This window comes from Trachinotus anak, unplaced genomic scaffold (genome assembly GCF_046630095.1).
Source record: "Trachinotus anak isolate AG129_WGS33_773 ecotype Australia unplaced genomic scaffold, CSIRO_AGI_Tana_v1 ptg000009l, whole genome shotgun sequence".
Lineage (NCBI taxonomy): Eukaryota > Metazoa > Chordata > Actinopteri > Carangiformes > Carangidae > Trachinotus > Trachinotus anak.
The window spans coordinates 13,335,801-13,475,000 of NW_027273860.1; the positions used below are offsets into that span (position 1 = coordinate 13,335,801).

Here is a 139,200-nt window from a genome sequence, read left to right on the forward strand (position 1 = left end):
CTGTCAAAGACAATTGCGTTTACACACACGCACACATTCACACATGAGCGAGCACTTGGGGCGCACATACGCACAGCTGCAAATGCGTTGAGGCAAACATGCGCGCACATTTAAGTGCGCACACACACACGGGGATAGAAGGTGTTCCCACAGATAGTGGAGTCGATGTTCTTAATCCAAAGCAGACCCCATCTGTCTCCCATTATAAAGACTCTGCCTTAGCCCCAAGAATGTCTACATTTCATAAATATTATCTGGGCCTGGCAAAGCCGGCCGGACAAAAGCCAGAGCGCAGAGCATTTCTCAGGGCCACATCAGAGCATAATTAGCAATCATAACATCATCCCTACATGCCATACTGCCTTATTTTCTGGAAGCCACTTAATTGCCTTGAGGTAAAAAAAAAAAGAAAAAAGAAAAAAAGAGAAGAAACAGAAATAAATGCTTCTTTACCCTAGAAAACATAATTAGATATAAGTTATAACAGCTTAAAAGTGGGTCAAGTAATCTCCAATAAACAAAAAAAGTTTAATGAAGTTACTGTACTGGACATGAGGACAAGTTCTTTTTCTTCGCTTGGTGCACACACTGTACTGACGGCAGCAAGAGCCCCAGGGGGAAATAAGGTCTCAGGTCAACTGTATATAAATGTTGACCTTAAAAAAAAACCAGAGACAATATAAAGAAACAAATAAACTGTGCACCTTTTTTTTCCTCAACAGCTTGAAACATCCCATAATACCTGCAGGAGAGAGGAAACAGCAGATGACATACTGTATATAGTGGGAAGCAGAAAAAAAAGATGTAAGCTCATTACTGAGACAAGTTTAAAAAACCAGAGAGAGGGAAGAAAAGTAAAAGTTAAGCACTTCCTGAAACTTCGGCTTCCTTTCTATCTATCTTTCTTCAAGAGTTTACCCCCTCCCTGCCATCACCAGCACCACTACCACCTGCACCCCCCCACCACCACCACCTTCTCTTACTCATTCTCTCTCTTCACTCTCTTTGAGTTAAGGAGGGTAAGGTAATCGTAATGAAATGACCCCGCGAGGCACGATGGCAGCCCTCGCCTGATAAGTTATTCCTGACTGGCTTTTAAGCTGCTGTCAAGCAATTTCCCTTGAAACCTCGCTTTGTTTTTTAGGGATGGTGTGTGTAGTTGCGGTGGTGGTGGTGTTGGTGGTGTGTGTGCGTGTAACGTGGAGGTGGTGGTGGGGGGTTGCTTTGACACCCCTGCTTCTCTCCCATGAGGGGTACAGATGACAACCTCAAGGTATAGGTATGTGTGGTATGTGGGTGTGTGTGTGTGTGTGTGTGTGTGTGTGTTGTATTGTGTGTGTGTGCGTGCGCACGTGTGGGTGTGTCTATGTGTAGGTGCAGCAGGAGACATCTCATAGATGACAATCCCGCTAATTGAAATGACAGATTATTCTAATGTGCAGAAAGTCATTAAAACTCCAGCTGCCGTTTTTCTTCCTTTTTTTCTGCTTCCCTTCGCTGCGAATATTTCTGCCTCTAAGTCTGAGCCGGAGAATCTGCACTTAAAGGAGATGTTAGCTTTCCTTCCTTCAAGCTCATGATTATTATCAGGATCACCTGCCACATAGTTAACATCCAGGAGATACTTTTCCAACTTTCACTCAAATGAATACTGCTGCTAAATGAGAAAGTTTGTGGGGTTGGACGGTAGATTTTCGGTTTCCATGTGTAGCCACGCAGGGTAAATAATCAACTGATAGCCAGGGTAACTACTATATGTAAAGCAGGATAATTTCAGTTTGCCAGAGGCTCTGAAACTTAAGACACATACCCAGCACTCCCTGTGTTATCTATCTGAGTATTACACACATGCTGTTTATTGCATTTTTATCTGTTCTTTATATGTGACAGCACTGAGGAAAGCCACAGTCAAGCTAAAACAAGCCATAAACCAAGACAAATCTGAGATCGTTGACATCCTGCATGCCTGCCAGAACCCTGGATGGTAAGGTTAAGTGTCAAATGTCTATTTTTGTTCCTCATCACTACAGTACTGAAACTTTTTATTTTGCTTTCCAGACTATTCCTAGCAGCTGCAAAGGCACACACAAACACAATGCAGCTCTGAATATGGGGGGATGTAAAAATAAAAACAGAACATCTGTTTTCAGAATCATGGGTAGCAGTGAAATCATGCAATGCATGGTTTGATCCTAATCCAAAATCGTCTTTCTTGGTTAGTGTTGATAAATTTACCCCGAGCTCTCTGCGGGGGACCTACTGTTCATTTCTGAGTCAAAAGGCTGTCAGCTCTCTGTACGCTGAGGCAAGACACAATGCACAAGGCTTGAAGATCATGAACACAAGGCAGAAATGAGCAGTAAATTTCTGTGCATCCAAATTCTTCCTCTTTCCTGTCTGAGTCACAAACTATTTTTCAATTTCAGATTCTCACCATTTTTTTTCCCTCTCTCTCAAGCGAGCAGACTACATTGATATGGCGTCACGATATCCTAAAACATTCCGCTGGCTGATATGGAATTTCTCCCAGACTGCCTTGCAACAGATCCAGACAGCTAAAACACCAACCAGGGACACATTTTTCCATTTCTCTCCTCTGTCTCCCCTCCTCTTCTCCACCTACTCCTCCTCCACTGACATTCAGTGGAGGTAAATATTTAACAGCATGCTATTGAGTGCCGTGTGCAGTGTGGCACAGGCCAGGCTGCGGTAGAGATATGTATATAGACAAGACTGTTTTATTAAGAGTCGCTGCAGACATATTAAGGTAAAGTATGCCTGACACCTAGGGAGGAAATTGCCAGTATATGACACTATTCCTCAATACTGTGGCAGCTCGCCTCATTGCAATTTTGCACAAGGCGAGTGACACAGAATGACATGCAGAGAGGGAGGGAGAGAGATGAAATAGTGAGAAAGTGTGCAGGGTGATTCAAGACTGAGGGGTGTGTCTCCAAGTGTGTGCATAGTTATATGTGTGTAATTGTGTGTGTGTGTGTGTGTGTGTGTGTGTGTGTCTGTGGGTGTGCATGTAATGTAGGTGGCATAGTGGGGTGACATGCAGAGTTTGTAATTGCCTTACCCCATGTGAAGGATTGACTTAGAGATAGTGCTGTTTACCTGTGGCCTGCTATGTTTGCTGTTTGTGGGTGTGATGCGGGGAGAGGGGCTGCACTGAATGATTGATAAGTTGGTGGCTGGTGTGTGTGTGCGTGTGTGTAAGTTGTAGGCAAGCACACACAGGTGTAAAGATAGTCAAACTTACAAATAACGTCCACACATACTGTACACTACTACTTACTCTTAAACCCCCATCCTGCTCATATCAACATGCCTAAACTCGGTTCTGTGGCCTGCATAATCTGAAGTACACAACGCATAATGTACATGAACAAATAAACTTAACATACACCTAAGTGTTAATCCAGGAGGAGGCCTGTGTGGTTTATATTTATGAAAGAAGGCAGCGGTGTTGCAGCAAGAATGCCGCACTCAGCATTGTTGTGTGTAGACTGAATTAGCTCCAAATAATGGACCACCTATTGTGAGAGATAGGTCGTGGGCATACACGACTGGAGGATGTTTGTGCCTGTCTGAACAACTGTCAGGCTCAAATTTTGTTCTCCTACATTATTGTCTGAATGTTATTTTATTTCTACACTGCAAGGTACGTATGTAAGTCTGGTGAATGTTAAGTCACTATTATTTCAATTTAAATTTTAAAGATATTTAGTATAAAAATATAAGGATCAGCTTAAAAAACGCAGCATGTGTAATAGGTCTAACTGTGAACTATAAGATGTAGATCTCCTCTTTCTGTTATTAAACCTCCCAAAGTCCCAGAAATGTTTGCCAAGGACATGACCTTGGTGTTCTCAATAGTACTATAGCTACAGTACAGCCCTGCCTAAACATAACCTAAATCTGATACTACATTTAAAATTAACCCCAAAACCAGCCTCTGCTGCTTGACTAACTGTGATACTTCCAAAAGCTAAACCTTTGTCTCTGCACCTAAGTCTTAACTATGAAACATCCCCTTGCCTGTTTGAAGCTCAGAGAGGTTTCTCCCGTTGGGCAACTTACCTCATCTTGACATCTGCCTTTCTTTCCATCTCTCTCTCTCTCTCTTTCTCTTTCTCTCAGACTCATACACACATGCATACATACAATATACTGTACACAACAAGCTGTCTGGCTCAGATAAACAACTTTCAGCTTTAAGAACCAAACTATTCCTAAACCAAAATGGAAACAGTGTCTTTTTAGTTTGTATAAAGCATGAATGTGTTGCAGAGAAGCCTTCCCACAAAAGGTGATTGTGTTTCAAGCATCAGAGGAGAAGAATGTGTCGCATGTCATTAGTATGTCCAAGCAAACACCTTGAAAATAGATATTATTCTACGAGTGATACATTTTTGACTCACTGATGAATCATTCTGTAGTGGAGGATATCTTTTTTTTTCATATACACCGATAAACGCACACACACACACACACACACAAACACACAAAACATCAACACAAAGCAACATGTGACATTTTATTATGAGACACAGACACACCAAATGCTCACACAAATCTTACTAACACTGAGAAAGGCCAGCTTCAGCACATGTGATTCCCTTTTGAACATATAGAGGGCACTGTTGCCTGCAGTCTCAGCCACACTGACAGTCTGAACCGCCTGTAATGTCTGATGGCCTGTATTTCCCCTTGAAAACACACCAATTCACACAACTACATTCTAATTAAAAAGAACAACCTAATTAACCTAGGGAATGTATTCCATAATTCGGTAATATTAACATGATCATCCATGTGCCTCTAAATGATTGGTGATAAAAGCAAAAGCAGAAATTAATGCCACTTACTAATTAAAATGGGGAGATAAACATGGACTTATGAAAATGGGGGAATAGGGAGAGACTTTATAGTTTTAAGTAGTTTTATTATTACCGTGTCAAATATGAATTTGAGTCATTTTCTTTGAAGACTCAAAGCTGTGATTGGGATGAGCGGAGCATCACACAGCATGCTTTGCTCCCTGCCAACTCCCCAAAGAGACAGATACTCAAGTGCTGCACTATATCTTAAACATGCAGAACAAGGGCCTAGCTGAAAGTGATACACCAGATCAAATTGCTATCATAAATTCTTCATAATTCAATAAAAACACCGCACAGTCTTTGTGTAACTAATACATTTTCACTGTCTTCTTTTAGTGTTCCGAGACTCGCCGTTGCGCGGCGGATAGGCAGTACTTGACTGCTCCTGACTTGTGATTCCAAAATTGAATCAAAGGACAAAGAGGTGAAGTGACGATGAGGTGGAGAGACACGCGGAGAGAATGAAAGCGCAGTAGTAGCACACTTCTGTGGCTCATCATCACCACCTATTCCCGCCTGGCAATATATCTGTCAAAGCCCTCATCACCATCATAAGGTAGAGTCTTCCACTGATAATGACCCATTTAAAGTAAATAGCTCTGATCATCAGCGTAGTAACCATTATCATAGATATATAGCCAAGCATGTGACTACTGAGGTGTCACCAGCATACTGAATGTTTTTAATATCCATATGTGTGTGTGGGGTGTGGGTGTGTGTACCACTAAACATCTACTTAAGCAGCATTAACATACAGCTATAACTTTCCTGTGGCAAATGGTTGATCCCACTATTCAGATATAGATTTCTGTTATTATTAAAAAAAAAAAAAAAAGTGTGATGCATCAGTTTAAATGATTCAAATAAATGAATATAAATATTTAAATTACCTTGAGGTTCGTTGCCCTGATATCCTGCTGGAGGTGATGGAGGCCATAAAACATCTAGATCAAAATACAAAAATTACATATTGATATACTTGATAAATTCAAAATACAAAGGAATCATGCAGATATATTTAAAATCTCTCTATCAAGTTCAATTTCAGATTCAAGAGGTTCTGATATCATGCATCAGCAAAATAAATTCACATAATCTGAGTATGTTTTTGCATTGCTGCGAATTTGAATGATTATGCTTCCTTCTTAAACCACACAACTCATATGCACATTTCAGCAAATTTGGATAAATGAAGTTCTAACATAGCTGTTTATGTTACTTTTATACTAGTCTTTCATTTTAATATGGTTTCAGACTTACGAGTGAATGAAGTGCATTCAGGGAAAGACTGTTGTTAACACTGCTTTTATAAAATCCACATATTGTGAACCATTCAATGTCAGTCTACACTTATTTAAGCAAGTAATAAAATTACACATGTCCATATAAAGATATATATGAATCTAAGTGCTGTGCATTAGCATAATTTCATGCATATTGCATGCCTAAATATTCCATCTTTTAGTGCTGGTCACATTCAATTGTGGGACAGCATAAAATGGTGCATTTGTTTTGATAAATTATTCTCTTGCAACACCACCAGAGAGCTGTTTCAAATGTGTATTAGCTAGATGTAATGTCCAGGAATTAGCTGGAACATGATGTGTGGAATGTGAGTATTTCCCTGTCCTTCATTAGAAATGCAATAAATTATGCCAGTGTAGCATGTCAGTGATTACTATTTAATAAAGCAGCATAATTAAAATTCAAGCTTTAAAGATGCGTTTTGTATTTTCATGTGTATATGATGTACAACTGCAAAATCATATACAAAGTCATGCAGACACTTGCACAGACACAGAGGCAGTGCAGGCAGTGTGTGGCACAGCCTGAGGCTATCTGTCGACCGTAGTGACTCTTGCCGCCCTCCTACTTCCATCAGACCGTCAGTCACAATAAAGCCGTTTTTTTTTTTCTTTCTTTTTTTAATATGTCTCAGGACAAAAAAAAATCGTCAGGGACTCATTTCATGTTGGTCCCCAGCTGAGAAGACTTCTGGTTTGTTTTTGTGACCCAAGGTCCAAGGGCGAGAATAAATGTCCTCTTGTCCACGGCAAAAACAGTTACGAAAAAACCCTGTTGTATAAAAACCCTTATGATAACAGTGGCTTTAGAAATATCTGCAATCAGAGGGAATGTCAGAACTGTTGGAGCTGCAGTTTTGACCGCATACAGCATACTCACTAATATGTGGTAAATAATAAATTAATGTTTATGTTTGATTCTATCCAACACTCATGTATGTATCATGACCTGCAGTGTTTTAAAACCAGAACCAATGCTCATCTGTCTCTAATTACAGTTTCTGTACATGAAATTGCAAGTACTGCACAAGAAGCTGCGGGCGTTCGGAAAAGGTTTCTCTCTCTCTCTCTCTCTCTCTCTCTCTCTCTCTCTCCGTCTCTCTCTCTCACATACACACACACACACAGACATACACACACATGATAATATACTGCACACCAGTGTATAAATATGTAAAAGTACATGAATCACACACCAACACAGGTGTTATCCTTTCTTTATACTTCTCATACTTCCTTTGGTCCAGTATCTCCGCCAGGATCAAGTTTCCTATAAGGCTCACATCATTTTATTACTCCACGATGCAAGTCCCAGGTAGCTTTATTATTAATGTACAAAATTACCAGACTATAACTTTGCATTGCTGTGCATATTCTCTTCATTAAGCTTGTTCCTTCAACCATTCAGTCTGTACGGGCTTCCTGAGGTTTGGATAATGAAGATTTACTGTATATTATGCAGATAGGGACCCACTTTCCTTCAAAACAGCCAATATAAACTTGCTTCAACTCATTCTGTTTCAGGATACACTCAGAAAATTAATGTAATAAAAACACACATATGTCCTTATAAAGGTTAATGAATATAAATATAAACAGTGGGACATCGGCATAATTTCATGTATATTGCAAATGGGGCTCAGGTAGTTTGTCTGGCCTGCACTGGCAGCAGCGAGTGCTGGAGAGGAGGTAGTTAGGGCCTGGTGCTCTGCCAAGCCAAACTCCTGAAGCATGCAGAGGGCTAATGCTTTGCCTCTGATGTGTGGCACTGAAAAACCACAGGACCGCTCGCAGGGTCCACTAAAACTCCATCACTCACTCACACCCCGGCAGAGACGAAGAGATGGAGTGAGAGCGAGGCGCACCAAAGGGGGAAGGGGGGCGGAGAGAGATAGAGGTGAAGAGAGAGAAAGAGGAAATAGGTAGTGTGGGGGGGGGGTACAGTCATAGCATTACAACCGCATGATTGACAAATGGCTGCATATGAGGAGAAAAAAGGGGAAGGCAAGGCAGAAAAATAGAGTGACTGTGTAGTCAAAGTGTCTTAATGCATATTCCATTCATCTTTCTCCTCTAAAGTTTCTCATTCCTCAGTGGCGTGGGCAAATCAGATAGCCTGTATCAGATTGAAACCAAAGGGAGATTCTGAAGTAGATCAAAGGTGTGGCTGCGGTTTAGATAAGTCTCCCCACCATCTAGACACAGTTCATCTGTCTTAAATGGCTGCTCATTTCTCTTGTCAGATAGGGGAAAGGCTATATATAGCTGTGATTAAGATGTCTAGAGCAACTCTCAGTCTTTAGTCAATACGAGACTTCCATGGCCTCTGCTGACATCGCTACACTGCCTATTAGGGATATTTGTTTTAAATTAGGTGTTGTTTCTGGGTTCTACGCTCTTATAAAAGTGTATATTGTTGACACAGTGATATAGTCTAACAACTTCATTATTTGGCACACATCCACTTAGATGATCTCATGAAAGTCCAAATAATGGCTGGCTGAGGTACCCACACTGATTTCACTGTTTGCTTTCTTACAAAAAATGAAGCCAAGAAAAGTAAAACTTCTGACACTTTTGCAAAGTTGCAAAGCAGCTCCGATGTTTTTATGTGTTTTGCCTTGAAAAGTTAAGAGATCGAAGCTTAAAGTGTGCTTGCAATTATAGAAGGCAAGAGTCATAAATGGCCTTGACTAAATGTTGACTATGACTCACTTGTGTCATAGCATCAAGACATGCCATCTGTTTTTAAAAAAATAACATGCTCTAACTTAAAAATATCACCCTACATGACAACAATGAAAATGAAATCAAAATCTCTTACTGTGGATAAGAATCCTATTTTTAAGTGTTACCTGGTTTAATTTCCGCACCTGCATTTCAAAGAGTGCACTTTACTTACCCAGCAAGCTATTTTGTGTTTATGCAAATAAAATTTATTATAAAAATTTTACACTTTTACACTTTCTTTGTCTGTTGAATAAAGGTGGGATTTCACAAAAGAGCCACCGGAGAGAAAAGAAAAGTGGGGTGGAACTCCCAATGCAAATAAAATTAAAATTGTGGAGTTTTTGGCATCTTGGTAAATGAATGGTTAAGATGGATGCCTTACCTTAACTGTAATGGTTCAATTCCCACTGGGAATATTTGTTGCATGTCATCCCTCTCTCTTCCCTTTCATTTCCTGTCTGTCTCTTCACTGTTCACTGTTCACCTCTTTCATAAAAACAAGAAATGTGGAGTTTAAAGAACCTATTTTTAAGTTTTACGATTAACATCAGCATTAACAGCTGTTTACTTACCAGTCGTCCCATGAGCTTACAATACAAGAGGTTATAATACGTCCTCTGAGCAGTGCTACCTCTTCAGGACAGACTATAGTGACTCGGGTATTGAAAAGTGACTAGATAGTGTGACAGGGCCGAGCCAGCTGGTTAACATGCTAACTTCAGTAGAGGAAAAGAAGTGAAACAGAAACAAAGCATCAGGGTTGCTCTCCACCACTGGAGGCAGCTCTTGGTGAGCAAAGCAATGAAGTCTGATGCTGAACTTGCAACATCTCTCCTGGACTGCAAAGTAACAGCTGTTAATGCTAATTATGGCTATGTAGCAATAGCAAAACTTACAAATAGCTCCTTTAAGGTGAAACCTTTGCATTGATCTGTAAATATGAAATATTCACTAATTCAAATGCAGTTTCATGGAAGCTATTCTACATTCTTTTTTAGGCAAAGACTTGTTATAACTTCAACTTCTCCAGTGTACACAATGCACACAACTTCTCCACGGATTCTGATACTTCATTTCTTTGGTTTTATTGTGTATAGTGTGGAAAACCAAAACCAGCTCACACACTACGACTGGGCAGTATCCAGAAAGACCAATTGATGCCTTTTTCATCAGCTGGCCTCTTTCATGGCCTCCTGGATTGGAGGGCACCAAAGAAAGTGGCAGAGGTAACCATTGCTTTTCCCTGCTTGGTATCAGTTTGTGAAGCCCACAGTGTTCTTGCAATCCCCAAAGCCCCTTCACCAATTTAATAGGGCAAAAATGGGACTCACACATACACACCACAGACATGGAGGCTCTGCGCTACTGCTTCATGATGTCACTGGCAAACACTCAATGTGGGGAACACACGGCCAAACAGCGAAACAATTTGTTTAATCATAAAGTGCATTTACATAAGGCAACGGCTGCATAAATGAATGCATAATTGAACAGGTTAATGCATAATGTAGTACTCCCCCGGGACAATAAATAAAGTGCCTTTTGAAAACGTGTGAGACAGAAAAAGATAGAGAGTGAGACACACACAGAGAGAGAGAGAGAGAGAGAGAGAGAGAGAGAGAGAGAGAGAGAGAGAGAGAGACAACATTACCCGCCAAATGTCAGACAAAACATGAAACACGCTCAACGAGACAATGCCAAGGCCACCAAGGTAGCGAGAGGAAGGGGGAAAGAAAGAAAGGAATATGGAGGGAAATAAATAAATAAAAAGGTGAAGTCTTGCTAAGAGGATTTCAGGACATGCTTCGTTTCTTTCCATAATCTGTCTATTAGCACCAAAGTATTTCCAGCTCTCATAACCATGACAGGGACACTATTAGTGACAAGCTCACACACCAATACAACTTAACACTGCCTCCTGGGAATTCATCCTTCACTCGCTGTTTGTCCTCTCCATTTCTCTCCCCTCTCCTTTCCCACTTCTCTCTCTCTCTCTTTCCATGGCTACCCTTTTCTTTTGCAGTCTCTTTCCTCTTTTCTCCTCCATCTTCTTTACATACTAACACCCTCCTTTTCATTCTCCCTAGTCCCTAGTCCAAGTACTTTGTTGAGACAGAGTCGGCTTGTCAAGCAAGCAATAAGTGTACAATTTCGAATCAAGAACAGAGACCATCAACTGATCAACACCAACCATGACTTAAGTTCTGCTATACTGTCATGGTACGTTGTAGTTTCTCCCTTGGTGAAGGAAAAAAAAAAAAAAAAAAAAAAAAAAACATGACAGGATTAGTAAATGAAAATCGCAGTTTCTGTGAAGGTCAGAGGATGGATTTCTTGACTTACTCTAATGTTCTGATGGCTTTGATCATTTTAAAGTATGTATAGTGTAGATATCCTGGTACAGTAAAACCGGGGATGTGTCAGTTGTGTATTATTCTGCTTAAAACCGTATGCCACTTTCAAGGGCTGGAACTCAATGTAATGCATTGTGGAATAAACGCTTTGTTTAACCACCGCTGCGCTTCAAACACTGTTGCAACCAATGTACAACTCCCATTTTTGCATTAATTACCTGAAATATCTTGCAGCTCTGACATGCCATGACAGATATATTTTATTATGAACTTCCATTATTTCCTAATTCTCCCTTGTGGCTACAGTGGCTATTATTCTGCAAGAGTTGCACAGTTTTCTCAAGTTATCTAGACTAAACATATCTTCTGTCTGACATTTAATACAATTTCATGCTAATGTGACTCTAAGAATTAATTTGACAGTTAAATATAAGTATTTTGTCTACAAGAATATGTATTATCAACAAAAGATTCATATTAATATGGCAAACATACTGTATCATTTTATCTGCAGTCTACATGTACCTACAAGCATGTTCTGTAAATGATGTTACACTGAACTGATCAGAGGCAGTTTTTGACCGTAAGTCTACTGAACTGATAATCAGTGATACTTGAAGATGGCAAAAAAGAATTTCTGACAGGCAAAATGGAATCACAGCCCAGCTCCTTCTACACAGCTGCTGCAGCTACATCCTTTGAAACCCTGATAAATTCAACAACTAGAAAACAAAATAAAGCAAACCGGCTGTATTCATTAAAGCCGCTGTTATGTGTAGCTCAGAATATACTCAGATACCTGTCAATGTCTGTTTCCGTCGCGGTGGTCCACAACGCAAACATCGCAGGTGTGTACGTGGCTGTCAGGTGAGATTGGAGCATTTACGCTGTGATGTGTCACACCTGATTATAGATACATGTTTCCTTCTTTCTCCCCCGTGCTCTGCAAATGTGTGTGATGCATGCATGAGTGTGAGTGCGTGACAGGCAGACATCAGCGGAGGGTTTGGCGGTTGATGACAGCACCGCGACCCCTGATGACGCCCTCCATTTTGTCACCGGCGACTCAGGCAGATTACCCCTCAGCACCATCTTCTTACTCTGTATGCTAATGAAACAGAGAGAGGGAGTAATGAGAAAAGAGTGACGGATAAAAAAAGAAGGAGAAAGGAGAAACAGAAGGAAAGGTATAGGAAACAGATATGTGAGAGAGGGAGAGATGAAACAGTGTTTGAATGTGTGTGACAGAGAGGAAAATAAGAGAGAACAAAAAACAAAAAACAAACAAAAAAAAAGGGCACATCTGTGAACATACACAGTGTGAAAGAAATGAAAAACGAATACAGTAGGCAGGATGTGGAAGAGAAAGAAAGGGGGAGACTAATGAAGGTCATCAGCAGCCATATTGGGGCTACCTTGGATAGAAATTTAGGGAGAGAGGTAGGGGAGGCTCCAGCGAGTATGATGAATGATTATAGGTGTGTGAGTGTGTGTGACAGTAATAAATTCAGGGTGTGGAATAGAAAAGGGATATAGGTCTCGGAGAGTGCTGAATTTCAAACACCGACCGGTCACTGCTGTGCCACTGATCGCTCCGGGTGTGTGTGTGGGTGGCTTTGTCCTGAGGTATAAGTAAAAGATGCAGACGCGGCCTGCTGTAATTTATGTGAAAACCAACAGAGCTGTCCTGAGATGTCATTAGCTAAAAGGCAAATTTCATTATTTTGCTAATATGGAACATGATGACTCTTTTTGATGTCCCCCCTCCCTTTTTTCTACTTCCTCCCTGCTCCCTCCCTTTCCCACTGTATCGACACCTCCCACCGCCTTTTTGACTATTTACCCCACCCCCTCCCACCTCCCCCCTCCCCCTCCTCTTCCTCCTCCTCCTCCTCCTCACCCCCATTCAGAGGATCACCTTATTCAGAGCAGCTTTCCCTTTCAAGGTTGAAGAAAATGGCCATGGGTCTGTGTATGTGTGTGTGGGGAAAGTGAGAGTGATTTTCATTCGTGGTCTGACTGAAGGAGGTGAAGGTGACTCATCTTCAGTCCACAAGCACACACACACACATCACACACACCTTGCACTCCTTCCCCTCCCTACATACCTTTGATGTGTGTTTGAGTCAATGGCTAATCAGGTAGCATCAGGCCTAGTCCTCATTTCCCCTTCACACCGGCCCCATTAGGGAGCAGGCTTTCTGGAGCAGGCCGATAAGGACAATATGCTCTTCTTTGGCAATCTCTCTTCCATATATACCCTAAATCTCCCACTACTCTCTGATTCTTTCTTTCTCTCATTCTGCTCCTCTCCCATCTCTACCCTCGCTAAATCTCAAGCGTCTCCCTCTTTCCTCCTCAACTCTCATTCTCTCCATCGCAGGGTTCTCTCACCTTTCACTTTCCTTTCCATCTCACCACCTCTCCCTAAATGTCCCATTACTCTCTTCCTCCTCTTTTTCCATATTCACCCTCCCTACTCTCTAAATCACACACTACACCTTCTTCCCTTCATTCCTTTGTCAGTCTTGCACCGCATCCGTCTTTCACTCTGCTTCTTTCCCCTTCATTTCCAAACTTATTCCCTAAATCCCCAACGTTCTTTCAGTCTCTTCCCTGAGCATCCCTGCTACTTCCTTTCCTCTTTCCCTATAGTCCTCAACTCTTCCTTTACAACTTTTCTTGTCCTCTCCCTCAAATTGTCTCGTAATCACTTCTTCCCTTTACGTTTCCTTCTTTCTTAAACTGTACCATTTTCCCACTTCCTTTTTACTCCTTGAGGAACACGCCAGCAGTTTTGAGAAATTGGCCTGATGGTCAACTTTCCCATTAAGAGACGAGAACACAGAAGCAAAAATCTGTCACATGTCCCCTGTTTTCTTCCATACTGCACATTCAGATGCTATAATAGACTATATTTATGATGGAAGGTATTGCCTTTATCCTGAGACAACTGACATTTACTAAGAGACAGTTGCAAGTGGTATATATGCTTAAATAAAGCTAGATGTTGTTGTCACGCTTTATTTTCAGAGCTATTTCAAGAGGAAAGCTTTCTGGCTTTCGGAGTGTCTAAATATAATATAAATATCCAAATATATTGTAGTCCAAATATTGTTGGTTACCTTTATCAGACACATGTGTTCTTGGGAAATGGCTATTTTTTTTTTGATTACATGGCAATATATTTATAATCCTGTCCATTTATGAGTTAAATGTATGATTTTAAGAACCATTTCTCCAGGCAATGAAATTGAAGAGAGAGAGAGAGAGAGAGAGAGAGAGAGAGAGAGAGAGAGAGAGAGAGAGAGAGAAACCAAAAGATCAACAAATTTTCAATTTCCACTCATAGAGACATTAGAAACATTCATGTTTGAGATGTTTGTTTTTTTGGGGATTTTTCTTTTCTTTGAAACTGTGCTCTGCAAGCAAACTTTTGAAAAAAACATTTTAGTATCTTCTCTATGTTCTTATTACATAACAGGTTTGTTGACCAGCTGAACAGTCTCCCCCAAAATCTGTACTGTTTAAAATGTCAGCCCTTTTAACCTTTTTAACTGTCACTCTTTCCATGAACCCCCCCCACCCCCCCCACCCCCCCCCCCCCCCACCCCAAGTTCAGTAACTTTTCCATACTTTTCCAGTCTTTGCTTTTCTCTGTGTTTTTTCATGTTTCATATGCGACTGATCTACATAGCTAAGCCCAGCAAAATGACAAAAGGATGCACTGTCTGCACTGTTGGTTGGCCAAAAACCGCACTGGACATTACAACTATATAAAAAGCCACTAAATTGATAACTAGAAACAGAGAAAATCATTATCTTGCCCATAAAGAAGAAGCTCAGTCAGCCAGACAGCCTAACGCGGAGGTACGGTGCTCTCATTTTGCAGCCAATCAGCGTTGTGCTTGGACTCCAGTCCGGAGTATACCCACATCCAATTTTACAACAAAAGCACTGACAATTACGCCACAGTAACTCTCACGACTGACTAATATCTACTGTAAAAGAGTTGTACTTCTACCACTGAGAAACTGTCGCTTTATTTTCATTTAATTTCAGCAACAGACACAATGGTGAAATAAGTAGTATTGGCTATGGCTGCTTCAAGTCCTCCTCTGGGGTATTTGAATGAAACGCTGGTTGTGGGGTTTATGTTAGTGGGTTGTTTAATGGAATAAACATAAGCATGACCATGGCAATGCAAGGAGTTCAGTTTCCATTAAGGCCAGGCACACTACAAATGAAGTCATTATATAACAATGTAAACTCTGGTTATTTAATAATATTTAGTGAAGTAAACACTTTTACACTAAGTTGGGCTTCATTCTAATAACATTATTGTGGCTGCTGAACACATTATTGTGGCTGCTGAATACAAACCTTGCACTTGAAAGTTTTTATTTACTTAGATATTTTTTTCCTTCAAACTCAACCGCATCCTGTGTTTGTCTGAGCTTAATATACACTGCCTGATTGTATATGCAATAACACTTTATTTGGAAAGTTATTTGGATAGTTCGACTATAGACAGTATTTGTAACATTTCAAAAGGCTATTGATTGAGATTTAACAATTCAACTGTTTTGCAAACCGTAACCTTGTAATAGATGGATATTATGTACATCATTGTAATCATGAAAGTAACGGTTTTTGGAATGTGCAACTTATAAGGCTTCTGAAGGTGAAATAGCTGAAAGGATGACAGAGGCGGTTTCAAATGGTTAGAAGTTTTTAACCATGAGGAGCAGAGCAAAAATCATTTTCCTGTCTTTTCAGTAAAGCAGGAGTGCATTTAGAAATTGTTGAAATTGACTACTCATTGTAGGCTGTAAAGGCCAAAAGATATGTTTACAGGTGAAAAAAGTGATTTGATGGCAATTCGCTCCTTAATATCCAACAAAATTAAACACAAAATGTAGGTAACGGTGTGTGGGTTGGAGAATTGAGGGCTTCTTCTGGGATATTTTGTCATTCTCTGTCTACGGTTTAAATTTAACTGCACCATCAGACTGTCAGCATTTTGCTATACTGTAGCTGTATAGTCTATAAAAAGTAACCACATAACAAAACCTCACCTTTTAAAAAGTGAAACAGTGTGTGAACAACTGTCTCCTCTTCCCCTTTCTTTCCTTTTTTTTGAGTGACCTAACTTTTAGAGGAGACATGTTGCCAGCACTCCTGTCAGTTTTATTTCTTTCTCACCCTTTCTTACTGTTCTGTCATTTTCTGTTCATGGTGTGACAGAACTGCCTCTCCCACTAAAAGTTATTTCATTGTAACAGTGGCACGATACTGGGCTGGTCCCAGCCACAGAGTTTTTCACGTGACGAAAAGGGCTCCTCCAGGTGTCAGATATATAGGTTGTCATAGGTTGATATAACCATTAAAAAAAATGGAAGTTATATTAAAAATAATCATCATCAAATTTCTGTAATAAGATTTTTTGTAGTAAGGTTCTTCCTTCTTAGAAATTTTAGATCTCTTAATCTCTCTCTACTGCATGTGAACTGATGGATTTTATGGTCTGTGTGGGTTACAATAAATATCATCAGGTAGAGCAAATGTAAAAAAAAAACATTATTACTATTCTTACTGTGTTGAGGTGCAGTGCCAACACAGAGTGAGAGTGAAATGCCAAGGCATTTACCATTCATCACCATTTTCTTTTTTTTTTTTGGTTTGTTTACTATCATTGCATAGAGTCTTTGTGAATGGGCCTGGTGTGGTCTATCTTCATCTATTTGGTGCCCCAAGGTGGTTAAAACAGACACACATAATTCCCAAACATTATTTGTCCCAGCGTTGATTACAACATGGGCTATGAATGCAAGCTTTTTGCATGATTATTAGCATGGGCAACCACACAGAGACCTACAGGGAAGCCCCGGCTGGAGCTGATAACACACACACTAACACACAAACACACAAACACATGGGCACAAGCACCCCAGCCATTTGTATCTTGAAATAAGGATCAAATAATGCCTTGTAAACACTGTAATGAGTGCCATGATGATCAACAGCTACTCTGCCTCTCTTTCTCCGTGTCTCTCGTGGTTGAGGGCCCACACTGTTCAAAAACAGCCCGACGCTAATTTGGGATAAAAAGAAAATACTGACTTGCAATATTTTGCTGGTTTACCACAGATTTCCAGGGGACCACACATACAGCAGTGAAGCACCACACACGCTCATTTGATGAAATTAGGTTAGGAAGGAGCCTGTTCTGTGCTTTTCCGTCTTTGTGAGAGAAAGTGGTGTGGAAATTAAGAGCCTGTATGTGCTTCTGCGCGCGAATGTGTGCATTTGTGTTTGTGTGTGTGAGAGGCTGACTAATCCCTCCACAGAGCTGAAACGAGTTAAAAACACATCAAAGGGAAGCTTAACCTCTGTGAAACCTCACCGGGTTTTCAAGAACAACAAATGATCATTCTCCTCATTGTTTCCAGAGGGACTTTTTTCACCGCTGCGCTGCTGACTTTTCCCTCAGTCCTGGGAGTTTTCAAAAAGCCTGTGGTTTCATTTTTAATGACTGTGCCGTTTGTGCAAGTGTGTGTGTTTTTTGTGAAAGAATATAAATGCGTGTGGATGCGTGAGTGGGTGCTTGCATGTGTGTTTGCACATAAAAGAAAGGTATTTTTGAGTGTGACATGGCAGATGAGGAAAACCAAGCTAACAAGGACAAACAGTGCTGCAGAAAATCATTAAAATGTACAACATCCTGACCAGCTATACAACAGCTGTGTACATACAGAACCAATGGATGATAAAAAAAAAAAAAAGGTTTCGAAGACAGGTGGGGGAATGGCAAGGAGAGGAAACCATCTTTGGTCTGAGAACTTCTTTCCTCACAACTCAAATTATCACAGTATAATAGTGCCCTTTTTGTCTAAATTAGGACATTTGCTTCTTCTTTTTCTTGCTTTTGTTTGCGTGAATGAGCGGTTCTCTTGTTCAACTGCTATACGCACATAAAAAGAGGCACCTGTAGATGCAAACAGAAAGGCTAATCAACACAGTATGCATGTGTGTGTGTGTGTGTGTGTGTGTGTGTGTGTGTGTGTGTGTGAGTGCGCCATTGTAATTGCTTCAAAACCATTTTACATTATTTTAGATAATGGTTTTGCTGCCTAGCAATGTTACCTGGGTCACCATCTTTGTGTATCTCAGCAGTCAACTGTAAGGATTATGCAATACTAACAGGTAGCACTGCTAATCTGTTGTTACAAGCTTCCAACTGGCAAAAAAAAATAAAAAATATTACTGGGATATTGACAGATGAAATAAAAATGGGGGAAATTGTGCGATGACTTACAAATGAATCTGTTTTTATTTTTCCATCATTACCGCACTGGTTCTCAGCAACAGGGAAAAACCAACAAATAGTTTTTTAGACTATTAAAACAAAACATAAAACATCTACAATATAAACATCCAATCTACTCAATCACACACAAGCACATGCTCCCCCACAGGCACTTACAGAGAGACAGAAGCACGCAGACACATGATGTACTCACATATAAAGACACACGGCCACATTCACCACAGTAGATGCAGGACACATGGCGCACAGCTGCAGCACAATCAGACTGTGTTACAGACGTTCACATCTGAGGCATGTCTGTGGATACTCATAATGTGCCATCCCACATTTATCCAAAGCAAGACTCATCTCCAGTGTAAAGACACATTCATCAACACTGAGCACTTGCAGTTAATCACTTGTTCTGTTAAGCTCATTTTCTGATTTGGGTTGAATTAGATTCATTATAGTTCATCAGAACAGCTTCAGTTTTCAATAAGTGCAGACACTAAAATAATTTTAGGGTTTAGTGCTTTAGTTTTGTTTCAAAACAAGATCATTATTTGAATAATTAACTGGCAATGTACTAAGCTACCACTGCTTGGAGCATGGTAGCATTTGGAGGATGCAATCAATAGTTTTTTTCGTTTTTTATATATAGTGTCAGATTTTAAATCTACAAAAACTGTCACGGTTTTTGAATAAATCAGAATAAATCTCCTCATAGTAGAAATACATGTTTGAGTTGACTTTTGAGGATTTGAGTAAATTCCATCATCTGCTGGTTCTGGAGCACCCCTCAGGCAAAAAGCACCCAGGGACTTGACTTTGACCTGCAGGACATTAACCTCATACTGAATATGCTCCCCGGTGAGGAGCTCGAGGTCAAAAAGTCATGACAGGGTAGAGTCTTTAGGGGGTTTCATTTGGTCAGATCCTTGCTTGTCCTCCCAGACCAAGCATCTTCCAGAGAGGCAGAGACAGAGCGCTCTGCAGCTGGCTTCATCCAGAACGCTTCAGACAAAGCCTGGGACTCACCTGCTTTCTCTAGCCCAACTCTACTCATCTTGGTTTGGGTTAGAATCCTATCAGTGTCCCCTGTCGCTGGGTCCAGGCTCAGGGGATGAGGGAGGGGAAGGGATGAGGTAAGGGAGGTGGAGGGAGGAGGTGGGCGGGCACTGTAGGAGACGGGTAGGTGGATGGAGGAGCAGTGCTGGGAGGTGGGAGGAGGAGGGAGCAGTTGCTCCACTTGTCGACGCCTGGACCTCTCCTGCTCCAGCTGCCTGCGCAACCGCTTATTCTCCCCGCTGAGGGCGTTTAGCTGGAGCGAGAAAGAAAGAGACACTGAAAGAGACATATGCACAGAGGAAGAAAAATTTAGAAAAGAATCCTTTGTGTGCGACCGTGAAACAGACTGAGGGAGTAAGGAAGAGGGACAATTCTTTTTGGGGGGGCGGGGTTTCGAGGAAGTTAAAACATCACACTCATTTAGCTAAATCAACAAAACTGCAAAACTTAATTTCACGTTACCAATAAATATCAACCATCAAAAGTCAACAGCCATCATGCTGATGAAGTAGCTGACATCCCATTATATGCTTAATTCATCTTTCATACTTGCTTTCATGCCTGTTGAAACAGAAATGCAAATGGAAAATTGCAAGGGGGGTTTTCAGGAGAGTATTGTGTTCACAGTTTGAAATGGTTGCAAGTGGGAGTCATGCAACGGTGTAAATTTCTACATGAAAACAACCAATTTGAGCGATCATTAGAGGTCGATTTGACACAAAATCATCCGTGACACAAAACAAATCGCACATCGTCAGAACATGATTGGGCTCCCTGAAACACAATTACAGACTAGCTAAATTGAGGGTGTTTTGTTTTTTGACAAGGACATTTGGGTAAAGGCAGGGAGGAGTGTGAGCTAAAAAGTGGCTTTAAAAGCAAAAAAAAAAAAAGCATTTGTATTTGCTGTAAACCATGGTAATTATATGCAAAACTTGCCAGTCCAAAAATTGTGATAAGGTAGATAAAAGAGAATAAAACATTTAAAATAGTGTATTTTTAGCTATGAGGAAGAGTAAAATAAGAACTTAAAGAACAGAGAGACAAAGAGACACGTCGGGTAATGACAGTTGCACTCTCCACATCTGTTTTTTAGTGCGTGTGTATATCTGTGTGAAAGCTGCGGTTAAAGAATGATGTCACATCGACATGTCTGGCCATGTGTGCGCGTATATCTTTGTGTGTGTGTGCGAGTGTGTGTGTGTGTGTGTGTTTGTGTGAGAAAGAGAGAGAGAGAGAGAGAGAGAGAGAAAGAGCGAGTGGGAGAGAGAAAAACATAAACGGAGATGAGACAGACACATTTCCGGATGGTTCCGCTAACATTACCCTTCCAGACACCACACACACACACACACACACACACACACACACACACACACACACACACACACACACACACTCACACATGAACACACACATGCACACTCAATAAATATGGGCAAATGTATTACATGTGATGACTAGAAATAGCTGGGTCTGAAGCTTAACCCTCGACGAGCCAATGACATGTCGATGTGTCAAAACTATCCTGAGATGCTTAAAGAGTATTTACTATCTACAGCAGGCAAACATACTACAGTGCCTTCATTTTATGTTTTGCCAAAAGCAATATAATTTCTAGATAAGAAAAAACACTGAGGCTGACATTTATAATTAACTGTATATTCAAGGGGACCTGTTTAATTTTCCTGGTCTTTGGTGTCTCTGGACGCTTTCCTAATTGCAAGGGGGGGTGAAATTAAAAATCACAGCTTGTCTCCTCAACCTTCACATAGTACGGGTGAACTGGTGCGCATATGTTTGGATGAAAAGAATCTGTATAAGTGGGGGAGAATGAAAGAAAGAGACAGACAGAAAGACACAGAGGGGGTGTTTTTAATGCTGCTGCATGAGTGTGTTTGCACTTTGTGTAGCTCAGTTTCCATCCAAGTATTTTAATTCAAATTATGAAAATTACTGAGCTAGAAAAAGACGAATAGAAACAGCAAACTTTGAGCAAATTTCCACATATTGGCAAAAAAGTTTTTAAGTTTATTTTTTTAATGACATTTAGCTGAGCTGGAGAACGCTGGTGTGTGAAGTGTGTGAGTTTTTGAAATGTGAAAATACTGGAGAAAACCTGTCCATGCTGACCTCCATGTCATACCTGCAGCTGCTTGTGTAGGTGGAAAATTGCCTCATGTATCTTTTTTTTAATCTTTGCATGGCATCATGAAACACACTGGACATTAGTTGACACTAAAAAAAAAAAAAAACAAAAAAAAAAAAACAGCTTGCCTAATGCTAATCAAGTCTTGGAGGAATCTCATTTTTTCCTCTCTGATCTTCATCTTTATCCCAGTCGATGGAAATTCATTTATTTCACATTTAATTTTGTGTGACAATTCAAAAGTTTGCATGAAATTTGCCTGACAGTCAGAGGGAAATCAAGCTTGCGTGTGTGATGTATAGTGAGTGTTAATGTGCGCCTGTGGGAGAATGAGGGAGAAACAGTACTAAACCAGTTTGTGACTGTGAGTGAATGAGACTAATCCAAAGCAGAGACACAGACCTGATTTATAACCCAACGCCTCTCACACAGATAAACTGAGACATTCCATTCAGCTTCTTTTACTGATATCTGTAAGTGTGTGCAACTGTGTGTGTGACTATGTGTCCAGTGGACAGTGAAGGGAATGGCCCTGTGTAAATGAACTGTCTATATCCTTCTTTCCAATTCTGCTTGTATGTTTGTGTGTGTGTGGACTGTCCATGTTGGATCGATGTGTGTAATGATTCACACTAGAGATTAAGAGGTGCTATTACACACCTGACCTGTTAAACAACACCTCTCTCTTTCCCTCTGTCTGTCTCTTCCTCTCCTCCGCCTTCCTCTGCCTCAAACATGCAGCTAACGCCATTTCCTTTTCACTGACACAACACTACATTAAAACTTCAATAAGTGCAAGCTTTCGTCGTAGCCCGTCAATCAGCGGGCCACTCCACAAACTAACAAAAGTCAGGTGAGCCGTTCCCCAGGCCCTGGAGTTTTGGAGAACTGAGGGGGCTGAGGAGTACTTTTGATTCGTCTCTCCTTTGGTGATTTGTTGACTCTTGTGAAGTTCAACACAGTAAAAAATGTCAGCTTTTCCTGAGAATATTCCTCTGTGTTTTTTCCCCCCACATTGTTTTATCACAGCGGGCCATTTCCCTATGCTGTCATGGAGAGATCAGCACGGCTGTATTGATATACATCCCTCTCTCAGTCTCATGAAAGGGAAATCATTTACCAGTGGAAAGAAACGTCACTGCTTTTTCCCGATACTATTTGTCCCCCCTTCCCCACACTGCACACACACCCCAACCCCGCTGCCGACTTTTCACTTTTATCGTAGGAAGAGGAAATGGATGCCTCTGTGTGCCTGTGTGTAAAGTGCGTGTGTGCGTTTGAAGTTGGACGCATGAAAGCTTCCTCTTCTGTGTGAGCTCAACAGCAGGTGGGCCTGTGTGTGGGTGTGTGTTTCTATCTGTCGGGTAAAAGGACTGTCAGGACTGTATATACGCGTGTGTCTGAGTGTGTGCGCGCGCGGTCTTACTTGTTGATTTAGCATTCCGATGGCCTCCAGGTTGCTTCGCAGTCTGGTCTGCATTTCCTCGATTTTGCTGAGGTTTAGAGCCACACAACTCTGATTTTCCATGCTGTAACACAATATCCATATGCATACAAACAAACATATATCAGAAACTAACTTTGACATTTTTAAATCCTAGTACCTGTAGTACTGAAAGAAAGGAGAATGATAAAAACTCTGCTTTCCTGATGTTGCTTGAAAGCGGCTCATTTGTCATGTACCATGAAGAGCATATTAAGTACACACTTGCGTCTACCGTGGTAAACTTTTAAACTCCAGTATTTTTGTACAGCGATTTGTATTTGCCTTGCAAAACCGTTTCAATCAAATGTCCTCTGAAATCTGGGGCATAAAGAAGTTGGCGTACATCATCTTCATTATAACCATCTTCATTTTAACTTATTACTAAACAAGGAGATGGGTGAGCAAATGGGTTCCAGGAATCATTAAATTATATATGAAAGCGCATATAAAAAAAAAAAAAATACAAAAACAACACGAACGCCACCGCAGCCAGGGAACATTAAGAGTACAAGAAGCCATTTAAGATTTTAACTGTTTATTAAAAATGTTTGGGAAATGACAAACAAATGTTAGGGTCTGCTATCTTCAGACCCAGGGCTGACTAAGGAATGTCTATTAAATTAACGACGGTGGATAATGGTGCTCTGTACGGGCTGAAGAGCTTGCTGCCCCCGCTTTACGCTCTTTCTTTCATGCCCCACTGAACCTGTCCAGTTAGCATTTGGAAAAAACCTTCTAAATACTTTATTGAAGACTTCTTAGCCCATTAAAGTACCACTGTACCTCTCCAATGTTAATTTTCTTGTAAAAGAGCAAGCTGGGATTTTCTATCAGAACAACGGATGGAAAGATGGTCCCGTTTTGCTTCAGTTGAGAAGACGCATGCGCTCATCGAAAAGCTAATAAATGCATCATAAATGTGGGTGAGCAGAGACACACACACACACACACACACACACACACACACACACACACACGGACAGACACACACACACACACACACACACACACACACACACACACACACACACACCCTTTTGCCTCTATTAGCCACAACTTAAAACATTTAAGATCCGAGGAGAGACTTGAGGGAGATGCTAATATGTGAACTGACATTTTTATGAGATTCATTAGTTTAACAATTCAGCTCCCATGTATTTGTATCCATCTATGGTAACCCTCAACTGAGAGACAATAACAACAACATACACAACAGTGACCATAACACCACTGCCTAAAAATGCTCTTCAGTCTTTTATCCCAGCACTGTCTTGACTGAGATTTCTCTTTTGGTTCTGGAGAGGATCGGTTATAGTATACTGGTACTTTTTTTTTGAGAGATCTGGTTTTTCCATACAAAATTATGCAGTACTGAGTTACAACACACAACAATACACTGAGTAAAAACATTTTCCAAACAAAACCAAAGTAGTAAAGGACTGATGCACAATATTTGTTTATGTGCAGTGAGAATTAATCCAGTGAGTCAAATTCGTCACTAAACAATCGCTGTCTCAGTTATATATTAATGATAAAGACAAAAAAATGCAAAGATCTATATCAAGAAACTGGACATATCCTGTATATATATATATATATATATATATATGATTTATATGCACAAAGAGAAAGTGAACCAGAGAATTCACTTGGGAAAAAAATCTATACACACACCATGTGAATCACTGCCTTTTATCCAACTAACTAATTTAGCTTGGCCAATGTAAACATTTTTAAAGAAACCTCATTTTCTTCAGATGAAATTCATAAACTGAACATAATTGCAACTGACCCTTACAGACCTTTTAATTTCACACCATAATGATGACACAAAGAACATTAATAAGGAGAAATGCTGAAATTTCCTTTGATCTTTCAAATTGTAAATGCCTTTTAAAAGATGAGTTCTATGAGTTTCCTTTGCTACAGTGAAGGAAAAACATGAGGCGTAAACTTTGAGCACAATCCAACTCCATAAAATCCAAAGCGCCACATCTCCACAGACTCTTCACATGATTTAAACTCTTTCCTCGATGGTAATGTGGTCTTCAGCAGATCATGAAGCATCACTGCTGCTGAGACAACTGTGTGAGATTTATGCACCCGATGTGAGAAGGCAGCGATGCGCTGAGTGCTTGGCATGACGCCTGTGTAAACATGTGTTCTTGTGTTTACACGCAAACATGGTTGTGTGTAATTAGCAGCCTAACCCAATCAGTGTGTGTATAATTACGGTCATTAGTGTCAAAGCCAAGCTGCCATGCTCTCTAAACTAGGCAATAAACTACGCGCTTCCTCTCTTGCTCCAATCTCACTCTCATCTTTCTTATTTACTGCTTTCATATTGCTGTAAATTTCATGCAAGACTTGACTCTCTTCTCGCAGTCTCCCTCTTATCTCCTCTTTCTGTTTCTCTGTCACTTTAGTTCTCTGTGTTTGTACAAATTTGCCGCTGTGATCTCTGGGTTCGTTAGTGGTGCGACTGATGAAGCCTGATGCTTTATGAGCACTTCCCCCACATGTGTTTGTGTCAGACAGTCACTGAGTCAATGCTGACGGCAACAAACAGCATCAATCTCTGCTTTCATTACTTAGTGCATTTCAACGTGCACTGGTATGTTAATGTTTTCAGATATCATTTGAGATACTTTGAGGTGAAATGATCATAACTTTGACAAGAAATCATTTAGTTAATTTGACTGGAGAATAAAATATTTACATTTGGATTTCAGATTCAAGCCTCCAGCTGTGCATTGCTTTCTGCAGAAGGTTTGGGTAATTGCAGGTAACCTGTATAAATTATGTGTAATGAAATATATTTGTATAAATTCATAGGCATGGGCATGGGTAAAAGGCGTGGGCTCTGCGCTAAACGCAGGTGGTCAGCAGGTGAAATAAAAAAAGCAGAAAACAGGCATGATTTTTTTTGTACCACATCGAAACCAGTGTGATTTTATCAAGCCTAGTGAGCTGCCATGATTTTTTTTTTTTTTTTAATTCTGAATGCCTGTGATGCAACCTTTCACCCCTCATCATTTCAGAAGTAAGAGTACCACTGACTGAAAGCAATGGGGCAGGCTTGAAATACCTGGACAGGTAGATAGCTGCAAAGTCAGTTATCTTTGGGTCACTCTCTGTTACAGTAATAACATGTAGGAGTTGCACATCTAAATGAGAAAGTACATGATGTAAGAAGACAGATAACCTCAGACCAGCCATCAAGTCCTGCTTAAATACATGAATTTTAATGTGAGTGACTGTGTAGCCAATGTGTTTAATTAATGTTATGGGGAATGGGTTGGTTCTGATACTGAGCTTTGCGGATGCAGGTTTGCAAAACTGGACCCATGCAGGAGCAATTTTATCACTGTGGATGTTGTTGTAAGAGTTTCTTCTTGTTTTTGCACTTTTGGAGGGGAGACAGGGAGGGAAAGGAGGGATAAGTAGCACCCCCCTTCCTTTGGTTAGGAAAATGCCATACAATGCACCTTGGAGAAGGTTTCCATAGGTCCAGTGAACAATATGACCATGATCTGTGGGCTTCTGATTGGGTTGTTGATTGGTATCAAGATCTGTATTCCACATAGTGCCTTCAGTGTGCAATTATGATTACAACCAATTTTAGTTGTTAATGCTTAAACTATTGTTTGTCAATTTGTATGCAAACATGGTCAACAAGTCTAAACAAGTTTAGATGGTACAATCTACAATTATATTACAACTGCACAACTCTATCTGCTAATGAAAGTGTGTAATATGACTGAAAGATTCAGAACACTGTGACACTGAGATACTACTTGTGATGATATTTCATGCTCTAAATTGCAGCAACATTGTTGCAGTAAGTCTTTTTGGGCCAACAAGGCCACTAGGGTCATACAAGGGTCATAATAAATCTCCCAGTACTAGTTTTGTATGTCACAAAACTGAAAATGATTAGTAAAAACTGCAAATTTTTCATATTTCTGAGGAACATCATTAAATTTGCTGATATGCATTTATTTTGTTCATAAACCTACAACTTATCTATGTTAAATATAACAGTGGCCTCTTTCTTTTATCTAAATTTCCATCCACACCGTGAAGCTGTGACACTCCAGCTGCTATGGAACAGCAGGCCATATAATCATAATAAATTTCTTTAATAAAGGCATATCTAATGACAAAACCTTCATGCTGTGTTGATTGCTGTCAGTGATAGTGACAGTGGAGACACTGTGGTGATATCCCCTTTGCCACCAGTAATGAGATTTATACACTGAATGTATATGGCTGCCATGCAAATATCATGACACATCTGTTGCCTTATAGATGTATGATTTTCATACATATGGCATTTTGGGTAGGTGTGTTTGGTGGTGGTGGGAGAGTTCAATAATGAAATGAAATAAATTAGGAATCCTCATAATAATGAAGTTAAGAGAGAGAAAAAGAGAATGGACGAGGAGACACTATGGAAGAGGCTTTCATTCACTGTTTTTATCTCATTCTATGTTATTATATTCGCTCAATCAAACCCCTCTTATGCATATATCTATATGAACTGCCTCTCTCACTCTGTCCCTCTCTCGTTCGTTCGCAATTATGAGGGAAAGACAAAGAAAAGCGATTCATCTTTCTGTCGTGGCCCCTTAATGATATCATTAAAATGACTGACAGCTTTGAATAGCATTGGAAACCTACCCCAGTCAAAACAAATCTGATCCGTTTTGGAAATTGAGCCTGGTGGTTCGTTAGGGGAGGGGTGCGGCATCACTGTGTGCATGTGTGTAAAACAGGGTGAGGTGGGGTAGGGGTGAAGTTGCTAATGAGGCAGACCTTAGGGGGTCACACTGGGGGTATGGGGAGTGCTGTTGCAGGCAGGTGCCCCCACAAGCACCCTCTCCCACACACATACACCCCTCTTTTCTCACTTCCATCCTACACCCAATCCCATCTGTGCCACATTCATTTTCATTGCCTTAATGAACATAATAAATATATCTCCTCTCTATTGATGAATGCTATTTGACAGCCATGGGGGTGGCAAGCAGGAGAGGATGGGCCCTTGATTGGAGTGTAATCATTGTTAAAGGCCCAGCATGAATAACGTATTCAGATTGAAGGAGAGACATAACACACACACACACACACACACACACACACACACAGACACACACAGGTGTCTGGGCCCACAGGGTGTTTCATTCACAACTTGGCACTCCCGCTGTTATTATCATCATCAGCTTTGTTCGGGCTAGATTGTGTGTGAAAGAGTGAAACATGGTGGGCAACGCTTTTGTTGTATGTGAACGCTTAACTCTGATCAGCTGGTGGACGCACACAAACGCATGCACTTATACTGTGTGTACAGTCACACACACAGACACACACACACACACACATGTAGATGACTCACGCTCTCTCATCTTGCCAGACGCCCCGGTCTCGGATCTGGGCCTGCAAACAATTATAAAATGAAAAACAAACCTGTTTGTGATCGACTCTCTTTTGTCTCTTCCTATTTGTAGTTCATTGCTTTTCCAGTCTGCACTTGTTCACCTTGAAGCGCTCCATGTCTCTCTCCTTCTCCTGCGCCACTTCTTTCAGTCTCTTTACCTCCACCTTCAATGTGTCATTAGCCTCCTGAAGATGTCTGACAAAGCGAGGGAGATACAGAGACAGAGTTAAACAGGAAAATATACATAGAGAGGCACGTAGAGAAAGACAGACACCTATTATCATCAAGAGACTCTTGCTAACATGGCAGGCAAAATATTCTGCCATGCAACTGCAGTGGTGTCTGTGTTTCTCTCTTTTCAGAACAGCTTTTAACTAGCAGTTCAACACATACACGCACACACACACACACACAGACACACACACACACACACACAACATTGTCCATTATAATGAAATGCTATATTTCTGCTGCCACTTGTCACTTATTATTGTTGTTATGTATTTCAGTATTTTGTAATGCCACCTATTCTCATACTCCAGAACTATTAAAAATTCTTATTTAGATGTTTATTTTACTATTTTAGCACTTTACAACACGGAAAATGAAATAACTATTTTACAGGAATGGAAGTAGAAATCTCCCATTTATGCAATATTGAGGGAAGGTGCTGAGGATGAGGAGGAGACGCTCTGTGAAACACATCATGAGCTTTGTTCAGGGTAGAATGCACATAGCCAGTGTATTCCAGGTGTAGAAAGACTGTTACCATTGCTACAGGTTATCATAACAAAATCATAAGAACAAAACACACACACACAAACACAAACACACAATGTAAGCTGAAAGAGAGAGAGAGAGAGAGAGAGAGAGGGAGAAAAAAGCAGACACAGACAGTTGTGGTGGTGCTGGGAGGGGCTGAGGGAGGTATGGCACCGCAGGGGGGCGTGATGACAGAAGACGGCTAGACCGCTTTGATCTCTGGAAAGAGGGATATGTCACGCCCAAGTCTGTGTGTGCACTGCGTGAGTGTGTGTGTGTGTGTCATGATGATGCAGACATGCAGAGAGACAGGTCAGGTGTGAGTGTGACAGTGAGTTCACCTGAACACACCAACACACATGCACTACAATAACCAGCTCTCTCCTGGTGACAAAGGTGACCTTGTTTGCAGGTGTAGCAGCCCCCCCCCCCATCTTTAGTCATCTTTAGCTGAGGCAGACACAAACAAAAAACCGATATACTAGTACTTATACCTAAAAATCTCACTCTGACTCACTCTTTCTCTTCGGTGGCAATGAGCAGCACCTTGTTTTGGGCCTTCATCTGGGCAGTGAGGCTCTCGCTGGAAGCCCTGAAAGAGAAAGACAGATTTCTAAAATCTAATACTGAGTTTTAAAACTGCACCACGTAACAGTTTGAAGGAGATTATGACCTGCCGGTTGAACAGTGTCCTTTGTCATAATAAAAAATGGATGTTAAAATGCAGTAAACTCAGAAATAGATTCTTTTGTAAATAAGTGTTGCAGTGTTTATTGTATTTATGTACAGGGGGTTATGGGTGACAGATGTACAGTATGAAACATATAAAAATCTATGGACACATAACAGCACTGATGCAAATAACATTCACAATTACATTACACACACTATCAACCCAAATTTACTGAAAAACACTTGCATTTAATTTCCTTATTTATGATTTCTTTATATGCCAATGTAAAGGAAATAGAAATCGGAAGAGAAATAGGAACAGTGTTCATACTTCTGTTCAGCAATCCAACGGTTGACATTCGTCATGACCAGCTGGCTCTCATGGCGAAGTTTTGCATTGTCAGACCGTGTCCCCTCCAGCTCAGACCGAAGAGTCTCCACCTACAGCATAAAGTCAAGCAGCCTGTGTTCTATCACAACATATGTAGTTATAGCGCAATTTAAATGGTTGTGCTTTAAATATTCACCCCATTGTTGTTTTAATATACTTGATTTTAAACTGAGGTTTGCAGCTTTCTATCATGACAATATTAGCATCTGACATTTCCTTTGCACATTAAGTTAACTTTTAAGTCTATATGCACACACACGCACACACACAGTGTAAATGTGGGGTGAAGAGAGCCAAAGGTGTGAATTAAAGAAACTAAATAAAAGTACAGCTCTAAGACGGGAAGCAAAGAAAAGGTGACAATAAATGTCAAAAATAAGAACATAATAGCAACACAAGAGAAAAATTAGGTAAATGGAGAATAATGGGGGATGAAAGGGATGGTATTTGCAGATGCAGGTATAAATTGCAGGGTGAGGTATTAAGCAGCTACAAAGATGGAAAAATGGAGGATGGGGTAGAGCAGAATCAGCCTGAAGACAAGACTGGAGAGAGGAGAAGACTGGTGTTGGGTGAAAACAGGGATGGGATAGCACTGGCCAAACTGCTGACTTTTTCATTCTGCTTATCAGTCAGGACCTTTCCAGACCTAAAGTCTGGGGGACCCTGACACATTACCCTTATCGCCATGGAAACACCTTGATATACCATGCCATCTTCGCACAAAGACTCGGGCAAACATGAAAAAAGTTTCCAATATGTGGGCCATGATTTGAGTATCCAAAAATATCAAATGATTAACCTAAACTGTCCAAATATCAACTGCGCACATATGTGTGTGCATGTCTGAATGTGTATTTTCAATACCATATGAATAGCAAAATATTTTCCCATTAAAGTGTATCAGGAAAACACCACAGTGTTAAATGTAACACAAAGACAATAAGACAGTGGATTCTGCAGAAGCAGAGCTCAATAGGAAAAAAGCACTATGGTAGAGTAATTAAAAAAAGAGATAATGACAAACAATTACCCTTCAATTCATCATCATGGCTTCAGTGGAAAAACACAAGACAGAAAATGAGCGAATACGAGCAAATAAGAGCTAATAAGAGTGGGGAAAGGCATCATCAAGATGAGAAATAAACAGAGATGAACTGTTTGTCTCTGTTGATTGTTGGTGATTGAAAATTGTGTCAATATATTCAAACTGAAGAGAAATGGGTTAGAGGGCTGCCGCTGGTGCATCCCCATGGCTAAAGTTAAAATAACATGCTTTTATTCGCCTGAGGTCAAAAGCTTTTAAGTTATTTGCAACTCTATCTAACAGAAGCCATTGTTTAATGTCTGCACAACATCAGTCCTGGGCTACAGAGACAGTTTAAGTTGATCAGGTTACCCAGTTGATCGGTTCCCGTCCTTCCAGGCCGAGAAGCTGGAGGTCACGGGAGACAACCAGATCTACAATGGTCACAACAGCAGGGAAAGACCCCACACTCTCATTTTCAATGTCCTATGTTTTTCGACTTACCAAGCCATTCTTTAGGTCACTACGAAAGAACCAGCGACCATCTACAGCAAGCGAGTGAGATTCACTGTGGACTATAGGAACTTTACAGTCAAACACCAACAGGCCTCCGATCAGGCAATGGACACCACCTGAAAATCAAAGATGGACCAAAGCGTCCTCTGCTTTACAGGCGTGGGCATATAGCGTATTACAGGTTTTTGGTGACTGACCAAACCCATCAGTTAAAGACTATTCCTTTTCTTTTGCCAGCACAAATCCTGTTCAGGAACTGATCACAGAATCACATCCACTAAATCTTTTCAAGGCATATGTAACGTTACTCTGCTTCCCGTAGCCCTTTCGGATCACAAAGCTGTGCTCTGCTCAGTGGTAGCAGCATAAACTCTCATTCAGCGAGGTGGTGCTTCAACACCACTCTGTTGAATGGGAGGAACTCAAGGCTCAATTTGATGAAAAACTTAAACATAGTCTCAGTGGCTAATCATAGAATACTTTGGGACTTGATTAAAGGTTTTATCAGGAGCAATGCTACATCATTTGCCTCCAATCAACGCAAAGCACACCTGCCCAAGTTACATGAATTAAAAGACAATTTTGTGAAGCTACAATCTGCGTTTGTAGCTAAGTATTCAGAAGAAATTGCTTTATAATGTGAAGTGGTCAAAACATAAATCAACATTATCCTCAAACAGCGCCCTGAGTTCTTAGTTCTTCACAGGACCATCCAACGATATTATTTCAACAGTTCAAGGCCCAGTCCTTACTGACCAAGAAAATCAGATTGCAGAACTTTCTTCAATCAAATCACAGACAGGAGCTATAACCACTGACTCTACACAGACCAACAAATCTCATGAAAGTTATGGATGATGCCTCAGGCACCTTGTGTACGTAAAGACTCTTGGCACATTTCTTCACATGGCACGGGCGTGCCCCCCGTTGCCCACTTTTGGCAGAGCGTCGCCTCCGGACTGACGGATGTGTCAGAGACATTGTCTGCGACCACACTGGTTTCTTCACTTCAGGCCCCTGAATATCAGAAGTGAATAGTGTCTGTAGATTTCAGTATGCTGGAAGTCCCCACACACTCCGACCATCGGACAACTGGTCCTAACTTTTCTTGATGTTATTCACATGGAGTTATGAACGGCTCGTATAAATGGGGTTAAAGAGGTGAATGTGAATATGTGGCTCTCAGCGGCTGAAGTAATGAAAGGTCTATTGTGATTTTTGTATTTGTCATGGTTTCTTGTTGTGTGCTGCATATTTGACCCACATCACATCCATCTAATAGGCCTACACTAACTGTTCCACAGGTCCTGGGGACGGTTCGTTCTTTGTGTGTGTGTGTGCTTGTGTGTAATTTTAATCGAATTTAGTTTGGTTTAGTGTTGTGGGTGGAGTACTTATGATGGTATGGTATGCTCACTGGCTTTGTTAAAGTGGAAAATAAGATTTGATTAAAAAAGAAATACTTTTGTCAAACAAGAAACAAAAAGGTCATCCTTTGTCTAGTACTTACAAAATAGTGAGATGTGTGACTTTATCATTTGTCACAATAATGTGAAAAAATGAAGGTGCAGTTCAAGAAGAGAATGATTGTTCAAGAACACAAATGAAGAGGCTGCCCTAGATGTGAAGGGAAGTTGTGAAGATGACAGTGAGACATAATCAGTGATTCAAACGTTATGACATGATGAAGAATTTCACTCTTAATTACATTTGGATTAAGGAAGAGCTACATTTCAACAAATACAGAAATGGAGAAAAACCGTGGGAACAATGAAATCATATCAAGAAGATTATTCAATTAAATTTTTTAGTACACACATCAATTGTAATTACTAATTACTTTGACACATTTCATTGTTTCATGTAAAGAAAAAAAAATATATATATATATATATATATATATATATATATATATATATATTCATTCAACTGTACCTTGCCAAAAGCTAAAAAAAATACAAATAAAATAACACTGACAAAACATCTGCACACACATGCACACACACACACACACACGCATGCACACAGTGGCAAGGATCTGTGGCGTGCTGTAATGACAGTAATTACCTGTGGTCTCACATTAACATCTCCCTCCTGACTGTCTGACTGGCTCGGCTGGTGGAGGGATGTAAATCACAGCGCAAGTCTGATGTTGTGATTAGGACTAAATTACACACCGTCACTCTGTTTCCAACAGTGTCAAGGGAGGCAGTGAAAGGGTGTGTGAGAAAGAGGGGGAGAGTGGGAGTGTGAGAGAGAGGGGGACATTTAGAGAAAAAGGAAAAAGGGACAAGGAGGTGCGATTGCAAGAGGGGGGAGGAGTAAAGTAGCATACCTGCTTAACATTTAGATTGGTTTTGTTGCACAAATATTTTAGCAGATGATGGGGGCTAAAAGGGGCAACAAAATGCATTTGGGACACACTTATAATCAGGTCTGGTGATACCGCTGGTCCTCTCAGCTCTATGCCAGAAAATATGAGTTTACTACTGCGCTGCTGGTGAAGGATTTTCGGTCTTTACAGCTGCCTCAACAGTATTTATCATGTTGATAGTTTATTTTATAAAAAATAAGGCAGAGTTGTCCAGACCACAGCCCACACCTTTCATTGACAATAGATCCAAGATGGACTTTCTGAACTCATGATATTATTTTTCCGAACTTTTACATCTGATTTACTTTCATGACAAACCACAAAGCGTGCCTGTAGACAAAAGAAAAAAAAAAGGTAGGTGACTTTAACATTTAATGGATTTTCCATCTTTTCGATTCTCCATGGAGCCGTGGACTGGTGTCACATTGCACATTAGCCGCACAGGACAAAAAGTGCATTTTCACCAAAAGAGACCAAACTGTCCAACGTCACGGGATAAACATGACTCAAAGTTAACTTTTCTGGGTAAAGAGAGAAACATGAAGATGAGCAAAACAGCCTGGTAGTTGCTACCATCACCATCAAACCAGCGGAGCTGAATATGAGCCATTACTCTGTTCCACTCAGCTCATCAGAGCACATCCTCTCATCAAATTAATGAACACATTTATTGTTAAACACGTTTTTATAAAACATTCATTCATTCTGTCTAATTAAAAGACCCAACAGGCTTGACATCACTTAAATATGCATACTTATCACTCACAGGGTTTGAATTAAAGATCTACAAGCGTGTGTCTGTGTGTGTGTGTGTACTGTATGTGTGCATGTGCATGTGCCTGTGCGATGGCAGGAGAGAATGAGGTTTCCTAAGCAGGTCTTCTCACTCTAGGCTTAATGGTGATAATCATGGCGTGACCCAACATTAAGACCATGTGTGCGTGTGTTTGTGTGTGTCCCACTCTCCCTAATGGTGACGATGATGACATGTTCTCCATTAGACTAGTCAGTGGGCCACAGCAGATCTAGCATATTAATGATGCTGATGATGGCTTCTTTAATTACCTTCGTCTGCTGCTGCATGGCCTGACTCCTTTTCCCTGAGCCCTTTCATCACACACGCTCCTACGCATGCTGCTGGGTTGTTTATCAGTGGCTGCCATTATTGAAGTCCCCTATCTTGCATCTAGCCTGCATGGGCACAACTACATTACAAGGCTTCATAGAAGTTTCTCAGCCACTTCCTAGCTAGATGAAGTTCCCCCATATCCTTTATATCTATACGGAAAACTTGTAGAAGTAACTCAGGCTAGTTTTTTTAATTTTATTTTTGGCGCAGCCTGAAATGTGTCCATAGCAGTGAATGTCAGGAACTGTCACTCACAGAAAACTGGCACTGAACGCTTGCTCAGCTATATAATCTTCTTTACCTGGTCTTTGACAGTTTCTAAATTAAATCAAAATATTGACAATTTCAGGCTGTATTAACGATTTTTGTTTTTAGATAACATTCAATTTTTGAGAGGTTTAGTTTCTTTCATCAGTCAAAAAAGGATGCTATTAAAAATGAAAAAGTCAAACTGTGAAAGATATTGTTTTGGTATTGTTCCAAATTCAACGCTAGTATACCCAGCCTTAGAAGTAACCCAATTTCATAGTGTTAGTCCACTGATTCTGCATTAGTTAGGGTCGGTTAGTAGTGCAGGCTGAAACAGTGCAGCGGGACTACTGAAGAAAAGACGCCGATAGTGTCATGCAACTTGTAAGAATGCTGTATTTATTGGACACCTCCAACAATAGAAAGCTATAAATGTCTTCTGGATGTGAGGGATTCCCATTTGGCAGAGTGGCAGGCATTTTCGTGTTAAGGTGACCAGCCTGCAGGAGTGCTTAGCTGACAGCAGCAATACAAAAGAACAATTTTAAGTTTTTATTGTTGCCGTATTGTTTAGTGATGAGCTGAGACAGCAAGTTTGGAAAAACACAGCCAGCCCTGCTGTGAATAGCTCTTATGTAAAGGTTGTACATTTCATTCTCCTAGTTGTGTCTTTTTTCAACACCTTAATAAAACATTGGAAAATAAAATAATACAGTGATTGGGGGTGTTCATATATATAATTAATCATTTTGATGATTGATTTATATGACACAAATTCTACACACACAAAAAACCAAAACAAAACAAAAAAACAGGCCAATATCACTTTGGTTAACTTTATAATACAGTGCAGCAACATAAAGCTCAGTGATTCTGGGTTATCAGGATATGACGTTTGTACAAAAAAAACCTCACAAAATAAGAAAAATTATGCTTTTTTGTCAAAATGTTGAAATGTAAAAGAACTTTCACAGGTTTCCTTTTTTATGTTATTAATCATTCCGCTTCAGGCTAATAAGTTTATTCATTAATTCTGAGATTGAGAGTGATTTTTTTGAGTCAAATCTGTGGCTAAGGTGAGATGATTAAAGGTTGGCCTTGAATAATTATAATAATGGCATTCTTACTTACTTTTATAAATTAGACACTCTTAAAAGAGTGGCAGGTGAGGTTTTCAAAAAACTCATTTTCATCCATTTTTACTCAAGTGTCATTGGCTGAGATCACAAACACACAGGCAAATAAAAGTGAAGACTGTGACTCTGACTATTTGAAATGAACTAAGAAGGACACATTTTGAGCCCAAATTTTGTGAACAAAAACGTCCTGTCTTAAATCCAGTTCATCATGCCTTCATTCATATACCCATCCCACGAACCATTACACACAAGTTTTGTACTGAGTTCCTACTAGGCTTAGGTCAGTAATCCTGAATATCGCAATATTTCACACCATATGCAATATTGTTCATAATATCTTTGTTTGCCCTGCTGCTCAAGCTGACCCTCATTTCACTGCTTTGCTTACTGTACATTGTGCCTTGATATGTGACAAATAAAACTTTGACAAATAAAACATAAAGTACAATAACATTATAATGCATCCACGCACACATATAATAAAACTCTTCTTGGTGAAGGAAGACAGTGTATGACAGCTCAGAGGGACACAGAAAGTTATAGAGACAACATGAGGAAAGTGTGGTTAGTTTATCTGTTTGATTGTCCATTTCGTCTCTCAAATGAATTACAGCTCTGTAGCTTAATGAGCTGTGTTAGAGACTGATGGGACACAAGGACACACATGCACACACACATTGAACAAATACAAAGTCCATTCTATGGTTAAACAGTCAGACAATTGGTCCACATCTCTTGATTCATCAACTAAACAAATGAGCTTCATTTATCTGTCCTCATCCTCATCAAACCTGCACGAGTGTGTATATGTGTAAAAGCTGTGATCTAGTGTGGGTCATTCCAAGCTAATTAGGCCAGGCTTGGGGCCTCAATCAGGTATAATGAGTGAGATCCATGAACAGATAAGACTGTTCCAGAGACCAACCCTGTCTGGCATCACCAAAATGAAAACAGTACTCCGTCATGTTTGAAAAGTTCACCCACGCAGCCACTTGCAGGTGAAGATGTACATGTGTGCATCATACACAGAAATGATTAGAGATTAGGCAGCTGCAGTCGATCGCTGCCTATCACTGCTGAAGTGGTGAAGGACAAAGAGGAAACTGAAGTAAATGAACATTTGCCGACCTCCATGTCCCCACTACTGTACAGAATTAAACTGTGGCTTGGAGCTATCTGTGATTAGCAAGGACCAGTCCTAGCCCCCCACTGACTCAAAGTGATTAAAAGCTACTGTCTAATTGTATTTTTGTAAAATGACATCAATAGTTTTAAAGATTTTTGGCAACTAAGAAAAGTTTATGGGCATGAAAACACACTCGTAAACTTTTGCTATCTGAAAACTCTGCTGCGAATTCTCATTAAAATTGTTTGAAATCTTTTACTCCATGTTAAAAGAAGCTGAGGTAAACAAACTAATGACTATGATTGTAAATGTGTGAGTGTGTGTGTGTGGCAGAGAGAGAGAGAGAGAGAGAGAGTGAGGGAGAGTAAAAAGAAGAGAGGGAGGATCTGATCAGTCACAAAAACATTTCTCATGTTTACCATGACTGTATTTGAACTGGACTCATGCAGAGGGACAGGATCGAGTGAAGTGTGTTTGTGTGTATGTGTGTGTGTGTGTGTGTGTGTGTGTGTGTGTGCATGCGTGCTGAGAAGCAAAAATGCAAGCGCAAAATTTACCAGCAGATAACATGCAAATCCTTTTCCTCATATCAGAAAAGACAGAGACACTAAAAAGACCCAGAAAACACAAACAACATTCAGCATGAAACACACACACACTACAAATACACACATATACACCTTGCATACAAAGACATACACACAGAAAAAGACAGAGCTATCTGAGGTTCAGCTACTGTGCACCGAGGCAATTTGTAATATAGATTTCCTCTATAGGCCACTGTAGTGTACCATTTACCATTTCAAACCCTTTGATTTTTTTCACCAGCGGATAATTCATCTTCTGCTGGTCAATAACTGAGATTGGGACCTAATGAAGGAGTCATAGTCAGAACGGCCATCACACAGGTGTTTAAACACTGTTTGGAGGCAAATTCATTGAAAAACTCATCTGTTGTTGAGATGATGGAAGACAGCAGGGATGCAAAGGGGAAATGTGAGGGATTGCGTATGAGCAAAGGATCCAGGCAGCAACTGCACTCACACACACACTCACACACACACACACACACACTTCCAACAGTTTACTGCAATTACAGGTGTAAAGTAAATAAAAAAAGTATGAAATTGACTGAATCATTTAAAGCTATGCAATGATTTTAAAAGCTTTAAAAACATCAAGTATCAAAGGGCCTTTGTTGTCCAGTAAACAAAGCTTTTCATAAATAGTAAGTCCATGACTGACACTGATAAGTCTCTGAATTCATCTACTTTGTCAGTCCATTAACCTGACAGGAGGTTCTGCTGTCTGCTTTAGTATCATGGTGACTAGATAATGCTTGCTGTTGTTACACACACACACAGTATCTGGTTGCAATATCACTCCCTTGAAGGAATAGCTTCAGATTTGGGGAAATATGCTTCTCCATTTTCTTGCCAAGAGTTACAAGAGTTACAAGATCTATACCACTCTCATATTTTTCAGTTAAATATGACTATATAGCCTGCAGCCAGTCAGCTTAGCTTAGCATAAAGACAGGAGACAGAGGAAAACACCCAGCCTAGTTCTGTCCAATGATAATGGGGCTATTTTTTTGGCTGGGAGCAGAGACTTCCTTGAGTCTCTGCTAGATGCCTGGGATTCTGTGGAAAAAAAACTCTGGGAAAAGCTCCCTTTCCCCCAGATTAAACAAAAAATATAAAAAAATGTTAATTAGTGAGCTTTAAAGGTGACGATAGATGCAGTTTATTACCTTTGATCACAGCCAGACTTGTGGTTTCCCTCACTTTCCAGTTTTTATCCAGAAAAAGTGATGCTTGCTCAAGTTTCATATTTACTGAACAGATATGAGACCAGTATAAATCTTTCTTATTTAACTCTCTGCCACATAGACAATATTCATATTTCCCAAAGTATCAAACTCTTAAACAATGAGAAACTTGACCTGAAGATCCCTTCAAATAGTGAAAATGGTTCAAGATTCATCAGCTCAGTAAAGCGTTGTTTGCTGACTTTAAGTAAAATTGTATTGAGGATATGATTAAATCAATTTTCATTAAACAAGTCGAGGTCAAAATCTAGTATATGGCTGGACCACGTATGGTCAATGTGCAAAATTGAGGACATAGTTGAAACCTGTTGTGGAACCGCAACATCATTGTGTTGTATTTGCATTCTGCCATGTCAGCCGGTTTCAGCCCTTTATCTGTTTGCTTCTCTCCTACTCTCTGTGCTCACATGTACAGTATTTTAGTACAGCCACATTTTCAGTAAAGCTGTTCTCATTTACATGTTTTTCTGTTTTTGTTGTAACATAATGGAACAACTTTGAAGTAGTGACCAGTCCGACTGTGTCGCGCAACCAGTAGCTTGGCTGCTCACAGAAGAAGCACATTTCTCCTCCAGTCTGCTCCTGTGCTCTTTTTTAGATCACAGGTAGAGCTGATCTTTATAATACTGTGAATTCACAATGTAGAGCTTTTTATGTGTTCCTGGAGACGGGCAGCACTTCGCCTGTAATGATGACGTTAAAAAAGGACCATCACCTTGTGTGATGATCTGCTGGAAATCTTCTCCTCTGCTGTGTGTGTATGTGTGTGTGTGTGTGTGTGTGTGTGTGTGTCCGCTCATCTGTCTCGCTTTCTGTTAAGACACTGTTTGTTCACCTATTAATCTAAGGTGTCTGGATCTAAACAACCCCTGATAGAAACTGTTTGTGGTGTGACTTCATCACGTGGCATTGGGCTGACCAATGGTGTAACTCAATCAGAGTTTTGATGCATAAAGGTGGAACAGTTCATTGTATTGAAAATCAAGTAAATTATTTTACATTAGATTATGCTTTTTTTAAAACCATATTCTGATATATATTAATGGGAGAAAAAAACGATCATTAATATTATGATTAATATTAATATTATTCCAAGCATCCATAATAATAAGCCCCTACTTCAGCTCAAGGAAATTGTTTGTTTCAAATACAAAAACAGACCTCTGTGCTTTATAATACATACAGTGGAACCCGTTGCTATGTCTACTTAATGCAAGACTCCTGTCTTGACAGAGCCTTGACTAACTCTGACATATCATGCAATATGTTTGATCAGAAATTGTACAACAGAGAAAAGATGGCCAGTCGCACAGCAAAGGCAGAGATGAAAGGATTTTCAACAGTTCAGAAAGAGATGAACTCTTTGCCAGCACAGGCTTGGCTACTGACTGACCAATCAACTGGCCTAAGTCAGTGTCTTACTGGCCCTGGGCAATCACTATTGTTAAACCCTGGTGTACGAACGTTAAGGGAGAAAAAAGGAGAGCTGCGCTGTGTGAGCTGCATTATTCACAAGGACAGAATGAAAAAGAGAGTAAGGTGAAGGAGAGCAACTGAAAAAGAAAGAAATGGAGTGAGGGGAAGACAGGGAAAAACATGAGTAAGAAAGAGAAGGAAAGACAGAAAGAGGGCAGGAGATCAGAAAGACAGAGAAAGAAACAAAGGCAGACAGGAGGAGAGAAAAGGACTAACTCTGAGAAGACTGAACAAAATGCAAAATCAAGATCCAAGAGAGCACCATGGTGCACGGAAGCTTTCGACTGAATTCAAAGTTTGTCGAATCTAAATGAACATCACTTCCCCATCCTGGCTTTACCCTTAATTATCCATTCTGCCTTTGTACAGCGGCAGCTCAGCTCTGACAACCGCTCTCCCCAGAGATTCCCCCACGCTCCCAGCCGGAACATTAGGGAATATCAGGGAATATTACTCCCAGGAATTAACACTCCAAATCACCTTGCCAGGTTTAGGTCCCGCAGATACCCCTCCCTCTCTTGGACAAGATAATCCAGGCTGTAGCACCGGATATATGCCACTAATCACCAAAAAAGCACGGGGTGGGGGTGGGGGTGGGAGCGGGGCAGGAGGGAGAAGAGGAAGAGGAAGGAAGAAGAAGAGAGGAAGACACTGGAGAGGAGAGGAGAGGAGAGGAGAGGAGAGGAGAGGAGAGGAGAGGAGAGGAGGGGAGAGGAGAGGAGGGGAGAGGAGAGGAGGGGAGGGGAGAGGGGAAGAGAGGAGAGGAGAGTACACCCCAACCTATGTGTATTAGTATTCTTGTTTATGCAGTACAGCAGAACTGGCTCAAAATATTTAACCTAGCAAAATGGGTAAGTCTCAGCAATAAAAATCAATACGCTGACTGGCAGAAAGGAGTAGATAATTAGGTTTAATTGATATGAAGTTGTAAAATTGGTGTAGCTTTCTGTGAGTACAGAGAGTGTCTCAATGGTTCACATGACAAACACCTCACCCGCACCGCGCTCCAAGCCGCTTTAAACAAACACTCCGAATTATTTGCCAAGGCTGTGTCACTCAGGTCTGCTGTGTATTTATTTACCTGGTCCTGTGCACCTTGCTTCTCTCTCTCTGCCTTGAGTTTCTGATTGACAGCCTGTTGAAGGGTCTTCCTGAGCTCTGCCACTTCCGTCTCCAGCCTCATAGCCATTGACCTGCACGCACAAAGAAAAACAATGAAACTTCTTACTACAATATACTAAAACAAGTTTAGTATTTAAAAAAAAAAAATCCATCACTCATTATCAGTCATCCTGACATCTTAGATGTGTTTTTAAAACTCATTCAACCTTTCAATGGTTTTCACATTAATTATTTCTGTGAATGTTCCTAAAACACATTTGAAGTATTTAATTCCAATATGTAATATAATTCCAATAAAAAAAAAAATCCAGATTTGTAGGAGTGTTTAATGTAGATTATTTGTGAGTATGTGTGTGTGTGTGTATATGTATATGTGAGTGTGTGTGGCAGCCGAGCTAAGGGAATGTGAAGGGGATCAATATGAAAGGGTCTATTCCTGCCACGCAACTGAGTGTCTGTGTGTATGTGAGTCAGTTAGTGTCTGTGTACATGCGTGCGAGTGAGTTTGTGTGTGCCAGCTGCCCTGGCTACAGCAGGATCAATACGACAAATGATTACCATTTCCACAATCCTCCCTCCACAGCCGCGCTTTGGCCGCTCAGTGCGCCTCAACACTCCTATCAACCCCCGTCCACACTCATAGACAGACCAAAACAAACCAGCCCCGCTGCTGACCCACACATCTATCCACAAATATGAAAATGAGAATTTAAAACAGTGTGAATAGTAAAAATATTGATGCCATTTAAATGAGAAGATTTTGGGATAGTGATCTGAAGTTAGTATGTTATAGATTTTAAAGTTTCAATAAAGAATGACTTTGCAGGGAAACACCACAAAGTCAGCATTGGACTAAATTTTCATTTATATTAAATTAACACATTCAAAAATACCACAAAAAGCAGTTCAGTATTTACCCCTCTCACTCTATACATCATTTGTTATTTTTACATTTATCATTAAAGGATCACAACAACGGCTGATCACAAGTTGCTGTAGATACTACTTATCTTAAGGTCCAACTACGACTTGTTTTTTATGATCGATTAATCTGCAGATAAATCAGGTCATCTCTTTGTTTATGAGTCAGAAAGCAGTGAATCACAGTTTTCCAGAACCCAAAATGATTTGTTCAAATTACATGTTTTGTCAAAGCAACTATCCAAAACCCTAAGGTTTCACTCAATTTACTATATTTAGAGGACGAAAGCAACCACCAGATATTCACTTCTGAGGAGCTGGGACAGCAGAATTTTTGGCATTTATTGCTTTAAAAATAGACTGAAACTATTAACTTATTGTTAATTTCCTAATAGAGTTTTGACTAATTGACAAATCATTTCAGCTGAAATTAGGTATTTTTGAGTGTTTTTGAGTTTTTATGTTCATATCTTTATTACACAGTGTACAGTAGAAGTTGACAGAAAATGGGGAGTGTGACAGATGGACTCAGTATATTTTTCATTTTAATAAAGAAGTCAAAATATAGTATTCACCATAAAATGGCACAAGAAGGTACAGCCAGCAACAACTTGCAAACTTTAATTATCTTTTCAAATGATTTTAAAAATCTCTATGAATTCGTAAACATATTATTAAAAGAAATTATAGTTGTCTATCTGCCTTTTTCTTAACACACAGATTAATTGAGAAGTGAAGTTAAAACAGATACTGCACGAGTAAGTCAGTGGTAATAAAAGCTAAAGCAGAACCAGAACAGCCAAAACAGAAAGGAAAGACAATGCCTGATAGATTGGTCCACAGAGAGAACACATGATAGGATGAACAGAGCGGCAGAAAGAAAGCAAAGAAAGAGAGGAGGCATCCTGTGGAGAAAGGAGGGGATTTCCCACAGCACAGATGGAAGCCATTAGTATGGTGTTGTTGCTTAAAAACCTTTCATGTCTTTGCAGTTATTAGATAATACTGGGTTAACAGTAAACAGCATGATTCTGTAAATGGATATAATATGCAGACACAGCGATTGTTTTACCATCCAGTACCTAAAATTGGTTTAAATGTAATAAAATGCAATAATTCAGAATGTAACCTATAAAGTCTCCATGCCGAGTTTTAAATTGTCGGTTGACAAGGAAAATGTTCCATGGCTCAACCTAACCAAGAAACTCCCTGAGACGGAGACCGTTGCAGTGAGGTCATGTCGAAGCCAAAGCCACAACCACAACTATGTGCGCACAAACAGAAACACACAAACACACTCTCCACTGGGTGATACATGCTTGCTGATGTCATCACCGCAGCTCTGGTGACACACAGGGGTCAACCAGGGGTTTCACCTCTGAACTCTGAACTCCATGAGCTAGCATCTGCTTCCCTACTGTGTCCCATCGATACACATTTTGGTGTTTCTACAGAACAGAAATTGTCAGTCATTTTCAGTTGACATGTTGGGGTATGAAAATCCTCAGGAATTAACGTTTAATGTCTGATAAACCTCAAAGTCAGGCATTTTACTTTGTGCACTCTCTTAAGCAATGTACATATTTAGAGTTTAGGAGTGTTCTGTTCAACACATGTTCAGTTAAACAGCCTACTGTACGCCGCACATAAAAAAGCTACATGTTTTTGATTACTGAGCTTACACAGGGGACGATGGGAAATGGGATAACAGAGGAAGCTTCTTTCCCTCTCTCCCTTCTTACCTTATTTTCTCCTCTGCTAGCTTTCCCTCATTCAGACGCCCCTCCATCCGCCTCGCTTCCTCTGCATGGGCTGCCAAATCCTCCACTGAGCAGGAGAGACAGGGAAAGAAAGTGTGAGATAAAGAGCAACAGTTCACTTCAGATACTCTTGGTTAAGATCCATTAGAGAGTAGACCTAATTCAAATTGCCACACAAGAGAAAAAAAAAAAAGGACGTTTTACAATTGAGATACTAATAAAATTGTCTCAGATATTTCTTCAGGCTGAGTTGATTTTGTTGTCATTGTACTTAAAGAAAGATTTCCACAGTACTTCACGTCTTCCAGCAGACCAAGGTTAATGGGCTGATCTACAACACATGCATACACGGGGGTGATTATTGATTCTCGTGAAGTTCAGCATGAGTGGGAAAATATGAACTGCGAGTCATCTTCAAAGCACAGCGAAGAACTCCACCACAGAAGAGGCACAAAACGCCTTTCAGAGGCAGAGAAGGACGGAGTGAACGTACTGCACAGCTTACACTTACATGGGGCAACAGCTCTTTTGTTTAGACACAAAAGAAGTGCTCCCCGACCTCGTCAATAGATGGCACTCTTTACCTTGAGCAAGCCACTTAGGCTCATACTCTGTAGCCCTTCAATCACATTCCCTTTTCAGTTGTCTCTTCCGTCTACATGCAATAAAACCCCATTGTCCTACACTTAGTAGTTTAGCACATCGAGCGGATGCAAAATAAACCACTAGTCAGTTTCCTTGGTAAGGTTTGCTTTTGCAGGCCCTTTTCAGTTTGAATTTAAAATTTAGGATTTGCTTCCTTCCCCCCTTTTTTTTGTTCTGCATGCTGTTTTGTGAGTCAATGTTTCTTCATAGCTCTTAAAACCTTTTCACTAAATTCAGTATTCATTGAATATAACATAAACTGTCAGCCATCGGTGGCCAAGGCTTGTGAATATTGAGAAGGTGTGTGCACTGAATATGTAGAGGTGTGTGCGAGTGTCTGTGTGTGTGTGTGTGTGTGTGTGTGTGTGTGTGTGTGTGTGTGTGTGTGTTGAATATTTACAGGGTGGACCTTGACTTTGGGGGTGTGCGTGTGTATTTGAGTGTGTGAAATAGAAATAGAGAAATGTTTAGTGTATTGCTGTAATGCTTTTAGGGCCACGCACCATGCTGTGATGGTAGTAGTGGGACAGATTGAGTAGGAGGAAGCTAAAACCAACACCAGAAAAGAAGAAATACAGAGAAGAAAATCTACATTTAATAAAACCATGATTAATTCATGGTTTTGCAGCATCCAAACTGTTTAAACTGAAGCCCTAGGAAAATTGAAGCTGCAACTGAAATTGCTAAATATTCAACGATGCACAAACACTTTTATTTGTCTGTGTGTGTGTGTGTGTGTGTATGCTCCCTATCCTGGCTTTTTTTTTCTACAAAGGTGAAAGTTTGATATGACTCTCAATAATCAATAAAGCAGAGATGTGAAAACTTGAAAGAGGGGATCAAGTTTGCATTCAAGGCATTAGGTCCGGGGTGACCTCAGTGACACCTGCAACCAGTGGAGAGCACAGAGAGAGCGGCGGCATAGACTGACCATTTACACACACTCTCCTATTTGCACGCAGAGGCACATACACACACATACCTGAACCACACACACATAAACATTTCTAAAAATATAAAAACAGGCACAAAAACGTAGAAAACAAACAGCAGCACTTATACTGTTCACCTGGTGTTTACTCTAGACAAATAGACGATCATTCACCCTAGCAGGGATTGATGACCAAACTCAAGCAAAACTTTCCACATTAAACAAGGATCCACAAAGGACTCTGGATTTCTCCACACTGAAGGAAGAACAGCAGTCCATAATGTGAGGTTTGGGCTCTTTTACAACCTGCTTTTAGTGGCTTCATGAGTTAAGTTATGACATTAGTCCACAATCTAAGATCTTGGGTCCCTCACTCTCTCACTTTCTTGACCCTTTTATACTGGCTTCACAACTTAAGATATGACATTAGTCCATAATCAAACTCTCTCTCGATCTCTCTCTCTCTCTCTCTCTCTCTCAACACCTTCATATGAGCTTCAAAGCCCATCATACAGAATCAGCCTATAATCACAGATCTGCGGTCAGATTACCCTGCTCTCACAGCTAACCTTTAACATGAGAAGGATGAAAACCCAGCTAACCCTGAATCAGTGGTTGGGGCAAGGCTGGGCCCTGCCTGGCCCTCATAAAAGCTTCATAAGGCTTCATAGGGGCTTCCTTTGGCTTTGTTGGGGGATTCGTAGCCGGCTAAGGTGCTCCCGAGAGACGTCCCAAAGCCTCCCAAGACTCTTTCTCTCTCTTTATGAAGTTTCATGGGCTTGCAACACTGCTTTTGGGTATAAGCCACAAGGTGCAGGCACACAGCTGCACACCCTCATGCACACAAATACACCACAAAAAAAAAAAAAATTGTATGCACACAACAGTGAAAACTCACAAAGACAAAGACTAACATACACACATAGAATCTAAAAACTCACACACACATACACCCCAACACACTCCCCTCTTGCTCTCTCCTCTTCGCTTTATTTACAATCCTCTGGCAGCGGTACAAGGGCCCGGGGCTATAACACACGGCACCTAATGCTCAAACTGCCAGGTAATCTCATGTCTGACATCCCCCTTTGATAGAAACTGATCAATAGACTCTTGTAAAGGAGTCATTTTCTCTGATGTTTCTACCAACCACTTCTCTCTATCTCCAGCTCTCTCCCCTTCACTCCCCCCCCCCCCCCCCCTTCTCTTTTATTAGCCATACATTTATAATTCATATTTCAGTGGGCTGAGTTTGCTCTGAGACAAAGGGGGGCTTCTTTGTGTAATAAAGAACAATGGTGGTGAAATGATGGGGAGAAATGCCAGTGTTTGCTGCTGGTTCCGGTGAACAACAGTTTTGGGGATCGATAGAGTGTGAAATGGGATTATAGCTAGTAATAGAGGTGAATTGGAGGAGAGAGGCCTGTGCACGTGTGCGTCCAGGGATCCAGATTGGATAGCAGCACACACACACATATACGCTAACACTTGTGCGCACACACCCATGCACTCAGTAATGATTTCATCATCTTTAGGCAGATGCACATCAGCAGCACAGAGGAGTGGTAATATCACATTTCTGTTTTTGTGGGAGTGTGGAAATATGGATATTGTGTTTTTGTTTATGCTGTTATTTCATTTGTTGTCACACAGTATCACATTTATTTCACATTATGGCCCACCTTACAACACATCTTATTTAACATGTAAGACGACACTATCAGTCATATTTGAATATTTTAAACACCAGCCCTTGCTTGAATGTCACAGTTAGGTGAATGAAAACTTTTTCCCTAAACAATTACCAAACCATTTAGTTTATACCAAATACAATTTCCTATGGAACTGATTAGGAACACACACTTTACTTATCTATGTGTATTCTGTTCTCTTTTGAAACCAGTAAATGCATTAGACTGTACATTATATATTTACTTCAAATTACCCATATATACTGTGCTATATTATTTTCATCAATGCACAGTAGAGCCCAAAAGTCGCTCATTTGAATGGGAACGCAGTCTCAGACTTTTGGACCCCAAGGTGTGTACTGTACACATACTGGCATATTATATATTAGCACCATATGTAGTTTTTTAAGTGCTGTGTGATTTACTCTCTGGACTCACTGTACAATATCTACTGAGCTGGGAATCGTACAGAAAATGCATGCTGTCAAATAGTGACAGAATTTGACACATACAGTCATACGCCAAGTTTAAGAACTGTTTTTTTCCCTCTCATTTTTAATCACCCCCTTCTTTCTCATCCCTGCATCCTCTCCTGACACAGTCTGATTGAATCCAGCTGCCTTTCTGACACTTCAATCTCATCCCTGTGACACTTCTCTGGTTCCCAACCCATCCTCCTATCCTCTGTTTCTTTCTGTTTCATTCCCCCTTTGACATTTCCTCTATCTGGCCACTTTTAATATAATATCCATCATATCCCAACTACGCTTATTTGCTCAGTTAACTGTACGACTCAGGTAACAATTCCAAAATAATTCATACATCAGCAGTAAAAAATATATGGGAGTAGTGCGGTTATTGCTCTTTAAAGCTGCTACTGGCTGCTACCATGCTGATATTTCAGTGCATTTTTATTTACTAGTAATTCTATAGTTTTACAGAACACTAAAAGCAGAGATAGACAAATTACTGTTACATTGACAATATGCAACAATATGACAGGTTAATTAAGTACACAAAATAATGTATAAATATGATTATCTCTGCCTGGTGATGAGTGTCGACTCCTCATGCATGTTTCTTTTTCCTCGTCATTTTATACATCTTTGTGTACAATGTGGTTTTAAAAGTCTGCATTCTAACCTGTTAATTTTTACAATAAACTCCAATCTGGAGCAGATCTACTGTTATCAAACAACAAAAAGAACTGTCACCTCTCATGGCAGTATTTTCAAAACACAGAAAGAACCTTGACAAGGGCTTCATGTTAATAAAAAGGTCTTTTGTTCATGACAGTAATTTCTCAAGCTGACTCCTCACCCAGTCTATTCAGGCCACTGCTATATCCAGGTAAACAATGCCCCCTTTGTTATAATAATGCATCTTTATTCTTCTTAAGTCATTACAATAGGCTCTACGTCGCTGGATTGTATTTGCTGAAGGTAAGAGCTGAATAATATGTGGTTTTGTGTGGAGCATAGAGTTGAGGGAATGCGTTTTGATCACAGACAAAGGCCAAGCTACACAGCGTTGTCCTTCTGTCTCTATCTTGTTAATGAGCAGTATTCACCGAGCAAGCCTGCCACTGTCTGCCACAGAGAGAGACCTCAGATTCATCTCTCTGCGGACAATAGGTGATTGTGTGTGTGTGTGTGTGTGTGTGTTTGTACTTTGGAGAGCAAGTGTGTATGTGCTAATTAAAGCGGTGGGAGTTGGGAGAAATGGCTGTGTGTGTGTATGTGAGGTGTTTGCCTGGCGTGACCGTAGATGTGTACGTTAATTCTTAATGAGACATTTCTGTGCCCAGAGAGACCATTCCTGCACTGACACGCTACTACAAAGGCCACCACTGGGCATGTGCACGCACAGACACATGCACACACACACAAACCAGATCATTACCATACAGCTAAAGCAGTGCACCATTAAATCAAACCTCAATCTACAGTGTGTTTGTGTGTGTGTGTGTGTGTGTATTTGAGTTAACTTTGTGTGCAGACAGTGAGCAACCGAATCACCACATTTCTGTACCACTGCTGGCTAATTTGAGCTAACTGATTGAGCTAACAACAGTGTGGCTGGTTCTCCAACAACAGGCAGGGCACACTGTACAGCTCCTCTGGAATGTGATCCATTTCTGATGGACAGCGTTGCCCAAAGGTTCAGTGGAAGGCAAATGTTCATGGCCAGCAAACAAGAAAAGCAGGATCACAGTGAACTGTAATAAAATATCAATTCTTTCTATAAAAAAAAAAAAAAAAAATGCTGATGTTGACTCTCTGCATGTACATGACTTGTTTGACTGTGCAGGTGTGAAAGCTGCATGAACCATCAGTCAAAAGCAGGTTAATTTAAAACGAAATGATTTAGCTGTCAAGTGCACGTTTATGTGTATACGCTGTATATGTGTATATGGTTCACTTCAAAGTTATTTGCTGATGGATAAATGGACAGATGGATGGATAAAATGAGTAACTGATAGATTTATTGAGTGATTGCTACCTGTCACTTGGTGTTTGCTGCGTAGCTCCTCCAGCTCTTGGCTCAGCTGCCTGATGTAAGTGCTCAGGCTCTGTTTCTCTCTGATGGCACCTCTCATCTTTTCCTCCTCCTTCTGTAACTCCTCCTGAAGCCTCTGCACCTCTCCTCTCTGTACATCCACCTCCCTGCTCCTTCTCACAGCCTCCCGCCGGGCCTCCCTCAGCTCATCCTCTGACTGCCTGAGGAGTGCCGCACTTACCTGCAGCATAAGAAAGGGCCAAAGAGGAACAGTGAATGAGTGACTGTATTTTCACGTGCGTGCAGGTGTGGTGCTTGTTGCCCTGTTGAGATCAGGTATATTGTTAGAATCCAGAATGCACTCCACACTTGGCATTAAAAGGAGCCTAAAATGTGTCTTGAGTGACCACTTATCGTTTGATTTTGCTGCCCCGCTTGCATTTGCTTTTATCCATGGGAAACCTTGACTGACACTTCTTTGTGCTCACACATCACATACTGGAGGGCATGTAGACACATGTCCCTGACGTTGTGAATGTGGCTTGAACAACTGTATTCACTTTGTCCTTAATGTGTACATATTAAGAGAACGCATTTATTAAATGTTTTTAATACTTTTATATACTTAAAAAAAAACAAAAAAACTTTTATACTTCAAAATCTTTCACTGTCAATAGCTCTGAATTCAACCAGAGTATGTATGACGTAGCATCCGTGTAAAGCATTAAATTCTTGTGAAATCATGTATATATGCATAATAAAGATAATAATATGTGTATGTATAATGCATGTGAAAAATTTAGATGTAGTCTGCAATACAAGCGTCCTTACATGACACAGACTCATTATGTGATATTCCACAGGGAAGCAGGCTGGCCTGACCTGACAGCAAGAAGAGAATATACTACAGTTTTCCTAATGCATATGTTTGTGTGCTTGTGAGAAAAAATACGTGTGTGTGCATGTATATGGTCTCGGTAAGCACAACATGTGTATCACTTGTATGTGCCAGAGGACCAATAAATTAATGAGTAAAATCAAATGTTCCCACTTCCACCTACCCACCTACAGCTGTGCGCACGCACGCACACGCACACGCACACACACGCACACGCACACACACGCACGCACACGCACGCACGCACGCACACGCACACACATACACGCACACACATACACACACACACATATACATACACTCACACACACACACACGAATGATGTGTCTTTGACTGCCAGCAATGTTGGCACTCTGCCAGGCTACAGTCACCACTTTGAGTAATTTGAATATTTAGTGTCCCATTGAGCTCTTAATTGGAGTCAATTTCACCAGCCTTGGCACCGTTTGGTGCTTTAATTAATGGTGAGGCAATTTGTTTCTGCCAGGCAATCACAGGAAAATCACGAGTGGTGGGTGTGTGGTGCCAGTGGAGGTGTGTTGAGTACTCCTCTTTAGAAAACTTGAATTGAATCTCCAGCTCAGCTCATGGTCTTAACCTAAGATGCATGCATAGGCAACATTTAAGGACAATGGATGAAGCTGCTTAATTCAAAAGTAAAGGGGGCAAGGTCAAAGTGACACGGTTCTCTCTAAATCAGAGGACAGGTAAGGAGGTATGCATTACTTTAATACCTCTTGGATGTCTGCCAGCTCAAGCTCTAAGTGTGTTACTTTGTTTTTCAGTCGTGTCACTTCCTGTTCCTGCTGGCTGCAATTGCTCAGGTGTGCATGGTGGGATGCAGCAAGGCTTTGCTTCAAATCTGCTTTTTCTTGAGTTCTGTAGGGAGGACAGCAAAGAGTGACTAGTACGTCTGAACTGCTGAGTACCACTAAACAGCATGAAAGAGAAAAAAATCAGATAAAAGGTTAGCAAAATTAAAAGAGATTATGATACATTTTCCATGGAACATGTAGTATGCTAGTATGTGTCATTTCATAAGTGGACCGTTAAGAGAATGAGAGAGTGTGGGTGGTGGAGGCAGATGGGAAGGGCATGAGAGGAGAGACAAGGACAGGATCCAGGATCAGCAGAGGAGAATGAGAGTTTTATAGACTCCGTTATTACTGTCTCTCCAGGTCTGACTTCATCTGAAGAATAGCCTTTTCACACTCCGCAATGCGCTCAACCTTCTCATCACAGCACTGAAACACACACACACACACACACACAGATACTGACACACCCACAAACCAATACAATGTGGATGATGGTATGTAGCTTCATTTGTTATTAATGTAAATCTGAAACTAACTTTAAGTGTAACTGCATTCCGATGTATCTGTGCTATTTTTTAATTCAATTACAATGCAATCAAATAAAAAATGCAAATGCTCTTGTAACTATATTCTAATGGATTTTAACGGTATCTTAATGCGTAGGAACTACAAATATGGCCTTACCTTCTGTAGCTGCTGTCTGTCTCTTAGCAGGCCGAGGTACTCCTCATCAGAATGAGAGTGACTCTGTTGATATAGCTGTAGGTCACATTCCAACATCAGTTTCTATGAGTACAGACAGCAAGTGAAATAGGTAAAGCAAGAGAAGAAAAACAGTCAATATTTCAAAAAACATATTTAAATATTCTTGCTTTTGGTAGGCTGATTTTAGTCGATCACACACTGACTGAAACCACAATGACTCATAACAAACCAAAGTCACAAATGGGTACATTTGTAATGAATGGCATTTCAACAGATTATATGCAGTTTGGTTTACTAATAAATAACAAATGACACTGATGTGCCATTAAGGAAACACATCATTATGTTTTACACCCATTTGTGTATTGATTTGTTGCATCGCAGAGCACAGAGACACATGGCCTTGGTGTTCCAAACCCCAACACAACAAGCTGAACACCAAAAATACCTAAAAATTAAGTGTGTTCATTATGAAAAAAAATTGCTTAATGTATTAGTACCCTCAATCATGGTCTATTAGCTGCTGTCCTTTATACTGGCAAATTAAGTAACTAATTCAAAAGTAGACATCTTTGTAAGAAAGGAAGGGAATTTTACTTGTCTTCCAAAATTCATCTTAACATTACAGTGAAATATTCCATAGTCAGAATACAAATGGACTAGAACAGAGATACCATTAAGATACAATACTTGAACTCATATATAAGATTCAGCTACTTTTTCCATTCAGTTTCACTATGACAAGCTATCACTTCTACATTCATTATATATATATATATTTTTTTTTTTTTTCTTTTTCGCAAAGTATTTACTTTTTCTTCAATCTAGATTTTCTTGTAAACAGGGAAATTAGTGACTTCAGGGTTAGTTGAGCCCAACACTGGCATGAGGTAGAGAATTAGCAGGACGTGAAGCTCCATAACAGCTCCTAACCTCTTGATAGGCGCCTCACAATCAAAGTCATTAGCCAGTGTAATAAAGGGCCTGAGATACAGCCATTCTTCAACAGCCTAACTCTTTTATAACCAACAGATTAAAGTTGATTGGATTAAAATGACATTCTGCCCGTCTGACCTTGGTGGCAGCAGTTAAGTTCATCCAAATTAAATTTCTCCGTAATAAAGATGATTCATTTGTTGCCTGACGTAGTAAATATAAAACAGAAAGAAAAGGGAGAAAAGATTAAGTGACACACACCACTGCACACATGCACAAAAGCACACTTGTACATACACTTATGCATGCGCACAATGACACATGCACACACAAAGGGATGGATGCACCCATGGATGCACTCGCACAACATTAATGGAGCAGGCAAGCACCTGGGTGCACATGCATGATGAGAAGAGACACCCATCTGAGTTCACCTAAACATTAAGACGTGTAATCCACATCTTGTTGAAAACTCCCATCAAAAAACCTAAAAAAAATACATGGAACCAATATGTATATTAAGATAATGTAGGTTTCTTATTTTGGAATGAAAGCCTGCTTCCATTGGCTACTGGAGTGATCACATTACCTAACTATGTTAACATGATTATCTCCCAACCAGTTTTGTTGATTGGTCCTCGGACATTTCACAAGGATTTAACCTGTAAAATGAAAATTACATTTTCAGGTGCTATAAATATCTTAATAGCAGGACTATTTATTACTGACACACACACACACAAATCAGGATCTGCTCAGAGGGATAAATCAACCACTGTACTGTATGTGTGTTTGTTTCTGGATTTATGCAGATATTTTGCAGCAGCGGCTTGCCACTGTAAAATGTAGAGGGCTTTTAATTTGAAATGATGGATAAAGAGGAGACACTTGATGACCCCCCGCTCGAGGCAAGACGGTAAGAGAGAGTAAAAAGAGTAAAGGAAAAAGGGCCCTCTCTGTGTGCCTATCATTCTGGGTGCACATGAGAGCGTGCAACGCGAGTGTGCCTGGAATGGGCTCATTTCATACACAGGTGTAGCGCTGCCAGAGTGCGCTGGAATTTTTGGAACACTTTTTTTTTTCTCCAAGTGAGGAAATAGAATATTTGCAGTTTGTCTGATTGAAATTCATATACATTTTTAAAGGGTTTGAAAATCTGTAGCCTTCCAGCTGCACAGTGAATTTGATTATTTTTTCTACCTAGTTATTGTTCATTAGTAAAGATGAAAAGGCAGCAAAACTAAAAAAAGAAAAAGAAAAAATTAATCATTCACTGTTTCTTTATTTATGATGTATCTGCAAAGAAACATTACACGGTCAACCTGTTAAACTTGCACAGCTTGTGCTGCACCCATAACGCCTGCTGAAAATGAAAGCTTGCTTAGCTCTGTTTTCACAGATGAGCTTGACCTCAGCCTGCAATCTTTACTCAGAATGGATGTTTTGGAACCGGCTTAATTTGTCTGGCACAAATCATTATATTTGACTCATGTATGTAAACTTGCCACCGTAGGAACAGTGGTTACATAACCTTCAAAACAAGCATCGTTAGTGTGTCCTGACCTGTTGTTTAAGTGTGTCCACGTGCTCCTGCAGGGATCTTATCAGGCTTTTGAAGTGGTCCAGTTTTTGCTGACTCTCCATCAGTAGGTTCTGATTGACCTGGAGCTCATCTGCCAACTGGTCAAGAGCCTCCTGCGAGCTCTCCCATTGGCTAACCTTTTCCTGGTACCGCCGCTCCAGCTCCGCTTGCTCTCTCTTCACTGAATGCGTTGCTAACTGGGACTCTCTTAACTGCCAATTAAGCACAGTGAAGAAGCCAAAGGCCGAATTTTATATTGGGGCTTCACTCAGTACTAAAGACACGCTGAACTAAAGTTGTAGAATAAGTCTGGAGCTTATGGTATTAATTTAGAGACACTAAGCCTGCAAGAATGTAGTTTTAAGATACTGTAAACTTCAGAACACCAGTATTGTTAACAACCACCATTTACCTGCTGCTGTGAATACTGTAGCTCCTCTTCTAAAAGTTCCACCTGCCCTTGCACCCCATGCACCTTCTCTATTGCCGCAGTGTACTTTTGTTTAAAAATTGCTGCTGTTTCTTTTTGCTCCCGGGCTTGTAAAGTGGCATCTTTTAGCTCCTCCTTGGCCCCTTTCAGCTGCTGATGAAGCAGTTCCATGTCATCCTCCTGCTCCTTTAGCTTCCCCTCAAACGTCTCAATCTGAAAGCAAACACAAATGTACAACGTATGTTGACAAGAATAAACCTTTTCTCTTTATTTAAGAGCTGTAACCTAAACTTCTGATAGAATGACTAAAACACTTTTTAATTTAATTTAATAAAGCCGAGTAACATTTTGACTTTAACCCTCATGTACAGATGAGTTTACTGAACAGCTGCCAATTGTGGGGAGTGATTGAATGCATTGAAAATAATTGATGATGAAAGCAGTAGGAAGCCTTAATGTATGCACAGAAAAATAAGAACAAATAATCTTAGAGAAATGTTGATGATTACGACGACAACCATCATCATCATCATTATAATGCTACAAAATCAGTGAAACAGAATACTTTATTTGATGCTTCATGATGACTAAGTGTGTCTGAAAAAATAGAAAAATAGTTGTATGCTAGTTTTCCTAACATAGCGCAATATACTTGCCTGCTCTACAGTAACCTCTGTCATAATGAAAGGGGAACCCAGGAAGTGAAACCAGGCTTAATCCAGGTGTTACACTAGGAATCCTACCGTATCTCACCTTTCAAGGGGAGAGGTTGAGAAAGTTAAACCCGCTCCAACACTCAGCTTGAGTTCATCCACATTAATCCCGCTGTAATCTGGATCTGAACATGAGGGTTTACAACTAATGACAGCCAACTAGTTAGATTTCAGTGGTTCACCGCAGCTTGGTTTAACCAGGGATTAAATTGGCCCATCTAGGACTAACGCTCGGTAGAAGGGAGCATGACTGAGTAGAAAACTTGCTCATGCAAAGGAAGAAAGAGACACAAACCAGAGGAGAGGAGAGGAGAGGAGAGGAGGATGGAGGGGCACCATCAACTTTCATTCTCTATTTCAGAGACAAAAACTGAAAAACCTGTGTAGGTGTATAACTGTGCGTGTGTGGACTCTTTAAAACCATTGACCCAGTCCATGTACACTTGATTTTATTCAAGCGTGACGACGTTTTCCCAAAGGTTACACAAGGTAACAGTCACGCAGCAAAATGCACACACATGATACAAATTCAGGCGTCATATGTCAACTTTACCCATTACGGCACTCTATGTTACTCGCTCCCTCTCTGTCTTTCCCTTTAACGGACCTTAGCGTCCAAAGACTGATAGTGGATTTAGCATTTTTTTTCTGTCACTGGATGAAAGGCCTCATAACAGGGCTAAATAGGAACACTATGGCTTTTTTGTGACCATAATCAGGAACTTGTGCTTTGGGGAAACAAACAGCCCTCATAAAACATGATGGAAAACACATAATTTTGACCCGCATGACCTGATGAACCTCATTTGGCCTGGCTTTTGAGTATTCATGGCTGTCACATGAATACCCAAGTCGACCCTCAGTTGATAATAACTTTATTCTCCTCTTCTTTTTTTTTGGTCTATGTTTCCCTCTCTCTATTCATATGTGGGCCCAATTGGATGTGAGAGGTTGACAAACAAAGGGGTCATCTTGTCTTGTTTGATAAGTCAGATGATGTAGATGGGGATATATGTAAGTTGACTGCAAAATAAAGCTCGTCGGCTGTAAACGGGTCACTTTGTCTTTCATGGCAGAAGACTCTGACTATTTGATTGTCTACTGTGATTTAGATCACTTGGACTCGGAGGCATAAGTGCATCTTCTTTCTATGTTGTTCACTGGATTAACACAGTAGATTGTTTTTCTTTAGGATTGTGGCTCAACTGATTGACAACTGAATGCATAAAAAACTTGCCTCCTCTGTGGCTACGTGCTGCTGACTTAAACTGTCCTTGAGCTTTGTGACCTCCGACTCTAAATCCTTCAGCCTGCTCTGCATTTGGCTGAGCTCAGATTTGTTCTGCTTCAATCGGCTGTGAAGCCAGGATGCTCCTCTGGCTCCAGCATTTTGCATCAATCTTGTGAACTTGTTTCACAGCTTTCAGGTCAGAGTTCAACTGGTCTATAGATTTCACCTGCAGAGGAGGTGGAGATGAGCAAAGGTGAAGAGGAGAGAATTCTTCCTTACCTGTTGCTGACTAACGTGGAGCTGATCGTGTAGCTGCTGCTGTTCTTTCTCCTGCTGGTCTTTAAGGCGCTCTGTATCTCTGAACCTTTTGTTTAACTGACAGGCCTCTTCCTGGTGTCCTCTGACTTTGTGGTTCAAGTGTCTTACCTCACCCTGCAGTGCTGCCACCTAAGAGAGAAGAAAGGGAAAGGGAGGAAAACTGAAAAAAGATGGAAATGGAACAACTTTATGTAGGCACATAAAGCACACACAGACCGAAAAGACGGCGAGGGGGCGGCAGTAGCCTAAAAGTGAGCAAATAAGGCTTGAGTCAGAGAGTTTCCCAGTTTAGTCTCAGGACCAGCTGGGAAAATGTGGGCACAGCAGACATGAATGAGTAACGATTCCCCTTTCCTTAGCTCCAACTTTCGAGGAGCCTTTGAGCAAGCTGCTACATCTCCCACTGTTCTAATGGAGCTGCTCAGTAGCCAACAGTAGAAGACTGTAGCTGGTTTGGGCACTTCCCTCGAGTGGATGTGTGCAACTCTGTGGGTGTAAAGCCGGGCGTTGTTGGCAAAAAAAAAAAACACAAGGGCACTCACTCAACCTAGCCTCAGCATATGAAAAAAGAAAAAGGAAAAAAAAAATAGTGAGACAGGTTTAAGGCCCTTGTAGTAGTACCTACAATGGAATATAAGCCCTGAGACAAAACCCAAAAAACAGAAACAAATCCAGATAACCCAACACAGCATGCAACACAGCTGGAAGGTGCTAAATTGGCTATATTCAACGAGATATGATCTTTTATCAATTGCAATTTGTTCAGCAAAATCTTTTAAAGTTGCAATAATATTAGCTGAAAATATACTCAACTCACACAGAGAAAAATGAACTGCAGGCAGAAAGACATAAAAAGATATAAATGATAGGAAAAGTGTGAATCAACATAGATTACAGACATAACCAAGCAAATAGGTGAGTTTCTCACCTGCTGCTGTGTCCCTTGATAGTTTTGTTCAGCTGTCTTCATTTCATTTCTTAACTGCAGAATTAACTGATCTCTGCTTCTGACCTAAACACACAGAAAATACACTTAAAACTACATTCCAAGATATTGCACATGTTGGCATTGTAGCCTGTAATGTTCCTTTAATTAAAGACTTGGTTAACATCATAAGATTTTGCAGCACATCTCTGACCAGCGTGCACACACACAAACACATGTACACATGCAGACAGAGACAAAGATGGACCTCCAGGTGTGAGATGTGGAGTTTTTCATGGCTCAGAGCCAAGTCAGCCTCCAGTCTCTCTTTGGTCTGAGTTAGGTGGACACACTCTTTGCTCTGGTCGTCCATCTTGGCTCTCAGCTCATCCCTCTCCTGATGCAGTTTCTCTAAATCCTTCTCTCTTCGAAGCAACTGGGAAAAATTTCACAGAACGTCAACCATAGAACAACAAAATAAAATGTATTTAAATAACACCTGCAGATATATAATAATAACAATAATTATATTAACAACAACAACAGCAATAATAATAATAATAATAATAATAATAATAATGAAATATTAATTTCTACAATCACTCACAATTATGTAATGTGAAAAAAATGTTCAATTACACCACTTCTGATTTTGTTTCAATTATCAAATAATTACAAAATATTAAAACTATAATATAACTACATGTATTTGATAATGGAGTGAACAATAAAATTTTATGACTGTCTTTTAACACAATTAATATTAATAGGAATCAGTTTGGTGAATAATGAAGCTGCAGTTGTTACCTCTCTCTGACAGTCAGAGTGCTGCTTCTTAATCTCTGTCAGCTCTTTCAGCAGTACACATATCTTCATCTCCCTCTTCTGCATCTGGAAGATGAAACATTTTTTCATGCTTTAAGGATGTACGGCAATGTTTTAATTGCAAAACACAGATGCTTGTTTTGATGATATTTTGACAAAGTAACATCATATTTAGTCATAGCTCCTTTCCTCATTGGCAACACAAACTGTATCTAAGGAAACAAGGGAACTTAAGTCAATGTTTACAAAACTAGAGATAAAATTTTCCAATCTCATTATCATATTTATGTTTAAGGTATTGGTGGTGGTGGGTGGATGATGCTATGTGCAAAGAAACGGTTGTTTATACATCTCTTGAGTATACAGTACGCTTGACAAATGCTTGTGTTTGTCTGTTTCCTTGGTGACCTTCCCTAATTACTGACTTCAGTTCTATGCCACGTGTGTGTGTATGTCTGCACTTGCTTTCATGTGGGTGTGATTCCTCATAGGTTTTTTGGAATTGTTCTTTTTTTTTTTAACTTTATCTTATTTTTATCTCTGTTCTGTCTTGTTCACTGAGTCTAAATCTTGTCACGGCTTTTCTCTTTTTGAGGTCAGTAAAAATGGCCAAGTATCTGCTGTTATGTGCTGTGCATTTTGAGCCAAATAGATTTCCAATAGATTGTTTTCTGGGATATTTTCATCAGTGATGTCTGACTAAATTTTTAAAGATGCTTAGGGTTTCCTTTAAGCTTTTAGAGGTTGAAATGAGAAACAGATCACCTTCGAAAAAGAAGACTTTTATTTACATGTCTGGGAGTTGGGGACCCAGACTCTTTTGGACTTTTGGACCCCATTGTACATCAGTTAATCTACTGTATATAGATACTGAATAACATGGGGCTAAGACCACCTTGTCTTACGCCACAACGTAAAAATGAGAATGAAAAAAAAATGCACTTTTCAGTGAAATTTGCACTGCAAATTTATGGCCGTACACATCTGATGCTGACATAGTTTCTACTTTTGATTTATATATACACAACAGCCCTTCATGCGGGCATGAGTCAAATGCCCGCCCTCTCTTTCTCCATCCCTCTCCACCTCCTGTCTGTCCTGCATGATCCAGGGATTGTTTTGACCAGAGTTGAGGGCTCGTTTGTAACTGTCCAAGGGGATTGATGGAGTTAACTTGGCTCTTTGACCTCTCACCTCTCGCTGTCAGCGGCCAAGCTTGCAGGCACACTAAACCTGAGCTACGGCAAGAGGAGAGGAAAAAAAAAAAAAAGACTGTATACACACTGCAATGCACATAGCAGCTAAATCACAAGTGAGTACTCACGTAAACACACAAAGTCATACAAATACAAGGTACCCTGAACAGGAATAATACAGGTTGTATTTTACTTTCCACAGACATCAGACAAAATAGTACAAATGTACAGTGGGGTCCAAAAGTCTGAGACCACCAGTCTGTATTTCTACACAAATAAAAAAAAAAAGTGACCAAAGCATTTGTACTTGTTATGAAAACTTACCAACAGAAAACACAACCCTCACTTCCTGCCAATTTTAAAACTTAGCTTGATTTATCTTTGAATGTGTGTGTGTGTGTGTGTGTGTGTGTGCGTAAATTCCCAACGTGAGCGTGTGATAGGCAGAATGGATGCTGATAAACACCGGAGGATGTCGTGTCAAAACAGACAACTTGTCAAAACGACACGCTAACTAGGTCAATCACAAAGTTTAAGACGAAACTTTGGAGTGGAGCTTTGGTTTATGCATATCTCTACGTGGATACGTCTGTGTGTGTGATAAGCTCCTGAACGAATCTGCAGGAGGGGACCTCCAATATCGAAGGTATTTTTAAATCAATGAGCTCTTAAGTGTATCTCAGTCTTATGTGTTCACACATACGCACACACAACACTCACTGCCGATAGAATCCCTACTGACAGGCAATGACAAGATAAAGAGAGGGAGAAAAGGAGGGAGGGGGGGGCGACAGGAGGGGGAGAAATAATATTTGAACTGTTGGGGGTGGGGGGGTGGGGATGGGGGTGGGGATGAAAGGGAGAAGTGGCAAGGCAAGAAAAGAAATGAGCAATAAGCGAGATCAAGCGAGAAAGCAGGAGAGAGAAAAATCAGTAAGCTATTCTGATGGTTGTAAAGCATTGTGAGCAGGACCAGTGTTTGTCCAAGTCCAACCTTGAAGGCTTGAACAACTTCCCACAATTCTGCTTACCTTCCACTGTACTGCTCTTTGTGTCCCTTTTTATTCTTGTTTGCTTTCTCACTTCCCCCAGTCCCTCTTGTCCATTTCAAACAATATGCAATTTGAATTCTGTTATCTGACGTGCTTTAAAGAATAACTATGAGTACACACTTTTTAAACTGGAGTCCCACTGGGGAAGCTAGAGCCAGACTATACTGGAGTGTTAACAATAAACAAAAAGATCACACACTGAACTAACATCCACAGATGGTTGTTTTCATGCTGCATCCTATGAGTGCACAGAAATGAAAATGAGTAACACAAAAAGCTCTCGTGCTACGACAAAATTGAACAAAACTGCTGAATACTTCCAGCAATTGTCTCTTTTCACAGGCACAATTTTATTTGTTTTGATTAGTTTCCATGCAGATGTGAGTCACTCATCAGCTCCACTTACGACTCAAACATGTAAAAAAGTAATTGTGATGGTGCGGTGACACAAGATATAAATGGCTTAACCTGCAAATTAAAATACTTTTTTGGCTTAAAACAAAAAATAAAAAAATTTAAAAATCCTCGCCAAGCAAAACAAAGATGGAAAGATTGAACCAAATGATACTGAACCTCATGTCCAAAGCGCAGTGTTTTGAAATGGAAAACTCTATTCATGAATCACATCCCACAACCTCTCTCCATTTTCTATGTCTCTCACACCAAATCCCTCCCTCTGCCTCCCTTATTCCCTTCTTTTCTCCCTCCTGTCAGAATTAACCTAATGAATAAAGAAATGTCAACTGAAGCCCAAACATGTTCAGCAGATGAGTCAATTCAGCGCTCCATAACTCCCAGGACTCAAGTCAGACCAGTGTTTCCTCTCCTCATCAACTCTCCCTGTGCATGTCCCCATCTACTCTACGTAAATACAATCTTAAAAAAAAAAAAAAAAAAAAAAAAAAAGTGAGTGGACTATTTATTCTTTACAAAAAAACACAAACTATCCTCCTATTCTTCTAAGCAAAGCAGCCAAAGTGAGAGGGGGAGAGAGCGAGAGGGAGAGTGAATCGGCAGAGTACATTTCAGATGAAGGAGAGAGTGTTGACAGTATTTGTTCAGCTGTGCTAATGTTAGGACATTTGGAGCTGCAGAGGAAAATACTTACTACAAAGTTCTCTTGGTTTCACTTACATTCAAGTGGAAGCAGGCACACTCACACTCTTTTCCACACACCTACCTCTACCATTGTCCATACAATGGAATGAAGTGTGGATGAGTGAATGCATGAAGCACGCGCGTGTGTGTGTCCATGTGTGGGTGTGTGAGAGAGGGCTTGTGATAGATCAGAGAAAAGGCAGTTTTGGTGCATAAAGCAGGGCCAGATGTGGACCAGAAACCAGATCCCTGGACGCAGTGTAATGGTGCAATACTTGACTCAACGAATCTTAACATGAAAGACACAACCTCACACACTCCCACGCATGCACACAGACGTACAGTATAGCTTACAGAATATACTATTCATGCACAACAAAGCTCGCATGCGTCTTCCACAGTTCTCAAAGCTTCTCCGGCAAGTGGTGAAATCTTGATGTGACTGTTTGCTTCCATCCTGCAGAATGAAAACTGAAATAATTTTCACTTCTCCAGAGTGAATTACAAGAGGTCAAAAAATATGCTCTAATATTTTTGATTAAAATATGTTATGATACAAAGCCCATTTGCTGTAAAATAACATGAGCTATCGAGCAAGTAGTCTTTTAAATGTGCACTCTATAAAGTGTTTGACAGTTGTAACAATAGCCTCAGTTATAGCCAACAAAATCCTGACCCCAACCCTAACCTTAAAAATACTGTGAAAATGAGTATTGTTACTGAAGAGGCTTGCCAGTGAAAAGGACTGAACCTCATGTGTTGCTTCCCTTTTTCAAAAATCCAAGCCTTTGAAATTCACCAATGGCTTAGTGAAAAGTATCTTCCCAACATGGTTAATTGAAGGTTAAACTCAAACCAGCAAGCATTAACATACCGTATGCTTTTGGTATGTCAGAAAAAAAAGGGCAGAGCATAAAAAGGTCTAAAAGGCAATGTAGCACACGAAGATGGGAGTTTTGGGTTTTACTGCAGTCCTAACAGAAGAGAAAAATCCTGTTTAAGCAGAATAATCCAAATTTTTGTCGTCAGTCTTTGTCAAAAGTGTGTGTTTTTAATAAGGCTCTAAATATCAGAACATCCCATTACCCATTATCTAAAACTTTATTATCAGCACCATTGTAGAAATAGACAATGCCTGTCACAGTGAATATTACATTTGAAAATTGAATATTTAAATGAATCCCTCACCTGTATGACCCCTCTTATCAGCCCCATTGTGGGAAAAGACAATGCATTACATTAAAGTGAATATTATATTTCATCTCTATTCTGTAGAACCTGTGTATTTTCAGTTTAACCATTGTTTCCCCCCATATTGTCCACTTTACATTTCATGACCTTTTGAGCAAACGAAGTTGCTGATAATGTATCAATGTCAACAATACATGGCCAACAACAGGAAAGTCAAATGCAATTGTCTCAGTTTAATTGTTACAGAAATAAAGGGCAAAACTGGACAAGCAAGGTTTTACAAGAATTCATAGTTTTATATTTGAATGAAGACCTTGAGGAAGAAACCAATTACCTTTTTTTCAGTGGTGCGATGCGCGTGAGTCAGTTCCCGCTGAAGACGCGCTACCTCTTTGTTGCCATGGTGCAACTGGTCCTGGATCTGCTGTTTCTGCTGTCTTTCCCTGTTCAAGCTGCTTTTGGTGTGATCGAGGGTCTCAGTGATGTCACTCAACATGCACTCACTGGTTTGTAACTGAGAGGTGGGCAGAGACAGAGAGAAGGAGAGAGGAATGAAGAATAAGTGCAGTATGTCTGGTTGTCTATGGTTTGAACCTTCTCCAAAGCCTGAGAGGGGGACAGGCGGGTTGACCACATTAGAGAGAGCTGAGGAGGAGAGGAGCACATGGAGAAGAATGGGGGCCGAGCAGGAGTAGGAGATGAAAGAAGAATTTAAGGATGTTTGCCTCCTCTCTGTCTCCATAGCAGTGAAAGGGAACATCATAAAGGCTCTGTGCCAGGTTGGGGAACCCTACAGTTACTGCTTTGAATCAGGACCAATAAAACTGCTTGACTACTCATCATAAAGTGGTGGGACACTAGCTTTAGACTAGTGCTTCTTAAACCAATGGGCAGGGCTCACAGAGAGTTGTGGTCCTTTTTCTATCTGCTCCCCATCAGACATGAGAAACAAGATGCTTTTTTGAACATGGATCTTAGTAAACACTGCATTTCTTTGATCCTCACTCTAGATGACAAGGTTGACTATTGCACCTTTCTAATGTAGAAAATCATCCTGCTAAGCTCATGTACAAACAATCCTGGAAGGGCTAACAGAAACCAGATACATTTTTTTTTTTTGTTACTAAAACCTTTAACACTGTAGGAATGCAAAGTAAGCCCCAGAATATCAATAGCATGAGGAAACACAAATACAATTTTCAAATGATCACATTTAAACTGCTGGCGTCTCCTGAATACAACAATGATGTCATAAAGGTGAGGTAATTAAGTTAGTGGTGGAAAATTAAGGGCACAAAGTCTGCATCTAAGAGGGTATTTCAAGCATTCCCTAAGTCAAGTAACTAACATTCTTTTATATTGAATGTACTTCATTTAGTTGGCTGGCAGGCACTTGCACTGCTAAAACACCAGTAGCAGATGAATGACTTGGTTTGGTCAAGGACACAGTAAATGGGTTAATTTAAGCCTAAAACACATCACCACCACGCACCACTCTAATATACCTAGAGGGGCGAGAGGAGGAGGAAAAGAAGGAGAGAGACAGAAAAACAGTGGGAGAGGGGGAGAGAGTGAGAGAATTTTAAGGAAAGCAGAGAAAGGACAATGAGAGAAACCTAAAGGCCATTCCATTCATCATGTGTATGACTCTTTAATGTTCCCATTCATTACCATTGGTTCTCTTTGAGGCAAAGGCGACACTGGACTAGAGAGACAAGACGAGAGACGAGAAAAAAAGACAGGAAAGAAAGACAGTAAAGCAAAAAGAATCTAAAGAAAACATAATAAATGAAAAAAAGAAACAAAATAATATTTAACCCCCCCTTCATTCTTGGCTCCTCTCTTGGCTAAGTGATATTAATATGAACATGGTTCTTTATTGTACAACGAGCCAACCCTCTGTGGAGCCAAGATGGTGGAGATGAGTTATTAAATATGGAGAGAGGGTGAGAGGAGGAAGGCGGAGGAGGAGGGGAAGAAGGATGGATGATTAACTGTGAAGAAAGTAAAAAGTGAGGAGAATTCCCTGATGTACCTGACTGGGTTTGATAGAGAAGGTTGCCCAATTCGGTTCCTTATTTAAGAAGAACTCCCCTCCAGTGTGTAGTTATGTGTGTGAGTGTGTGTTACTTACTTTGCTCTGCACTGAGGTCAGGCTTTCTTTGAGCTGTGCGTTGTCTTGGACCAGCTGTTGTGTGTGTTTCTCCTTCTCTGCCAAGGCGCTCTTCAGAGAGTCCTGTGTGGCTCTCAAACCAGCCACATCCTGGTTCAGGTCTCTCAGATGTTCCTCTCTCTCTTTCATCTAACACACACACACACACACACACACACACGGACAGTCACAAACAGAACAGTCTGCACTGTATACCCACATATAGGTACAATACATGCACAAACCAACACACACCATTGACATTTACTTTCCTCAAGTTTTGGTCTTTCTACTATACAACCTTTAGGTTTTACCTTCCCTGTGTCTGTGCAAACACCAGAAGGGCAAACTAAAGCACAAGAGTAGTATGCTTAAAGACATCCTTTCACCTTACTAATAATACTCTGTCTTACACACTGACTATCCACCAAGTCTACACACTTGTCAAGATATTCCAGTTAAAGATGAAATCAAATCAAAAGATAAAAATAAATAATATATTTCACAATACAGATACATTTCCATGACTGTACATTATATAGGGCAAATTATTGTCCAGTGGTTGCCGCCTACAGTACCCCTAAATGTTATTTATTTTTTTGTTGTTTTTTCCATGTTTTGTTTGCTTGTATATATCAGAAACCAGTGGGTGTAGACAATAACATATGGGGTGCCAAATATCTTGTGAGAGACAGTCTCTTGTGTCCACCACACCTTTATTGTCTGCCCAATAATGTTGGCAGATGTACTAAAGACAACTTCAAGTGAACAGTCATAGAACAACATGCTTTACCACGTGAATTAGTCTCTTGCATTCTGTTTGAAAAAGTCTAAAGCCATGGTATCTGTTTAAAACTTTAAAAAGTAACTCACCATCTATGCACTAACCAAGAAATATAACATTTCCTATGTATATCAAAGCTAAAACAAAGTAACTGTTGCTGTGTTACTATACATAAATAAATGCTTGAGTAATTAGTGGGGGAAACAGACATATTATTTCTAAGGAAGCAGACAGTGGTTGAACTCCTCACCCCATGCATGACTATGAGTGTGTGTGGGCCTGTGGTTCAGGACCCCTTGCCAAATCAAAGCCCCTATTCATTAGCACTATGTTAAATGAGCCCTGTGTTAGATTAGTAAGGAGGCTCCGCAGACAGTCAACAAATATACAAACGCACTCGCGCAAACACATTTAGGTATACACACATACACTTTTTCTATGCATATGCACACACACAAGTACACACCCATACACATTTTTGTCAGTGGGGATGATTTGAGAGAAACAGGGACCACATGCTGATATAATCACATACAATATACACTCAAACATACACTTGTAGTGGGTACCTAATGCACAGCATCCTCCTTAACTACAGATGCATCTCAAGCTCTCTCATCATCTCCTCTAACAGCAGACTGTGGTTCTGGACTTGTGTCTTAAAACTGACACAACCCACCTCTGCCTCCTTCAGAGAGCTCTCCAGATTATCCAGTATACAGTGGGATCCAAAAGTCTGAGATCACTTTCCCACTGGGGAAATATATCATCCAGTGTATGTATATATCATTCAGTGTATTGTGACAGTAAGCTAAAAGTGGTCTTTAATGCAGTTAACTCATCGACAGCATGGCTAATGGATGGTAACAATTATAAGCAATGGGGCAGCCAGTATTGCAACAGTGAATTAAAATTACTCTTTTATCTGGATATTCCAGCAACATTAGTGTGACTATTGGGAAATAAAATAAGTTTTACAAAACTGAGACAATAATGTGTGAATTTCAGTGTTTCAGCCAAGTGGATTGCAAAAGCACAGTTCAACACATTAAGTAAGTAGGAAAAAGTTCATCTTCTTTATGTTAACCCATCTATAGCGCAAGAGGGATTTCAGATGAAAAATGATTATGGAGCAAAAGAGCACATTTTCTACGCATTTTAAATAATATTATCATCAGTGTTAAATTAAGTTAAAGCAATGAGATCTCTTAGACTTTAGCTGTTTTATTGTACTTACTTAAGACTACAATTCCTGCTACAATAATTCATATGCAATTGACATTGTGGTATATCCAAATATCACACCTTCACCACCTTCAATCCATATCATGTTTTTAAGTATGAGTCTAAGTATTCAAAGCATATATTTGAGGATGTGCATTTAAAAAATGAGCTGAAGTCCAAGGCACTAGCAGGATCTAAGGTACAGCCAGTTATGAGCTCAGTAAGTGTAAATATGCACAAAAAAACAGGGTAACTCTGCGAGCAAGCCTTTTCTAGAAGGATTCTTATGTTTAAATTAACTTGAGATAAAACCTACCTTTTCTTAAACTGCTCATACACTAACATACTGCAACACAATATAATCTGGTCTAACAATCTACCCATATGCATTTTTGTTTAATTTGAGAGATGTACTGAATATCTACTATCACAGTCAGTTTTGACAGCAGCGTTAATAGTATTTTGCCAAACTGAAACCCAGTAGCATGCGGTTACTTTCACAGATAGGCAAGCAGAGCTGAACAACCAACTACAATCCCCCCCCTCACAAAAAAAAGAAAAAAAACCAACCAACTCAGTATGCGATTTAGCCATTTACTATACCAATGAATAAATTATGGACCTACCTACCTTTTCATGATAGTAGCAGTAGCAAATCTCTCTTAAATGCAAGGCCTCTCCCACCTTATTATTATGTGCTACCTATATTTCCTATACTGAACTCGAATGCATCTTGCTGCACTCTGCCTGGCTGAAAAAGTAATATTATCATAATTATGATTCCTTTGAAGTGACAATAAATATATAAAATGCGCAGTATAAAGGAAAAATAAAATTAAAAAAAAATATTTCTATGGTAATTTTCAAAATATTTACCATTAACTGACAATGACACACTCCCATTGACAATGCAGAATCCTGCATTTTCCTGCTGGAATATTGCTAAACATTTCCTGGCTCATCATCCGGACTCTTAGTTGGCAAGCACAGGGGAGATGTGGGAACTTGGCTAAGGTCTGGAGGAGTTACTGATATATATCCTAAAGTGGACATATATTGCACTGCTACATTCACAGCTATACTGCTAACTTCTAACTATCTGCTCCAGACACCAGCCTCAGTGCTCTCTCTCTCCTCTATTCCTGAAGGGAGCTGGACTACTTGTGTAACAATCTGCTGTCTCGAATCCTCTCAAACTTATGGCAGATCTTGCACAGGACTCAAGGCATAGCAACTTCAGAAACACATGCAAATAGACAAAACACAAACAAATTCAGTCTTCATCAATTTGACAACATATGGGCTGAAAATACTCACAACAGAACCAAGCCAGGTTCATCACTTTTTAGTTCCCCCTGGAAACACTTTCACTGTCTGTGACTGGGGCTTTAGTGAGAGTCGCCTTGAGTAAGGTAAAGGATACAGCACAGGTGTCGTTCTAGTTGAATGGTTGACCTTTGTCGGTTAGGTGGTGGAGTGGACTGGCGATATCGGCAAAGTTCTGTAAGTGCCAGTGGTATGATGCCAGTCCCAGACAGCTGCCACCTTAGCTGGGTCGGTTACTATGCCATGAGCGCCAATCGCCAAGGAAGTTTGTCTCTCTTGTCAGCAGGTGATGCTTAGCAGGGTTCAGCTGCAGTCTGCTCCAATAGCAGGCAGGTCCTCACGCAGATTGGACAGGGCACACACCAGAAGGTCATCAAGGTACACAACACAACCGTTTCAGGGTATGTCTGTCTGTCTGTATGTCAATGGCTTCTTCCCTCTTTGGCCAGCCTTTTCTCCTATCACTGTTCTGACCAAGCTTGTCATGTTAGCAACAGCAACCAGTAAGCCAAGGACATTGCCTGTATGATGAAGGCTGTTACTGAGACTGCTGTGATCAAGGCTGAACTTGGCAGACTACTTCTGTGTCCGTCCCCCTCTTTGTAGTCAGTTATCCTGAGACCTCACTGAAGGATTTGAGGCATGGCAAGGCGAACATGCAGCTGTGAGCCCCTGCAGAAAAGCTTGGAGGCCCAGCTCCTTTTGGGAAGCTGTGGGCAACTGCAGATAACCATGTCGAGCATGTGCTGAGGCTCTGTCGTTCTTGGCAGAGGCTGCCTTGTTACAAAGTGGCTCTCTGATCTGATCAACAAGCGCCCATGTCTCTTCGGCACCATGTTCAGGGCCTGATGGTCCTGCTGCTCTGTTGGGAGCACCTGCAGACACCTTTCCTTCCAACACCATGTCTGCTAAATGGTTTACTCTAACTGTGTTATGTGCTAAGTGCTCACTATTGGGACCAATGTGGCAAGCTATCTTAACAATGTCTTGGCCAGACAATCACTGAAAAACTCATCACACAACCACAAGAAAACATCAACAATATTAAAAACTAAATTCTGGGCGGCTGCCACCAAATTAACCTATCCACCGGGCAGCTAGTTAAAGATCACAATGTCTGTCAAAATCTCTCCTATAGCTTTATGCCACTGACTTTCAGAACTCTATAATATTGTTACATAATTAATACATTACAGTGATTTTTCTCATCCCCAAATCTGCCACCATCAGAGATGATTAAAAGTTCCCATGTGGTCTGTGTGAAGTCTTAATTCTCCAGCGGGGTAGTATAGGACCTTAGCTGGAAGTCCGGAAGAAAGAATATCAGATTTGCGATTTTATTTCAAATGAGTGCTTAAGCCTTGGACTTTCATATTAGTAAAGCCCCTATTGAGAGAGAAACCTCAATCTGATCAAGTCTCATTACTTTAGCAATCAAAGTTTCGCCCCCGGGGTCCTCCTCTTCAACTCCTGCCCTCCGCCTCCTTCCTCTCCTCCTTCCCTCATCTTTCCTCTTTTCTCCTCTCCTAGCCATCACATGTTTTTTGCTACGAAGGCTGAGGAGAGGAGAAAGGGAGAGCGGCTTGCACAAATCCTTGATTGGCCAAAGTCTATCCTCCATCTAGGATTACGAATAGAAGTGGAACATTTGAGGACAAAGTAAGGAGGGGTGAGGAGGGGAAGAGACAGAGAGGAAAAAAAAGAGAGAGAATGAGTGTGAGCGGGAGATGTGAGTTGCAGAGTTATGGGCACAGAGAGAGAGGGTGGCTAATATAATTGAATTAAAAAGATGGAGCGGGGCCATTTCTAGCAGGTGGGAGTGTGGAGTGAGAAAGAGCAGGCGAGATATTAACTTCTAATAAAAGAGAGATTAGAAAGTGGCTAGGAGGACTGCTATGTCTTTACCTGTGGGAGCGACAGCCCCCACATAACCTTTCACTGCAATATGCACACTGATATTGGCCACCAGATTCTGAGCGTGCCCCACACAGAGAGACAAATACTTATATACAAGTGGTCATACATGTACCTGTGTCTCTGCAGGTTTGCATCCCCAAAAATTACACATACAGTATATATACACACACATATGCAGAAATATGTGACATTTGAGGAGCCGCACAAGCACTCACACTCATGAGAGCAGTGTGTAATGCAATGCATTATCAGCCCTCATTCAATGAGCCAACAGGCGGCAGTCATCAGATAATGAAGATGCAGCTCTTTGGGAAGCTGCTGCTATACAGGCAATTAATTAACTAATTGGTCTAACAAGCTCATTAATGCCACGCTTTTTTGGCAGCGAGTGTGAATACATTAACAAGGCTAATTCAATTAAACAGGTGCAGATTTCACAGCTGCCTCTCTCACAGATGGGGGGTGGGGGGGCACGCACACACAAACACACACACACACACACACACACACACACACAAATCCTACAGGTGTTGTGTACATGTTTGCTCCATTTGACTCTGATGTCTTTCTCAGCGAAACCTTGGCATTCGATCAAAAGCATAATGATATGCAGATCAAGTGGTGTGTGCTGTCTGTGTGGATGCGTGTGTGTGTGTGTGTGTGTGTGTGAGAGTGTGTGTGTGTGTGTGTGTGTGTGTGTGTGTATTTCTGTCAGCGCTTGCGCCTCAATGAACCGGTGTGCCTTTGAATCAAAAGTACAGCTCAATAAGCACTAACAGCAATGGTAATCTGTATAATTGAAAGGGTATAAAATAAGTGGATGGAAAACTGATTGAAGCCCTATGATAGCGTAGTTAAATTAACTAACAGAATCCCAGGGATCAACCAATAATGTTAGCCAAAGCTGCACAAAGCTGCAATGCAATTCTCAATTTGCAGCAAAGCCGTTTAATATTATAAGTTCATGTACTTGTGTCTTTGACAACATGTGAAAAGGCTGTTTTGAAGCTGCTGGTCCCAATACTTTTAAAAGCAGCAATAATCATTTGTTTTTGTCTCACCTTCTGTTTCACACCATTCAGCTCCTTAGTTAGTTGGTTAACCATCGCCTCTTTCTCTTCCATGCTTCTCTCAAAAAAGGCGCTGAGCTCCCTCCTCAAAGTCATCATGTGGGCCTCGGCCTGAAACAGTCCGCAGTTCCTAGTCATTAATTGTCACGAAAACTGATGAAGAATCACTTACAAGCAACAGTGTGTGGAATTATCCTCGTAAGATGACAAAATATCAGTAAAATTGTCGCATTTTAACATTTTCAGGTCCCAATTGCAGACAAACACAGAGGCAGATTGGTGCTGTGAACCAGTGGTGGACAGCCCATTGGGAGCACATGTACATGGATGAGCTGACAGACCTCTTGCCCCACCTGTGTAAGATGGTTACCTTCCCGAACTGCTGCGGCTCACAGTGTCTGTGTCTACACTGTTGCCAGCGTTATGTTTCTACATTGAGTCTGCCTTTGATAATAGCCATCAATAATAATAATCATCGATCACTGACGAGTTGTAACCAGAAAGCAGTAATACAATATAATTAGAGCCGGCATGGGATTTCTGTTATGACTATTTTATACACATGGAGCCTCCAAAAAAAAAAAAAAACACACTTTCTGAACAAACTTTTTTTATTTTTGTTGCTCAGTCCCAAATTCTTGTATTTTGTAATCTTTCCTCCCAGTGGCCAACTTTATAATTCAACTAATAGGGTTAGCCAACAAAATCAGCGGTCTGATGGTTAGCATGAGGATGGCCTCAAATTCCCGGCCTTAATTGTTTTTTCAGTTCACCCCTGTGACTGTAGGTTAATAATCACAAGGTCCAGAACTTATAGGAAGGCAGAAACACTGGGAAAAAAGTTAGGACATGAACAGGAATCAGGCAGGAGCACAAAACTGGATTCTCCACACATGTAACTCGAGGGAAACATAACCAGGAACTAATAGTAGATAATCTGACAAAGAGTGAGAGGAACACAGGGGAGCAGGTAACGAGACACAGGTACAACTAATTAGGTACAACTAATCACCAAAAGCAGAAAACACACCGGGACAGGAAGTAAAATGAACAGAGACCTGAGGAAAATGGTTTCAAAATAAAACAGGAAATAAGAAAGTTACTTAGAGGGGCAGGTTATGACAAAAACATGTTACACTGAGATTGTCACTAAGATTCGATTTAATTGCTATGCACACACACAGCATTTAATATGGATACTGTCCATTCATTCATAAGGAAGGTCAGCATGTACTCAGATTGTACCTGCCATAGATACAAGCATAAATTCTTCAACACACACACACACACACACACATAGCAGTGAGGGACCTTTGATGACACGGGACTTGATAGGCTTGTAAGTGGGATGTGTTATCGCGGTGTGAGTGTCTTTGTGTGGAAGTGTATGTGCACAGTGATTTGGTGGGGTTGGTTTGTTATGGTAGCAGCCACAGGGGCAGCTCCCTCATAGGCTGACTAAAGCGCTGAGGTCGGTGGTTAGCTAAACTCCCATGGAGCTGATACCACTGATTAATTTCCTCCATCTTCATCGCCCCCACCCCTTCCCCATCCATAGGTCTGCCTTCTTTCCCTTCCCCCAGCCCAACTGCTGCTGAATATTAAATCAGTTCCCCTTTTTTAATTTCCAGATAACCACAGTTCATTTTTCTCCAAGTGTCATTTAGCCATGACACGGTGTAGCAGCCTATATATTAGGGATGGCTGATGTGAGTTATTGTTATTGTTATCGTTTTTCCATTTACTGCCTGTGTGTCCTACTGTACACTATGCATGGCTAAATCATTACCTTCACGTGGTACAAATATCCAATAACACCATTAGTAATTTGCAGTGAAAACAAAACCATACCAACACCAAAAGTCTCTGTTTCACCATCGCATAAATATTGACTGTTGTTGTTTGTGTGTGGTGTGTGTCCCACTAGTTAATAGTGAAGAATATGTCTAAGTATATATGTGTGCGTATATGGACACAAACACACAGACAGACACACACAGCGGGTGTCATCACTCACTGTCCCAGCTGCAAATGAAACTCCCTCCTGTCTCCCTACCCCCCCTTTCTCTTGGTCTTCACTAAATCACACCTATTTTTTCTTTACCAATCTGCACACCTGTTAAATATATTTATGGAAAACACATGCCGAGCACAAACCATCACACACATGACCTACGTGAACTCATTTGTGTTTTTGTCGGTGTGTTAAAATATTTATTTATCCCTACATTTGCACACAGGTTAACACTTTGCTATCCCATCACTGAGCTTTGTCCTGTATCCAGACATGTAACAACAACAGCCGCTCTCAGGTTTTGGCTTTTCCTCCCTTGCATTGTTGTCTTCCTATCATCATATTACTCCACATCACCTGCTTGCATAGCCTGGAACCTCGCCCAGGAAACTCGGGAAGTGGGAAGTGATTTGGAAAAATGAGGGCAATAAAAAAAATACAGGGATGAATGGAGAAATGTGATATAAGGTAATATGCTAACCCAATCAGCAGGCTGCTGTTTGCCGACAGTATAATCAACATATCGGCCTAATGTCATTACTGCTATATGAGAAATAATATTGCGTGAAATGATATTGCGCAGCGCGTGCATGCCTGTGTGGTGCACACATGAGCAAGCTCATACGTCCATATGTATGTATTCCCTCCCACTTTCCTGGCACAGACAGACCTGCACACACACAACGAGGGACAATGATTCAAAATAGTGCAAAAAAAATTACTACATAAAAAAAGATAATGTAAAAAAAAGAAAGAAGAAAGAAATAAAAACAATAAAAAATGCCATCATCCAAGGAGGATTAATCGATTAATTATTTGATGATTGACATTGATTGGATAAAAAAGTGGTATTATTTTACCCCACTGACATTTTATTTCATTTTGTTTTAAGCTAAGAAGTAAAACTAGATTCACTCCAAAGGGTTATTGGTGACATCATTTAAAGCTGATATTTTTCACTCCGCTGCACACGCGCACACACAGACATCTGCATATTCACACACACAGATGGCCCAATGGCTCTGACACAAGAGGATATTAGTTAGTGTGTGGCTTCCATATCCTGAATGCATAAGGCTGTTGATGGCCTTTGTTGATGGACACTGGCGTAAAGCCATCACTCAAGTTATGGAGCTTTAATTGGAGACAGCATAAAACGATAAACCAAGAAACATGCATGGCTGAACAGCCCAATGTAAACCATTAATCATAGCACAGGCAAAGACAAGTGGCTGCCACATACACACAGGCACACACACACACAAGAGGGTGCACACAGCTGCAGAACCACACACATGCTGCCCTTGCACTGCACACCTTGCATTTGTGTGCATATTTGCGCGCACACACACACACACACACACATATAAACTGAGCATGGCAGAGACAAGCGTCCCAGTCACATATTCTCATGATAGATGACCCATTTAACTTTGATTTCTGAGAGAAATGAGCTTGCCAGTGATACAGGGTTACCTCACACATACACTCACATACACACACACACACACACATACTTACTGACTCTTTTGTAATACACATAGGTACTATGCGTGGGATACATATATGAACTCAGAGTGCATTTAGTTTATATGTAAATAACAGCTTGCATTATTTTGTAGTCACATGTATTCATGCCCTCTCTCCCCCTCTCTCACACACACACACACGGTGCCACTTATTTGCATGAGAAGGGTTATAATATGGGGATGATTTGTGATGTAAGCAATCAGAAGTGAAGTAATTCATCAGTAGTTGTGTCTAACAAATATATCTCAACTGGCCATAAACACAAATCTACACACACACACACACACACACACACACACACACACACACACACACACACACACACACACACACACACACACACACACCTACACACACCTGCTTGTAAAGTCTGTGCAATCCCATAGAGGAGAGAATAAATCACAAGCACAAAAAGTTGGCATGAAGGTAAAACTGTTAATAACACAAATGCACACAAATATGCTCCCACACACATCACATCCTGCAACAAGACTTGTAATAAAAAACTGATAGATATATGAGATATATTTTAGGAAAAGATGGAGCCTATGTAGCCCACTTCACATCTGTCTGGGAAATGAGTCATGGTGTTGCCAATATGAATTTGTTTTAAATGCAGTCGCACAACTGTTGGTGTACCTTGATCAACTTACTGTATAGTGTTATATTTAAAATATGTTTTATATCTTTTTATATCAATAAATTTGTCTTAACCTGACTTTGTTTTATTACTTCACCACTGTATTGAGCTATGCTATTACTATATTATGAATAGTGACTTTCAAATACGCAATTCAGCATTGCTTTCTCATCTAGCACAAAAGCAGGGTTGGAAAAAATATGAAATAGTAGATAAAAGAAAGACATCCAACATGGCCTGAAAATTATCAAGAGACAAGTACATTATGTCTGTGATGGCACATAAGCCATAAAAGCCAGTTCAATGGTCAACAAAAGCAGGGAAACCCCAAGAAAGTCACAGAACCAGGTGAGGAGAGAACTTTGTTTGTTGGATAGGAGGAGATAGAGACATGACTGATTTGGAGAGAAGAAGCTGCTGAGAGGATTTTCTTGAAAAGATGAATTTTCCCATTAAAAGAGAAGATGAGAAGTGACTGCTGCTCTGATTTCTTCCAATGGGAGGCAAGTAGAGGAGCTGAGAAAGGTCAAGGTCTCAGTGTCAACGGGTTAAACAAGTCAGTAGGCTGACCATGGAACCGGAGCATGAAAGAACAGAAACCATGAGCATTTCTGCTCTTTTTCTGTTCTCTGCTGTCTCCTAATGTTCTTGTACAAAAGTGTGGCTGCTGCCAAATACACAAATATTTCTGTTCCAGCTTTAGTCCAATGAGAAATTAATTTTGTGGAGTGATAATGTTGTAATCCAATCCTTTCCTTATTTGGCCCTTGATTGTAAATGTTAACGCCCCACAACCAACTGCACCCCATCACAGCCACTGTCCAGTGACATATGTAACAGTGTTGATATTTAGACGGATGGATGGTGCATTAGAAGGACAAAAATCTTCCAATTACACACAAACACGCACACCACGCGCACACACACGTTCCATACAGCGGTTGCAGCCCCTCAGCGCTCCTCTGTCCTCACATGCTTGGTTTCCCCATCTAATTGCTGCCATTCGTCAGTGTGTGCGTCTGTGTGTGTGTGTGTGTCTGTGTGTTTGCGCAGCGGAGCACTCCTGTACTTTGTGTTTTTGTCCTTCTTTCGTGATTCTGTCACTGTGCATTTACAAACAACTGTGGTGAAATGAGAGAGAAAGTAACAAATAATCAGACAGACAGGTAAGAGTGGGAAGAGTATGAGACCGAAGGACAGAAAGATGCAGAGACACACACACACACACACACACACACACACACACGCTCACTCAGAGCTGTCACAGTGCCATAGGGCATACTAAACCTGTCAGCATTTAAACCTGCTGGCTTGTACTCTGGCTTGCCAAGTGGAATTAGTCTCACATAATATGCCAGACTCTTTATTGAAAACAACAAACACCTACTTTGGTTATTGTGTTGTACTGTATTAATGTAACATTTTCAATCACAATGTATATCACAATCTCTTCACCTGAAAGTTTGTTATTATTCTGTCATTCTCCCCATGGTGCAGATATTATGGATGTGATTGTGTGTACAGAGAAGCAGTTAAATATAAACAGCAAGCAAGTGTGTGTCCAAAAAAACAAAAAAAAACCCACATCCCTCATCACTGGTGCAGATGCTTTTAAATAATTCTTCAGCATGGAGCAAATGAAAACTCTAAACTCATAAAGCAAGTTAATTGCAACTTGACTTATATCTGATATTAAACATGTAAACAAATGAGACTGATTGCACTCTTCTGGGCAATCATGAAAATGTGACTGTGCTGATGAGGAAAGCTCTGAGTTCTTTGTGGCTGATGTGTGTTTGCAAAATTACATTTATATGACGGTGTGTCTGTGTGTGTTTAATAAGAACGACCATGTTATTAGATTTTTTTTTTTTCTCGTCCACATGTGCCATTGTGTGTCTATATGTGTGTGTGTGTGTGTGTGTGTGTGTGTGTTCAACATGATAATTTGTCAGTTTATGTTGTGAGGGGGCTAAACAGATAAACAGATAAGCAATCCACAGCTCAATCCTTCATCCTGCTCTGATTATAAATCAGCTGGAGCTCTCAGAAGCAATCAGCAAGAGCAATCTGCAGTCGGCACAGACACCCTATCAATCAGAGGGGACCATCACGCTGTCACACACACATATACACGTAATCTTAAGAAATACGCACTCACATATTCGTACGGTCCTGTACCCACACCCACGTGCACACACCCTTAGACACAGAGGCAGGTATGCTGCAATTGTAATTCTGTATTCCCACCCTGCAGCTTCTTTCCTCCTTTTAAAACTTCCTTCTCTTTTCCCTTTTTTTGTCTTGTGAAACAGGATCACACCAGAGTCACAACAACAGTTTCATCCAGCTAGTTGCCTGGCGGCCACGGAACAGTGCGGGGCGAGACACATCACTCCTAATTACAGTCTGATATTAATAACAGAGAAAAATATTAATCTTGGAGGTAAACACTAAGCCGCTTAAAGGAAAATTGCAAATAAATCAGATTATCTTATAGGAATATCCTCTGAATGGGCCGAGGGGGTAATGAGAAACCTGGGCCCAACCTCTCTCTCTCTCTCTCTACTTGTCTTTTTCTCCCTCTCTGTCATTTCCCACTCCTCATTCTACTGCAGGATTGAAAAAGGTGTGACTATGTGTACGTGTCTGGGTGTGTGTTTGTGAGCACATCTGTGTATTTATAAAACTGCAGAGCGACCCCCCCCCCTCCGTCCCTCCACCATCAATGGCATTACCTCCCTCCTTCCCTCTCTCTCTCTCTCTCTCTCTCTCTCTATCTCTCTCTGCTGCTGTATTCATTTTTCACCTCCAATTTTATTTTTTCATCAGTCGGGGGCGCGCCGCCGAGCAGATTCAATTAGGTTCTGTGATTGGGCCGCTGGCATTCACCGGGGTCATGGAAAGGTTAAAGAATTCAGTGGCACAAACATGATTATGGCTCTGTAGCATTTGATCAGAAGTAAGGTTTGTCACGGCAAAGTGGAGCCCCCTCTGTGTCTTGCACTGGGACCACTGGTTTGGCCTGAGTGTGATGTGAGGTGTTCCATGTGTTGGTTTAGCTGATTCTTCCATTGAATGGCAATTACATGCTGAAGAGCCTGGATATACAGGAGCCATGGAAAGATATACAGAGATATGCATAAGTGCATGTGTGTGCACAGGTGAGGCATGCTGCTACACCAGCGAGGATGAAAACCCACAAATATAAATGCACAGAAACATTCATTCTCTCTCTCCTGCTCTCTCGCTCTCTCATCCACACACATACACACTTACTCACACACACACACACACACACACACACACACACACACATTCAGAGAGTAGCAGAGTAATAAAGCCCACCCTTGCAGTGAAATTAAAGCTAGTCAATGACACTGCGTGCTGAGCACACACTAAATCATTTTTATACCCAGATGAAACAGCCAACATAATACCAGCTCTGCACATGTATCCAATATCACCTGGAGACTATGGGAAAAAAAAAACAACAGCTAATCAAATATCATATTGGAAGTGTCAGATTCATGTCAGAACAAGAGATTAATACTAAATATAGAAAATATGGTACAATAACAGTGGGAGATCTTTTTATATTCAAAATGACCAGGCGGAGTGCACATTATGAGATATTGGATTGATAAACAGGCTGGGATGCTGTTGTTTGGTGAGTATAATGGAACAATAACGTTGCTCCTGGGTTAGCAAAGATTGCATTATGATTTTAATGTGCTTTACAGACACAAACCCTTCACTGAGAGGAAATTATGTCAATAAATAAGCAGCCTCGCATTTTAAAACAAAGAGAATCATAGTCAATGAAAAAAAATGTGCAAATACACAATGGTGTTTGGTTACTATCAAATATCTTACACAACACAGCCATACATACTCCCACATGCACACTGTTGCATTTTGTGAGTTAATAAACATAACTGTAGGTTGGCCTCTTCTTGAACAAACTGATTTATGACATGTTTATATTTAGAATATTATAATTACTTCATGTGTGTTTTTACAGACTAATCTCTTGATGTTAAATATATGAAATATTACAAACATTTAACGCACATAACACTTCAGGCAGGTGGTATGTGAAATCTTTGCTGGTCACTATCTGAGAATTGCACTCCACCAAGGCTTCAATGTTTTCCCATATCCCTGCGTATTCCTGCACACACATTTCTTTCCCCTCACACCTGCATTTGCCCATGAGTAGATTCACTCTGACAGTGCATGTCAATCATCTCATTTTGGGAGTGCCTGTCAGTCATCCCCTTCCCACAAATCACCAGAAGCCATAACCATCAGGGAGCATTTCCATCTGCCACTATCTGCCACTTCAGGTGTGGAACACCAGCCAGACGCAACCAGTCAATAGAGCTGTTCCGTGCGCCAGTCCCTTGCTGCGATCTAATTGCCGGTGCAACACTCAAATATGTCCTACACTTCCCAATTCTCGCGAACCTCAACCCCCTCACCGAGCAATCCCCATTCCATACTCAAGATGGGTATTTACATGCCCCACACCGCAGAGAGCAAACAAGCTCATTTAAAAGTTCATATGCTAATGTGTGACATTTAATCCAAACTTTACACGGGGAAAAGGACACGCAACAATAGATTTTGATTCCTTTCTTGTCCATGAATCTCATCATTCCTCGCCTTCCATATTTATGAGTTGAAAAGGGGGGACACCTTAGAGGGGTGCGAGGGAGAGGGACAGGGAGTTTACTATTTGAAAATTGGGCTGATATTTGCACTCATTCTTTGTTGATACTGTTGATATTCTCAAATTGCTGATTGTTCTTCTTATTTCAAGCCACATGGCAGAAACCCACTAAATAGTTAGCCCACTTCACATGTGGTATTTATCGACTATGATATCATCAATTTATCAGCAACTATAAATCAATGCAGGCTTCTCATTTTTAGCTGGCGACTGTTGGTTACCACAGCTGAAATGACAACTGTCTGCAATATCAGATGTAGCTAATTGCTGTAGTTAATTCCATGAGTTGGCCAAACCACAAAGTGAAAGTCTTAGGAGTATTCTGGTAAATGTATGCTCAAAGGCAGTGGCTGCACACTCGGCCAAAGACAATTTCCTAGAGATACACCATGCTGTATCGTTTTGATGTTTCAAAAGAGTGGAAAGAATGAAAAGTGGAAAAACCAAAAAGTCAGCCAAAGGGGTTGTGGTTGGGCAGGATAGTTGGCTCTGTGTGTCAGTGTGTGTGTGTGTGTGTGTGTGTTTACTAGCTGACTGGCTGACACAGACTCATGCACTGCATATAATATTCCCATGCAGATTTATGTTTAAACTAGATTTTATTTGCAGGTGCTGGGTATCAGGGGTAGTTTTGTTTTTTAAATCTTCACCCCTGGGTTACTTCCATGATCACTCGTAGTGATGTATTTCCGGTGTATATGTTTTATTTTGTAATTTAAATTTGGATGTGGTCTGGTGGGAATGCAGTCAATGTGTTTGTTTTTTTCTTCCTGTACCTCAGAGAGAAGCATCTCCTCCTTCGGGTGACACTCTGACGACTCCCTGCTCTGTCTCCAACTACAGAGACACAGAGTGAGAAGGGAAACTGCTCAATTATAGTAATAATGATAATAACAATAATAATAATAATGTAAAAATTCCCTATATAGCATACTTTAAACCTTATGCAGGCTGGTTACATCTCCCACCTGTCTGACATAACTGAATTTGACATACTGTATGTTTTGCACACATTGTAGGGGACTTGAGGTGTAGAAAAAGTACATTCTGTGCCAATGTGCGAAACAAGACCAAATGGTAGTTAATTAAACAGCGATGGGTCAACTGAATAGAAAGAAATTAAGACAAAATGGTCCTACAGTGTGAATTTTTAGTGCCAAAGAAAAAGGTTTGTATGAATAGACAGGTTATTTTTCTTTCTCTGTCTCTTGCTCTCTCTCTCTCTCACACACACACACACACACACACACACACACACACACACACACACACACACACATACACTCTCACTCACTCACACGCACCCACGCAGATCGACCAGGACAGGCCAGGGATGAGCACACCCCATCTGATCTGTGGCCCGTTCATTCATTAGACCCATGCTCTCCCCTATTGATTTCAGCTTAAGTAATGAGAAAGCTTATCCAAAAATCTTTAGCATTTGGGCTCCAACTTAAGGGAATCGATGCGGCCATTTCCCATTTTGAACAGCACATATGCAGGGGTTTTATGTACAGTGAACGGGACAAATCCCGATGCTGATAAATCAATAGGCCTTTTTGTCAATGGACAGGCATGCTTGCACACACACACACACACACACACACACAAACATATACGTGGACACACATGGCTGATAAATGGTATTTTTGAGGCAATTAAAGTGAGCTGTAAACATATGAAGGCCAATCAATTGGTCAGTGAGGTCTATTATCAAGGCTTTAACACTGATTTAGAAGAGGCTTTAAGGAGCCAGCGGCTTTAAGTGTGGCACAGTCACTTATGCAGATCAGCAGCAGCTAGAGACCTCAACAGATCCGTGCTACACTGTGCAAAGCTGCTCACACAACAAGACCATATACATGTCACCACTACATAGCCTGAAAACTGCAGCATACACAGAAAGATGGGGGATTTTTATAATTGTTGGCACTGCTGAGTGACAAGTGAAGTGAAAAAAAAAAGCTTCTAAGTGACTTTAAAAGCCAATTTTTTGTTTATGTTAGGTTCAAACATTCTATTATTTAACCAAGCTGATACAGAAAAAAAAAAACCTGAGGCCAATATTCTAGCAAAACATTTATAAATGATGTTTCTGCTGCTTATCAAATAAAAAAAAAACTACACTGTCAAGCATGGTGCCGGTATTAACTCCCACTTAGCCATAGGCATTGTTAAAGAATTGCATTTAGGTGAAATAAGGAGAGTGGGGGAGGGGAGGAGCTGCATGCTGGACATTTCTATTTAAGCAGGGGTAGACAAGCTTGTTAAGGAGAAAAGGAATACATCAGTGCGGTCCACTCTCCAGGACCCCCCACCCAACGACCTACTGCTTCCACTTCGCAGAAGGTGAGACACGTGCATTAGTAAAGCTAACCTGCAGACAACATTTCCCTGAGGTAATTGGTTCCACATTAATATTCATCTGATTCTGTATTCGGCAGCTATGACAAGCCGCTCTGCTTTGATTCTCTGTGCTCAGGTCCCCCTGTCCACCACATAATGTTAACCCCAGATAAACACACACACACACTTATTGAAACAACCTTTTCTTGCTGTGAGTGAAAGTACAGTGATAAAACAAAAACAAAAAAAATAAAAAAACTCAATCAAAACCCTTCTCCCCTCTTAATGTGTTACTTTTGTCTCTGGTTTCTCTCATTTCGACTTGTACAATGTGCCCTGCGCTTTCATCCCACAGCCTCAGCCTGGTTGATCTGGTGCGTGTGCATGTGTGTTGCTGAGGCATGACATTTCAATTGTGCGTCCAATCAAATTGGCAGAGAGGCAGTAAGGAAGGCTGGGGAGTGACGAGGGGAGTGGGGGTGTTCTGAGGGTTGCCGACTAACCGTTACCATGGTGAACCACTTCTGTCAAAACCACCAAGGTCACAACAGCTGACCTGCAGTGTTATCAGACTTCTGAATAGCGTACTGTATATGGACATGAGGGTTTCTCTCTTTCTTTTTCTTGCTTCTTTGTTCTAAACCGTTTCCTCTTTCCTCGTTTCCTTCTTTCTCTGCACATTTTTGCCCTTTGCTCTCTGTTTTGCTTTTCTCCTTTCTTTGCAATTTTCTGTGGTTATTTCTCTCATTTTCTGCTTTTCCTTTCCTCTGTGTATCACCACATTTCCTTCATTTGGCCTTTCACTCTTTCTTTCATAATTAAGATGACTAATTGTACCATTATGAAGCCTGTAGTGTCGCTGAATCCATTATGTAGGCCTGCTCCGGCAGTGAGTCTGAACACAGCCTGTTTTGAGTCATTATAATTCAGTTTGCTAACACACAGCCATTGTGTTAGTGAGGGGTTAGGGGAGATGGTATGATAAAATATTGAGGGCGAGTGAGGCAGCTGCAGATGCTAGCTGTCATGTGTGAGCGAATGAATGTTATGACAAGCATGTTTAAACATTCATGTGGGGAGGAGAGTTTAGGAGGGCTTTTCATTAACACCAATCTGTCTTCGTCTCCCTGGTGCAGACACTACTGGTGGAAGCATGACAACAACAGGGAGGAGAGGAATTAACATCTCGAGAGGAAACTGTCACAGATACACACATGGAGAGAGGTAGAAACGCTCAATCCTGTGCATGAGCACACACAAATGTACACATTTTTCATTGGCTGAGGACTCTTCAGTACCTCACATCTAACATGAGAAGTGCTAAGTGAAATTGACACTTTACTTTCAAACTCCAACACACAGCAAAACAACTTTCTCTTGTTTACCAGAAAAACTATCTGAAAGTGTAACATTGTGTTCTGAGCTGATCAAATATCTCACAGCAGAACTGAGCAACGCATTCAAAGAGGAAGAAGCAAGAGTGCAATGGGTTCTCACGTCAACCACAACAATGACATAATAGAAATGATTTTTCAAAGGAAGAATAAGGATGTGGGAGGTTTCTAGGCCAAACGTATATCACCCACCACGCTGTTGGGTTGCCAGGAGATTTGACCTGGTAGCAACAGTACAATCTCTCGACAGTTACAGTTTCTGAAGACTAGAGAGAAGAGGAGCTATTTGTGGCATTTGATGGGAGCAGAGCAATGGCCAATCTGTTTACATAACCCTGACAAAGCTAGATAGAGAGGCACTTTAACATGTATGAGGCTGGCATAACAGCATTGTGGTGCATGGGTAAACACTGCGTTCATGTACAAATGCTCATATTCTTTTAAACGCTTACCTAAGTATTACCAACATTTGTGTATCCGTAACTCAGGATGGGGGTGAGAGAACACAGCACCACTTTACAGTAGTGTACTAACAGAAAGTTACATGATGAATGAGGTGTACCTATTTTATCTCACTAAAACCCTATCAAATGGAGTGCAAAATCAATACTTATGCTGATGATCTCATGAAGTCAACAAGGCAAAGAGAAAAAAGAAGCATCAAGTATTCTCAACATAAGTGGCTCTGACTTGCAAAATGTGTTTGAATAACATGAGCTTTAGTTAATGTCATAAATGGTTTTAAATGCCATAAGGTGCATTAAAAACATGCCCAGTCATCTCTTTTGCCTACACCTTGATGCAAACATTTTGAATTAATCGAGTTTTCACTGGTCAAGCAATTCCATTTTGATATTCAAATCTGGCGTGTATGTGTGTATGCACGCCAGTGCACGATCGTGCAAGACTGATCTAATCAGTCTTAAATCAGTTAATAAGCCAAGGACACAGAGGAGATGACTCAGCTGATGTGAGCATAAGCTAATATTAGCATCTCACTCATTCAAGACCTGCACTGCATTGAGAAGCATCCAGTCTTCCCCATTACAAAAGTGCAGGCTTTGGACGTTAAGCCCCACAGATTAGCTCACCACAGTGAATTCCATTAGCACATTAGCAAAGGTGTCATGACCTAATGCTAATGTTGGGTGCAGTATTTTATGCCTTATTCCTTTTTTAAGTCAATTTGAGGGTAGCCCGTCAAACTGTTCTAAAAAAGAAAACCAAGAACGATCCAAATGACAGGTGGTTGTCTGCCTTGAGATGAGAGAACATCTGAGTTGCCACCCTTTAAGGACGGTGTCTGAGCTCTAACACACTATGTGGTTCTTATCGTCATGTCAAATCATTGTGACATTGTGTTTTAATTGAGGCTCTGCCACTGGCAGCCATGTAGACCAAACCAGAGGAGCAGACAAGTACTCCTCTGTCAAAGCTAATTCTCATCTACAAACTCCGCTGGATAAACTGTGCCTAAACGTTTCAAACACAGGCACACAGGGTCATGCCACAGAGGCAAACAGATACACAAATTAATGAATGCTCAATACATACAAACATACACTCAAGCGCGCACAGAAACTTAAACAGGCTGCTAATTAAAAGCCAGAGCATGCAGTTGACTCGGGTTGGGCGGTTGGCAACACCACAACTCTAGAAGACTTCCTGTAAGACATAAATCTGTTGTGTTCTCGCTCTCTCTCTTTCTCTCTCTGTTGCAGAGACTCAACAAAGACAGTCTTGTCTGGATGTCTCCCTCCCTCCTCTCCTCGCCATTCATTAGAAGCACAAGCAGCTGTGGTCAGGTTCAAAGACGATCTACATTCTCTCTCTTTCAGTCACTCATTCATTCCCACTGTCTTTTTCCTTCTGGTTTGCTCTCACTTTTGCTCCCCCACCCTCCCGTGTCCCTCCAAGTCTCTCTCTTTCTCGCTCTCTTCTCTAAACACTGTCTCTTCCACATGGCCCGGATAATGAGTGGTGAAGCTAAATGAGAGGAAACACGGCTCACTATTAGGAGGGGAACGCTGACTGAAGGTTTTAAATAAACGGAGAGAACTTGAGGCCAAATTGTATTTCCAAGGACATAAACTAATGGAACAGGCAGACATTCTCTGAACAAATACACACTCTGTTTAAACTACTATAATAGTTGTAAAAATATACATGTCCATGTGGAGCTAACTGAGAGACAGACTAGAAGAAGGCAGACAGAAATACGTGTATATGCATATATCCTCACATATGCAAGTAACACTGTTTGTATAAATTCAATACCTCTTATTCGCTTTGCTGTGGAAAGCCTATTACCTTGCATTCAAAGGCAGAACAATAAGGACATGAAAAAACACAAATGCTTGTCTATGTCATTGGAAACTAATTAGGCAAATGTGTTTTCTTAAGTGTCTCTGATCTGCTGTCAGGCATAAAAATCCACAACCACATATAAACACACAGAGGAGCCCCCCCCCCCCCCCCCCCCCCCCCCCCCCCCCCCCCACACACACACACACACACACACACAGCCTCTCTCGATGAGGTTAATTGGGTTATCTAGGCTGATTAGCATAACTAATTAGGATGCTTGTTAACGGATAAGTATTATTTATGCAATTAGCACTCGGTGTGTATGTACGAAGCTGTGTGTGTGTGTATAGATCCCCTTCATCACTGGCACAAGTTCAAATGAAAATGTGGCAAAGCTAAGTAGGCATGAAGTGAGACCTGTGGGTGTCTGTGTGTGTGTTCACTTTATCATTTATCTCCTCTACACACACACAGATGTTCACCATCAGGTGCCAGACACCCCACCCTCCCAGCCCTCATCAACACACACACACACACACACGCACAAGCTTGCTGTGCCGTAGCTCTTAAATCCCTCACCATCATCATTAGGCTTCTCATTAGCATAATTAGCATTGTTAACCAGATGAGCTAAGTTGAGGCAGGCTGTGCCAGTCACAACAGCTGACATATGTCGCCCTCCCGGCACCTTTCCAAGCTGTTGAAGAGGATACTTGTCCCCATCAGGTGGGTTTGTGGCACATTTGCATGTTTCCACTGATTGCTGACTGATAATGTAGCAGCTGATGTTCACAGTGCATTCTGATGCAATATGTGCAAAAATGTCCAAAAGGAGATTTCTTATTTTGAAGGCAAACAGCTTGTAAAGTGATACAGCTCCTTTATATCAGTTAATAGAACAATGCTGAGGTCATTTCGCCAATGTATTCATTCATGTTTGCAAATGCAGATCGCTGCCTTTTGTTTGTGATGCTTAACATGCGCTTCAAGCTGACAGTAAACACGAAAAAAGCAAATCAACAACACTCCTCTGGTCTTCAGCTCGCGAGTGAAAACTCACAAACACACTGCAACACTCACAAATAACCAGAGAGGGAAAATGAAAGAGAGAGAAAGAGAGAGGGAGCGCTACATTTACTGAAATTAAACATTTTCTCATCAGCCTGAGGGTGCAGCAGGCCCACTAATGTATTATTCATCCCCACTTCACAAAGGAACATTAATCAATTATGAAGATATGAGGATCTTAAAGTATAGAGGAGAGACGAAGAGCGGCCCGTTCGTATTAATATGCGGCCGCAATCGTGTGCCCCCACCCCCCCCACCCCCTTGCTCCTCAAATCAATATTTTGCAGATTAATTTGGAGCGGTTGTGGCGAGATGACAGGATGGAAGGAAGGAGGAGGAGGTGGGGGGGGGGGGGGGTAGAGGGGAGGAGAGTGTCTGAGGTCTGAATTAAGGTGAAGTGTTTTGTTGTTCATGCGTAAATTCATGTATATGCATGCATGTATGTTGTCTTCTGCACTGCCGGAAGTAAACACGCTAAAGCTGTTCATTTCAGGAAACTTCATTATAAAAATATGACTAAAAGTTGACACAATGAGTTGGGACCTAAAGACAAAAATGTATTTAAATTATGATGTAGAAAAGTAAAATGATTATTTTAAAGTGTAAAGTGTATGAATAATGTGTGTGTATAATTGTGACTTGATATTTGGGTTCATGATGAGTTCCATTTGGTTTTATAAATCTTTCTTGTTTTGTTTTGTTTTGTTTTTTTATTGGATGAAATTACCTTTTTCTCCTTCAATTTCTATTGCAGTTACTTATTTCTACAATTTTCAAAAAAAGCATAATTTCATACAAGATAATTAAAATGGGGCAATACAATGAAGAGAATGAATTTTCTTATTTGTAGCCTAGGTTGCACATAATCACCCATTGTTGAGTAGTCTGGTTAGATACAATAGACCTCCTTAATACATTAATACACTCACCTCAGAACTCAAAATATTTGCCTTGTCAGCCCACTTTCTAACAGCATGAGCAAGGTCCTTTTTCTCCTCTTCCATCCCCCTCTTCTACTCTTCATCCCTCCTCTTCTCCTCTTCCACTTTCTTCACTCCCTGCTCCTCTCTCCTCTGTTGCTCCTGCCCTCTCCTCTCCTCTGCTTTTTGATGCTCCTTTTCGTACTTCAGTCTCTGTTTCTCTTCTTTGCCCCTAATCCTTCTCTTCTTTCTTTTTTTTTTTACTCAACTCCTCCTGTAGCTCGCTCAAACTTGGGGAACTTAAGTCACACAGAAGAAAGGACACACGTGTAAGCGGTCACATCTCTGCACTCTGTTAAGCAAATGACGTAACAGTCACCTAATCTAAAAGCTAATGTGAAACATTAATGTGAAACAACAAGAGGCCCATTGTAAGGCAGCATCCTGTAAGATGGCTAAAGAGAAAATAGGTTATGGAAAAGAAGTTTGAAGCTGCTGACCACAAGTGAGTGCATTCATGCCGACATTATCACTTATTTGCAGTATCTACTGCACATGTGCAAATTCAGGTCTCTGCACACCTGAGCAGCTGAGTGTGTCTGTCCCTTCTTGTTGCAGCAGCTGAACATCAGCTTGCACTTTGGTGATGCAGATGTCTTTCTCAGAAATAGGCTACCATGTTTCATATCATATCATGTTGTCTTTGTGGATCTGCGGCAGACGAGTCAGCTCACTCTGCAGGTGCACCAGCCTCTCACTTTTTCACATCTCCTGCGTTACAGTCTGGGCCATGAAGGAGGTAAAATGGGAACGATTCTATTAAAGGAAGAAAGTTATTTTCAGTGAGTGGGAGTAATTATCTCTATGCTGTGTTTCAGAAATGTTGTTGATTACTTCTTCACAAATGTCATGCAATAATCTTAAGCTATCTGAACACAGGAATAGCAATTCATATGCATTTTTATATTGATCATTAATACCATATTTTAATAAAATAAAACTTTGTAATTATGGAAGACTGCCATCTATCATAAGTATAATTTATTAAAACATTTATATTTAGTCCTTCTGAAATAAAAACAGATTAAGTCTTAAATTAAAATACAGAATATAAACCAGTATAAAAGAATCAGTGACACTGCTATGAATTATGTAAATGAAACACTGCAACCATGTTAGTAATTCACATATCATTACAGATGAAAACTTTCTACACTGACAAATTCAAAAGAATTAAATGTCACATGCAAATTTACCTGTTAAGGATATACAGTTGTTCTAATTGGGCCTCATAGGTGACACATTCTGGGAACTTCAGTTCATAGAGAAACTGACTTGTTGCTAACAGACAATCACAAGACAATCACCTTTCTGCACATGTATATGAGTTTGTGTGAGCAGATCTATCCATGCATCTGCACTGCAGACATACCAGTTCAACAGGAGCATAAGCAGAATGAAAAAAAATAAATCAACATTTGCTGAAAATATGATTAACAGAGCAAGCTCCAGTTACACTACACGTTTCTGTAAGGCTCTGTAATCACACAAGCCACTAATTAGCTGCAGTGCAAATGAGTCAACTCACGAGCAGCATAAACAAACAGTAACCAGCCAACACACACATAAACAACCAACAAGCCTGGGTTTACCACAAGCGCAAATGTATGTTCGTGTATGTGTGTGTGCTTTTCTGCTAGTCTGTGTGTGTTTACGTGTGTCTTAACCATAAGCCACAGAAGACAGTAAAACAGCAGTGGGTATAATTTAGTGACACCCTGTAAGGAGGTGTGGGAAGACCGTAAAAAACTCTCCCTTTTAATCCCGGCCGGCATCGCCATGTTTGTTACCCAGGGCTCTGAGATATGCTGGTAATTCATCACACACGCCTCGGCTTCCTGTTAAACCTGGCTACACATGGAGAGCTTCTAGCACAGCTGCCAAAGCAATATCGTAAAAAAAAAAAAAAAAAAAAAAGATTTCTCCACCTCTCAGACAGGCTTCTAAACAATAACAAGCACACTGCAAAAAAATCACGTCGACAAGTCATTTACTTATGTAGGTAGTCTTTGCTATTGTGAAAACATAAGATTCAGTTTGTTTTTTTCACATTGCAGGTTTACTTATCTTAGGAATTACCTTTACACCTGCGAAAAATGCCTTGAAATCATACATGTCAGTCCAAATGTATTTAGACTGTATTCAATATACTGCATTCAATTAAATGTGGGAAAAAGAGTTAAGATTTTCAAAAGATTAAATTATCGCAACCAACAGGCAGACGTATTTAAAAGTAAGTTTTGACTGGGTAAAAAATATCTTAACAACATAATTCTCTGAGCTCCCTCTCCAGATCACAGATGACCATGTCTTTGGTTTGCAACTGGATTTTCAGGTTTTCTAACTCAGCTGTAATCTGGACCAGGAGCTACAGCAGAAAGACAACGAGAAAAGGAAAAGGAGACACATGGAGTTTCAAGAAAAACAGTGAAACGAAAACTGCTGAGAGTAAAGCAAACTTGTTGCATGAAAGTGTACAGTCAGTCAGGCTGAGTGTTGCATGTCCTGTTGTTTCACTGTAATATGATACAACATAAGTTGTTTATATAGTCACGATTATAAATTATAAATTCACCATTATAATGACCAGCCATTATATATATATGATCTAAACACAACATTTGCGTATGGTAAAATACAATGATACAATGAAACTCCTAAATACAGTATAGGAGTGTTTTAAAAGGCAGTCTTTACACTGCTTACTGCATTAAAAAATGACAGATATGTTGCACATGAGAAACATCAACCTTGAATGGTTGAACCTTGATGGGTCATTAAAATGCTTAATTAACTTATGCAATGTTGTCTAATGTAAAATAAGAAATGAATAAATAAGCAATATGTGAACATCATGCAGTGTGTGTATTAAGTGTAACATGTGATTCATAAAAAGCAGCACAGAGTTGCTGAGCCTGGTGAAATTTGAGTTAGGTGACAGCAACTGGAGCTGAGTGTGTGTGTGTGTGTGTGTGTGTGTGTGTGTGTGTGTGTGTGTGTGTGTGTGTGTGTGCGCGCATTTGTTTCCCAGCGGTGAAAATACGTTAACTCTGCCCAGACACCTTTCTGAGTCACCAGTGACAGCTGTCACACACCCAAGATGGAAGGAGAGAGAAAAAAAAATATCAGATCACACAGTATTGTGCAGAACTGTTCACAAACACACACACATAGACACACACACAATTTCCTATTTACCAGTCTCGTGAGATGAGTTATTCTGATGAAACTTTGCGCAGATTAAAAATGTTAAACTCACATTTGATCAAGCGTGTCTACACATTCACACCAAGCAGGGGAGGAAAGGCAAGATTTGACAAAAGTGACATGTGAGTGGATAGAGAATGCTGAGAGTTAAATCTTTCACTTCACAAAAAAAAAAAAACCCCAAAAAAACAACTTTTCAGTCAAATGGAGTAAAAGCCACAGAGGAGTGAGAAAAAACTGACTTTAAATTATAGTCTGTTTCTGTCTCTAGCAGAAAATGGGAAAATGTGCGAGCTGCTGTGCTATTAATTCAGTTGATTCTTTTATTTCACCCTAACAACAGTCTTCCTTTGGTGTGAATTATCACTTTGCGGAGTGTTTCCCAACAAATATTTGTTTAAAAAAAGAATTTACATAAACTGTGTGTACACCTAACCATGCACAGATGCCTATGTGTGTAAATGTATAGATAGAGACAGTCCTTCCCTGAAGATATGCTCGAATTTCAATCGTCAACTTTTACAAAGAACAAAACCTTCTACAGCTGTGTTACAACATGATTTTTACATTTATTTTAGGGCCTTTCAGACGGAGGCCAAAAGCTTGGTCTAAATATAGGCAATTTCAAAACTTATTTCCCTATCAGTTTGGTGGAAAAATACTTAAATAACCCCAAATCTGGGAGAAACACTTTAGAGACGAATGGCCTGAAATGGGAACAAGTTGAAAATCGAAAGAGGGTTTTGAATGAAAAGTAACTGCAGCCAATTTCATCCCTATTTTCACCTGCACAGTGGGGTGGTGGGCTTAGAGTGCTCTCCCTGTGTGCATGTTTGTGTGCACATGTATCTGTGTACAATAGAAAACACTCACTGGCTGAGACCAGGCACATCATTTTGTCTTAGTCAAGGATTTCTTTTAAAAAACACACAAATGCACACACACCAAAGTAATATGTAGTCAACAAAGACAGCAAAATAAAATAAGCGTAGTTTGTATTAATGGTACATAAGGTTTTATTTTCTGGACTATTAATGGATGAAGTGAAATTTAATACAGTCAGAAGAAGATAGATTTTGTACCTTTTTGCTTCTTTTTATCATAATAAATATAAAAACATTCAACACATTCTGATCTGCAACAAGTCAAATGGGAGATTTATTCATGCCATTCACAGTGTGTTGTTGCGTGTGTGGGTGTGTGTGCGCATTATTATAGGTCATGTTTATGCATATAACAAATGAGGCTATATGATTTACTATATTGTTATATACAATAAAATAATTGTGCTAAACAAATGATACAATGTCAAACCAACAGATGAACAAGGAATTCCTATTTAGAGCCCTAAGTGTTGTTATGATTACTGTGTGGACAGAGAGAGCAGGGTGAATGAATGTGACTGAAGTGGGGGTGTGTGTGTGTGTGTGTGTGTGTGTGTGTGTGTGTGTGTGTGTGTGTGTGTGTTTGTGCGTATCACCATGAGTGTGTGTGATATGAAAGCAGGCTCTCGATTTCTCAAGCTGTCACTCAGGCCTATTAGGCAAGGCTAACAAAATTAGTCATGAATATGCAGTAATAACATGCAAATTGCCACCCCTTCCCCCTGCCCCGTGTGTGTGTCCGTGTGTGCGCACGTGTGTGAGTGTGTGTGTTTGCCCTCAGGACAATAGACATTGGCTCTGTAAACCTAATTCTTTCTACATCATTACAGAAACAAGGCATAATTCATAAGAATAATATAAACATGCATGTAGCGTGGCATACATAACGCACACGCACACACATGCACACACAAGACATGGGCCCCCTGCACAGCACCTACATGTGTACCGGTGCCGTTTTTTTAACCATTTATATGTTCTGAAAAAAAAACTTTTGGTGTTTGCGCTGCCACATTTTATGCTTAAACACACACATTTGTGCACGTGCATACACAAACATGTTGATCGTCTGTTGCCTCTGTGTCCCCAGGGTGATGTTTGACACAGCCTGGGTGCTGCCACAGCAATTAACCCCCCTGTTAATGAGAAGAGCTCTGTCAAGCAGCCAGATGGCACCGCCTGGCATGCTGCCATGCACAAACACATATGCATGTATGCACATATGCAGCGCGTTCATAGATACACACTCTCAGACCTAGACACGCACAAATACACGTCCATGCACGCGCACGCATTCACAAGCCCGTCTCACCCTGCTGTACACCTAACTGTTGCTGGTTGTCAGCGCCCCTCAACCCCCCCTCCCCCTTTCCCTTGTCACTTCTCTTCTGCATTGTCCTCTATGGCTCTCCATCCTTCCTCCCTTCCCTCCCTCCCTCCATCTCTGGCAGCTGCTTATCCATGTCGCAGTACTGCAGATGTCACAACTCACCAGCTGGGAAAACAGCAGGGGAGGAGAAGAGAGGAGAAGCTTGGAGAGGAGAGGAGGAGTTTGTTACATCTCCGTATTTGACAGCGAAGCGACAAACTGGATGAAGATTCATAGTTCCATGCATGATGGATTGATTGATTGACTAATTGATTGACATAGGTATTAGACTAGTTGGTTATGATTTGTGCCTTTTTATTAAATATCGTAGGAATTGTTTCTACACCCAGTTGCATCATGATTTTTATATACAGTATACATTTATGAGCTTATGTGATTGGGTGGATATGTGTACGGTACATGTGCTGCTCCGTGTGTGTCTGCATGTGTGTGTGTGTGTGTGTCTGCGTGTGTGGCACTTGGCCATGGCATGGCCTGCTGCGTGTGCCTGTCTGCATGTCTGTCAGCAGCCCACCAGACCCGCGTATTGATCAGTTAGCTTGGCCTAATAGGAGAAGAGGAGCCTGACCTGGAAAGTCAATATGGAGAAAAAGAGACATATCCTGCTCTGGTCCTGAGAGAGAAGTGGGAGAGAGAGGGAGGGAGAAAAAGAAAGAGAGAGGGGAGAGGTAGAGAGAGATAGAAAGTAATGTGCATTCACTACTGTCCTTGCAGAGGAGAAAATGGCAAGAGAAGGGACTGTCAGGAAAACAGCTGGATGATAGAAAAACAAGCAAAGCCATGAGGAAAATAATAATGTAAGAATAATGAAGCTTGAATCTCCTAAGCCTAAATGTCTTATCACTTTTGTTAACAAAGAAAAGTTTGGAGTTTTAAATTAGAACACTTACACTGAGGGGTAGCGCAAGAGTGAAATAAGTGAAGTTCCTACCTTTCCCAAATGAGAATCAGGATATTCTGTCAAAGCTTTTTTCTCTTTTTTTTTTTTTTTTTTTTTTAACCTAACTAACTTTCAGCATTTGACTGCTTTTGGCAAAGAAAAACAGCACTCAAACTTACTGTAACTCAAGTGTAAAAAAACTCTGCATGAGATTATACCAGGGGAAAATAATTAAAAAATTGGAGGGAGATGGAAAATAAAAAAACTGACACCCACTCGCACATCAATACATCGATAGATCAATGTGTGTGTGTGTTCTGTACACCGTTTCAGCAGAAATATATAAATAAATCTGTAGATAAACAAAAAACCAGAGGAAATAGAAAAGTAGATAAAAGACTTAGGTTTCACCATGCACACACACACACACAGACAGAGACACACACACACCTGGCTGAGTGATGCTACCCTGGAGGGTGGCTTCAATCTGATGTGTTTAATGTTGACGCTGGTGGCAAGAAACACACACACTCACCCGCTGTTTCAACCTGCCTGTCATTTCATTTCGTGAGACCTGATTTACTCATTTCATTTATTTCATTTTTTTTTTATTATCATATGTGCAGCCATTTAAAATGCTCAAGGTGTGATGCAAATCCCCGCATCTCTGACAGCGAGTAGATCGCTGTGACTGAGGATCCATCACACCCCCTCCGTGTGTTTCGCAGGAATGGCAAAGAAACCCTGTACAGCCACAAACTCAATTGTGCCACATTGTGCCAGACCACCGATTCCTGCTTGGCTGGCTGCTCTAATTGGCTGCACTGCAGGCTGTCAAACTACTGACTGGTTACTTCCAACCATATTTGGACGTGCTCCTAGTTTTCATATGACAACTTCTGGAAAAAAAACAAATATTGACTGAATATTATGCCTGTGTTTGAAAATCAGTGGATTTGTTTAATGGCATCACAGTAAACATTACAATGTCAAACTCTAAAAAGAATTTGACAGATTCGTGCTTCCTGTCAGCACAAGTAGACATTTGAAAAGTTGATGTGAAGGAGCAGTATTACATTGCAATGCAGTTAAAAAAAAAAAAAAAAAAGTACCAATTTATTTTAAACATTTATTTGCAAGACATTCTTTGCTGAAAAGGAAAACACAGCCTGTGCCTGATCCTGTGTCTGAGCTGCTAAAAGCACTGACTATACAGCCAAAGCTAAACATATTGAAAACTGTCACTAGGTGACTTTGGCTTCACTATGTTATGGATATTACTGAAACTCAACTCATTTTGATATCAAATCTCTCCCTGTTCTGGTGAATCCAGGTGTCTCGCTTGCGATGGAAAAATCTGGGAGAGGTACACATGTATGATCGTGAAGACGTAGATTCCGAAAATGAGTTTTGTCAAAATATGTGAAACTTAAATGAAATAAAAATCTGTCTCTCTAGAATGGGCTACAGTAGAAACAGAACGAGTCTTTAGGGGCCTCTGAGCGCTGCATGGTGGGAAATATCATATAGGGATTTGCATATTGCCATGGGGACAGTGGTGTTGCAACGACTCCCTGAGGAGTGCAACCTCCCTGAGGAGAGACAGAGTCCCTGAGGCCAACTCTGTTACCTTTCTCTACACTGGGGACCTGAGTATGTGTGTGAGTGTGTGTGTGGTTGATTCATTGAGTTATTCAGAGCCAAGAGGAAACTTTTCTCGAGATAAAATTGCCCTGAGTAACTCATAATCATTAGATGTTGGCCATACAGTCGTACCTGTGTGGGATGTGAGCCACATGGCCAAAAAGCTCATCTAACATCCTTAGATCAACCTCAGACACCAAATGACATCCTGTTTATTTTGTCACGAGGAGGATTTTCAGCAGTGATTCACAACTTGTTATGAACATGAGGAGACTGTGTTCTGTACAGCTAGAAGTGAACAAATATTAATCTACATTACATAATAATATAGTCTTTAAAGGGATAAACACAGAACTATACTTGCTTTTGTGAAATAACATAATAAATGACTGACATATTCAAAGAGTTATATTTTCACCTAGTGCAACCTCTATTTATTAATTAGACGCTGCTCAATAAAGGAAAGCATTTTTGTTGAAAGTGATTTTTTTTTCAGATGCTATAAACTGTGATGAAGTTTGACAGCACGCAGGAAGAGACGTGTGAAGTCTGTCACCTCAGAATTTGCATCTTGATGACCATGGCAGCATGACAATAGTGTCATGGGAAAAAGGGAGAAGAAATTAAAAGACAACATGTAACTGTAAAAACGTTTCCAGAAAAAAAAAAATCTCTTCTTTCTGATTTGCTCATTTTCAAAACAAGGCCAACAACACACAAATCACCAAAATCAAATCACAAAAGCTGACAAAATCAAATATAGAAGGAGGAATTGAAGCTGAAATGTGAAATATGATTACTCTAATACCTTCATAATTTGCTTCTCCTCTTTGGGGATTTAAAAAAAAAAGAATTATTTGACGCAGTTGCAGCACAGGAAGTCATTTGCTCTAAAAGGAGGACATTGAGATGAAGAGACAGTACATTCATAGATAAAAGTGTACAAAAAGACACAAACAGACACAGCCTTCTGTTCACTCTCAGATGCAGTACAACTCCTTGGACTCAAATAACCCCAGTGATTAGGGGGGGGGTTTGTCTGCCTGCCTCTGCCTGTCTCCTTTTCGAACTGAACATTGGTCTGTGTGAGGAAGGGTGGGAAATAAGGGTCAGCATTGTTATTGTGAGGTCAAATCACACTACGTGCACAAAAAGAGAGCATAGTCACAGTTAGAAGAGAGGTAACGGCGACCCAGCTTTTTCATTACACATGTCTATTAAAAAGAATGAATGATCAGACAGGGATCAAGGAAAAGAGAGATGCACAAGGAGCTGAGAAGAGAACGAGATGTGGGAGAGAGAGAGATAAAGGAAAAGTCTTACAGAATGAGAAGGAGAGAAGGACAGGGGGGCTTGGTAGAGACCCAACAGTGCTGGTGAAATATCGGCCTCTCTATCGCTGTGGTGACAGGGGTCACTCTGGGAAAAGGAAATCAATGATGACAGCAATGACTCACAGGTCAACACATAGCCCTGTGTGTGAGTGTATGTGCATCTGTTTGTGTGTGTGCTGTAAGTATGAGCTTGTGTGTGTGTGTGTGTGTGTGTGTGTGTGTGTGTGTGTGTATGCTCATGTTGAGTATGCATATGTGTGCAACTGTGTGTTTGTGCCTTTGCAGGACATAGGTTGGTGAAATACCAACAAAGATATACTCACATGGACACATGAACGCATCCAAAAGAGGAGGTGGTGCAGATGGAGAGATGAGATTCAGACCATTAGATGTTGAGTTATTATTTGATGCAAGACACAGGCAGAGTGGCCCAATGAACAAGTTAGTTTTTCCAGCAACATTTTAAAATACAGTAACAACAACTGATAAACACGGACAGACTTGCTACCTCATTCGTGACTCCACTGTACAATGAAATTGATGAACACTAACCTACTTTGTATTTAAACACCTTATATATTTTAATAATGATAAGAGAAAAGTTGATAAGAGAAGAGTATCATTTGTTATAACACTGATTCATGAATAGACTTATTTACTAACTAATTAAATGAACCGATTTCAGTATGAAGATCCAGTTTATTTATATGGTATATGGTTTTATGTTAGTGTTAGTTTCAGTGGGCACAGAGTAGCTGTGTGCCTTCTACATATTAATCTGGTCACCGAGAAAAGACACACAATAAAACCAAAGACAAACAACACTTTCTCCTCCAATCATAAAGCATTCATAGGACGCAACTGCAATGTGACAATGAGAAGACCTGGCACACGTAGAGGTCAGTAGCTAATAAAGGTAGGCTGTGTGTGTTTGTGAGTGTAAATGTGTGTGTGTGTGCGCGCGTGTGTGTGTCTGTGTATGCATGCCTTATATACCCTTGGGTTAGCAGGAGCTACGACCTGCTTACATTATTAAGGTGAGTAGTAGGCCGTGTTATGTATGCCTAAACAGCCAGTCAATTCATTACAGATGCAATCCCCTAAGTACATGAATAAGCACACGGCTTCCTCTCATTCTCTGCCTCTCTGAACTGTAAAGGAGAGAAAATACTGGTGTGCTGCCGAGCGCTTTAGATAAATCAGAAACAGGAGCAAATTAATAATAAGGAATAAAACAACATTAGCTGATTAAGTATGTATGGCAGAGTGGCAGCTGTAATTTACAGGCAGCTGGGTTGGGTGTCCGGAATAAGGTCTCATTAAGGATCACAATGTGTGTGTACGTGTGTGTATATGTGTATGTGTCCGACCTGCTAGTAATCCGTCACCAGTGGTCTCAGCTTTATGAAAAGACCTGCAATCTATGATAATGAGCCCTGTGAAGGTTATGACCACGGTAAACTCATTTGTTAGAAGGAGGGCTTACGTGTGTGTGTGTGTGTGTGTGTGTGTGTGTGTGTGTGTGTGTCTGTCTGTCCGTCCGTCTGTCTGTTATGTGCAATGCAATTATACCATTAAAGGGTGGTGAGGAATTATAGTATTAAAGTAGTAATGGTCAAAATCAGCGGAGTGCATGAGTGAGAGGAAAAGAAGCACGAGAGTGAGAGAAACAGAGAGAAACAGAGAGCACATTACATGGATGTTGCATCACACCAGTTAGTTTTCTCACTCAGTTTTAGGACAAACAGAACAGGCATATGCAATACACTCTTAGAGGAGGTGCTCTGTCTATGACAAGCAGTGCTGATACTTCTGAAGTGATCACATCTCAATCTCCAGTGGAGAAGGCAAGGATGTGGAAAACAGTCAAACAAATCCAGTCACTAGGGCTGTGTTCACTATTAGGCACTGGAGAAAAGACAGTAAGCACGTAGACTGTAGCAGAAGCAATATCGCTAGACGTACTTGTAGTCATACCAGGACTGGTGATATTAAAAGTAGAAATAGTAGAAGTACCTCCACTTTAAGATAATTTATTAAAGCATTCACAGAATCGGTTCACTTTCTCTCCTCCTCTGTCCTTGTTCCTCTCTCTCTTTCCTTTCTCCTCTATTTCTTTTCCTTTGTTTCCAGCCTCCAACCTCATCACATTCTCTTGTCTCCTTCTGTCTCATTCATTTGCCCCTCACCCACATCTCCTCTTCCCTGCTCTTTTTTTCTTCCCCACTCACTTTCCCTTTTCTTGTTTCTTTTCTATCTGAAAATAGCCATCCATTTACGCAATCATTACATTTTTCCACTACCCTCCATTCCTTTTGTCTGGAGCTAGGTCAACTGAAAGCAACAGAGGAGAAAAAACAAAGCAGGAATGTGTGTGCGTGAGTCACCAGATCACAACAGTAAGCGAGGGATGAAAAAATAGGATAATGCAACTCATGGTGATGGTGACTGGAAGGGACATGACAGTGTCTTGTTCCACTATGTCTAGGCCTACATGAATGTGTACTAAAAAAGTGGACTTTAATTTTGTCCAGACTGAGCTTGATGCAAGTGTAAAGTGATGCAACTATGATGATAGCCTAAAGGAAAAAAACAAACATCTGCTGCCTTACATTCAGGGCTTTTCTCTGCACCACAAAGATACTATATGCATACAGGATGAACCTATACACACTCAGAATATACTCTCACAAGTTTTTCCATTTTTAATTTTGAAATCTAATACTTTTTATGAAATCTCCTGGAAGTATATGTGTCCTGTCTGAGCAGTCTACAAAGCAAGTGTTGTATTTACAACAGTAATGCAAGACTTGAAATGACGTAAATGGTCATGTTTGAAATTCTATTGGCAGCAGCTTCTAAAATATAAAATTTACTACTGCTCCAATTCATTGCAGGATGTTTGTGAGGTTGTATATAAACCTTACTTATAACCCAGTGAGGAGATACCGAACGCACAGTGGCATACATATGTTGCCTGGTTAAGAGATTATGCAAAACATCAAAACAAACGTTGCCCCACAGCTACTAGGTTCAGTCCATATGATACTGCACAAGATGCTTAAAGCATTCGCATGGACTAATAACTAAATAACTACTGATTATGGATTGTTTGGTTTAAAATCAGAAAACAGTGAAAATACCCATCACAACTCCACAGCTCTCAAGGTGATGTCCTGTTTTGTCTGATCAACAGCCCATATCCAATATTCACTTCACACTGTTATAAAGCAGAGAAAAGCAGAATTTAAGTGACTTAAACAAGTAATCGGGTAATTGTAGATTAGTTTTCTGTCATTTGGCTAAACAATTAATTGCTTATTCAACTTATCCTTTCAGCGCTACACTGTAGACAATCACAGTCAAACCAAATGCAATTTGGTGCATTTAATTTGTCTGTAAAAGTTCTGTCCACTCCACCTTTGTGTTCTTAAAATAAAACTGGAACAAAATAATTACCATACAGGTTTGTGAGCCACGGTATTCCCGCCGTATCAGATGGACTGGTTACAGTTCCATCCTGTGGCTGATATATTAACAAAGGTTTACAAGGGCAGAGCACTACATATGTAAGTTTGGCCTTATGGCTGACCTTACAATGCACTTAGTATCCTGCACAGGGAGTAATGCTGCAGCCACTCCTACAAGCCATTTATTCCAGCTAACGACCGTCAAGCACTCATAAATCAGCATTAGGAACCTCTTTGGCCCTCTCTCTCTCTCTCGTTTAGTTTCTTTAGCTCCCTCCTTTCCTCTGATATTTTCTCTCTCTTTGTCACATGCCTTCTTCTCTTTGCCCTTGTCCACCCATTTTTACATTTTACCTTCTCTTACATTTTACGATCTTTAAACTAACAGCTCCACCCATTCCAACTTTCTCCCTCTGTGTCTGTTTGAATGTCCCCATCTCACTCTGTTCTTGATCTCATTCTTTTTTTAAATAAAGAAAAAAAGTTTCCTCTTCTTCTGCCTCTATTTCCTTTCCTTCCTTACTGCTTACCTTTTTTACTCCTCCACCCATCCTGATGTTTATGTGTCTCTCCTCTAACCCCCTGCCATCCATCCTCTCTGACCCTCTCCTGAAAATTCCTTTCCCTGCAGATAGAGACGGTGTCCCTGAAATGTCTAACCTGGTATTGGCACCTCTATTGATTTTAATTAAGCTAATTAGTTCATTATTCCAAGGATCAAACGGGGGCATCCATTACTGCATAGAGGAAGACTAGGGGTTGGTGGGGGCCTTGGAGGGGTGGGGGCAGTGGAGTTAATATGGTAATGAAGACGATCAATTATCACTCACAGCAAAGTCATTAACAACAGCATTAGCATAGTCAACCATCGCAACCCTTTGACCTCCCTGCTCTCTCTTTCTCACACTCCGGCTTTCCCTCCAAGCAGCTGCTACACAAGCGAATGTATATGTGAGTGTGAGCAAGAGAGAGAGAATGAGAGAGGTCACAAAGTTCAGAGATTTTTTTTAATGCAGACCTGAATTGAGTTTACACATTCTCCTGCTGACTTAAGCAGAGCAGTCACTACAGAGAGTGTATATATATATATATATATATATATACACTCTCTGTAGTATATATATATACTACAGAGTATATAGTATAGTATACTACTCTCTGTAGTATATATATATATATATATATATATATATATATATATATATATATATATATATATATATTAGGGTTGTCAATGAATATTCTCACTTCAATTATAAAACAGGCTTCAATTCTGAAAATTCATTTTGATTGTGGAAGAAAAAGCAGCACTATTGCAGCTGTCTGACTCATGAGTTCCTGCGTGGGCCTGACCTGCTGCACTAAAGCTCTGCATGACAGACAGGAGTCACACAGCGTCACTTTCATTGACTGAAAATGAAATGTAGGTCAAGCTGGAACGAGCGAATAATTCAAGTACATCCGTATGGCAATGATGGCAGAGAGGTCACCACCCAACTCGGCCACAGAGAGAAATTTGCACTCAAAGCAATCCAACAAGCTCTGTTTGGTAATCTTCGGGTTTCAGTTAGCCTAGTCTACCATTCCAGCTCTAGCAAACTAGCTTCAAAATATGCACCTATACAAGTAGTTATGTCTCTCAGTGTATTGGTTTGCCCTTATAGGCATAATGCACAAAAATAGATATTTCAATTGTTTGAACCCGTGTGTTTTTTTTAGTTTTTTTTTAGAAGGAATAATTTTTGTCGTATTTGGCATATTTTGACAGCAGTGACGTGTCACTGCCGTCAAATAGAAACAAATAAAAGCTGCTCTTAATGCATCTGTAAATGTGGCTGTGAAACTAATCAGCTGTATGAATTCAAAATGTTGTGGTCATTCTGAAATAGGGGCTGTTTTCTCAATTCCATAAAAATGTGTCTTTTGGAGATTAAGACATCTCGACAGCTACAGCATAAGTTACAGACTTCCTCTTTTATGTACTGTTTTGCTGAACTACAGTGAGGGAAGCAAAATGGGTCTTAGGAGTGCTACTCCAGAGGGTGCTCCACATGACAGAAAAAAATTATGTTCTTATTAGCATGAATTAAGTCATGAGACCAATTTTCTCATTTGGTTCCCGAGCCTTAAGATTTTAATAGCCCCTGCTCTGTGGTTTATGGGGAATGTCATAAATAGTCACTAGAATCACACAAAAAAAATGGAGACTCTCATCACAGCTGGAGACCTTCCCAGCATTCAGTTAGCAAATGTGTAGTTGACACTTGTTATAACCTATTTGTTCTTTTCTCAGACATAAATATGGCAAAATAAATTAGGTCTTATTTGTTAATCCAGTCTTTTCCAAACAAGGAAAGTTAACAAGCATCGCAAATGGGATACTTCAACTTAAAGGCGCAGCACAACTGAATAACACATCTCCAGTGCAGACAAAGTCTCTCAAAAATGTGTTTACCAGTGTGTGGGTGTTTTGACTACGCCTAGTATGGTAATAAATTGAAAATTGTGTGGGAATGATGAGATGACAGGTTGAGTGGATCAAAGCGAGGGTCAGTGATCCCAAATGATCCCTACTGATCTATTCTGATCTTCACTGATCCCCCTCAGGCTTTCACAGTCCCCCGTACTGCCCTGCAGGCCAGGGGCTAAACTCTGGGAATTAAACCATGCACCACACAGACAAACACACACACAGATTTACACAGTATGCACATAATGTGTGAACAGTGAAGTGTACCAAATTGCCCATTAAAGACAGATGAATTGAAGAAAGAAAAAGTCAAGACAGCAGAGAAGACAGAATAAGACTCACATCGAGGCCGTGCTTGTGTCCAGTTCGCTGGATGAGTTGTGTAATGGAGTTCATGTCTGATCTCAGATGTCTAAGATGATGTATAAGCTCTTGGGTTGCCCCCTGTTGATTCGGGTCCTGAAGAAGTCATCGAGAGTTAATAAATTAGAACCTCGGGACTGACAATAAGAAACAATGAGAAAAAAAAAAGATAAAATCCATGACACCTTATGATCCTCCAGGCTGGGTTATGCTAGAAAAGAACTGATTCATATGGTGTGTGCTCACAACATGTTTTCCAGCACTTTCAGATGTGTTTTCCAACCATGTTGAATTAAAGAAATCTTGATGTGTCATCTTTTGGTCTGATCGACAAAAGGTCAGATAGTTTACACCAGGTGGCCGAAATTATTTCCAGAAAATTGTTGGGTTGAGAAATCTTGGATAGACCTTGGACGAATTCTAATCTGTCCAACTACTGACAAATCTAAATGCAGCCTGCTATAAGTGGGTCAAAAATATGGTGAGATAAACTGACAATGGTTTGACCCCGGTCATTTACGTTTTCCTAATTATATGTCTCAAATTAAGGGTGAGTGCTTTATCCATCCTCCAACTGTCATTGAAGCCTAGAATTGGCAACCATCTGGCCAATAAAAGCGTCTTTAAGCAAGACACTGAATCCCTGCCAGCTCCAGAAGTTGCTCTATAGCTGCCCTTGTGCCTTTGACCTGCCTGGAATAAAGCTAGAGGAAAAAACATTTCTACAGGGATCAATAAAGTGCCAGTTTTATTGCATTATATGATTACTAATCCTTATGCCGCCAAAAGCTGCCAAACTGACTGTCCAACAAGCGTATCACCCAGAAGATTGAAGGAAATGACTAAATAGGAAGTTTCTAAGTTTTCCAAAAAGTCCTCAGCACTAATAATAATGCTTTTTATTGTAACTGAATGACACAAAGAAAGTTCAGCATTTTCCATACTTTTTTTCCCCTCACTGGAAATCTAGCTAACCAAAGAAACTCATACTGGCAAGAGCACCACAAGGACTGGGAGTCTACATTCAAATACAGATTCTCAGTACTGTTTTAGAGGTCAGCTCGTACTGGAACAACCTACTATACATCTATGTACATCAAAATCCTTAATAACCTGTGTCGGTGGATACTACACTACTAGAGAAGAAGAAATAGAGCTTGTTGCTGCACCTTACTGAAGATCAATGTAAATACCTTGGTCATAAAGTATTTGCACAGAATTATTTATGTAAGTTTTAATCTGCCTGGAGCACTGATTTAGTGAGGTTGACCAAGTAAGGACAATGGTGTTATGAATAGTACAAAAGAACTAAATGGAAGAAGTAAATGGATTTATACATTTTTCCCATATGGTTGTCTAAACCTTCATGTGCTAAAGGACAGGTCCTAGAACCGACATAAAGGGTTAAGACAGATATTCAGTCTCATTGTTTGATCACATGACGTCTGGATGACAAATAGACAACAGGCTAATTGCAGCAGTCTACAACAGAGAAAACAAGCCCTTGGATTTCATGACATTATGACCACAAAACTAACTCTGTTTAGTGTCCATTACAGTTCAACCCTATTGTGCATCAACAAGGCCGTACACTACGATTCAATCAGACGTTAGCCAAGCTCCCATTACAGAGCTCGCTGCATCGTTTACATGGTGGAACGGTCCATAAGTAGCTCTAAATGCTCTTCATTTGATTGGATTTCACATTATGGACATCAAAGCAGAAACACACTATTGTCCCCTGACTACCCTAATAGACTGTTGAGTGAGGCAGTCCATTTGTTTGTATTTGTTTACCAATCTAGACCTTGAAAACATACAAAGTAACATAAACAGACATAAAGAGCATCATTCAAGAAGGGTGAAAATGGAGATTCAAAAGCTCGGAAGATGGGTCAATAGCACAGCAACAAATGATTAGGGTCCTTCATGTTGCATCTCTTTGGCTGCCAAAAGAAGCTGCCGTTGTCAGGAATAATCAGTTTTACAAATTCTTCTTCACATATTTTCCTTTAATTGTAATTTTTTTTTTAATCTGCAGGAGAGAACAAAATGAATTGATACAGAGGCTAAAATTCTGCTACTTATAATAACACATCTGAAACTAATAAATTCACCATTCGGTAAACCATTGTTGCTAAGGCAATGCCACTGCCAAGAAAATTTTAAATTGATGAAAGTTAAAAATGGACAGCTTTGCGTTGAGAAACGCAAAGTATTGTATTGCAATGACCTTTGTGACCAGTGTAGAGAGCACATAAAACTAGCCCTCTGACCTTTTCCATAATGGCAGATAAGTACTTTGATTTATAATGTGCCATAATTGCTTTTCTGTGTGCAAAATCCACTCAAAAGAGTGCATATTGATGAAAGCCTAGCTGGAACGGAAATGGAACAATACTTTAAGGTCACTACATCAAGTGGTAATGATGTCTTTTTTTTATCCTGTCTTGCACTGATGCAAACTTGTAAGAAAAAAAACTTTGTTGGAGCTTTCCACCTCCAGTCCACTAAGTATGAATGCTAATTTGTAGTTTCTTCAAACTTAAAAGAAAATTACAGAGGCCCTTCTCTGCTCGACTTCTTTTTCAGGTTACTGTCTTGAAGAGTTCACTGTACCAGGTCTTAAGAAATAAAGTAGCCTATAAAATTATATTATTCTGCCTAAACAATTAATTATTTTTCATTGACTTAACTGTTAACCATATTCAGTCTGATCTCAGCTGATTGGATTCTGTAAAGTCGAAGAGACCTCAGCCTTGAGTAGAGTAAACAAATAAGGGGTCCTGAAGACAATGGTACTGCAGAACGGGAAAAAAGCCAAGAGCTGTTATTCTCTGTCTTTTTCTCTCTCTTCTTCTCTCACACAAAGCTGTTTACCACTTCGTGTTTGGTTGACATTTGTTTAGAGTCTTTATGATTAGACATTTCATTCTATTGACATGCGCTGCTCCACTTATTGCAGAATACTTAATGAATGTCCCTGGTTAAGCAGCAAAGTCATATGAATGTATATATTATCTGTATTTATCTGAAAGGAACTAATTTGGGTTTGCAGCCAAAATTCATGTTGCAAATCTTTGAAAAGCATCACATGTATAGTAAAGCCTGGCTGTTCTTTTACTTTTTCTTATATATTTATGTTCATGCACACACAAGGAGAGCCATGGTTATGCCCCAAAACATACTGCACATATTATAATTCAAATTTCCAAACTTGTGTTTTACCAGCCACTCATGTATTTTTCAAGTTAATATTCAACAACATTTTTCCCATTGTGGATATACTGAGAAATAGGTCTATAAAAAGTTTTACATCTCTTTATTTATTGAAAGCCTTTATCGTGAGACTATTTCCTGAGGACAAATGTTTATCAAGGAAATAAATACCATAAAGTTCACTTTAAATTTGTTTCAAATACCAAAGAAAACAATGACTGTATCTGGGCTAGCTACCTAATTTAAACAAAATGCTATAAAAAACATTTAGAAAAACTTACATCCAAGATATGATCAGAGGTGTGTAGCAACTTGTGGTCAGCTTCCATCTGTAGATCCTCAATGGTCTGAACCAGCACCTGGTTCTGGTCTGTGAGGTCATTCACATAAGACCGCAGGAAATCCTCTTTCTTCTGAAAGAATAACAGCACAGCAGGATCAAACTGTGGTTTATTTGCTTGTTTTAACAAGATGACAGACGAACCAATCAGTTCTTTTTCTATGATACAAATTGTTTTACTTTGTTAAGTCAATCAAGTAAATGAAAAACAAAATCAATGTTTAAAGCAAAAGAGCAGTAAACACATAATTTGTGCATCATAAATTATGTTTAATCATATGGGCGACTGACTGACAAAAACCAGTTGTTTTCCTTAATGATTGCATTTATATACAACTGTTTTGCATTAGTTTGATATGGGAAACATAATTGCATTTTCTATTAATGTATCAACAGGATAATAGGAAACATGTCTGTGAAATGCTCACTGACAAAGACAATTTATATTAAAGTTTAGGCAACTAAAATACATGCTTATGATATAATATTAAATAGTCAAAAAGCCAATGCTAAATTACAGCACGGGTAGGGACACAAACCAGAGTTCACAGTTCTGAAGTCAAAACATGAAACTACTTCCTGTATCAGGACCAAAAGTTGCTAGGGATCATAGGTCTCTATTGCAAATTAACTACAATATAAGCATAGTTCATAAGAGACTGAGATCCAAAGACAGTATGTTATCTTCTCCAAACCTTTAAATGTAGTACACCGATGACGGTCTCACAAGGGAAACATGACAGATTCCCAGACAATCAGGATAACAGAATGTGATCATTTATGTTTTATTTATTTAACCCTCGGTGTCTTTAAGGGTATTCCCACAGAGATTAAGAATCTGATTCAAAAGGGAGGTACATTGGGTAGAGAGTCAATAGTCTCAAAGGGCAGGTTGTGATTCTTTTACTTCAGGACAAAAATACACATATTAGGACAACTAGCTGTAGTGTATTGTAATGATGTAACAGCAAGAATTTACTCCAGCTTTACTGTCACTTGCTCTTCCACCATTTCGTTAATTGTGTCTCCATTATAACCATAGGTGTGTTCTTGATTGCAGTTTCTTGTGTAAATCACTGAGGGATCATGTAATGGTTTCGAAAAAGAAAACATTGTTGTACTTTCCAAAACCTCTACATAAAACTGATCCTTCCAGACAGCGAGGTCAGATACTCTTGGATTTCACTAAGCAACCCACCTGGTATTCATAATAGATGACCTCTGAACTATTTGATTAGAAAGGAACACTTCAGGAGCAGGTAAGAGTAGGTACTTTGTCAGGGGTTAGGACAGGCTTAGAAATATACTATTCACTGTTGCTGCTTTGTGTCTGGAAGAATGTACGTATTTCTAAGTTCAAGCGTTGTTGTTTACAAAAAACAGGCCACCTGAACATGCTCCACAACTGACAGTACCTCAGATTACCTCCTCATAATTCTTCAGTACAGTCTCTGAGGTCATTCTTTTATCTCCGTTAAAAAACTTGTCTATGCACTTGTTCCTTAAAGGGACTGTAACAGTTAGCCACATATCCAACACATACAATGATTGCAGCTCTCTTAAGGGAGAGTCACTGAAGTTCCGAATTCTTTTGTCTTGGAGGAGAACCTGTATATCTGTGTTCATGAACAGCCGTCCCCTACGGCCAAAAAAGTCAACAAGCAGTTTATACCATCCCCTGATGTATAATATAACGCTGCTGTATAGCTTCAAGGAGAGTAGACAGTATCTAAGGTAACATTCCAAGGTTAACATTTCTTTAAACACATTTTAACATGTGGAACTGAAAATGTTGCCATTATACAAAACTGACAAAACAGGAGAAAAAGAAATGTTTGTATGAATCCTTTAATTGGGAGTTTTAACGTGGAAACATCATAAACCCAGACTGGGTTCATGGATGAATGGGCACTGTGTTTTCAATGGACAAGCTTTATGATTAACTGTCCACATCAACCTTTCGGACTTGGGAGCTCCTGGGTTCGAAACACATAACCTTGTTAAGCTGGCCCTCAACTGGGGCCGGCTAACTGAAACCCATCTCTGAAACCTTGTTACACTTGCTTTGATGCAAAGCTCAGCTCACACAGGCTACATTCTGTACCTAAATTATGTCACATGACAATCCTGATGATTAGAAACCTCTCTTTTTTTAAATATGAGTGTGGATCTGTGTTCCTGATCTCTGCCGCTCAGATGGAAACATAATGCAATTTGCCACCTGTTACAAGTGCTGCGGCTTTATGAAAGCACCCCTGTGCTTCCTACTGCCATTTGTCTGACAGGACAGAGGTCATCTTCTGATGCCGGAGTCACAGTGAACAGGATGTTCTTTGATTTGTATTGGATGGATGTTAACCTAATGACAATAGATGTCGGCAGAAGACTACACATCCTGTAAAGACTTTGGGCCTAAATGCGGTCCTCAATAATGTTTTTTTATAAAAACTTGATTCATGCTTTTGACTGGACCCATGAATACAACCTTGAGTCCAGATCCCTGGAGGGTTACCTAACAAGGCTGCAGACTTTCTCCAGTAAAAGCAGTTTGATTTCAGTGTTATATTAGTCACTACAAGATAAAGTATCTTCATTTGATCATGTGTGATCAGACACTGTCCTCAGCTAATTCAAGTCAAGGACCGTGTGTTAAAATTAGCTGTCCTTGCCTTACTGGAAACAGACACAATGTAAGTGCAGTGTTTCCCACAGTTTGAGAATTGACTTGTGCTTGTGTGAGAGTGGCATGGTGTGTGGCTGATGTGCATGCAGAGACCATAGTATATGGTCTATATATAAAGACTGACTCGGGTCTGTGATGTCACAGACCCGAGTCATTAGCTAGTTAACAGCTAGTTAACAAGCTGAGCTAACAAGCCAGGTATGGTGACCAGACAGACACCTGCTAATTAATGCTAACGTGTAAATAAAATAGCACTACAATTTCACTTACCAAAAAAAAAAAAAAAAAAACAGAGCATAGACTTCCTCGTGTTTGCTGGTCAATTAACCGCACCACAAGCCATATTATTTGTCCGATATTTTCATGAAAAATCCTCCAAAAAAGTTCCAACGCCACAAAGATGGCTAAAAGATCATGTTCAGTGAACTGCGACAGACACCTAGTGGCTGGACACCAAGCGGCTAGCCAACTGTGACAGCACCTACCTGTCACCCAAAGCAGCGACACCCACAATTATGCAAAATTGACCTAATTATGGCGAAAGAGAGAATATCTACCTATCTTGGCCCAAGCAAAGCCTACGTAAGTGAAATGCTGACTTGACACGGTTATTTAATGTGAATATGCCTAAGGAGGAGTTACCCCAGGAGGCCACACGTTTACAATCAAGTCAAACTAACGACCCGTATTGCTGAAGAGCCATAATGGCAGCGGTGGGATTCGAACCCACGCCTCCAGAGAGACTGGAGCCTAAATCCAGCGCCTTAGACCGCTCGGCCACGCTACCTCTGACCCCTGCAGCTGTGACATGTGCAGGACTTTCGCTCACCTGCAGCAGCTCCTCCCGTGGCATGGTGAGGTCTAGCTCCAGCCATCTTAGCCTCTGTTCGTGGAGTCCTTTAAACTCGTTTAGAAGCTGTTTCATGTTGTTTGTCTCAGTCCCGGGACTCCGGGTGACTACTTTCAGCTCTGTTTCTCCCGAGGGAGGTGGCAGGTTCAAAGTATCACCCCTCGGTCCCGACAGCTTCGACTTTTTCGCCGTCTCTGGTGTTGTCGTTTTTTGGCTCATACTTTAGCAGGTTTTCAGCATTGCTTGAATCAAGCACCTGTGCTGTTTATGAAACAGACCACGGGCTTGAAAAAAGCTAACAAACGCTGGGTAACGCTCATAATCACGGCTCTCCACTCTGGTTAAATCTCTTGCACAGCCCTGAGGTTTGCATTACGAGACCACTTTAGACCAACCCGCAGAGACTCAACCCGTGGCATTTTGAGTGCATGAAAGACATCATCTGTGTTACTTTATGTGATTTACCGTGGCTTCACCGACAACTTGGTCGCTATGTGCCGTTACCACAACGGAGGATTATGAGTGCACTACTTGCAGACGCTTACCACCGCAGTTTGCCGCTGCTCTGGCGCTGCGAGATCCGATTGGCTAATTTTGACCACGGCTTCGCAGTCGTGACGTTACTGCACACCATTGGTGGGTTTTCTTTAAGAGGCGGGATGATTCTTTTTGCAACCCGGAACTGTCGTTTGTTTACGTTGTATTAGGGACTGGTTTACATTGAATTCACCTCTCACCTGAAAAGAAATGGGTAAATATATATTCGCTGTGTTGCCTACAAAACATTAACGTCTAAAATGTTTTCTTCCATACCCTCATGTTTCTACATGCAGCTTAAATGCGGCACGTCTGCTTCGTTTAACGGTGTAAAGTCCTGTGGTCCATTGTTATCACCGTGTTTCTGTGTACTGTCAGAGTTGTGCCTTTAAAGCACTGTGTTGCCTTTTTTCGGCGTGTTTGCATTTAAAATCAACTCGATTATTGATGTCTATCGATTTGTAAAGTGCATGCGGTTTGAACGGCCAACTGCTATCAGTATTCAATATGAGTCTTCTCTAGATATATTTACTAACTGCAACTTCAGATGGTAACCTTGTGACCGTGTGTGCCTTCAAGAGTATGTTGCAATCCTCTGCACATAATTCCATTATTCCCCTAAATAATCAGTGCCAGAGATCAAAACCTTCCACACTGAGATTCAAGGCAAAGTTGATCTTATTGATTTTCAAGTGACTACTCACTTAATTTCTCTCTTCCCAATCATCACTCCTGTACCCTTATCTGTCTCTTGGTTATATCTCTCTTTTCCAGTGGCTTTGACTGCACTGCTTTCACACACTCTGCCAAAACCTAATCCCCACTGTGATTATCACATAATGCTCTTGCCTTATTATCAAAATGGAGCAGATTTGGGTTCTGTTGTTGTTAAAGACTGATGGGCACGAGCTAAAAAAAATTAAGAGACAATGTCTGATTGCATGAGATTGAAGTGTAGTCATGAGCCTCTGGAACAAAACACTTAGTCTAATGAGTGTGTTTTTAAGGGAGTCACTGAAGTTAGATTGGGCTGTGATGTCACTCTGGGGTCATAAGGTCATTTCCAGATGAAGGTGAGCGATTAAGGCAGCGGGGTTATCTGTGCACTTGGAAAGAATTCCAACCCGGGGTTACAACTAATGGTTATATTTTTCTTTCCAACAGTGCCAAAGGTATTGAATTTAAAATGATAAGAACCAAGGAAAAGTAATCAAATCTAAACGTTTTAGAATCTGTGATATGTATGCATCAGGGCTGCACAATTAATTGAAATATAATCAAAATTGCCATATTGCCAAGTGCAAAATCCAATTGCTGGAGCCGCAATTTCTTTGATAAACATAAAATGTGTCACAAGATACCATAAGTAAGCACAGGGGTGCTAGAGAGATGGCTCTAGCACCCCAGTGTTACATATTTAAATGTAAAGGAACATTTTGTTTGTGCTTCATTCAGCTCTAATATGCATTTTAATGGCTTATTTGTTTGTTTTGTGTGGGTTTGTTTTGTTTATATTTGTTTTTATTTTTTTTCTTCTTTTCTACTTGCCAGTTTTACATATGGTAACTTACTGATAGGAACTAGCAGATATTAAACTGTAATTAGAGAAAGGCAATGTTTGATATTTTTTGAGCATCCCGTTTGCAAAATTCATTTTGATAAAGTCTGCATCATAATCAGTTATCTCTTAAGTATCACAGTATTTTTTTTCCATATTTGCATTGCACTAGCTGTACATTGCCGAAAGGCACATTATTTTCTTATTTTTACAAGAAATCAATGCATTAAACTTCCAAATTGAGATGAAAGTATAACATGTCAAAATGTCATTAGGGCTACAATTTTGCAGCAGTTCAATTCTCCAAATTGATTCACAGATGCATATCAAAGAAGAATTCCTAAAACTAGTATCAGTGGGTTTTATAGCTCCCTTTACAGCTCCCTTTCAGTTTAGAATTTTCCAGGTTTACACACAATTAAGTGCTGCACAGATTAAAAAAAAGCAGACAAAATGTTTCCTCTTTTATTACCACTATGTTATTCATGCATAAAGAGAAGCAAAGAAATGTGCTGATCAAATATTCCTAGGATAACACATTTTATTTGCATGAGGTGAGGCCCCAGTGCTCTCTCATTGACTCATAAGAAAGACACAACTTCAGGTCTCTCATTTATTAGTTCCGCTTTTTCTTCCACATTCATTGTGCCTCTCTGGCCTCTAAATGTTTCATGACTTTTTAAGTTGTTTTTTTGCAAACCCCTGTACTTATTACTCATACAGCCTTAGCATACTCAACCTTCGTACTCATGAAATCAATTAATTCTCTTAAATAATTTACCTTCTGAGCAAACCAGATTAAGCAGAGCAGATTTTTGTGTGTCAGATGTGGTGTTCTAACTGATGTGTATTTTTTTTTTTTTTTTTTTTTTTTTTTTTTCAGGCATTAACTTGGCCCTTACCCCATGGCTCGGAGGAGTCTTGGGTGATTAGAGAGAGAAGAGAGCCTTGATAAAGCATTAGTGTGTGACACACATACACACACACACACACACACACAGCCTGAAGACCCCTCTGTGCATTTGCACACATTCATTTTTCATGAAACAGACTCATAACAATTAGTCTGGTTACCGCCTGGGTAATCTTAGCGTCCCTGTAATGCCCGTGGTCTGCTGTATGACATCACTGTCTTAAAAGTTCTAAATCTGACATTCTCATCCGTTTTCATGGTGAGGACATTAGCAGGCCTTGGCTAATAGGCTCGCACTCGTTCCAGGCGAAAGAAGGGCAATAAAGTGAGGGGGCGGGAGAGAGAGAGAGAGAGAAAAAAAAACGAGACTGGACTGCTCAGAGAAATAGGTTTTATCCACCGCAGCTTTTACACAAATTAATTTACATGAGCAAGAGAAGAAAATGTGAAGTTGTAATCCAGCATGCTTTGCCAGTGCAGCGCCTATTTCTCACTACAAGCATCATAGAAACCCAAGTGAACGTTTATGCATTATTTCAGCAAATATATTATGCTAACAACCATAGATAAGTGCTTAGGAATTTGAGCGCTACACCATGCCAGGAGCTAAATCGAGACTTTTGGCCACACAGTTTCCAACTGCCAACTTTCAATAGCTTTGTGAGCAGCTTCAGAGCATTTGTCCACTGCAGAAAAAGCAAAATGCAATCCCTCAGAGACACTCCACCTTTCCAGCATCCCCCAGTCTTTAGTCCCCTGCCCTAAACACCCTCATCCCATCCCTAGACACCAAAGCCAAGGTCAAGAAGAAAGTGCAGCCTTCCTCTGTCTATAGGCTATTCCCTGGACGCCCGCACCTCAGCATAGCTGAGACGCGTATGCTTCGGGAATGTTCCCTCCTCCTTTATTGTGACTGTCAGTCTGAAGGTCAGCTCCTAGGGAGTTTGTGCTTATCTGTTTTTTCCCTTCCAGCATTTTTTTCTCCTCAGCTATCTTTGCCCCCAGTTTCTTTTCTTCACTGTATCAGTAGACAGTAGCTCAGAGCTCCCAGCTGGGGGTTTCATGACGTGTTGTCTGACGTGTCGGTCTTCTTTTTCTGTCTCTTTGTCGATCCGTCTTTCTGTTGGGTTGTTGTCATTACAGCCCGTTTTCTAGTATTCAGAGGACCGGTACAGCTGCAAGGCTTCAGTCTGATGCTCTGTATACTTTTGTTGCTTTGTCTCTCCTTCCTCACACTGGTCTTGGCCCCTATTTGCCTTGAAGCAATGTAGCAGTGTGTTCCCAGTGTTAGATTGGATGTTGTTGTTGTTGTTGTTGTTGTTGTTGTTGTTGTTGTTATGGCAGTCAGCCTTGAGTCAGTGTGCTATCTTTGTCTGAACAAGATGCACAGGCTAAAGGAACAAGGGGAGGAAAAAAAACCTCTCATCTGACCTGAATCAAAATACACTTTAATATTCCAAGGAAGATGTTTTTAAACTGTTTTATACAGCTCTGATAGGAAAGCAAAACCCCAGAATCTTCAGGTGATTATTTTCTGTTGATTTTCCGTGAACTCATCTGACCTGCCTTCTGTCTCTGTTAGTTGTCAGTTGCTGACTTGCCAAGAGAGGGCATTTTGTCTCTGGGTCAGTTGGTTGGCTGACCCACGAGAGAATTATCAAGTCAATATATCAGGTGTCTGTGTGTGTGTGTGAGTACATTAGAGAAAGCGTCTGTCTGCTTGTATCTCTGTACACATTTTGTGCGCAAATGCTGTACTGTCTGTCCTCTAACACACACCATGTCAGTACTCTGTAAACACTGGCATTGACTGTGACTTTTGACTATTACATAAGAAACATGGATTTCCAGCTGTCCATGGTAAAAGCCCTGTAAATTCAAATGCTTAATTTTTATAGGCAGCCCAGCATTGACTGAAGTGTCTGCTTGTTATATATTTGCCAAGTGCTGCAAGTCTGAAGGGAAGCTGTCAATAGCAATCCCAGCTATTGATATGGCAGTGGGCAGGAGATGTTACTTGGCCCCCGACTCCAGCATCCCTCTGATCCCTCTACATCATAATTACATTAATATTGACAGACCCTTGACAATAGTCACATTACTATTGATAGGTGGCTGTCAATACCGTGTTTGCCCAAATAAAACATATTCATTCATAACTTGTAAACTGCTCGATAAAAGGCTTTGAAAAGAATATTGGACCCGGCCGGGTTTACTTTCCCGAGAGGGCTGCTGCTGTGACGGGGATTTCCACCACCTGGCTGCGTGTGTGTGCGCGCCTATGTGTGTAACTATGGACTGATAGATTAACTTAGCTCTGTATTAGAGCTCTGCATAGATCAAGGCTACCCTTGACATACATATACTCACACACACACACACACAGGCACATAATCTGCGCATTTTCTCCCATCAAGTAAAAACTTTCAGATTAGACTAAACAAATGGAACCTGTTTATTGGTTAGCATACACATTCAGACTACCTCTCCTCTTTTTTTTTTTTTAAATCCAAACTCTACTTCCATCACAGGCGAGGTTCTAGTCACTAAACATGGCAGCATTTCAAATGCAGCTCAATGAATTTGTCACACCTGCTTACTTCAGCGTGAATTCACTCTTTTTTCATTCATTTGCTAATTCTAACTTAGTTGGACGGTGTACCCTGGCTCTATTGAAACATCATGAATACACAGATGGTCCTGTGAGCCATAATAAGCCCAAGCACTAGAATGTTTTTTTTTTTTTTTTTTTTTACCTCCTCAAGAAACGTCTAAAGTGACCATCATCTCTCTCTCTTTATGTCAAAACTGCCATATTTACCGAGCTGAAATCTCTTTTAAAGCCTCATGACAAATCCTGTTCAGCGAGACACTCAAGCCACTGTCAAAATAGGGCCTCTCTGTGGCCCTCTTGCTCTGTCTCTCCTTGTGTTAGTTAGTCTTCCACTTCTTAAGCATTTCATTTGAGGAAAGGGCAGATAAAACTGGGGGAACTGTGAGCAGTTTGGAAACGTATGCAGCACCAAATAGTCCAGACGTTGCAATGGTGAGATCCCATATGGAGTCAACTCGAGGGGGAAGAAAATCGTTCCACATTTGGCAGATGTTTACGGTGTACCAGAGACTGTGCCGTTAGCCTAATCCCTAGTGATGTGATTTGTACACACACCCCTATCTCCAGAGGGAGCAGGCACCAAGAGCCCCTGGGCTTCGCCTCCTCTGTGTGTGTGTGTGTGTGTGTGTGTGTGTGTGTGTCTGTGTGTGTGTCTGTGTGTGTTGGATTGTGTGTGTTTATACACTGGAGAGAGCAGTCTAAGACCCCCTGCTCCTGCGCATTGCGCTGCTCAAAGGTTGCATTAAGGACGGGTTTTACATGTGAAAAGTGATTTCCGTTCCTATGTATAAAGAAAAAATAACCCTCCTAACAGGATGGGCTTCACCTCCGGGGCCTCATTCCTCCAACAAGCGAGCGGCCCTTTTAATAGGTGTGCCTCCGTCTATATTTTGTTTATGTTTATAACTGCTATAGATCAAATACGGTGTTGCCTATATTTTAATTTAACATTTTTTGGTTTCTATTATTGGCAGTTGTGTTTTTTTTTTTTTTTTTCAACCCGCATCTTGTTTTTTAATGTGTTAGCCATCTTCTGGGATAGCACTGTAACCTGTTTCATTTCTTGTGTGCACTCTTACACTTCAGCAGAAGTGTTTTTCCCAACATCTATAAAAATAAGATTCAGGTTGTAACATGATCTTAGTATCTTTGACTTTGTCTATGATATATAAATATTGAAAAGCATGATTAACTCATATATCCTTATTTATTTTTCCAGGAGGTATGGAAAGCGAGGATAGCCAAAAAGGGACAGCCAAGGGACGCTCTGGTCCAGAAACTGATGTTGAGCTTCAGACCCCGGTTTTGCGCATCAGCCAGCTGGATGCCCTCGAGCTAGACTCAGCCCTTGAGCAGCTGGTGTGGACCCAGTTCTCCCAGTGCTTCCAGAACTGCCGCCCTGGCCTGCTAACTCCTCTGGAGCCCGAGCTGAGGGCTCTGCTCCAGCTGCTCCTGTGGAGGTTCACACTGTATTCCAACAGCGCCACAGTGGGCCAGACTTTACTGAGCCTGCGCTACCACAACACTCTGTCCTCCTCTCCCCGTTACAGACCTCTGTCTCGCAGGCAGCAGTTGGGTCTGGCCCTGCTCACCACAGGCCCCCGCTGGCTCCAGGAGCGTTCCCATAGCCTGCTGCTGTGCTTGGGTTTGAGTACAGGAGGGCCTGGCACTGAAAGAGACAGTGGTTTACTCCAAAAGGGACTCCGTAGTTGCCTGACCCTTGTTTCTAGTATGGCCCAACTCGCAAGTCTCATCAACTTCCTTATTTTTCTAAGGAAAGGTCGCCATCCTGTCCTGGCTGAAAGGATCGTGGGAGCTCAGGCAGTTTTCAGCAAGTCCAATGTGGTCCGGGACATAACCTACCAGTACATGAACCGGGAGCTGCTGTGGCACGGCTTCGCTGAGTTCCTCATCTTCCTTTTACCACTGATCAATACAAGGAAACTGAAGGCAACAGTGTGTTCGATTGTTTTTGGGGGAGAAAGCGCTGATGGGGAGGGAGGGAGAGACGTGCACGGAGTGTGGAAAGAGTGCGGGCTGTGCGGAGAGTGGCCGACCATGCCTCATAAAGTGGGTTGCCAACATGTTTTCTGCTACTACTGCATCAAAAGCCACAGCATTGCAGACGCTTGCCTCACCTGTCCCAAATGTGGTGCAGAGGCGGGACAGCCTGAGCCGGTCAAGATGGATGTGGAGATGATTGACGGGCAGTAATATGAAGAAGCAGTTTCGACAGAGTGTATTTTGACATTGCATTAAAATTAATTGGCGGTTTATAATTTTATAGCTGTACAAATTGAATACACAGAGTGAGCAGGCTCATGACTAACTGCTCATGTTATAATGCAAATTTATCCTACAGTTTACCATATTTTGATAAATTTATCACAGGACAGAATTATATTAAAACATGATAAAGGGTTTAACGGTGCCTGTGTTGTGAACGGCCCTCATTTTTGAGGGGGAGTTTATGACTGGACTTCAGTCTTTATGATGTCTGTGTCTTTTCTGAACACACATCGACCTGCTATGTTTAATGTATGTGTGCATATATTGACAATCCTCTGCCCCTTCTGTTTCTCCAGCTGGACTTTGGACAGAACTATTTGTCTTTGGTGCACTGGACAGACTACAGAGAACCACACAGAGCATATATTTGATGAGCGAACGTGTTGATTTATGCTCCAAATTGGCTCTGTGTTAGCACGTGTATATATATGTGAGTGTGTGTGTGTGTGTGTGTTTGTTGAAATGGGAATATTTGTTCTGATGAAAAATGCAGAAAGTCAGCTGAATAAATAATGGGAGGAATTTCTGATGCCTCTCATCATTGCCAAATTAGCATTTGTTGTGTATTTTGTGCCTAAATTGTATTTCAACATCATTAAAATTGATAGAGTGCTACCTCTTGGGTGTTTATTTAGTTAAGTGGAGGAGAGAGAGATGAGGGAAAGTTATAACAATCAGCACACTTCTCTCTAGACAGGCCTGGTCGTTCTAACTCCCATTATCCATTTTCACAGCACCCCAACATGCTCAAGATCAAGGGGGCAGCCGGGGGCTTGGATTGACTCACACACACACGCACAGACTTGACAGCCAGCCTCTCTTTTCCCTTGGCCTTTCTCTCTTTTGCTGCCTTTCCATCTCTCTCCCTCTGTAATCTCTAGGGCCCTCGCCCCTATAAGACTGTAGTAAACTGTACCAAAACCCTGGCAGTCGTCTCCTTCCTCGCAGGCGAATTACTCTCTAATCCCTGTAATGAGTCCAAAGATGCTTATTTATGCTGGAGTTAACCTCCACCAGTGAGCCCAGCCCCAGGCCAAACACACCCCAGCTGAGTGAAGCCTTTCCTGGGCTGACAAGAGAGGAGTGGGGGGGGGGGGCTGCCTCCCACCTCCCACCTCTCCTTCCCTCCCCCTTCCTCCCCTCTCCTGCTCTCATCACCAGGGTTTAATTGCTGATTGCTGAGACGATCAATCGGAACTGCAGGCGTGATAGAAAGCCTATTGCGCAGAGCTGGTCTCAGATCTACTGGCTCAGAAAGACATACACACATTTTCACTCAGACGAGGTTAATGTTTCCGTTGAGCAGAGTGGATAAAGCATGAAATATTTGTCCTCATTAGGTGCATGAATACCCTGGAGAATATTGGGTAGTCGGACATGGAGGGTTGACCGTTGTTATCTTTATTTCTCTTACACCTTCAGCTGGTCTGTAGAGTATATGCGCTAGATTATATCTCCTTGGCGGTAATACAAGTCTAGAATTTATGAATTGTATGGTTTAAAGTACATATAGAAGTATTGCAAAAAAACTCCTAGTTGGATTAAAACCAAATTTTCAATCCAAAATGATGATTGGTTTGACATTATGTAAAAATATGTAAAAATACACAAAGCTCATCACGTGGATACTCAGAGCTCCTCTCTCACATCAAGGACATTTTGACTAATGAATCCGAGAGCAATGCATATAAAGGCTGAGACGGGAAAGTCGGGTTGTCAATATTTTATGCACTACATTACGTTAATGTACGGTGAGTCCCATAAAGCGAGATTAAGGAGATGTTTGAGATTAGGGATGCATATATGATGAACCTTAATGCCACTGGGACATGTCATTGTCTTAACATCCAGACAGACTTACAATCCAAACCTTTTTGCAGATATTACTCGACAACTCCCGTCCCCCAATCCCCAGGAAAGAGAATAGATAAAGAAGAAACAGTGCATTAAAGTCTATTAATTGAGTTAGGCCATGGATTGAATTAGCTGGAAGTTGGAACAGGGCTCTGGACTTAAGGAAGGTAGCTAGGGCTCCGTTAAGCCTATCTGTCTTTGGATCTTTTCTAATTCACTGGCTCCGTGTGGAGAAGAAAAAGAGGAAGAAGCCCAGATTCCCAGCGGCTATGCAAAGCAATCTGCACATTCACACGCAGCCATTTAGGGAGCAAATTGGCCCTGTGCCCCCTCTGACGAAGGTTTTAAGAGAAAGGGAATTAGGGTGTTGAATCCCTAACTAGATCTCCTTCTTTGATGAGCCTCTTTATCCGCCTGTCCCTCATCTCCATTTCTTTGATGTGAGGCATTGATTTTCCTGATTAAATAGTTTTTAAAGTAAAAAGCTCTTCTCTGGGCTCTTTAATACTGGGTACTTTACTGTACCTATTGTAGGTTCGTTTGTGTGCATGCTTGTTGAATAGTCCATCTGTAGTATTCTTTAATTGGAACAGAGCCCTTGGCTTGCAGATACTAATAAGGATAGTACAATAGCTTTTATTCGTATATGCATATTTTTCTCTGAGAAAGAATGTTATCATTTAAGCTTATGCCTGGCTTTTACCTCTTCTTTTGAAATGGCTAGAAGGACACAGGAAGGCCTATGCATCTCTAATGAAATTAAAGTGTAAAAATACCCGTGCTTTTTCACTTCAACAAAACTCCATCTCTGGTAATTCTGCGATTGGTGTAAGCTTTTACCTATTTTTCAACAGGTATGGGAATTGGATCCCTCTTGTAATGGGAGATATTTCCAACAACTGACATCACTTTCAAAGAGTGAATGACATTATTTTCATGCCAAGAAAACATGAAACAAAAAATGCACCAGTTATTTGTTGGCACCTCAGAGGATTTTTGACACCTGTACATGTTTTTCTTGTGGCATGTCCAATATGTCAATAGGAGTTACAAGTATCTCTTATATTTCATCTATTCAATAAAAGATGTGCCAAACACAAAACACCAAAATTCCTCCAAGGTAGTGAAATCCTAGGTGTGCTTGAGTTCAGGGCTGTAGCCTCTGCAGGTACCTGCGTTATGAGAGTTCTTTCAACACCTGCCGGGCTTTGGATACCACCGGGCCCAATTATCTTAGTCTGCCTCCTCCTTTTAACCACCTCTTCAGTCTAACAGGTCAGGGGGACAATCAATCACATCTAAAATAAGGAAGTAATTTCCTGAGATTTTATCATGGTGTTGAGGTTTTGTCTGGTTGCATTTCACAACTTCAGAAAGATGAAGCGACACTGGTTTGGGAATATATAGAATTTGGCCTTTTCTTTTCTGTTCTCAAGACCTAGAATAATTTGAGATCTAAGCGATCTATTTGTGCACTTCAGTATGTGTAGAGCAAACACAAAGATCAAGACAATGGCCTGAACAGTCTTTTATCCTATAATTAATGTAGATAAAGGTTATTCTACTGTATAACCTAAATAAGTTTCAGTATAGGCTGTATCCTCCTCATCCACATCAGAAACAAGGGTACCCCTTACAACATCCATGCATAAAACCAGAAATGTGCAGGTTAGATTCATATAAACTGAACGTTATATATATTATTATTAATTTTATTTATCCACCTCTAAACCAGTTTTCAAAATTTGGTGGATTTCATAAAGTGGTGAACATACTGTAGATAATTAAATTTTTTAACATTTTACACATCATAAATCTGTCTGGTCTGAACAGTCCATTATATTTTTTTCCCCCAAAGCACCATGGAACACAGATTTTCTAGATGCTAAAATCCCAAAATGTACTCTGTCTGAACATTAAATTGTGGTGTTGTTTTGCAGGTGTGTTTTTTCGGCATATTTTATATTTCACATTCTCTCACTCTAGCACAGGGCTAAAGAGTTGGAAGCAAACTTTACCTGACCTGTCCTCTGATTGGATGAGCCAGGACAGGAGTAGCGAGGGCATCATGGGGGATTACAGACAGGTGTGTTGTGGTGTGCCTGGGGTAAGATCTACCAAAGCCAAGCCTGTTTGTGTGTGTGCATCTTCCAGTCTTTGCGTGTGTTTAGCAATCTCAGTCCTCTTCCCACTGATGTCTAGAACAGACTAAATGAGCAATAATCTGCACACATCCCTCCAGATGTCCCACTGAATTTCCTGTGGCTTAAGGCACCAGCTGAGCTCTTTGAAAGTTTTGATAACTTCTGCAAATGTGATTGAACCTCTGCTTGTTCAGGAATGTCGTGCAGGACACAATGTGCTTATTCCTATTTCCTCTCAAAGAGATGAAAAAGGAGGCATGTGCTTTCTCTGGTACTAGTCCACCTATTGGCACAATATAGTCATATGCACTTTTTAAGACAATTGTTAGGTATTTGTGATGTGTAAAAGATGAGAAATCAGAATTTAAATAACATTACCCTGATGGAAATTTTTTTTAAGTTGAGCCATTTTCTTCTTTGTTTCACTGTGTGTTCAAGGTTACTAAAAGATGAATATCAAAATGTTCCATTGTGGTTTGTATCCAGTTTTATAAAGCCCAAATTAGATGTACCATGCAAAAAAAAAAAAAAAAAGAAGAAGGAAAAAATATTGTTTTTCTTTCCCCTTTTTGGTCAGCTCTTTTTGTACCAACAATAATACGGTGCATAGATATTTAGTTTTATATTGTTGCAGCTCAGGCCACAGACTCATTCTATAAATATGGTTCTGATCATTGTGCAATCAAGCAGAAGTTGTCGGCAACAACAGAGGAAGACAGTGGAGTAGAACAGAGCTTTATTCCCCATCATCTGTCAATCAATGCTACTACAAGGCCCTCAATCCACACAAGCAACCAAATACAAGCAGGAGCACATGTAAAGTGTCATGAATATTTGATAATGTCCTGCCAATCTGACTACCATTACTTCAATTCATTGATAAAATCTAATATTACAAATCTCAGAGCCAAATTGAGAACAAAAATATGTAAGAATGTAAAACAGAAATGTAATAATGGGCATGGATGGAATTTTCAATAAAGCAGCCTCTCGTGGGCATAGACAGAAGCATCAACCCTGTATGTAAGGATAATATAGAGTTTCTGTCTGGAAAATGTAACAAGAGGAATTTCTAAATTACATGTGTAGGCAATGCACTGAACAATGAGAACAGCAGGCAGAAAAAGCCAAACCCTATTAAGTGTGAGGCTGCCAGGTAATGACAATGTATTTGTGCATTTCAGCATCTTGGAATCTACGGCTTGCCGTGGAAGGAATAAACATATTTTTTGTGGTTGCCATGGATACCTGTCTGTGAAGGTTTTGCTGTGAGTCTCGACTCCTCTAGGAGATCAGTGAACCGCATGTGTCAACCAACATTAACCTGCTCAGTCCAACAGATGCGCAGAGACACACATGCACAAGAAAGAATAATAAATACACACAAACATGCACATTAACCTCCTCATGTCAACATAGAGTACAGTGCAAACTGAACTGCGGCTCCTAAAACACACACATGCACAGCTGTGAATAGAGCTACACATTGTCAGAGCTAATATGCTCTTGAGTGAACAACAAAAACTTTGATTAAGATGTTATTCTGTTCATGAGGTTTAAAGCTCCAGTGTGGAGTTGTTATTCTCCAAACAGACAAAGTCCTCCCTCCTAAAGACTAAAGGCTACTGTATAACACTGCATACTCTATATGGTGTAGTGTGCTCCCTAATTTTCACCAAGGGTTTTTTTTTTTTTGCTTTTCTGCCTCATTTTCACCCACTCACAGACAATTCATGTGTGGCGCTTTAGCTTAACATGTAGAGCATTCAGCCAGGGTTGTTCCAGCTGGGACCATGTCAACTACATTATGCATTTATATTCCTGCAGCACCCGCCAAATTAATATAAATGCATACTATAACTGACCCTGTTAGAGCAAGGTCAAGTATAGCGTGGCATAATATAGAAAATACAGCCTGTGCCAGTGTCTGTCTCGCATTATTATACAGTGTCTTTTTTCTTTGTCTTTACTCAACTTCAACCAAAATCCTCGAAATGAAAACCAATTTTTCTAAAGATCAGTTTTCCAAGATTAAAACTTCTGTGGTTTGGCCAAAGTGTAACGCCCTCCTCTGGGAGGTAATGCTAGACTGTTTAATAACTAGAGAAATCTATGAAAAAAAGAACATAAATTGGGGCCCCAGATTTTCTGAAATTCTAATTTCAAATCAGCTCTCTGGCATTTTCAGTGTCTCTGTTTTCATCCTCTTCACAAACATGCCAGACTTTTCTCTGTAGGGCCCCTAACTGACACTCTGGGCTCGCTGTCAAGTATTATGTTCTCAAGTGTTTGTGCTTGTCTTCTGCGCCAAGCTGCTGGAGTCCTCTCTGCCCCATCCACAAAGGCTTACACAACATTCAGCAGTCATATCTTTGATTGTCTATCTAGGAGCCCGGCGTGTTTTCTCTCAAAGTCAAATTAAAAAGGTATGCCAGAAAAGAGACTGTATCTGCAATTCAGAACACATTTTTCTATCAGACAGGAGATATATTGCCGACTAAGTATTGTCAGATGTTGGCAAATTCCACATATTTTTCATATCCGGCCCCCTGAAACTTGGGGCCGCTTCAAGACTCAAGGCACATCATCGACAAAGACTCTGTTTGACCTTAGGAGCACAGGCAGAAATGAACCAAATATCCATTCTGTTTTCTACAAAAATATTTTCTCTGATATAAATGCAATATCACTGGCCATAAATCATTTAGTAAATCATTTGGAAATCATTTGAAAAACACATTTATTTGGGGGGGGGGGTGTTCATCAATAAATGTGGCTCCTGTGGAAGGTTTTATTTATATATTCATGCATTCAATAGATTCAGTTATTCATGTATTCACTCATTCACAAGGCCTAGTCAGTGGCTATGCGTTAGGCCCCCGTGTGTGTGTGTGTGTGTGTGTGTGACCTGCGGCGTAGCCCTGCTATGCTGCGGGCTAGTGCTGTTCCCCAGGGGGCTCTCATCTTTTACTGAGCCCTGACAGAAGATGGAGGCTGGGAGAGGGGTCTGCTGCATTAAAAAGCCTTTACCTAGCGCTGATTTATCACCCCTGCCTCACACATACACACACTCGCGCACACAGACACACACAGACCTGCCTGCCAACTCCACGCCATCTCACCATTCCTCGCTGCAGCTAGACTCTACACTCTATCAAACACGCGGACATATAGATGCACGCGTGCGCACAAACATACACACATACACACGCAGAGTCAAGCGGACGCACATTCGCACACCATCAAACACATGCTCGTTCCATCATAAGATGGCTGCCTCAGAGAAAGAGTGAAGGAGCGAGGCGCTGCACTCTGCACCACAGTGGTGATTTTGCATTTTAATGGTACCACTCCTCTCCTTCCTTTACCCCTCTCTCCCCTCAGTTGGTAATTCTGGTGAGCCCGCGGGCAGGCAGCAAGTCACCAGCTACCTCGCCACAGAAGACAGAGCAACACAATTACAGCATTTCCTGTGTGTACGTCACCTGCAAATGGCTGCATTTGAATTTGTCAGCCACTGCGGAGGTGAGGGGGGAGAGTGTGTTCGCACTGTGGAGGAAGTAGATTGTCATAATGCTACAACAAGCAGCATGGTGTGCCAGAGGACAGCCTCTGCACGCACTCCACATGAACCTCTAATTGCACATGAAGACACCCACGCACAGGTACACACAGGCGAGGCAAGAGAAGATTTTTTCTGCACAAAATTCAGATCCCAAGCTGCATGCGTTCACCCTAAACTGAGACACGCACAAAGGTGAACATTGGTTTTAAAATGCACTACAACAAACACAAAAATGCACACATACAAACACACACGCACGACTTTGTCCTTGAGAGGGTCCAAGACTTAGTAATCATATTCATTCATTCATTCATACATATGGGTGGAATACATTTGCTCCATCTCCACTCAAGTTATTGCATGAGTGCTGATAAAAACTGGGAACAAAAAAAAAAAAAAAAAGAAAAAGAAAGAAAAGAAAAAGAAAAGAAAAAGGGAATGAATTTAATCACTGAATAAAACCTCTTTCTCCCCACACGCATTAATACAAGTTGACTGCAAAAGAAATTATACGTTTAGAATAAATTTTTGTAATTTTTATTCAACCTTTGTTCAGTCACGTTACACCAGGTGAAATCCAGGATCTCCTTTATGACTCCTGCACAGGACAGCGGTGCCACGACTGGTCATCCAACATGACAAGAAACAACTTTTCTGGCCACCTCACAGTGTCTGGTCACAGCAATACGAGACAAATTGATCTCTTATGTGATATGTTAGTGGTAGTTCATGTCTGCGCATATGTTCAGTGATGCAAAAGCTCAGATCCACATTACGTTTCAAAACAAACAAAATTTAACTGTAAATACAGAACTGCCTTCACTGAAAGACCCAAACTGGTTTATAGCAGTTTTCTCCAGTATTTAAGCTTTGTTGTGTAGACTTTATTACCCCTTTGTAGATCATTATCACAGGCATTTATATGGCATTTGTAAAAAAAAAAAATCAATGATTTCGTGCTTTTGATGTGTGTATCAGTGCTGAAGGGCATCAGTTTTCTTTGGAGAGCAATAACCAGAGAAGTATATAAAACATTTTGGGAATTGCAAAGCAGTGACGGGGTCAGGAAAGAGCAAAAAAAAAACAAAAAAAAAACAAAAAAGAAATTGTAAAAATGAAATCTCCTCTATCTTCTAGCAAGTTTTGTCTTGCAGATGCTTGTAAAATAGTCTAGAGCACGGCTTACAGCTTGTGTGCATGTGTATGCGATCCAAGCAAGCATCAGATGCTCTGTAGTGTGAAATTCAAACCTTTTGTGTGTGCGTGTTAGCCAGTGCTACCTTAGATGTTGGGAAGAATAATATGAAAGCGTCTCCTCTATCATTCACAGTGTGTGTGTGCGTGTGTAGTACTGAATGTGCGTGTTTGTGAAAGAAGAAGAGGAGGAGGAGGAGGAGGAGGAGGAGGAGGAGGAGAGATCGCTATAATGGAATAATTTTTCACTTGTTGTAAAGGAGATTGCTGGTGTTAAAGAAATGGTGATAATAACACTGTTCAGGCTGCAAATGGGAATAAATCCTTTATTTAGCTTCTAATTCTATGAAGTTTTTGCAATAGTGCATTTTCAAAATAGGTGACCACGAACATAACGAGAGACTAAAATTTGAAGTCCTTTTTCTATTGCACTAAAGATGACTATTTACAACCATAAACTCCATGATGTAGTCATACAAGCATTTTAACGTATCTTTTTCCATGTGTGTGTATTACAGCAGGGAAATTCACAGTTGCCGATCAGCTACATGTCACCGCCACTCACTTGTTTACAGTTAGATGTTCATGATCTGTGTGTGTGTGTGCGGGTGTGCTTGATTTGTCGTGCATAAATCATTTGTCTTTAAAAGCAGTAACAATTTGCTGCTAATATGAGTGTGTGTGTGGTGTGGAAAGGGACGGTGAGAGGAAGGATGCTGCAGCTGTTGCCTCCAAATCCATAAATTATTGTTGGGAATGCTACAATCTAGATTCCATATCTTGCATCTTAAAAGTGCATTTTCCCATATACAGCAATCTACAGCTCATCAAAATTCATTCTGCTTCAGCATAAACAATCCCCCTGTCCTCTCACCCCTGCATATGTGTGTGCGTGTGTGCGTGTGTGCGCGCGCGCGTGTGTGTGTGTGTGTATACATGTATTTGTCCGTATGGCATAAACAATCCCCTTCTCCTGTCAGGAACACAGAGTGATCCATCAGTTTCTCCACAGAAAACCAATTTCACTGGAGATGTTCAGTTTTTCACAGACACAAACCACCTATCCTTGCAGAGAGAGCAAAAGGGGGAAAAGAGGGAAAGACGCACACTTACACAGAATAGAGGCAGATAAAGAAAGAGGGAAAAGAATGGCAAAGAAATAGAAAAGGGAAGAGAAGGAGACATGAAGCAAAATTTAAAGAGAAGGATGGGAAGAATAAGGGAAAATAAAAAAGACCAATTTTGCTATGCTTAATAGGACACACTGTTATTTGCTATCTCATCAGTTCAATATAGTACGTAAAAACCGTTCATCTGTTGCCCTATACTCATATGCACTGGGAGTTGACACATAGTGCCTGTCAAGTAGGCTTTATGTGAGAGCTGCAAAAAAAAAAAAAAAAAAAGCCACACTTTCAGTCTCTACACAGTGGTGTTTGTAATTAAAAAAAAGGAATAAAGATGAAAGACTGAAAGAAAAAAAAAAAAATTCTCGCTTTTGACCGTTAAAGCTTGAAGTGTGGAATTATGAGCGAGGAGCAAAGCATGCTGTGGCGGCCCAGTTTTGCTGTGTTGAAGCGGGCAGATGACAACATAATTATAGAGTCATCTTATAACACGTGATTAAACAAACAATGCATGTCGTCTCCTCCTAAGGTCCCCATTTCCAGCATCTTTTATTTTCATGCATGTGTTTTCTGAATAGTGGTGTTGCATGCGTTCGCTCACAGGAAAGAAAAAGGAGGTGAATCCCTGCATATTCGTGAACATATGCGGGCACCCACAGACATAGCCAGACGGAAAAATTGTATGCAGACAAACAGGCGATGGACAGCGGGCTAATGTATCTTTGTTGTAATGGGCTTAAGTTAAAACAAGATGAGAAAGGCCTTCATTTTAGAGCTGCTGCGTTGCTACTAATGACTAGAGGGCCCCCAACTGCCATCTCAGCCTATTATAACTTCGAGATAGCTCTTCTGTGTTTTTAAAGATGAATGCAAATTAAAAAGCATTAGGCTACATTCATTTGCAGTCTTTGGCATATAGGCCACTTTTGGTCTGAGGGCCACTTAAGGCTGCCTTATTTCTTCAAATGACCTTGAAATCAAAGAAAGAGCAAGTTTTAATGATTTAGAGGGCTCTTAAAGACTCGAAAGGAAAAGCAACACAGGGCCTCATTAAAATTTTCATTTAAACATTAAAAAAGCTTTTTGTTACAAATGTTCCTGCCAGGATGCTGAGTTGATATACAAAGAAAACCATAAGAAGGCCCAGCATCTGCGCCAATTTGATGCCAATGCATCTCCTCATCCCTTCATCAGTGATTCTATAAATTACAAGCGTGCTTATTTGGCTACTTTATAATTTTCTCTGTGAGACTTGGGCTTGTGTGTATGATAAACGACGTGCTGGGGAGCTTTGTGATTTGGTGCAGGGCCTGTGAATGACCTAGGGAATGCATCGTGTCACTTTATATTTAGCTTCTATTTCCTCACCGCCTGCTCTTCTGCTGCACATGGTATGATTTCAGTTTGTGAGTGTATGTGTGTGTGTACGTGAACAAAGAGTGAGACATATCCCATCACCCCCTAAAATTCCTTCATTCCCTCCTCCATTGCTCCTTTATTTCCCCAACGACTCAACTTGCCTTGTAAAAACCTTAGCCTGGCTGCTCAGCGGCCTTTAAAATGTAAAGCAATATTAATGTCTGACACGTTGATCTCTGTTACTATGGCATTGTTTCAGGGGTCCAGTGAATGTAAAGAAAGCTGTGACTGTCCAGACTTAAGAGGGTGGGTGCGAAAATGTTCACTTAACATGCTGTTTTCACACTGGAGTAAAATATGTAAGGACCTGATGAGAGAACTGTAATAGCATGTGTTTGTTACAGGTGGTAACATATTAGAAATGCCAAAAAGGAGAAAATGTGCCAAATATTCTTCAGTTTTTGGCATGTGGATCCAGCCCCTCCATAACATCACCTCTCGCGCGTTTAGTTATTTACAGCCCTGACAACAAAAAAAGCCTTGAACTGTTCAGAAAACTACACAGCACCCTTTGTGTCACAGGCAAAACAGGAAATCAGGCTTTTGTCCGCTCGAGATGGCATCAAAAAACACAGTGTTTCATCTGTCTTAAGCAATCCCATCTTGACGACTTCACACATCCCCATGTGGGGCTGTGCTGCTCCTCAGAACAGATTGGGAAACAGCACAAACGATCTGCCGGGGAAGTCCCAGCGGGCTGCCATAACATGCTCGTTTGCCGACGTACCTCTGTTGCACAGAGCCCATGTTTGATTCCTCTCAGGTTGCCCCTCCCTTTCTTTCTCACTCTCACTTCACTTCTATCACTTGCTCATTTCGCTGTCTATATCACCTCCTTCCTTTCTTTCTCTCTTTTGCTCTGTCCCTGACACTCAGTCTTTGTCAGCCTGTTGGCCTGTCTGTCTGCGTCTCTTTTCCCTTTTCTCTCGGGCCTGCCTCCCTTTCTCCCTCACACCTCCTCCTCCTTCTTTTTTGCTTTAAAATACATGTTAGTTGGCTGTGTGTCTTGTAGAAATGCCAGCAGTGATTGTATCCTTCATCCACAATGCAATAATAAGGCAGGTGTGCTCCCCCTCCCCCTCCATTTTCCTCACCTTCCTTCTTTCTTTTTGTACCTCAGAAATGAAACGCATTGCAGCAGTAAACACTAAAAAGCATGAAATCCAAAAGAAAGACATACAGAAAATAAGATAAGATCGTCTTTTTGTGTGTGGCCTTTGTTGACATCTGGGTTAATCCAGAGAAAAGGCTGTTAATGTTTATTTTCCATCTGAAAGAATGAATCACTGCAAGAATTGTGCTTTTTGTTGCCTATGTATCATCCTCCCCACCGATGCAATGCTGCCAACTATACAAACAATATTTATCTCCTCATTTACCAAAAAAGCACACTGAATTTACTCCTGGGGGTAAAAGTTGCAAAGTTTTGCAGAATCAGTTGTTGGATGAGTCTAAAAGTTGCGTTACACCTGTTAGCAGAAAAACAACAGGTTCTGTGTTGGTGCATACCCCCAAATACAGCCAGCAATAAATTATAAGATTTCATGTTGAGTATTTGTTCACGGGGGACAATGGTTTCCCGATTTCTCAGGTGTAAAACTTTGGTGGATGAAACACAGGTGTAGGAGATATCGTGTGGTGGATGGAACCCAGGTGCCGGAGTTATTTCCGGTCTGTGCCGTTAATCACCAAGCTGACGCTGAAATATGGCTTGCAATTTAGCAGTTTTAAAATAGAGTTCCCTTGACTGCATATACTTATGTTGGGAAATAATAACAAGGGCAAGATAAAGTCAAGAGACTGTGAGAATGTTTCATATGAACGTGTGCCGCAAAATGTGATGTGTTTTATCAGCGAATGTGGGCACAAAGTCTGAAGGATAATAGAAACTAAAAGGGATCTGATGCTGTCTGCCTGATAACAATAATTTGACAGTTTCAATTCCTATGGAGCAATGACGTCTTTGATGTAAGGAGCTGATTAATAAGTGACTTCACCAAACCCTGTTTAAGGATTTTATGTGCAAATGCAGCCTTCTAAGTAAGGAGAACAAATGAGCAAGAACAAGGAAAATATCTCTTTTTTCACAAAACACGCTGCTTTTAGCAAGGCCACAAAAATAAACAACATGTGAAAGTGTGTATTATCGCTATTGATTTGAATTCCATAGATGAACCCGCACTTGAATGTCAATAAACACAAAAACAGAGGACCATGGGTGTGTTTGTTTTAAAACACACCCATGGTCCTCTTCCTTCTTTCCTGTTCCTGTTTTCCGTCAGTTCTCTCATGGCTTCTGGAAGAGTCAGAATGTGACAAAGGTTTACATCGGAGACAGACTGTCTAAATATCTGATTATAAGCTGTTTATCCTCGTTAAATGATGACAACATAGTAACGCCAATACGCAAGAGGCCTCAGATGTGAAGCTGGTCAATATCTATTGACAGACAAATCATTGCTGTTGTTCTTTCGTTTTGTCATTGTCCAGGCCCAATGCATGTGGGGCTAAACTGGGAGTGAATGTGATTGGATTTTCAGTCTCCGTCATTAAATTCCCATGCGGGGAATACTAATTCCAGTATTTAGTGCGGTGATGCTAGGGCTTGCTTTCATCTTAAACTGATTCCAGTCTAATTAGATTGGGCATGTGGGGGGTGGTGGATGTACGTCTGGACTAATCCCTGCCTCTCTCTCCCAAACATTGTATTATCCAGAGAAAATCCATTGGCTGCAGGCTATTCAAAGCCAGATCTGCCTCCACTGCAGCCTCTGCACTGTATCATCTGGAAAGCTGTGGCTAGAAGGGTGCACGGTGCAGTGAGGGTGGAACCTAATGGTCATGAGTGATGTATGGGTTGCAGAAAACGCCATTTAGAATTTACAGTAAACCTTTTATCGTGTATTCAGGGCAAGACCGCTCACTGCTGTGGCCTCTTTAGCAAAGCTGTGTCTGAACTACTATGTACTGCTCTTCTCTTCAGACGGCCTTTTTATTCTAGGACAGTGCAGTTAAGTAGTGGAATTGCGTGGCCTCCAAAATACAGTCACTTGAAAATGGTTCTTTTCTTTTAAGGTTTTATATATTGATAGACCCCTAAACAGTAATTTCAGAAGATATGAGTCAGAATTGGCAAACAATACACTTGCACACGCATTTTCTGTGCACAGCTCAGCCTGTCAACCTGCTTGTGAATTACTGACAGACTACAGTGAAAACACAGTGTAAAGAGGTCCTTCTTCTAAGCGCTGAGAAGGCCAGAAAAATGAAAGGCCTTCAGCCATTATTCTGCGCAAAGGTCAAACGCAATTCAATCCCATAGTATGGTTGGGGGTTGGGGGGGCTACCTCGGCAACCGCCCACACTTTAAGGGTGAGCAACAGGAAAGGACAATTCAGCAGCACATTCGTCAAGGGCGAGGAGTGAAGTCAGAAGGGGGTAGAAAAAAGCTGTTTTTGAGGCTTTTACATGTCGCGGCTGTTTCACTTCACACTGAAGTGTTTGAGCAAGACAATAAAGACCACAACCAATTCTGACAGAGTGAAAAGATCCTCATTTTCCCCTTCATTTTTGATGTCCTTGTGAAATTTCATTAGGTGGATTTAACGACTTGTGAATGTTGGCTTTCTCCGTGACCCTGACACTGGTCGTGGACATGTCTCACTGGCAGGGTGATGTTGATTGACTGGCATCAATTTTACTTCTATCTATCTATCTATCTATGTTAAAAACATTATGTGATCTGACCCCTTGATGCTGTGCGAGAGTTGCCAGTGGTATGCACTCTGTTCAACACATTAGCATGGGCCTTACACACCAGTAACAAAGTTGTAGGAAATAGCAGATCTTCTTGCTTGTCTGTTATGGTTATATGTCTGTTTATGGCTGTGATTTATTATTGTTGACTTTTCCGTTATAATGGGTGGGGCCTTGAGCGGCACCTGATCAGATCCAGATTAGCAGACACTTCCAAACATAATCCGAGCATCAGCTTTGAGTCAGATTACCACAAATAGCATAATGACAGGAAATACCCATTATATGATTTAGAATTTGAGTGACTGGCACTGCAATTATTAGAGCTCTGTTGACACAAATACATATCATGTTAACAGTGTGACATAGGTATGCCTTAAAAATTGGGAAAAGATGTGCCTTAGTGCAGGTGTAATGATGATGGAAAGTATGTACTATTTAAAATTACTAAACAATTGCAAATCCAACCACAATATACTGTAGCTTTGTAATTGAAATGACAACATACATAATATATATTACACTATAATATTACACTATAACATTTATCAACATGAAAATTTTGAGTATTGCATTCCTGTAAAAGTGATTGACAGCCAAATATGATTATATTTTGTGTACAGTGCCAGTCAAAAGTTTCGACATACTTTTCCATGAATATATAACTTTACATCAGTTAAATGTAAAAAAAAAAATATGAATGAGATGTGTGAAAGACAAGCTAATGAAACTTCTTCCCAAGAAGATAATAAGAATGGAAGACTGAAAATGAAATAAAGAATATTTGATGCGACCAAACTGGTTTGCAGATACAGTTTTTAATGTATCACAACAATGAGCAACAAACATACTTGATGAACTATTTCCAGAAGTTGTTCAAATACCATCTACAATAAACGTCATTTCAACTATGACAACAGGTCTGTGACAAAATAAAAAAACGGTTTCAAAACCATGTTATTACCGTGATACGGTACAGTTGAGACCTCAAACAGTACAGTAACAAAAACTAATGCGACTACTCTCTATATATAAAACATCAATAACATTTTTGGTTTAGTTTATTTAAAGTTTTAGCCATAGGGGCTTCTTCTTATTAAAACCTCAGGGTGCATTTCCTATGTAACCCAGATGTTGAAGAGTACATATTGTGTAGGATATGATTGCGCCATGAAAATCCCTTTGACATCCAGAAGAACAATTCCAATTTCAACCTTTTGAAGGCTGTCCCCATAAACATGACACAATCCATCCATTTGTTTTTAAAAAGTTCTTTTTTTTTTCTTTTTGGCTGCTGTGCAGTTGCAATATCTATGTACAGTTATATTGTTGGACCATCCTTTTTGTTGGTTTGTTAGCTTTTACCAGTCCTTGGTGTGGAAAGCGTCCTGTCTGATGCTAACATCTTAGCACATGATGCTAGCTGACAGTTCAGTCTTATAATGCTGAGCCACAGAGTGGGGAAAGGCAAAAAGCCAGAGTTGTGAAAGCCTTTGGAATCAGGACAGTCGCTCATGTTTGTACAATGGCAGAATTGCACCTTGGGAGGCCAGGATGTCTCTTATGAAACACAATCGAAAAGTGTCTTCAGGATTAAAGTAAATGTTGAAATACTAAAAATCCAAAAAATGACATTTAAAAAGCTCACGCAGAAAATTAAAAACTGACATTGCTTTAAAACTTTGAGAAAAAAAAAACACCTTTACAATAATAAAACATAAAAGGAAATGTTACTTGATTTCATTGTTTGAAACAATAACTAAGCATGATTTGATTTAACCTGTCAAACAGTTGCATTACATGCTACTTGCTCATCTCAGAATAGGAAATACCAAAAGCAATACATTTTTGCATTTCTTCATATTAATAAATTTGTACCATGCACAGCCAACTACGAATATGTACAACAGCTTAGCTTTCTTTGTTCACAAGCCTTTTCTTTCATACAAATAGCCTTCTGTTACTTTGGAATGAATCACACTGGTTTCAATTACCAAACTAGAAAGTGATTCGTAAAAAATTGAACACCCTTTGACAGCTTTCACATTCTTAGTTCCACAGCAAAATAACAAAATAAAATAAAAAGTAGCAAAGCAAAGCAATTAATGGATCAGTATTTTGTCTGGTAGAAAGTTGAGAGAATTTATGGCAAGCAAAATAACATTACACAGTAGCAGCAAACTTTGTAAGGTAATACTTTGCAATGTTGAAATCACTAAATGTGGAAAAATCAAAATGTTGACTTTAACTGTAGATCATCAGAAGTGCCCAGAGAATTGATGGGAGGACGTCAACCTATGTAATAAATGGCTGTGTATACGTGTAACACTGTTTTAAGTCCTACAAGTACATGAAAAGGTTTTTAATATACAACACAAATGCTGTTGTCCCCCTTTTAAAGCAGCATATTTGCAAACGTATAGCAAATGATCATACCTTTTTTTAACAATGTGACCAACTTGTACCTTAACAGTTTCAAGTATACAGTACTGCTTTCATGGATGCACCAATTCTTAAATAGGTCTCTAGATTGTTAGGCATCAATCCTGTAACAAATATGGACCAATATGCTGCTGCAATAGACACAAATAATAATTAAAATACAAACATACATACATACAAACAGAAAAAAAAATCTATTAAATTAACAAATGGGCTACTCAAATAATAAAAAGACAAACAAAAACAAAATAAGTGCACTATAGTCCAGACACAAGCAGGTACCGTAACAGTACAGCAATTCACAAATGAAAAATGTTATATTCACATAATCCGAGAGAGTCTATCAAAACTAGAGTTATTACCTCTTCAGAAAAGGGTGTGAGCAGAGGTAAAAGTGAGAAGGTAAGAGTTGGCACAGATTAGTATATACTACAAGAAAAAAAGGAAAAAAGGGGGTGGGAAATAGATACAGCTTGTTGTAATACAAACTGGCAAACACAGGGGCATCATACACATTTATTTCACCATTCTAAATTCCCTCAGTGGCAAAACCATACTGTCTTTGTAGGGCAAAACTAAAAGGATATGCACATCGTCCATTGTAACAGTAATATTGTCTCTTGGTACTCTATACACATCAAGGAAATGCGTCCGATAA

The 139,200-nt window shown here is 40.5% G+C and overlaps 3 protein-coding genes and 1 non-coding gene across 13 annotated transcripts in view; 1 reads left to right on the forward strand and 3 right to left on the reverse strand.

Moving 5' to 3' along the window:
- Window positions 1-18,448: 18,448 nt before the first annotated feature.
- Window positions 18,449-113,758, reverse strand: LOC139625460 (trichohyalin-like). Of its 6 annotated transcripts, none has more exons than XM_071485454.1 (24): window positions 113,596-113,758; window positions 109,539-109,670; window positions 106,018-106,134; window positions 73,374-73,493; window positions 67,044-67,211; window positions 65,244-65,423; window positions 60,355-60,438; window positions 59,816-59,983; window positions 59,551-59,634; window positions 58,584-58,751; window positions 56,343-56,573; window positions 55,912-56,142; window positions 53,392-53,493; window positions 53,057-53,133; window positions 52,624-52,768; window positions 50,994-51,231; window positions 45,207-45,291; window positions 42,503-42,614; window positions 30,495-30,604; window positions 30,009-30,083; window positions 28,831-28,924; window positions 28,688-28,728; window positions 23,230-23,332; window positions 18,449-19,907 (listed from the first exon to the last, which is right to left on the reverse strand). In XM_071485454.1, exons 2-24 carry the CDS (start codon window positions 109,584-109,586, stop codon window positions 19,509-19,511), a joined length of 3,180 nt encoding a protein of 1,059 aa, XP_071341555.1. In that variant the 5' UTR covers window positions 109,587-109,670; window positions 113,596-113,758; the 3' UTR covers window positions 18,449-19,508. The 6 variants fall into 6 exon arrangements, with proteins under 6 accessions (XP_071341555.1, XP_071341552.1, XP_071341554.1 ...); XM_071485451.1 differs by having other exon boundaries at window positions 113,110-113,757; XM_071485453.1 differs by lacking the exon at window positions 113,596-113,758 and adding an exon at window positions 112,551-112,673.
- On the forward strand, window positions 112,967-121,656 carry pex2 (peroxisomal biogenesis factor 2). Of its 2 annotated transcripts, none has more exons than XM_071485458.1 (2): window positions 112,967-113,134; window positions 119,972-121,656. In XM_071485458.1, exons 1-2 carry the CDS (start codon window positions 113,089-113,091, stop codon window positions 120,964-120,966), a joined length of 1,041 nt encoding a protein of 346 aa, XP_071341559.1. In that variant the 5' UTR covers window positions 112,967-113,088; the 3' UTR covers window positions 120,967-121,656. The 2 variants fall into 2 exon arrangements, with proteins under 2 accessions (XP_071341559.1, XP_071341560.1); XM_071485459.1 differs by lacking the exon at window positions 112,967-113,134 and adding an exon at window positions 113,778-113,881.
- On the reverse strand, window positions 112,986-113,067 carry trnal-uag (transfer RNA leucine (anticodon UAG)). The gene has a single exon. It is a non-coding gene; the product is annotated as a tRNA-Leu (tRNA).
- Window positions 121,657-136,898: 15,242 nt separating the features above from the next.
- Window positions 136,899-139,200, reverse strand: part of zfhx4 (zinc finger homeobox 4) — an 82,026-nt gene continuing 79,724 nt past the window's right edge. For all 4 annotated transcript variants that reach the window (XM_071485463.1, XM_071485460.1, XM_071485462.1 and 1 more), the window contains one exon: window positions 136,899-139,200. This exon is cut by the window's right edge and continues 2,051 nt beyond it. The gene's annotated coding sequence lies outside the window, so the exon portion shown is untranslated.

Excerpts from the sequence above, each read along its gene's own strand:
- pex2 (XM_071485458.1), top strand. The coding sequence starts at position 113,089 with ATGTGCAGGACTTTCGCTCACCTGCAGCAGCTCCTCCCGTGGCATG. Across the intron at positions 113,135-119,971 it reads GCAGCTCCTCCCGTGGCATG|GAGGTATGGAAAGCGAGGAT; the intron begins GTGAGGTCTAGC and ends TTATTTTTCCAG.
- LOC139625460 (XM_071485451.1), bottom strand. The coding sequence starts at position 113,349 with ATGAGCCAAAAAACGACAACACCAGAGACGGCGAAAAAGTCGAAGCTG. Across the intron at positions 58,752-59,550 it reads ATCAAGGGACACAGCAGCAG|GTGGCAGCACTGCAGGGTGA; the intron begins GTGAGAAACTCA and ends CTTCTCTCTTAG. Across the intron at positions 19,908-23,229 it reads TCGGAATGCTAAATCAACAA|CTAAACGCCCTCAGCGGGGA; the intron begins GTAAGACCGCGC and ends TTCTCGCTCCAG.